At 38.4% G+C, this 144,179-nt stretch overlaps 1 protein-coding gene across 3 annotated transcripts; it reads right to left on the bottom strand.

Annotated features, from left to right (window-relative positions):
- Window positions 1–79,111: 79,111 nt before the first annotated feature.
- Window positions 79,112–143,010, bottom strand: RAB28 (RAB28, member RAS oncogene family). Of its 3 annotated transcripts, none has more exons than XM_052780461.1 (8): window positions 142,629–143,007; window positions 135,143–135,239; window positions 129,805–129,893; window positions 121,775–121,904; window positions 90,141–90,244; window positions 87,169–87,246; window positions 80,728–80,828; window positions 79,112–79,798 (listed from the first exon to the last, which is right to left on the bottom strand). In XM_052780461.1, the coding sequence occupies exons 1-7, from the start codon at window positions 142,704–142,706 to the stop codon at window positions 80,733–80,735; spliced, it is 672 nt and encodes a 223-aa protein (XP_052636421.1). In that variant the 5' UTR covers window positions 142,707–143,007; the 3' UTR covers window positions 79,112–79,798; window positions 80,728–80,732. The 3 variants fall into 3 exon arrangements, 2 of the variants coding, with proteins under 2 accessions (XP_052636421.1, XP_052636422.1); XR_008234166.1 differs by lacking the exon at window positions 79,112–79,798 and adding an exon at window positions 82,818–83,029 and having other exon boundaries at window positions 142,629–143,010; XM_052780462.1 differs by lacking the exon at window positions 80,728–80,828 and having other exon boundaries at window positions 142,629–143,005.
- Window positions 143,011–144,179: the final 1,169 nt, after the last annotated feature.

The raw sequence follows: 144,179 nt of genomic DNA, 5'->3' as shown, positions 1-144,179 counted from the left end.
CTAGGGCTGCCTATCACACCTTATACTAGTCAAGAAGAACTTCTGCTATTGGGAATGTCTCAAAGTTTCCTTAAAATATTAATTATTAACCACTTTGTTACAGTAAGGAAATGCTCAAGGGCCCTGGTCATCTCTTACAGCACCAAGACTCTGCCCATCAGGTGATAAAAATGTAGACAGCCTTTCTCAAAGGTCTTGACACATTTTCATGTGCCTGTAAGGTCCTAAGGATGCACCCATACATTTAGGAGATTTGGCTGGGCTAAGAAGTGCAGGATGAGGTGATGAACAGATTTCCCAGCTAAAGCAAGGGGAACCTCATTAAAACAAGAGACTCTGTGGCAGGAGAGACATTTGAGATATGACCAGGTACCCATTTCCACATTTGTAAGGTTACTCTCTATCATCTCAAGCCTTTAAATTGTGTCCTCTGGTATTTTAAAGCTGTGAATATCTGAAAAGTATACCTTTGGCAAGTACTGAGCTGCATGCTCCTAGAATGACTTTACTATTTGCTCAACTAGAGTTTAAAACCAGCTGCTGCATTGTTGCATGAATTAAAGTTACATCTAAGTCTATAATGCCATCATGCCTTCCAGGAAACCTTCAGAAACTGGAGCAGAAATTTCTTCTGCCAGAAAAGAACCACTTCATAGCCAGGAATCATGCCAGGTCAATGATGTTCACTGGCATTGGTAAATTGTACTAGGGAATATGTAAAGCAAAGAATATAGAATTTTTTAAAATGTAATGTCATATCCCCTCATCCAAAATCTCTACCTCACTAGAGAACGCAGGCCACGATTTTAATATACTTCAAGACTCTCTCTCCACTTAAAAATGATAAGATTTCACACTTCTCCCTATGCCACTTCCGACACTGTGACCCTTTTTTCTCCAAGAGCCTGTCAGACTAAATGAATGATACATTTGACCATCCACAGCAATTAAAGTGCATGGCCTGAAACCAAAATTTTCTGTCTTTCAGATGCAAATATTTGTATAATTTAAAAGAAAAAAAATTGCTTAGGAGTCAAAGTTTTATAAACAACTGGAAAAAATTATTGAAGAGAGTGTTTTATTTTTAATTCAAAGTCCAAATAGAGAATAAGTATACTTTACCTTTCTCTATATGTGTATCTCAGCCATCTGTTAAAAAAAAAAAATCAAGTTCAATAGTAATTGGCAGTATAAGAATCACATTCCTTCTGCCCTTTGCTCAGGCACGATGCCACATAAGTTTGATGCCATAAAATTTAATTTTTTCATTTTGAATGATTTACAGTGGAGCAGAACCTATAAATCAGAACAGTAACAGGGGTTATGAATAGGGATGTATGTTTTTCCAAAATGTCTAAATGAAATATTTTGAAACATGGTAAAAGAACTGCACAGTTCTCCACCTGGCAGCCATAATTGAAGCTAATAACACTTGTTTAGACATAAGGAAACTCTTTGACACCTAGACCTTTTTTTTTTTTTTAATAAAATGATCAAACAATCATCATCTAGTCTTAAGAAATCAAAGCCGTTAGTTCTGGCAATATGTTATATGAAGGCAGTCTTGCTTTCAGCTATGTTTCCAACTGTGTCTAATAATTTTGAAAATACCCACCAATTCCTTAGCACAATCCCCTATTTTAATCATACACCATATTGTAAATCCTATTGCAGCACTTAGGAGCCATTACCATAATGCCAGTGACAGACGATATGAAACACATCGTATGAAGAGGCTTTGATAACCTCAGTACATTCTATTGATTTTGCAGCATTTCAGATGCATGTTTAGACTTTCCAGTCTCTCTCTTACATATGTCACAGACAGCAGATGATGGGATACAAGTGCTTATTTCCCCACAGCCAGTTGCACCAAGCCATGGAATATTACTGTTCTTGTCCATCATGGCATTCAGAAAATGTAACCCCATAACTGAACACAGTTCCTTTGTTCAAGGAACAACCTTTCTTAAAGAGAACGAAACCAAACTGGTAAAAGTTTTGAAATCCCTTTAAAAATGGCTGAACAGCAGAGCCCTGTAAAAGCACTGAAGCACTCTCTTCACTCATTAATCTATTCTCAGCCTGGGTTTCCAGTGTTCTTGATGAATCTGAGGACAAGGGTGCAGAAAGATTGTCATAACTCTTGTCTTCTGGTCTTGAATCTTCAACCCACCAGATTTGCTCACCCCTGGAGCATCTAGGTCTTTTGTTAGCTGCCTTTTTAACTTTTGTTTCCCCGAGGACCAGGAAAGAAGCACGTTTGCAGGCACTCCTGTGGTAGAGAGCTGCTTGCTTCCAGCCACCTCTATCTCCACAATAGGAGGGAGAAATCTTCCAGACCACCAAAGCACTGCTGAATAAAATCTTGAGGAACGGACACCTCACGAATAAGGTTGGTGCGGTAAGAGAAGTAATTATCTTCATATTTGAACTTTGGGCTCCTGTATCATACTATGCGGTTGCAGTGGGGCACCTCTACAGCCCTCACAGTTATTCTGGGGCCACATCAACCTCTTTTTGAATGCCCCATCTTTATATCATGTGGGCTTAAAATTCTCACTGTGAAGAATAATACTTCTTTTCATAGATCTGTTAAATATTCATCACTTAAATGCTTTACAGACTGCACCAAGTAAACCTAAGGTGAGACTTTAAACAGGTTAATTTAGAATAAATGGCTTGACTTGATTAAAATCTATCTTATTTCTAGGCAACTTTCAGTCAATTGGGAACAAAGCAAGCTAACCAGTCACTCAGTCAGAAATGGGTATGCTCACTTCGGAATTTGCATTGAACCCAGGTAGTTAAATTGTTGCAAGCTCATGTGTCTTGCAAAGCCTGAAGCACATTTACACAGTAGATGTCCACATGAACATAACTTATGAGCATCAGCATGGATGACCTAGAACCATCATAAGCTTTTTAAAAAGTGTTATAAAGGAGCTGACCCTGCATGGATTGTTCAGGTAAGATTCCTGTGGATTTCAAAGGGAAAGCACGATCTGCAGCATTCTGGCAGCCCAGGTAGGCACATGGCAACATGAAAAGCCAGCAGATGATGATGTCATCCACCAGGGTCTGCCCTTATAAACCCAGGAAATACCAATCAATTTATATCTCATCATCTTAACCCTGAACTTCTAGGTAATGGTTTTACCCCGTATTCCCTCCTTTTCCAGAATGTTGTCCTGTTCCCTCTTAACTTGATTTACTCTACTTATTTCAGCTGCTGACTTTGGCACTTTATTCCCAGCTCTAACCAACCACAGCATAAAGACATATCCCCGAGCTGCTCCGGTGCAGAGTGGCAGAGACCTCATTCACATCAGTTCCAGCTCAGGTGAATAGGCTTGTCCTTGTAAACTGGGTTAGAAAGATTTAACAAACAGCCTCAGACACCACGGGCACAGATGCCCACACCTGCTAAGCCCAGGATAGAAAACAAGGCTAAAATACTATCAGCACTTGATTTAGTATTTGGTTTTATGTTTTATGTGGAAGCAAAACCAATCAAAGGGAAAAGCAGATTTTGTAACCTCACAACCCAAACAGTGCACTTGCATGTGGCTGAGGGAATCCCTGCATTTTGTCACTTGAAAGCTTTCCTAAAATTTTATACATTTTTCACTCAAAAATCAAACACCCAGTGCATGTGCATAAAAGTCACAGTCAGATTCCTCAGCTGGGCAAATGAAGCCTTTTTTTGTTTGTTTTTCCAATTTCAACTACAGAAAACTCCTCCTGGTATAATTCACTTCAAAGTCTAAAATTTGTTCCAGTGATAATTGCTGAATTTATGTGTATTTAGAACCCAGTACTTAAATAAAACAGCTACGTTGGGTGATTATATATAAACACTGTGCCAATTTCTTTGAATAGGAATGTAGTAAATTACTACTGATTACACAAATACTGATTAAAATTTGAAGGCAAATAAACAACGAAGAGGGATGTTATTTATTTGTCCAAATGCTCTTAAAAGTGCAGTCATGCCAAGCACAACTTCCAGTGAAAGCAGAGGATGGAAATACAGCGTTATGCTGGTGGATGGCCTGGACTGAATCATGAAGACAGCAGCAATCGCTGGTTTAAGGTTTGCTCCATCTCTCTGTCTCTCTGTTTTTCCTCGTTACCTCTACCACACTAGGACCTGAGCTCATACCAGGAAAATTCTGACAATAACTTTGCACTTACAGTTCCTGTTCAGCTTACTTGGGTTTTCCTTTTGTGCAAGCTGATAGAAAAGTGAAGATGCAACCTGTTGAGTCAAGGGATATATTTTCAAATCTTATGTATTGCTCCTCCATGCAGCACCTGCAAATACCTTCCAAAACCTTTGAATCCAAATGCAAACCTGTCTCTGGAAATGGTTAACACATCTCCTGAACACTGCTTTCAATCTGTTTTACAAGGAAGGATATTGACACTTGGGTAAGGTCTGCCTAAGACAGGGCAGAAAATTACAACTTAGATGCTCAGGAATTAAAATTTCTTTTAAACTAACCTGACCCACAGGATAGTGGGGTAATAATAGTTAACATACACAGAGGATAAAATTACTGCAGTTCCATGCAATTCATAGTCTAGAGTCCTAGGTGGCACAGGTCAGTATAACTGCATTGAAAACAGGGACATTAGGCTGATTTACATGAGCTGATGTCATCTGAGCTGAAGCAGTTGAAATGATAATAGTGTTGCAAACAAAAGCTGGGATCCTGGGCTGATATACAGCTGGACATGGATGTTTTATGCAATGTCTCTGCATCAGCTATGAAATTTAGCTTTGTGAACATGTCATAAACAATGGTGGCCCATACAGGGCTGCAGGTCTTCAGACAGCATTTCTCTATACCTCTCTATACCAATGTCTTCTCATTTAACCTCAAAGTAAGGTTTCATTGTGCTCCACAGCATAGGTGCATCTCTTATTAGGTATATCTAGTCCCATTATGTCCATCCTGTGCCCTTTTAAAAGCAACTTAAAAAGGAACTCAATGCTACAAGCCAGAAGAAATAGCTACAGGCATTTTTATGATCATGTCTCTAATATTTTTTTTTCTTTGTTTTTAATTAAATCTTGCAGTTGAATAATCCAGAACACTTTAATTTCTTTTGGCAGTTGAGAAAGCAAAGCTAAACCAGATGAGAACCTGTGGTTTCGACACTGATACCAAATTTCATTCACAGATTTTCATGCAGATTTTTATTAGAAACAGCACACATCTTAAATAAAAGGAGCTGGTCCTGCCTATCAATCATAGAACAGTTAGGTTCAACTCATGATGCAGAAACCTTTCACCGTCACATATGCTTAATATGGATATATATAATAAACCTGTAGACACTGCAGAAGCAAAATCTTCACTGATCACAAAGGAAATTTATAAACACACATACAGACTCTAATTATCAGATGTGACCATTAAAACCTGGAATTACTTATTTGCTACTTCACATGAAAAATACTAAAGTTATGGCATACAATTTCTTTATTCTTGTCTCCTATTTTCTCATTCCACCAAGCACACTGGATTAACAGAAACAACCCTAATGGCCCAATAACAGACTAAAAATAAAACTAAAGATTTAAGTGAGAACTAAAAGATTAATCTCTGTTTGCTACTTCCCCTTAAATACTTCAGTGAGCAGGTATATGGATCTCTTCTTTATAATCTATAGGGAAAATAAAGCATTAACTCCAATTTCTGCACCATTTTACATGTTTTTCAGCCCTGGAAGTACTCACCATCCCTGCTTTTTAACGACATTGTTACTTAATCAAAATATTTTAGATGTAGTAGTAGGAATAAACAGAACTAAACTGAAATGTTATGGTCTCTAACTTTTCTGTAGCTCTCTTTGTCTCTTATTTGAAAAAAATTACTATGGTACAATGCAGATAACAAAAATATGATGTCATTGGGGAAACGTATGCTTATTTTTAAAGATTCTGCTGGGAGTCCTCTGTGTATGTAGAACTGTTCAAACCGAAACTCGGGTTTTGTCCAGTTGATTTCTTGCGAACCATAAAAGAGATTTCACTTGTCTCTGGTGTTATTTGTAGAAATATGTATCAGTAGGATCAGAAAACTGTTCTACATTCTCTTTTTTAAACATGTCCCAATAAGCAGTCTGTTATATTTCTAGTAGTGCAGCATATTAAATTACCTTTTAAGTTCCTGCCAGTTGGGAGCTCCTTCATTCAAAGTAGAACCCCGGTTTAGCTTCAGGCTAGAACTCAGCAATAATCATGTTATTTTAAGGATCTAATTTAGACTTTCTGTAAATTCAAAGTGTTGAGTTAACCATGTTCTGTTTATTTGTGGAATATTTTCTGACACCTTGTTACACAATTAATCTACAACCTCAGTTTTGACCCTGGTCCTAAGAATAGAGGCCTGACATACATAGCCCATGCCACCTGTAGCATAATGTATTCTTTCAGTCTTATCCCCCTCATAGATACCAGTTTCCTGAAACAAAAATTATCAGACTGAAAATCAGCTATTCAACACTGCCAGTAGAAACAAAAATGTACAGAAGTGTAAACAAGAGAAAAGAATGGATGAAAGAAATCATTAACAGCCGCCCACATCTAAAGTCTCCAACTCCATTTAAGTGGGTAAGGATTTTGTCTTAGGCTTCAAGTGGGCCAGAATTCATCAATATCCAAAGGCAAATTAGGATCTGCATCTCACCCTGCCTGAATGATCTTACCAGTAGCTCCTGTAGTCAGGAGTTATGGTCTCCTGCCACATGCACAACCTTCAGCCCTTTCCTTGTCTCAAACAAGAGGAAAAAACAAACAAATGAAAATCCAGTTCGTCCTCTCAATAACATAACAGACCTTTATTTCAATACAGACAATGCATAAATGTAAAAAACAAACTGAAGAATTATGGAAATGATTGCATAATGAGTAAAAATAATGAAGAGATTTTTTTTTTTTCCCTGCATTGCTGTCATCATGCAGAAGGTTTGTGCTTTTATTTTTCCCAAATAGTGTATCCCAGTCCAAACATCAGGGTTTAATGGTCCTATCTTTCCAGTGAGATCCAATCATCTCAGCTGGTATTGTTGCAGTAAGCAACGATACTAACAGATACGGAAACAGTACCTAGAGTCTGCCCTCTTTTGACAGTTTCTTTTCATCAGACGTTTTGGCAAAACCACTCAGTAGACAGCATCCTGGTTGCTCTTTGTGATGCTGTCAAACAGGTACAACTAAGTTTCAATAAAGAATTTTTTTTTTTAAATTGTAAACAGCAATTAAAAGTTCATTCTTACAATGTACTAATAATTATTGTACAATGGATTAATAAACAAATGAGGTACTAATTCTGGAATGCTTTAAGACCATCCAGAAAAATCAAAAAAACTCTCCAGTCAGTAGTGAATCTTAATCTCTTCATCCCCTTTAGCTACTTCACTAAACCCCATTCCCTTTTACTTTGTAGTAAACCATCTAATATTTCACTTTCATTTCAGCTAGAGCCACTGAAAGATCTGTATGAATAAGAAAACTGTTCAAACTAAGTAGCAGCTCAATATTTGTCCATCAGGAAAAGGAAATAATCAAAGCCATCCCCACCCAGGGTACTCTAGTGCAGTACAGCACGGGCATAATAATGTATAGCAGCTGGGCATAATAATGTATAGCAGCTTTTGTACATACATGACAAATTAAGCAAGGTCTGATGAATTGTCCAGCCGTTCTAAAATGGTCTGTAATTTCCCTCATGTGTCACTCCATTAGTTGTTAGCTCCTGAACTTGCCACTTAGAAAAATTACTTGTGATTTGCTGAGTAATAAATATGCATTTCTATTCAACAGAAAAGTTTCCATCTCCCAAATCTTGAAATGTGTGCAGAGCCTCAGACCCTATTATTGCTTCTAGATTGGGATTCTCTGCATGTAACTCAATGATCACAAATTTTAGCAGTAATTCAGAAATTCAGAGGGAAAGCTCAGAGGAATTTCCCTAGAAGACCAGCGAAGCAAAATTTGATTGCGTAAGGATTCCTAGCTTCAAGTTCAGAGAAAGCCAAATATGGGCCACTGTTCTGGGATTAAAGTTTTCAAGTGTTTTATTCAGACCCAGCCCAAATGAACCTTTGGAAGTTTGAGAGATATATATTTCCAAATATGGATGACCCAGTTCAGCTGTTTGAGAAGCCCCATGCTTTTCAGAAAGCATCCTTGCTTGGAAAGCAGATCCTTTCCCTGATTCACAAGCCCGTAGAGAGAATTCAGGATAAATTTCACCTCATCTGACGACTGTTACAGGGGAGAGAGGATTCCCCCAAGGTTTGCACCATCTCTGACAGCCACAACAGCACCAATCTGCCTGGTACTGACTGTGAGGACTTCAACAACAGAAACATACACCAACAAAACATTTCCCTAGTTTTTCAGGTAAGAGTCATCTAATCATCCACTTAACATCAGGTCTGAGGTTAGTGTCCTACATTACGTCCATTCAGCAGACGGATGCTTTTGGAGCATGGTTCAGACCTTCCCACAGCCTTGACTGTCCTGTCTATGTTGTCTCTACACTGAGAGTTGAAAAACTTGTGGGTGCCCAGGCTCCTAGCTTAGGCACCTTATTAAAGTGTATAGAGCTGGAGTAGACAAACATGGGCCTTAGGAGTTGCCCAGGGTAGTACAGGCTGTCTGGACAAGACCAGAAATAGAAACAAGCTGGTAAATCCTGGCTGTCTTGTAGTAAATGATTCAGAGTCAGGATTTTGCCCCAATTCTGTAACTTAGAAACATGACCAGTTTCACTATTCAGGATACTGTAGACACTGCAGACGCAGTCCCGAAGCCTCAGCACCAAAAACTGAGCAAAAGTTCTCAGACTTGAGAGTGGTTTGTGTAACACTGCACTTGAAATATAAACTGTCCAAGTGTCACAGACCATGAAAAATCTGCTGAACGGTTGGGCTTTGCTTCTAATGTGCCCCTACTACAAGACACTCGCGTGTCAGTATCTTTGTCTGAAACTACAGCTCTCCTAAAAGAGCAATGAATAAAATCTACAATAAAAAATAAATAATAAATGAAAATAAACCCCATGACTTTGACACAAACAGTTTTCTTCAAAAAAGACAGCAAGGACTCCATGAAGTTCAGTACAGCTTTTTTGATTACTGTTTATTTTACATGAAAGATGCTCAAATACTGTTATGGTCAATAGCAACTTAAAATTGATAAAGCATAATGTGCAGCAGCTTGAAGCTGTGCCCAAGCAGGGCAGTCATACTCAGCCTCTACTCTTGAATGCTGGAGCCCAAGCAAGAGTCTTTATTTGTGAAACAGTTTACGTGACCTGAGCAATCTGACGTTTTAATGATCTAGCAGGTAGATTTTTGCTCGAGTTGTGAAAATGGGCTTTTTGGAGAGTGGTAATAGCAGCCCAGGAACAGCTGCTCCTCAGGGCTATAGCAAAGCTTTTATTCTGCAGCCTGGCCTCCTTTCAGTGAGGCCCTCTCTTTAACCTGCAGGGATCATGCAGGAAACATAAAAGTTACTGAGGCCTTGCTGACCTTGTCAAGGCCACGTGTGGGAATTTTTAAGGTTTGAGTTGCTTCGAAATTATAGCAATTACTAGAAATATTCCAGGAAAAAAAGGACTTTTTTTTTTCTTCTGCCAGTTCAGATTTCCCGACTGAAATTGTCATTTTCATCTGCTAGTCCTTTAAAAAAATAGAATTATAGACACTTTTTAGTCGCTGGATAACAGATGTTATAAAACATTGTGGCACTCAGTCATAATTAAGTCAGGCCTAATATGCATCTGTCAGAAACCATTGACCTTTGCTGATGATGGTAGGGAAAAGGCTTTGATACTCTACCACACATTTAAGGATTTTTGAAGGAAAAATGTCAAAGGTTTGGGTGTTCTGGCAGGAAATTACCTCTTGCGTTCCTAATGACAAATGTTTTTAGCTTAATCTAAGTAAACAATGAAATGGTGATACTTCGGTTGGGATTTCTAATCCAAAATATCGTCTTTCCTATGCTTCCCTAGCAAAGAATCAAGGAATTGTAGAACTTATATAATTTTTAAGGTGACAATCTGTCAGAGCAAAGGAGTAAAAGCTCCTAATGCAATTGACAGCTTTCACCTACAGAATGTGGAGATAAAGGAAAATTTGAAAAGGAAATTAAAAAAATGTTGGTTTTAAACAGAATTTAACCGCATGACTGACTGACCTTAAATATTGTGGACAGCACGAGGACTGGGTACTCACAAAACTGTTTGGAAAAGGATCGGTAGCTCAGCAATAGTCAACATTTCGAAACTTATAACACAACTTATGCTGCATATTACTCTTAGTTTCCTACCTTAACTTTGGGCACAAACTGGATGTCAGGTACCTGCTAGGGATCCTTGTTTGCAAAGTCAAGACACTGAGCTAGAGCTACCTTAAATGTACGGCAAGCTAAAAGATCTCATCCTGTTCATACAACCACATCGCGCAGGCATTATATGAGCAAGTGCCTGTGAGGACTGGGAGGTGGGCAGCTAAAGAGGAGTAAGCAGCCGAAATGCTACCCAATGGCTACAGCGCTAACCTAACATCTCTGTGCCGTCTCAGTTTCAATTTCCTGCCTGACCCAGGCTCCTGGTGTTTTCTTGGCCAAAAAATTTCAACACAGATCATATAGGTTCCCAGGCATACAGGCATCCAAGTCCCACTGATATCAGCATAACTGGAGGATTTACGCCTTGAAATTCCCTTCTGAGCCCAGGCCTTAATATCTCCCTGCCACAGCTCTCTGCATATAAAATGGTAGTAATATTCCCTTTCCTCAGGAAAGTGTAGCGAGGATTAATGAGTTGAAGATGATGAAGATGTAAGGGAAGGTATTAAATACTTTCAACAGAAAAAGGTAATGTTATTTTTCAAGTCCTAAAGCTTTCAGAAAGCCACATGTGTGTGTGCATGCATTAGTGTATTTATTTAACAAAATTGCTTAATCACTCATTGAGGAGTTGCAAAGAACATTTTAAAGGTCTTATTTCAGTATTTTATATTCATTTAACCTCTTATCAAATTATTTTTATTATTTTTCAAAAGTGTGTCCACTCAGATACCATGCACAAGAAAAAGGTGGTGTTTTCATAGCTTGATTCCTTTAAGCAGGTTACTGTATTGTGTAGCTTCAAGGAGAACAGAAATTTACCTAAGCCCACACAGAAATTCAGGTTTGAAAGCTGTACAAAAGCCATGACAAACAAACAAAAAGCTTATTTGGGAGATGGAGGAACATAATCTTTTCCTAGTGCATCTGCAGAGTAGACTGTAAGACAAATGGCAGTGAGGAAAAGATCAAATAACATCCCTCATTGCCTAAAACAAATAAATAATCTAATACCAAGGATTAAAGATCAGATTGTTTAATATACATCCCTCCTTGACCATTGGAAGAAATATACATGGTAGCATTTTATGTTTACCCTCATGAAAATTTTCCCCAAAAGCAGGGTGCTCTGCATAATCAGATTTCAGCTTTGAAACAGCTTTTGCTTTCCTATGCCAGAAAGGAAGCCAGTGCTTCCCAACACTGCCCTGGGAATGCCATTACTGCACCTACCTAAACAACAAAAAACAGAATGGAAAATAAACTCACATGGAGAGGGGAATGGAGAAGCAGCAGCCCCAAGATAGGAAAATAAAACTGCCCCACACATTCAGACGTGGCAGGTCTTGAGTTAAAGAGACAGTGCCAGGTGATTCAGTCATTATTTACGTTCTGTGGTTTGACAGCACATAATATTACTTCTTCTTTTGAATTGAGGGCTTTAATGATGTTTAACCCTCTTGCTGGTAACTTAGAATTTTGAAGCACGTTCCTAGTTTTTTTGGAAAGACAGTGAAAACCACTCCAAATAAGGAAGTGGTTTCGGAAGGAAACCCATGACCCTACTCCTGATTTGGCCTTTATGTAATGACATATAGGTGTTTCCATTAATCTTTTTCTTTTTTTGTCTGTTAAGAACTACTGTAATTACACCACCTTTATTATGAAGCACCAGACCTTTCTTCTTAAAGTTATTTTCCTATTAAATTAATGGGTATGGTAATTTCATCTGATTGCAATTTTCTGCAATGAGATTTAAAAGGGTAACAGAGATAATGCTTCCTCCAATTAAACATTACTATATTGCATTTCTTGCTAATTCTCCAATTTCCAATCTTAATTAATCATGACAATATTTGTTATGAATGTCTTATGTTTATATAAATCAGCCCCATCACCCAAATGTAATGTTCTTCACATCAGGCATATTCTGATTTTCTCCAACCAGACACACAAAGGGCTCAAGTTGGGAACTTCAGCCCACAGAAGAGATTTGGGCTGCTGACATTGTCTTCATGCAAGACCAGGGTCTCAGAGCTGCCACACTCCCATTTCCTACCTCAGTCTCCAGCACCTGCAGCCAGAAGTTGCCAAAGAAGACATTAGTCTTAACTTTTAACTCCAGGTGAGTAATCTGTCAAGGCTTAGTCACCTTCACCTTCACTATACCACTGAAAAGTGGCTTCATTTTACCTTTGGTTTTAGTATTTCATTTTCCTCTGTCTGTCCTTTTTCTCTGTTTAGTGCTACTCCCTTCCAAATTTATGATGCCCAGGAACATGGATGGACACCCTTTGGGTTCATTCCTTGTTTTTCCTGTTCACTTCATTTCTTTATTAAATGTTACTTTCTTTTCCTTCTACTTTTATGGCAGGCTCAAACCTCCACACTGATCTCCAAACACAGCAGACGGTGTGGAAACTTGGGCCCAAGCCTTGTGACCAGCTTCTATTTCTCTTATGGTCCAAACTAAATGCCCTGATCTGGCAGGAATTCAGAACTCCAAACAAGAGCACTGATCCCGCAAGGCTTCAGCCTGTATTGCACTGCAAGGAGGTGAACGGGCCGTTTTGCTTCCACGGACCTGCTCCCACATTCAAAGTTAAGCATGTATCTAAGCTGCCAAAGGGAAATTACAGTCAGAGCTCTCTTTCACTCATGCTAATCCCTTATTGCTGGAACAGCATCTCACTTTCTGGCCAGGGACCGGGTCCACATACAGATGTCACCAACCCTCGCCTGTCCTCTGCTCAGGTTGTACCTGGAGCCATTCTGCTGCAGAGAAGGATCAGGGTCTACGTATGCGGTCAGGACAGAGCTGTCACAGCTGACAAGGAAGCATCGGATGGAGTTGACCTTACCTCCAAAGGTTGTTTTGATTTTTTACTCCATCTGGAGGGCAATGCTAGGGTCTAATATTTATCTGAACATTCGAGCGAACACTCAACGCTTTGTCAGAACTCAGTATGAATGCTGAATTCTGAAGAACTTCAAGTGTACCATGAAACTGGAAAAATTCAGCTGCATGCTGAGAGGGGTGGCTAGGATGGAGGGTAAGGTCATAACCAGGAGTGATAGAAACTATAAATCTTGAAAAATTGTTGTTTGACCAACAAATATTCTTCCCTTGATGTCCATTAAATTTTACAGTGCAGGCAGTGCTTGAAAACTCAGAAGTAAATGTGTTTCATGCAGCCCAGCCTTGATGGTAAGCGCCTGAGGGGGAAAAAAAAACCTTCAAGAAAGATGATGAAAGGCTTAAATCTAAACTGAGATGTTTCTTCTTCTTAAAATCATGCAGATTTGGAAAGAACTGACCACTGTTGAAGGGAAGGAAAATTTCTCCAGGGGACAAATGCCAAAGCTTCTTTGTCCGAGCCTGGCCAGCACTGGGAACCCAAAACTGTCTGGAAGACTTCACTGGCCAAGCTGTGGTTTACACCCCACTCTGACGGGTGAAGGAGGAGAAGAGGTAGCCTGGTAAAGCTTTTAAATACCTCATTGAGGGAAGACAGGCTCTTGGTTTCCCGTTAAGGCCCTATGCTTAAGAAACCATCACTTCATTCAGACAATCCAAATTTCCACTGTCCACAAAAGCAGCTGTCATGAGACAGCTCTCACAGGGCCTAATTCTCCGTGTGCTATTGACCTGAATAGGGTAGGAGATATGATCTGGTCTGTTGGCACCTATTCTCATGACTGTGGGTGAAGGCCTAGTGCTCCAGCTGGGATTTGCTCCGGGAGCTGCAGTGCTCTTAGGTAGGTTACCAACCACAGCAAAATTGTGAAGGTCTGTTCCTTTTCCAAAGCCAGTCATGGGCGGTTGTTGTGCTTACTGTTGAGGATCTTATGTGAGACGTGCTTTGTCCTGGGCTCCTTGGCCATAAGTCCTCTGAAAGGGTCAGGGAGCATCTCTGCTTTCATGCAATGCCTTCAGAAAGCAGATCCCACCACTCGGTTCCCCCACGTCCTCTGAGTCTGCATTAGCTGTTGATTAGCTGTGTTAGAGAAACGGATGGGAACTAACAAGTAAGGCTCAGTGTTGATAAATCTGAGGCAATCATGGCTGAAGAGGAGAAAATAGCTAGAAGACAATTTGATTTAGTCATCTTTGACTGACTACTTCTACCTTCTGTGACAACAGCTTGCAACCTGTGGGGGCTTATATCTCCACCTGCTGCTCAAAGTTTATGTAGCACCAGCCACCTTTTCTTTTACTGTGTCTGAGCTGTGGCCCTTTCTTTTATAAATAAATGTAGACCCCTGACCAATTTATAGCCTACAGCCATAACAAAGGCAAAGCAGGTGTGAAAATCACACCAGAGAGGTAAAGATGAACCCCAGTCCTACAAAGGGAAATCATTAATCAACTAAAGAACATAAGTTAACATGTAGCTTGCCAAAAGCATTTTCAGATTTCCATTTAGCTCTAAATAATAAAAGGCTTCACACAGTTCCCGATGCCATCACAACTATGCAATTGGATTTCTACGAAGGTTTCCACGTTGTTATAAAGTCACCTATGTCAGCAAACATACATCTCAGCAGATACAGGAAGGCCACTGTATTAGGAGCTCTACGGATACACAGGGATAGAGCTGCCACTTAGATCTATCCAGAAACTGAGATGGGCTGTGTCAGCTCTTAGGAATAGTATTTGAGCAGTAGTCTAGGAACTGTGCTTACTGCTTATCAGTTTCCAGAGGGAGTTAAGGTGTTGATGTTGACAGGTAAAGCCCTGTGAGAGTCTCATATCTCTCCCTTTGTCATGTTACTGGAGCTGTTGGTGGCAGAGGTAACTCAAAATGAAGTCCTACTCCATACAAAAGAGAAGGGTTATCTAGCCAGAGGGAGGTCCTTAATTTGTTTCTTGCCCTTGGGCTAATAGATCCAGTCACTCTCTCACTGGTGAGAGGCTGTGATATTACACTGACTGTGACTGTAAATGACAGAGAAAGGTGCAGAAAAACTGGGACTCGGGTTTCTTTCTCAATGACTTTCTGTTACAGTTTTCCAAGTAGGACTCAGATTTCTAGGTTTCTCCTGGTTTACATGTCCCTGAAAAATCTCAAAAGCAAGAACAAGCAGAAAACTAGCTGAAGTCTGAGAAGTAAAAGAGAGGAACTTTTATAGCCCTCTTCAGTTAAGGTGCAGACAGCAGTTAACCCTAAGTTTCCCTCCCCTTGCACATAAGGGGTCATGGGTAATCGCTTATGACTAATTGCACACTTGTGTCAGGGAGATGGCTTTTCACATCTGGTTCAGATAATCCTGCAGTCCTGAAATGTTCCACCAAATGTTGCAAAAAAATACAACCTGTGCAGTATAACAGCTGGTGGATGACCCGAGCCTGCAGACTGACACCTAATAACACATTTGCACCCTGCAAGATCTTATTACAGCATGGTCATTTTACATGATGAAGGATTATCATCTTCAGGATGAGAATTCCACCTTTAAAGTGGAGCTATAAATGTTCGAGGAAATGCTGACTGAAGAACTGACCAATGATGTGCTATAAAGCCAAATGCCAGACTTGGGGAGAGAGGTCAGGACAGGGAAAAAGATCCTCATTATAACGTTTGAGTAGCAGCTTCCCAGCCAGGGGTCTGAACTTTCTGACACATCCATGGCTTCAACCTGCCTCATGATTTTTTTTCATAAGGAACCCCTACCCACCTCAAATGTCTTCTTTCTAATCTCTCACAAAACAGTTTTGTCAGAAAGATTAAGAACAGTTAGATGCAACATTCTAGGTGTATGAAAATGGGAAAAAAATTCTTTTACTCCCAAGAAAGTAGTGTTGCAGATTGTCAAATGGCTTCACCAAGATATCCTATACTTCATTCACAAGTGCTGACAACAGTTTTTCAGTCCACTCTCTCAGTGGTTTTAATTATTCACTAATTGTGAATTAATTGGCTCTCACTAAAGTTTATAAACTTTGTGTTTAAAAAGTTCAATCCATGTATGACTTCTGTAGGTATAATACAAGCAATATAAGACATGGTATGCTGCCCCATCACAGACTGCTGAGTTTCACTTCATAGCACAACTTTCATTACACACATTACCTTCAGGAAAGTGGCTCTCTGCACCAAAACCGCTCTTCCAGACCACTAAATTACTCATGTAGATGCACCCTTTGAGAGAAAGTAGAACTACTTCCCTGATCTCCAAAGACAAGAGCGATTAGCCTTCTCCATTTTAGAGTACCTGTCTCCCAAGGTAAAACTGTATTTATATAGACAGTATATTCAAACAGGTCTAAAGACTTTGTACTGTATCAGGAAGACAAGTGAGAAAAATGATAGGAAGTATGAAAGTGGGGTTTTTTACCCTCAAGGCCTCAAATGTTCAGTCTCATGATGCGCAATTTGTATATTCAATGAACTATAATCATAGTGGATGTCTACAGCAGAAGTATCTCCAGAAAAGTTAGTATATGCAGTTCTGTATTGCACATGACATAATGAGCCATGCAGTTCGAAGCTGCCGCCACTTTGTATGTGTATTCTAAGAGTAAATTCAAACTGACCTACAAAATCAATTGTTGACAATACACTAGGCCTCACTGTTTTAAATACTTTAAAAAGAGAATATAAGACCAAATGTATAAAATCCTGTACTGGTCAAGAATCATGGATTTTGTGGAAATGAGAGGAAATAATGTGCAAATACTGTTGCTCATTAATAATGAGGCAATAATAACAGTAACAGTGAGTTAAAGTAATGTCAAAATATAGGAAAAGACAAAAACTGGACTTTTTCTTCATCCAATTCCAGAGGAAAAAAGTGTAGGAGAGAGGAAACAGAAACTAAATCAATCATTAAAAGTGAGACAAACATAGTATTACAGCCTTCGGTTCCCTCTACTCTGTGTTTCACAAGACAGTCCTGCTGGTTATAAAGGTTTTGTTTGTGTGTTGCAGATTAGGAAGGCATGTATATACTAAAATATACTAAAGCCTGAAAGACAACCTGATCTGGCATTAAGTACCCAAATTGCCAAGCTGTTGTTCAGGGCACTGCATCCTCTCTACTATGAGGTCAGCCTTGGCACATGGTGCCTAAATATTCCATTTACCTCCCTGGTATTCTTCTAGAAGGACCCTGCATTCACCTTATCTGCCTGACATGAAACTTATGAGAGTACCACAGGAGAGCTGTGATTGTGATGCACCTGGCAGGTCCTTACTCCAGAGAGGGACAAACTCAGATCTGTACTGATACATATCATAGTCCCAGGATGCCTCATCTGGCATGCACTGAGGCTTACTCAAGGCCACACCAATTTATGGGCTTACATTCACACAGTTTGGACAAAAGACAAATTTGGGTTTGAGTGCAGGCCTGAGTCCCAAAATACAAAGCAAATACAGTCAGCAGGACTCAAGTGAGCATTGGAATAAGGTATGATCTCTGATTCAAAGTTGGCTTTATTACTTAAATATTCCTTAAATAAAAATTTAAAGCAAAAACAAACAAACAAAAACGAACCAAAAAAAACACACGCCAAAACAGAGGCAAGGTTCAGCCTTTTCTGTTAAAAGGTATGAAGTCCAGGCACAACTCTTTGGTACTATTCTCTGTTTTCATGAGAGACCAATTACATTTAAATGCAAAAGCTTTCTGTTTGCTGTGCCAGAAACTGTTTCATGGAACTGGAAGACCAGTCCTTCTAACCAGAGGAGAGGGATCAATATCTGGTGGATGATGCTTCCTTTACAAGAGCAATAATATGACTCTTGGAAAAAAAAAAAAAAGATGCGCTTTTTTTTTTTTCTGTTAATATAAACAAGTATAAATTCCACCATTTCAAAGACTTGCTGCTAGAAGAGCCAAAAGCATTGCAAAAACATTGCTCAACATGGGCAAAAGTAGATCTCCAACACACAACTGGAAACCTACATTAATGAAACCAGCTGGGAGTTCCATACATCCCCCAGCACATGGGCTGTGTGTTCCACAAATCATGAACTGCAGATGTAGGATAAGCCCTAAAAAGTTTATGTTAGGTGAGAGTCCACTTTATGAGTAGTACTGGCAAGACTCCACAACCCAAATCGGTTTTGCATAGTGAAATATACTCCTAGAAACTAAACCCAGCCCTAAAGTATGAACCAGTTTGTGGGAGCTATACAACTTCTAATCTGGACAGCAACCTCTTGTACATTTTACCAAGTTAAAAATATAACAAAAAAACCAAACTTTTAGAAAAACAATAAGGAAAAATTAGGAAAAAATTATAGTAGTCATATAATGTAACAAAAATTCCTGCAGTTGGGACCATGTTCATAATCCTGTCCCTTCAGCAGTTCTGCTAAGGCAGAACACACTGGCAGCTCCAAAGAGCACACATGCTTATTCATATCATATTGTGCACTCTACCTGTTATTCATGCTAAAATATTATACATCTCTGGGGCAAAAAGAACTTGAAAGGCCATGAAGGGGGTAGCTTTTCAGGTTTATTATAGCAGAAGGCTGCATGCAAACACAATAGACCCATTACCAGTACCTAGCTATTTAGAAGAGCCCTTTTTAGTACTTTTCACATTGAAATATATCAGAGGTATAAGTACATCTTGGGTTTACAAAGTCTAAAAACACAACATATCACAAGATATACTAAAATTTAAAACACCATTTTTGTCCGACTACTGTAAAATATTATTTGGCTTTCTTCTGATCCTGGAAAGGCAATGCAAGAAAAAAATACACTTCTAAAAATGATTTAATGAAGAACGTAATGATGGTTTAATACAAAATTATTACAAACGGGTGTGGGGACTGTGATTGCTGTCACTTTCTGGAATTATACAGGTAAATAATTCTATCACTCACTGTGGCCTCTTTATGCTTCTCCAATATAGCAAAGGCAGCATAAATTGGTGTCTAGAAATTCCTGGAGTTCGGGAGTGGCAGAGAGCCAGTGCAGGCAGAGCCATGGTGCCCTGCTGCACCGGCAAGCTGGGAGGATGCTGGTGGGAGTGGCCATTTCCTGAGACTGCTCTAATTTGTGCCCTGGAGTGGTCCAGACTCCACTTCTGGCCTTCATTTTTTTTCTGGCATGCTCTGCCTCCCTGGAAGCAGAGATCCTGAACCCTAAAACAGCATTACCTGCATTTTAGTTGGAACTAGGAAAAACTTCTTGGTCTCACCTGTGTTTTCCCAACTTGGATCCACAAAAGGAACTTTTAAGAACCTTTATGAAATCCAGAGACAGGCTAGAAAACTTTAAAAAAATGTGCCTAAGTCCCAGTGGGTGTTCTCTTGTGTTGTCTACAACCATGATATACAATTACCTAAATGGGAAAGTACAGCTTGAAATCCTCTCAGCCATATGCTTCCTTGCTGAGCTAATCAGGTAAAATACAGATTCAGGTTCGTGTTCATCCTTTGAGTTTTGTTTAGCGGTATTACTGAATAGGTTTAACATGGTTCCCCCACCCCTTGCCTTAAATTCTGGGTACTCTTGGCGGGTAGATTGGGTTGCTGGGGGAATATTTGCAGTGGAAGACAGAATATTTTCCTATATACTCCTGTTGAGACCTTCAATAAATTAAATTGGTGGTTTTGAAGTTTTTCTGCCTACTTGCTACCATAAGTCTCTAAATAGAGCCTCTATAGTTTTTTCTATATAACCCATCTTAGTGTTTATAAGGTGGTAGAAGTTGTGGAACTTACCTGCAGGCTTGCCAAGGTCAGTGTATGAGCATAGCTCTGCTTTATTAGACTTTGGAAACATTCCCATTTGGAGGTTCATTTTCAAATGTATAAATCTCAGTTGGTAAAATACCATGACCTTCTAGCAACTTCTAAGCAAAAAATCTACACTCACCTCATACATCAGCATAAATCTAACTCATATCACCTTTTATTCCTCCTCCTTCCACAGCTGGTCCAGCACTCAGTGGGAAACTGCTGAGTTTCACTTCTCAGGGGAGCACTTTGCTTTGCAGTTGTTGCCACTGTACCAGTGTGGCAAGAGCCATTTTTATCTCTGCGGGTTTTTGCCAGAAAAAAAAAGATCCTAAAATTACTCTGAACTCCCAGAAATAATTGCTATAGTAAATAATTCTGAGTTATAGAAAGTTCGGTAAAGAATTGCTCTGCTTCTTCCCCTTGCAACTGAAGGCAACAAGAGTTTCATTTTCCTACGTGATTTCTACAGACTTGCTATAGAGACACTAAAAGAAACTTTTAAAAAGAACATCTAAGGCCAGTTTTATTCCAGCAGGTGCAGGGAAATGCAGTTTGCACCTTCATGCGTGATCAAGGACTGCTGTTCTCTGGGGGGGCTCCTCTCCCTACCCAGGAAAAATCACACAGCACTTCCACTTCTCCCCACACTTTAAAGCTCCCCTGAACTCAGAGTCATCCCCAGGGAAGCTCCAGGACCACTCAAAAATCTTCCTGGGGGATGCACAGCACAAGCCTTGTCTACTGGTACCAGACAGCTTGGCTTAGGTGATCTAAGCCAATTCCACTAACTCTTTGGATTGTGCCAGACACCCAGAGAAGAAAGGGTTGTAGGCACCCACATACTTATTCAAAAATTCATGTCATGTAAAGGTCCATGTTGGTGGGTGTTCTTGTCAGGGGCGTGCTCAGCCAATGCATATCGAATGCAACTGATAATGTGGAAATTCTACCAAGTTGCCTCTTGGGCTTGGGCCTTTTTCCTCCTAAATCTTGAGCATGATGCTAAAGCCTACCTTTAATGACAGATTCTTTTACACAATCAGGTAGAAATATTGTCCAAAAGCATGGAAGAGAGTTTGCATCATTTTTACTTCCAGAAACAAAAAAGAAAGAAAAGAGAGAAGAAAGACTCATAAAAATGGCAGTTAAGTAATACAACTCAAATGTCACATTTATCAATCTCTTTATTGTCAGCTATAACCCAACAAGTGCTTCAATCCTTGTGCCTGCATCTGCTCACGACATACTGTAGGCTACATTCATTCGCAGTATTGTTCAGTGCAAAATATATGCTTCTATGATCAAAACAACTGTGAAAGAGAGGATGAACATGAGCTGGGGAGAAAGGACAAATAAGTCTAATAAATCTCCAATGTAGAAACCATTTTTATTCTATTTTTCCATGGCATTCAATGTGAATGCCTGCAACTGTACTACAAAGAAAAAAGCTGGGGAATAAAAGAGAGAGACAGGAGAAAAAGAAACTAAAAAAAAGGAGGCAAAGTAAGACAGAATAAAAGAAATTGGAAGTGCAAAAACCAAGAAAAATAGGAAACCGAGGAAAGGAAAGCAAGAGGGAAAGGGGGCAAGCGTAAGGCTGACATGGGAACTGTTACAGCCAGTGTAAAGACTGGTTGGTAAAAGTGTCTGCAAAGATACTTTTCAATCTTTGTGGGTGCAGCGAGAGTAACACTAAAAGTGGTGATGAGCTGGGAGAAGGTGCCTGCACCAGCAAGAGCTCTTGTTCCCAACAGTTGTGAAGTTAGGAGCAGGGGCTCCTCCGTCCCCTGCCCCACAGCCCGGAGCCAGCCACCATCTCCCCCAGCCCACTCACTGCCCACCCACCAGCCCCACACAGCCCAGTCACTGCTGGGGACCAGAGGAACCCTGTGCACACAGACACGCACACACGAGTCGAGAGTGAAACCTGCAGCCAAGGCTGTTCAAAGCATTCTTTTCTGAAAAGCTTTTCTTTTTAAAAAGTCTCAGAAACCCAAGTCCCCTGCACCATTATATTTCTTCTGCCTCCCATGAATGCCAGTGTATACTCAGCCAGTGTTATGCTGAGGAGTGCACTCCTACCACATTGAAGGAAAAGATTAATTTAAAGCCTCCCAGAATTCCCTAAAATCAAAATACTCTCTGGCTATTACGCTGTCTGAAACATTACAGTCAACTGCTCAAGAACAGTATTACAGATATAAAATAAATAATAGAATACGCTATTAATTAATTTGTTTACAAAATGCCATGCACATTCTAGATGTTCAAAAAAAGACAGTTCCTGCCCAAAGAATCTAGTTCATGGCGTAATGACAGCACACTGGATAGAAATGAAAGCAAATGGAGAAAGCAAACAGCGAGAGAGGCACCATTAAAACACAGGCGAGACATTCTACATTGGCTAGGAGTAAAGTGGGAGACAGAATAATAGCCCTTCTAGCGCTGAATCTATACAGCTATTAAAAGAAAGTTTTTAATTTAAAATCAGTTCAATTCACCATAGTTAAATCTCACCAAATTACAGAATTGTACAAGTCAGATATTTGTGTGAGTGCTGCCGCTTGTGTAATTTACACTCCAGCCCTAAGTGATTACTGGATCAGCCAGCTGACATATGGGAAATATTTGCACAGAGCTGTGACACAGGGAAGTTTGTGGTTTAAAAAAAAAAAAAAGGGGGGGGTGCTGTTAGTATGGAGACTGTGCCACTCCAGCTGAGTGAAGCCAAAGTTTCACTTGGAAGTTTTCCCACCAGAACTTCCATCCTCTCAACGGTGTTAGCAAGAAAAGTCTTTTGCATTCATAATGCTTTGCTTTCACAGGAAGAGAGACCTATTGCTGCAGAGCAGCAACTGCGTATCTCTCTCTAATCTACCTATGCAAAGAAGTACTACCAACTGAAACATTACAAAATGAAAATAGAGTTGTCAGAGGAACTCAGATGTTGAGCTCTACTTATGTCTGCAGGGTGTATTTAAGAGGAGAAAACCCAGCTGCTCTTGCTGGTAGTGCTGGCGACATAGTCAAAAGTTTCTTTTCCTTTTGAGCCAACAATGATATGCCACCATGCTATGGTGCCAGGAGTGCTGCAGCATTAGCAGTGCCATCTTCTTTCTAACTGAGGTTCAGGATCAAGCTCATCCTGATCACCAACCACTAACAACCCCAGGTAAATTTTCCAGAAGTCACCTCAAGTTACAAGTCCTATCTAAATACACACTGTGCAATTTAAATTCTCCCTCCTGCCGCTCTCTGGGCTGCTTCAGCTGGAGGTGTTTGCTGTGCTCAGTGCCTGCCATGCTGCAGTTTGCTGCTACATGCTGTTGAACTGATGCCATGTTTCAGTTCATAAGTGGCTGGCTTTCAGTGGCAGGAGAAGTAATACACATTAACACATTGTATACACGAGCTAGGCTGTAAAGCCCTTTTAAATCCACCTGAATGATAATTGCTTATATAGCAAAGGAGAGAGAGTTCACATTTAGTTTGTCTTTTCTGGTGTTATTACCCCAGATGCTGGGTTGCATTGTGGAAGATGCAAAACCTTGTACCTCAACCTACCAGCTCATTTACATGCTTTGGGCCTGATCCTGTCTCATTTAGTCAGCTTGCCTCACCAGGACAGCCACTGAGAAAGGTGCTACCAGCCCTTCAGGCTACATCTGTGCCCAACAGGTTTTTGCCATTACTGAATCTGTTATAAGAAATGGAGTCTCCTCGCATGACTAGCTTTTAATAGTGAGAAAACTGCTCAAAATTCTTCCAGTGTTCTTTATGTTTAAAAAAAAAAAAAAAGACTTGACACTTCATATATGAGATGAACCAAACCAATTCATGGAAATGTACATCCTATAACTAGGGAAAGTATTTTGTTACCATTGGTGTTACTAGCTTATGAGAACTGACAAGATCACAGCCCATGGTGGTGTGGGTAAATGCCTACAGAAAGAAAAAGGCTTTTGTAAGCTTGCTGGAAAGAACCTACTTGCAGCCCTGACTTCTGACTGCAATGGAAGAAATAGTCTACTTTCAAATGTGAATCAAAAAAATATTGCTAACATATTTCTCTCCATCAGCCAAACGATTTGTCTTATAAATACGCTTTTTTGCTAATTCCTCAGAGGATGACAGCTGGGTGGTAGATTTATACAGCTAAGAAAAAATTTTGAGAGGAATCCAAGCATTTTGAGGCATCTGAACTTTTCCAAACTTCCAGACCTTTAGAGCTTCATTCCTCACTACTGAACACACAGTAGTTCCACTAACAGTGTATCATTAGAGCTTACCATGAAAAAAACCACCCAAACCCTGCATCTTTAAACTGCTGGGAACGGAAATCAATAATATCTTGCAATTTTATCTGAGGTAAGTCTAAAATGTATTACTTCTGAATGTTCAATGATAGAGCATTCATTATCAAGGATATTCTTTCAGGGCTCAGGGAGAACATGAGCAGGAGGAAAAAAAAGAAAGACTGCTCAGTCTTTGACACTCTTGCCCCCTTAATTTTTTTAAAAAGAAAAACATGGTCAAGTTAGTTAACCTTTTTCCATCGGTTTCCTATAAATAAGGGAGGAGCCAATGGAAAACATGGTGGTGTGAGGCAACTCGGTACGAGAAACCATAAAGTACTCAAATTCAAATTTCTAATGCAGGATTTCAGAGCTTAGAAAAAGTTATAGTTACTATTGGCAAGAGAGTTTTTAAAAACCAACTGGGACATCTTCCTAGGAACTGAATAATTGGGATAGATATGCACACATACACACATGAAAAGGAGAAATCAAAAGTAAGGAAATTATCACTGCATCTCTGGCCTCACTGAAAAGAAATTTTAAGATAGGTGTGGAAGAACCAAAAGATACCAGGATTTTCAAGTAAAAAACACCTGCATTTAATCTGAGTAAAGCAAACAAATACATTTGGATCAAAGAAGGCATACTGAATAAGGGCTTTTAAGTGGTAGCTCCAGGCTCCTGGAGAAGGGCTGACAGCTTGCGGTAACACCGGTAAAGGAGTTCAACGCTATCTGTGACACATATTCAGAACCACCATAGGAGGGATATGTTGCACAGTGTGCTCACAAGCATCGTCACAGCAGAGAGAGGCATGCCCAGATAGATGACTTCCATCAGCCTAGCTTAGGTACCAAGAGCAGCTAAGCCCTGAAAGCACAGACTTCAGTGCATGCTGTTCCAGCACAGCTGGGGATCAGGCTCTTTCCTGTGGCATTTGGAGTTCCCATCCTCTGTTTCTTTGCTACTGGTATCCAACTAGATTGATAAAATTAACATATTTGGCCAACAATACTACAATTGCTTCTCCAGCTTTGGTCAGGTTCAACTATTGGTATTGATTACACTGTAGGTATGTATAATGTAAGTAGATCAGTACTAAAAATAAAAAAAAGGAAGGTAACCGCAGAAGAGCAAGAGCAGTTCCTTGGCTAAGTGACTAAGGATTGATAACAGCCATTTTCTGCAAAATCTTTTCCGGCTCTGAAGTCAAACAGCAAAGACAAACAGGCATCAAAAAAGACATAGTCCATATTCAATAACGCTTATATTTTGCATCCATAAAAATATCCTGTAGTTTTTACCATGAGTATTAATTCCTGTCCTAAACGCTGTGTAATTTTGCTATGTGCTTTTAAATGGCAGCCATGTTTTGACACAAGATCGCTGTGTTCCGAGGGTGAGAAAAATCAATGTGCTACTGTTTAAGTGGTCTGTAGACTGCTTTGAGAACCAACCAGCAGAAGTGCCCTGCATTTATTTCATTATTTATTGTTATTGTGCAGACGTGACTATAAAGTCTGCTGGAATTAAGTCCCCATGTGTGTTCGATCGCTGGGCTCTGTGCGTGGACAGAGGGCACCTCTGTCCAATTAGGAACCTTCCAAGGGAACATGGCAGAGGTATCCTCTCCAGGGACTGTGTTTTATTTACTTTGCTTCTTAAACAGAAATATCAACCAGTTTTCTAATGCTGGACCAGTCCTGATGGCGCTTATCACGTGGGAAGGCAAAAGAAGTCTTTTTTTTTTTTTAATATACACTGCACTAAGAACTGAAATATATGAAAGTTGCTCTTTATTGGTATCAGTAATACACTTAAGTAACTACATGAGCAATGTGCATTTCATTAAAAAAACCTAATACTTGGTTTCCTTAACAAATACATATTTTTCAGTTACATCTGGCCAGGGATACATGATACTGAGAACGTCTCAGATCTGCTGGATTTATTCAGTTACTGAGCTACTCATAAATGATAGATTCCAAATCCAGACTGAAACAGAATCTCTACAACATGCAAAGATGTGTGACAGCACATATCCCATGACTAGCCCAAGTTCTCTGCTGGATTTTAAGGAGGTTTACCTCTAGCACAAACGTGCATTGCTATTAAACTATGATCACTCATTTAGTACAGATTTTTAAGCAAGTGCATGCCTAGACAATAATCCTTAAGAAAACTGTAAAATTAACATATGACTCATCCTTCCACAACTATTAATAAATGCTACTTAGTGGCAAGCAACTTCTCTATGTCTCTGGTAGGAAATTAACAATGTTAAAATGAACACATTTATTAGAAATCATTATTTTTCATTTAAAATATTTAATAGAATTATCAAATATGCATAAAGAAATCTGACATGATAACTCAGCCTGCATGAAAGGAAAACTTATGGGTTTTACTCATCAGGTGATCTCCAAGCTTGGAACTTCAAAACAACTATGTTGTATCTGTTCTGTTACTCCATAAAGGTTTTTCAATATTTTGAACTCTTTTCCACTCCAGATCAGAACAAAAATTCAGATCAAGAGAATTTAAGAAACAGTATACATTAAAATTTTATAATAAAAAGTTTCCTGAAAAGGGGATTCATTTACTTCCAGAAAGGTCAGAAAGATATTTCAACAATTCCATAACTCTTCTTTAAAAAAAAATCACATTAGGAGACTTAGCTAAGCTGTATTTTTCTCACAGACAGCTTCTGTTTCCACAAGCTGGAATTTTCTGATGTAATGTGTCTCACCAGAAAATTCCTGTCTTTAACTTTAGCATATTTCAGACTATCTAACCATTTCTAATGAGCACACTTAAAAAGAATTAATGATTTTATTCTTTTTTTCTTGAGGTTCTGGGATCATTGCTCTACTAAAAGACTATTCTTCTAGGAGCCAATAGATTAGGTCATCATGCCTGATGGTATAATACTGTATGGCATAATTCAGATTTACAGATTTGCACCAATCATTGGAATATGGGGACTGGGTAGAGAGTGGCTTCATAACTCTCTCCAAGTGAGCTGTTAACGGGGTATTTTCCCATTCTAGATCCTAGAGCATGAAAGCCTGGCACAGGAGAATAATGACAATGTGGTACAGCAGAAACATCTACTGAATAGGGCTGTTACTTTCAGGCAAGATATTTTGACATTGGCTAGCAATCCTAAAGTAGTGAGAGGAACTTCCTAGACCCTTGTTCTTCACAGTCCATTCAGTAACTGATGAGAAAGGGTGCAGAGGATTCAAGCTATCACTAAAAATAGAGTGTCTGGATCATAGAAAAGACTTTGTACAGTTTAAGCTGGAGTGTTGAAAAGACTTTGTACAGTTTAAGCTCTTCCCATGTGAATGGCAGCACTGTGACAAAGATACAGTTAAACCTCTACACAAGTCATGGAAAGGTCCTCCAGTTTTGCTTTTGGTATTTGGTTAGGTTTTGGTGGGTTGCTTTGTTTATTTTTTTCTTTTTTTTTTTTTAAATGTTAACAGTAAGAGAAATTAACGGTCTTATATACACGATTCTGGGTTTTATACCCAAGTGTCCACCAATAACTAGATATAAGGGTGCCTAATGCAAATTTGAACCTCTCATGAACCCAACAAGGATAACATCCTGCTGCTTCTCAGAAATTAAGCAAAGTTTTTGCAGTGATAGGAATGTAAATCAACGCATAGAACAGAGCAGAAGCATTCTGACCACACAGAGCAAAGGATGGGTGGCCTTCCACCCTGGGCATCAGTCGTATGAATGTAAAGAAACTTAAACTCCAGTATTAGAGACAAGTAAGGAAAATCAAAGACTTAGTGACCAGCCCAGATCTCTATCATCTATTGTCTTTCTCTCAGACTCTTCTTTTCTACCTTTTTGCGCTCCTGCTTTCACATGGCCCTTCCATATCATTTTGCTATTCCCCTTCATTAGCACATGGCTGTTTATTAGTTTGCTACAGATATTGCATACACATAGTAACAGGGTATCAGATACCATAGGGAATGATTTTCCTCTCACAATTGTCTTTTCTATAATTTCAGGTAATTCTTGGAGATGATTGATAGACTTTCATTTGTACTTTGGGCTGTATAAGTTAAAGACACTACCTTAAAATACACATTAAACATAGTTACTACCATATGTTTTGAGTAACTTATTCAAATTCCCATCTTATATCTGTACTAGAGCTAGAGCTAGAGCCAGAAAATGAACCTAGATTGCCTAAATTAAAGCCCAGGGATTTAACTAACCTGCTCAGCTTTCTTTTACAGTGATAAACAGAAGGAAAAGCCAGAAGAGGATTCCATGTGAAACCTTTAAGAGATCGAATCTTTAAATCTTCATTTTTCCATTGCAAAGTGCAGCTGACAGAGAACAGTTCATACACCCATGTTTCCTCACAGTCTAGTACTCCAGAGAGTAGTGACAACTCTAGTGACAAACTGCTGTCATCTGACTGTCATCACCATCCTCTAGTATCTAAATATTAGCAAACTTCCTAGGAACTTGCCAAGAGATGGACCACACATCAGCGGTAAAAACACTTGAATGAAAGATTCACTAACTGCCTACCTGCTATATAGGGACCCCTTTAAAATGCAGGACTTCTGGAAAGAACACCTGGACTCTTGCCTTTAGGCTGGAAAATCTGTAAACTCTGACAGAAAGAGAAAGGCAACAAGAGATAAACAGGGGTAGAAAATTTCAAGATATTTTAAATCTTTTCCTGTCTTTTTTTTTCTCAAGAAAGAGCCTTGTGTCTGACTATGTTCATGGGTACAGATTTAAAAATAGCTGGGTGGGTGGCTTCCTGGCTAAGGGAAACAGAAAGATATAATTCAAGTTTATTGGCTGCATAGCAGACATTACATTCTGTTTTCCTCTGCACATTCACACAGGTAATTGCCTGTACATACACAGTCCTAGATGTGAAAGTTACCTTCAAATTCATGACATGCTTCTTCAGTTATTTGGGTGCCCAGTGGTTTCAGGAAGCCACTGCATATTCCATCAAATCATACCGAGCTCTTCAGATAAAATACTACTATAAATATTCAGATACTTTACAGCTCAAGAGCAGAGACTGAATTCACTGGTTTCCATTTCATTAGCATCCATTTATTGCTGTATCAAATACAACATTTGTAAAGAAAACAGCAGCTTATCTTGGTTTTTTTAATTTCATAATTCCATTACCAGAGGTCTTGGGAAACTGCTGAGTCCAATCTCATGCAACATTATGCAAAAGAAATTAATGTATCTTCCAAGGGTGTTGGAAGAACACGACTGTAAAAAACCCGGAAGAGTAGTCTATTTGAAACAGGCTAGAAAGGACAAACCTACATGACTTCATGTTGTGTATAATGCTACATGCAAAACACCACTGGGAGTGGGGACCAAGGAGTTGTCTTCTCTTTTCTATGCTGCTTAAGTATATTTACTTGGCTTGAAATAATCAAGCAGATTAAACAGATTCTTCATCTCTGCCTCTGCCTTAACTCTTCACTCCCAAAGCTATGTCCAAAGCCAATTATACAGACCTGTATAATGTAAATATCCTTATTTGTACAAAAACAAAGTCAATGCATGTTGTTTATTTTTATATACTGCTAAGAATCACAAGAAAAGTCATCTTCCCCAAACATGCTCAAGTACAGAGAATGGTCAAATGGAGGCACGAGCAAAAAGCTGATAAAGAAGTGTAGAATCTAAATCTGTCACACCATTCACAAGGAAACAGATTTGACTAAAACATGACCTAGTCAATGCTTACAACACTTACATTCTCAAAGCAGCACTGTGATTAGTAGGAAATAATTCTTATAGGGAACATTCATTAAAAAAACCTTCTGGAAACTGGAGTTGTTTTGGTCACTCATAGCTAAACATCCTATCTGAATTCCTGATTCCTCAATTTTAACTCAAACAAAAGCAAGGATGGGCTTCAGCCACTGAACCAATTTTTTCAGGAAATGTTTTCTGCAATGGAAATTAAGGGGTTTGAGAGACCTTTCACTATCCCTGTTTCTCTCTTTTGCCTCTGGACGGAGGCACCTCAAGTAATATCCCAAAGGCAGTGAATACCAGGAGCTGGGTTGAAGAGATTTCATTTTGCTCTAGCAAAGCTGTGATGATACATGCATTTTCTTGCAGCAGGGCTCACAGGGGAAGCCTGTGTGAGGTCCCCCGCAGTGAAGAAAGAAAACAGAAAATCTCCAGTTGGAGGGCTCTGTATGGACTCTAGGATCTCACATCCCAGTGAACGTGTCCAAGCGACCAAACAAACTCACAGCTAGAAACAGTAACTTAATCCCCTCTTCCAAACACGTTTAGCAACATGTGGAAGCCAGTAAGTGGGTTGCAACAGATAAGTGACCACACATAACAAAATGAGACTCATCAAAATAGTTGTAACTGGCTGAGGGGGGAAGAAAAAAAGAGAGAGAGATTAAAAAGTTGCAGTAAACAAAAGAAATTAGCACGCTGAAAAAACAAGCATACTAGAGCAGGCCTGGTGGGTCGGAGTGGAACCCAGTTCCTCTTATTTATATACAACTTGGTTTGAAAAAGGATGTCTCATTTCAGCAGAGCCATCAGCTTTCACATGAGCATGAAAAGGGTTTATAGGAACAAGCAGCAGCACTGCCTAGAGCTGGTATCAGAGAGCACGATATCAGAGTAGAAAGCTTTCAGCTGGCAGGGGAACAGAGGGGAGTAAGTCCTTGAACGAGTAATCTACCTACTTTGTACTAATAACAGTTAGTACAAGAAAGCGGAAAATCAAGTCCATACCTTTCTGAAACCAAATGACTCTCAATAGAAACACACTACACAAAAATTTATAGAAGCAAAAGGGTGACTCACTGCTTGCATTTGAGTTTATTTGAGAAATGCTTGTCTTACTTGCAGGGTTACATTTTAAGTAGGTGGTCTCCCATTTTTGAATGAATATTTGCTTCCTTTTTTCAGGCAGCTACACAGCTTATAAAATGCTAAGATTTGTTTCAAAGTGTTGCCATTCTGTACTGTTTAAATAGCAGGGCTCTAGAAACCAACACATTTTGAACACATTACCCACTCACATTACTAGTCATTAAATGAGCAGCTGTGCCCCAAGGTCTCATGCAGACTGGAGAAGTTTGGAGGATCCCAACTTCAGTGTGGGATCTACTGACCCACATTGCTCCTCATCTGGTGCACTTACACAGGAGATGAGGCCACTGTTTCAAACACACCTCATCACCTCCCTTTGCTTCATTCTTTGTGCTTTTCACAGGGTGACCTTTTCAGTCACCTGCACATTTTAGTTTAGAGGTCTTTGTTTGTTTTCTGAATAGCTCATATTTGTGGCTCTCAAGCATGTGCCCTTTGACTCCATCTTCCCAAAGGACAGTCATTTTGGTCATACCTACTTGCTTTTCCTAAACCACAAAACAACACTCTGAGTCTCATGATAAGGTGGTTACTTCTGCTGCTAAGCTCCAGACACACAGCTCTTTATATCTGTTGCTATTGTGTTAATTCTCTTTGGAGATGTTTTACTTCCCAATGCTCATTTCTCTTTGAGCGTAACTGAGATAGATTTCTTCCAGATTTGGTCAAATGAAAAGGACTTTTTGCTTTTTCCTCTCTTCAAGAATGATTTCCATGAGGGAGGTTTTAACTGTAGGAAGCTACATAATTAATAAATGTCTGCTTGTATGATTTGAGGTAAGTAAGTGAGTAACAGTGCTGAGTGCCACCAGAGACATCTTTGGGTATCGCCTGGTCTCCAACGGGAGCGACACACCTTTCCAGGGGCACACAAGTCCTTCAAAGCTCCTGTATGATGCCTGCCACTCCCACAGAGCTGTCTTTCACACCCTAGGGAATTCTAATAATGTGGGTGCCTGTGACTGGGCAGCAGAACTGAGCTCTATCATTTTTATCGGTCTTTCAATATGCCATGCAAACAAAATAGCCTGAGGATCGTTCATCCCAAAGAGCATACAGCACAAGAATTTATAGATGTGAGACAAAGGTGTAACATAATGTCTAAGCATATTTATACCTTGAGATGTAGACTGGCCAGGAAATACTGGTCGACACAAACCTTCAGTGGTTGGAGACAGAAGATGCTAGACCAGTCAGCAAGGCAGTTCTTGACAGTGAGTGTGAATCTAAAGGGAAAGCTGAAGGAAACCTGCGGAGGGGATGGATGGAGAGATTTTTAATAATTTAGAGGAAAGACAACAATAATCTGTAGTTAAATAAGAGCTTGCAATAACAGCTTTCAGAGTCAGAAATCTCTCTGCAACTTGTGGATACTTAAGATTTGGAAGAGCTGATTAGCAAAGGTGTGGGGTCTCCATGGTTTTATGTGCTGTGTGTTATGTATAAACACACATATACAGAATGTCTTTTCGTCCTTGTCCTTCAGACTTTTACAAATCCAAATAGAAAAGAGAAAGAGATATAGATAACAAACAGATAACAGTTGGGGGACGGTTACCAAACTTTACCTTGAACAAATTCATAGTGGAACAGAAAATTGAACCGAATAGCCCAAATTCCAGGTCAGTGGAATTCCTAAACCCCAAGCAAGAACAGCCCATCTCCCTAATAGTGTTTTGTGTGTACACACACATACATATGTCTAAGACATACGATTGAAAGATCTAGACTCTGTTCTTAGTTATGCCAAAGCTTTTCCACTTGAAGTTAAACATTATTTCCCAGTAGCTTAAGTCATCACAACTACACTGAAATCAGTAATCCTTGTTGGCTATTGTGTGTACAATCTTCAGACACTGAAGTTATGTTCAAGAGAACTAAACTAAACACAAATAAAAATTTCATGTTCTGTGGTTTTGTTTGACTCAATAGGATGCAATAATATTTTTCCACTGAATAATATTCTAGGGAATTTTAAAATTATTATGTTTAAGACTGTCATCTATCACCCTTGATTCTTCAAACAGGCTGACTACCTTTGGCTTGCACTGATTTCAACCAGAGCTGCACTCCCTTAGTTTGTATGAAAACTTCACACCCATGTAAATAGGGGAGTAAGAGAAAATAAGTACAAAAACTGAGACCTAAAGGGACAGAACTGAAATATCTATATATTCCAGTAACCAAAATTTTATCTCCTTTGTATTCAAAGGGATGTTCAGATGGAAATCTTGTCATGCTTTTGAAAATAGCTCTATTGGTAGCTGTAGAAAAGCTGTCAGAGGTACCTGGCCTTCTGCTGCTGGGTCACTCTCTTGTGGAAGATTTTTAGCCAGTTCAGCCTCCCACTAATAACAAACAGATGTACTTAATGCTACTGAATGTAAATATTATTCTAACACACTTTTGCCTAGTTTTCCATGAGGCCCTATTTTGAACCGTACATGCTTGTGAATCCCCCTGCCCAAGGCTTCTGCAGGTGGCCTATCTCACAGTGCCATTAGAAAGTTAATTACCTACAAGGGAAGTTTAAACAAGTTGTTCCAAAAGCAGTGGAACCAATAAAGCCTGGTTTCCTACAGATTTGTGGCTTGCATCATTCCCCCCACCGTACTGCAACAGCCCAAGCCCCTTTTCCATACTCCTTTGATAAATTCCCCTCCCTGCAATCCACACTGCCCCCCATCCCTCCCACATCCATCAGCTTCAGGTCAAGCAAGAGGCAGCACACACTGTGCTTGTTTCCAAACACTGTGTGTGCCGGTTGCTCAGCCATGATATGTGTGCTGAAACTTTTCCTTCTATAGGTGTGCTAATGTCTTTCCTAGCTCTAGTTTTCTCACAATAAACAAGAACTTCATAATTTTGAGAAAACACTGGCACTTAAATTCAGTTAAAATTGGCTAATGCGTTCAGAAGTTTCATTGGAAAAAAATTATCTAATCATACTCAATGAATGATTTTATTAGATACATTCCCTTAGAAATTTAGTCTAAAACATTCCCTCCTCTCAGATCATCTGTGTATATTTTCCCACTAGTTAAAAAGAAGTTTTCTCTCTTATTCTTCTAACTAGTACCAAATCTTTGAGACCATTCCAATCACTGTCTTCTTCATCTCAAAGGTAAATAGGGCTACAGAAAAATAAATGCACGCCTTCCAAACTCTATTGATTATCATATAGTACTAAAATTAAAATGAGAATTTTAATTTTTCGTTGCCACAGAGAATGAGATCACAGTCTGAACCACTCTCAGATACTTGAACTCTTCAACGACCAAAGTGTTTTATTTCCTTTTGATAAGCTTGTCCCACAGCTCTCATACCATCTTTCCTTCACTAAGCAAGGGCCTGAAAGTGTAATTTTCTTGGACTTTCCACTCAGTTCTCCTTAGGACTGTTTGTGAAAGCCATAGCTCTGTAAGCGATACAACGTAGGTTTCCTAGCCCCTCACTCACAGAGAGATTAGACTTTTACAAGAGAGACCTTTCTTAACAGCAAAGAACAATAAATGTACCTCCTAAAATAGCATCTCTGAATCTGGCCCAACTCATCCAAATATATTTTTCTATCACCCAGTAACTATAACATGCATGCATATTACTACCCCTGAGCTCTCTGGGCCAGTTTTGATTAATCTTTCCCCAGGACACAGAGCCTTCCAAGCCATGAATCATTTTGCTTGATTTTGTCTGCACTTTTCCATGTCGGCAGTTTTCCTGCCCCACCGCATGACGACAAGAGCAGCATGCAGCGTTTGTTGACTGCCAAGTGTTATGCTAACTGTCACACAAGTAGAAAAGGCAGTGGAAACAAATCTGCTTTGTTTAAGGATGTGCAGTAATTTCGTAGGCATCTCCCTGCTCTCTAGCTCCATCTATAGAAATACCAAACCTCCCTTCCCAAAATAATCCCCAAGATTCCCCACAGAGAACGGGAACATTTGAGGCAAAATTGCTTTACCACGGGGTAGTATGATACAGCCTACAAAACCTTAGTGGTGACTACACACTTACAACACCCTACTGCAATACCCATTTCTGTAGGCTGATTCCATCTGAAGAGCCTGACCCCGTAACATCAGAAATTCCCTGTGACATACTTGACCTCCCCAGCACACTTGCATTGCCCTTTTTAATGAACACACAGCTGCTAATGTTCTTTCCAATGCCCATCATCTCCATATCAGCCTTGCCCTTTGAATCTCTCCCTCGGTTGCCCCTATTTTGATGTGTTGCTGACTCCGCAGCAAAGCTACACCCTTTTTCTGGTGGAGAATATGTTAACTACTTTTTCATGACAATAGTCATTAAAGATCTATCATGAGTCAAGCCGTCGGTCAGGACTTTGTTTATTCTGCATGAGAGCTTCAATGGAACTTGTTCCAACTGTATGCATTCATCTTACAGCTGATGAGAGACATAGGGAGAATTTTGTTTTGACCTTCCCAAAATAAACACTTTCAAGAAAAGAGATACAAAGTAAATAGTAAAAAGACTGTAAAATATTAAGAGGAAACTTGGAATGTCTGAGAAGATTACATAGTGTCTTCCTATTTAATGAGATTAATTTCTTTTCAAACTCTTTAAACTGTAAATTATCAAGTAAACATCTATGTCAGTAATTACTTAGAAATGTAAAAACAGAAGGACGAAATTACTAGAGACAACTATTGAAGGAAAAGGAAGCTTCTAATTCATTTTAAAATCGGTCCTAGCTGAGATCTGCAGTAGGGTATTGTATGGAAACACATGGGCAGCAGCAAAGGAATCTAACCCCACAGCAAAGGGGCTGTCACTGTTCAGGGTCTGGAAGAAGGAGAGGTCCTGAGATGGGCTGCATGTCCCAGCCAAGGAGATGTTTACTCTACATGTCACAGTGTCCTGCCCTTCCCCATGCTCAGGCAGTTCATCTGGTTCTGCCCCCGCTGGCTTGTGACCCAGCAAGGAAAAGGAGTGAAAGTGGTTTTCCTTGCAGTTTTTCCCTTCCCCTGTCCCTTCCTGTTTCTTCAAGGAACAAAGAGAGGCCTAGGAGAGGAGGAGGTGGGAAGAGGAATGAACGCCTAGTTCTTCTCCGCAAGGGCAGGGATGAAGAAATAAACAACTTGCATTACTCACAGGAGGGGGTGAAAGGAAAGCAGAGCCAGTCTGGACAAGCTGGATTTTCCTGGCTTCAGCAAACCCCTCCTGGAGTAATATATTGAGCCACCTCACACCCTTCGCTCCTTTCTCTGAAACACAGTGTCCATTCGCAAGCAGTGCTTTACCTTCCCTTGCAGACCTGCCCCGAGCTGCTTCTTGCAGGTAAAGGAATAGAGGAACCAAGAAGCTCAAGGCACAGACAGAGACTTATCAGAGGAGGAAAAAAGCCACAGGAGTTGCAAGGACCTGGAAACTCCAATGCCATCCAGGAAAGAGGTGGGAATAGCCTACGTTGTTTGCAGAGAGGTGTCCTAGCTGTAAAGTTGCCAACTTTCCTTTTGACCTGCCACAGAGTTACTTGTGTGGCTAACACGCAGCAGGCTGGTAAGCTGCATGGAGACTAAGGAAAGTAAAAATAACATTTCTATTTACTGCATCAGACTTGAGACGAATGGCAGAGTGGCAAACCGGCAACACATAGTGGAGACTCAGGTAGTTCCTGCAGACACATAAATTGTTTGAATATGTTCAATCCAAAACATATTACCAATTTTGAGAGGAAGCTAGTAGGGGTGAATTATATGTCTTCTTGAAGGTTTACATTTTAAACATACATTTTCATACACGCAGAATATTCAGAACTCTAAGGCTTTGCTTATTTTAAAGTGACTGAAAACCGTAGGTTAGATAGTGTCCGCTCTAGAGCTCTGCTCTTTAAAAAAAAGAAAAAAAAATTTTCCAATGTATTTTACCCTCTTCTGCACTCAGTACAACTTAAAATTACCTTTTCAACTCTCCCACATTATCAGAAATACTGCATACCACCACCTATTTCTTTATGCTCTCCGGTAACTATGCAAGATAACAAAATGAGATCACAACCAATCTCAGAATTTTACATAATACCCCAAAATTATGGAACATACTGTGATTAGTGGAAACTTCTGGGAAACGTGACTCTAATATGCAACCACCAGATGACTGTGCAACAGATTTATAACTGTATGAGGAGAGTAACTTGAAATCTGAATATAACCATTGTGATGAATGATGATATTTGGGTGGTCTTGGAAGACAGCTTCCTCTTCTGCTGAAGATACGTCACAGGGGAAGGATATATGGAACTCACTTTTCATTCAACCCGTTTTCCTTAAAGCAATCCAGAAAAAGTAATCCACAAACTCCAGGTCAGACCTGAAAAGACGGCAGCCCAATGATAAGTAGAGGGAACGCAAACCGAACAGGGACACCATACTGGCCGTGAGTGTTGTGAGCAGTCTGCATGGGCAGGGCACTGCCTGACCCACCTGCTCTCAGGTCACCTTGGCCTTCTGAGTATCGCCAGCACCAGCGTCCTTAGCATAACTTCATTAGAGACCTCCGAACTAGGAATCCCACATCCAAGGGTCAGGCAGGGACCAAAGGGCAGCCTGGTAGGCAAATGGAAAAACTCATCTCTCAGTCACCTTCTGCAAACTCATTCTTTGGCACCCTTATTTAGTGTCTGGGGTGGCTTCTGGCACCTACCTTGAATTTGAAAATTTCTCTTCCAAAAAGCAGAGCCCAGAAGTCAGGCATAGACAATGCACAGGAACACTGAATAGCCTCTTTACCTTTGCTTATCAGTAGATAGATGACTTCGGTGTCCAGCTCCATTTTTTCAGACACAGATTAGGCATCAAGGACCTCAAGATCCACTGGTCTGCAGTAAGGTTAGGTCTAAACACCACTGAGACTGAAAAACATCTTACATTCCTGCATCTCCGAGTTGACTTCTGTAAATTGTTTCTTTCAAACCATTTTGGAGACAAGCACATGTCAGAGGACCAAGCTGAATGAATTGGCATGAGCTGCGTGTGTGTCTCTCTGCAGAGGTAGTATAAAGCAAACCTTCATTCTGTTAGAGACCCACAGATTTCAAATCTCTCCTGCGCGATCTGTTATCACTGCTAGTTTTATTACAGCATTGTCAGAGAACCCAATATGGACCAAGGACCTCTGTTTAACATTAAGATCCCACGCAGAAGCTTCCCACTGGTTGACCAAGATTTACAAGACTGCACTTTGACCCAACTCAGCCTAATATAATCCACCGCCTAGCAAATGTTCAGACTTTATTACTGGGCCCCCAGTCTTTCATCAAAATATTGGTGTGCTTCAGCTCACAAGAGTCCATGCTAAGATCATCAACGATGTACTTTCCAGAAAGAAAATTTCTTGGGAGTCATTTTGCAGTCCAGGGCCAGGATGAGGCAACTTGCAGTAGTAAAAAAAGAAAAGCTTAAATGTAGCTACGCTGGAGCCGGCCAGTGACTGAAAGCTTGAACATTCACAGACAAAATCCTGGCCCTGTTAAAGGCAATGAACAAAGCCTCACTGATTTCAGTGAGGCCTGGATTTCTCCCAGATGTACTCAGAAAAATGGTCAAAAAATCACCCTAGAGGCAGAGCCAAGCATTTGCATTCCTGCTTCTGTAAAGAACCAAAATTCTCTCAAACCCCAGTGCACGAAAACCACCCCCATATCTAATGTAATTGCTTTTATCTTCAGAAGCATGGCAACTGGTCCAGAAAACAGATCAAGAGGCTTGTTAAATGTTAAACAAGTTACACTCTTCTGTCTCTCCCCTATGTTTCCTCCTGTTTATTTTAAAAGGGAGCTTTTTAATCCAAGAACCTAATTCCCATCCTGCAATGTTTCAAGTGACTGAGTTATGGGCATTACTAGGCCGATAAAATACTTACAGGATTTCTGAATTAGCTTTACCTTTTCTAAAATCATCAATTCTTAAAATAAAGTAAGAGGAATATCCGGTGGAAATGTGTTTTATCAAAAGGAAAAAGAGTGCACCTATATTTAGTCCCATTCAATACAGACAGTTTCAAAGTAAAACTCTTAGACAACACTATATAAACACATTATTTAAGCTACATTCTGGATCTGATTAATTATAACAGGAGATCAAATGTTAACAACTTAAGAATCTTCACTCCCATCTACACATATGGAGTACTTTAAAAAGTACTGCAATTTCAGAGTAATAAATAAGACAGCTCACCTAAATTATACAAGCAATATCTTTTGGTTGCTTTAAAGGTGAATGCACAATACAGAGTTTTTATTGCAAGCTCATTTGATAGAAGTTGCCCATATATGGCCTATGAGAGGACCGAAGGGGAAAATTACGTCCTTTGTAAGAACATTTAATTCACATTCCTGTTCTGTTTTCTGTACAGCAGTTATGCTTGTGACAGGTGTGCATTCCTGCACTACTTACAATGTGGTTTTATATGAAGAAGACATTCATATTCATTCTTAGCTGAGAACGTCTTGCATTGCTGTGAGTGTTACAGTAATCCTCAGTTTCTTAACAGAATAATGCAGGCCAACTTTCTCAGTATTCAAAGTCTAAAATTCAATTTGTATCCTTACCATTTTGCTTCCAGTTATTTTCTCAAATACTGGAAAACTTCCACTAAGGTCTACATCTTACAAAAATATATTGAATGTTTATTGCCTGATAACAATTACAGCAATTTTCAGTATAATCAGAACTGCCACATCCTGTAGTCACCAATTTAAGAGAAAGGGAAAAACCATCTCCAGTCCAAACCATAACACAGATAGTCCAAGCTCATTCCAGATGAGAGAGAGCAGAAACACAAGCATGTGATCCCAAGCTACAAATACAGACTTTTATATGCCACATATCACCTTATAAAATTCAATAATGGGAGTGAATCCTCTATTTGAGGTTTCAGTTATTTTCCTTTTTCCTTCCCTTTTCCAGAAGCAGACATAGTGGGCCAGAGTTTCATTTTGAATTAATAGTTAAAGTGATCAACCTTAAGATGGGAGACTTACAAGGAAGGCCAGCCCAGTATTTTGGAGAAATTACAGCTGTAAACCAGGGCTGAAATCCACTTCCATGAGTTTTCATCATGCACGGTCAGACTCTTGAGAGAAACACCTTTTGCTTAACACTTATGAGTCTGGCATCAACCAGTAATCTATCCCTTTTGCAAGGGCCCAGCAGTACCCAGCCCTGACTTTGGGTGACTTCAGACTATGAAACACAGAGGGAAGAGGGGAACAGACACACGGCATTGCTCTTACTCTTGCCTCAGTGCCACATTTGAACCAGAAGTAGACAGGCTTTCTATCAGGTGTCACCATGGCATTCTCTTAACTCCAAAGATATGTTATCTTTATTATGCCACTGTATCCACCCTCCATTTACAAATGGACACCAGAAAGCAAAAAACAGTCTTACATATTCTGAGGGCTGTGACAAAAAACAAGGGATATTCCGGAATTCAGGATGTCCATTCACCTACAATACCTGTCGCATCTCTGTCCCATTCACAGCAGGTAACTCAAAGAAAAAGTTTAACTTTTTAATTTACTTTGCTTCAGAAAGCAGCAAATATGTACAAAGTCAGCAGCTCTAAGAACAAATAGAAAAGAACCTCTCTAAATAGTCATTGATCTTCTAAAAGTGCTCCACATAGACAACAAAATGGCTAGGGAGTCCAAAATAGGATGAAAAGCCATGACATTGAAAACATTAATAAACTAATAGCATACAGGTCAGTTGAATGGTTCATGGTGTTTGCTGTTTGACCTGTTAAATATATGGATTTTTTCCCCTCAACTAAAGTTTAAAAACAAACCTACTTTGCATTGGAAGCAAAAAAAAAAAAAAAACCTTTCATTTGGAAAATGGTTAAACAGGAATAAAAACATGGGGTTTTTTTTAATTGCACTACTCAAAGTAACCTTATTTTTTAGATAAGTTCATTTGCTTTCCATTCCATTCTATTGTTTTCCAACAATAAATGTGTAATCAGAATATATCTAATGAGTTGTAACTGTCATTTCCAGAACTGATAAGAGAATAACCTAGATATTTGATTGGTGTCAGAGCTCAACAGAGCAGTGACTTGCCTTAACCAACTGCTGACTTCTGAAGTGAGCTCCAAGACATCACCCCTGCACTATGCTCTCTCCCTGTTCCCAACTCTCCCCAAAACCATCCCATTGCACACTGACATCACAAGGCAATTACCTCATCTGAAACATGACCTTTTGTTTCAGCACCTCCGTTATCTCCTTTGCTTGCTGAAATTTACATTTCTCACCAATTCCCCTTGTGTCCATGGGCACACTCCATGTTTTCTTTAGACATTAACCTCACATTCATGCACAAACATGCAAGTCCAGGGACACCAGAAAGAAAGGCAGAAGATGTGGCAAAACTCAGGAGTTTGGGGGCTCTTGCATGCTTCGTCTTGCTGCTAGGGAAAACAATTTGCTGTAGGTCTGATAAGACACTGTATTATTCTTTGGCCTTGGCCAGCTAAAAGCATATAAATATTTCTGTATAATATAATTTTTTTCTAGATTATGTCTGATATTTAAAATGTAGATCACATGGTTAGGATGGGTTGTGTTGAAAACAGATATGAAATGCTATAATGATGATGGCACTATTGACTACTTGAAAAACTATCAGTAATTTTTTCTACATTAAGTTTAATATTTTTAATACTGTGTCATAATGGCATGACTCCGAATTACAACCTCAAAATAGCAAGTGGATACTCTTGTGGATAACCACTTTTCAGATTTCAACTGCATGATTTCCATAAGAAAAAAAGCAGGCAATAAACCCTCCAAAATGTTAGGTAATGTTTCTAAAAACATCTTTATTTCTAAGGAGCTTAAACATGTAACTTTTGAAATTGCACTTAAACAATTATGAAAAAAGTTAACGCATATATGAAGAAAAGTAGTGTCGGAGTCTAACACTTGCAAAAAGAAAAAAGGAGGAAGGAGAGTCAAAATTTCTTTTCTTCCTTTTTCGTTAAGAGAATTGACAAAGCTACCATCTGCTAAAGGACTTGAACTAGCTGGTATAATCCTTGTGCAATATGTTGATTCTTCTAAACTTAGCTCAGGATTAAAAAGTAACACTAGTCAGAGCAAGGGTGAAATATGGAGACTGTCTTATTGGGAGATGAATGGATAGTATGAGCTTACAGAAATGGGTCTGGACTTTTTGCTTATATAAGGGGTCAACCAGACAAAAGCTGTAGCTCTAGGTTAAAGGTACATACTTATGAAACAGGTGCCACCTTCATCCTTCTCACCTAGTACCAGAGCATTTCTAACACAGCAGTGTTTTGTCTGCTGCTGGTTTTCACTGCTGTGACACTGAAGCAACTTAAGGAGGATGGAGCCCTAATTCTTTAACCTGATGCAGAAATCTCCAAAAGAGAACTAGCCCTCCAGCTGACTGTGTACGTGATTAATGGCTAACAACAGTCTCCTGCTTTATTCTCCTTTCTCAATATTACAAAGAAAGAGAGCATATTCCCTTTGCAGCTAAGCCCAGAAAGAATTATAATCTCTTCGGCCTCCTTGAAACTAGGATAATGCAGGGAGTCCTTTGGCTTTGAAAGTTAGTAAGTCCTGTCAAAAAGATGATGAATCAGCTTAGAAAGCATAAGCAGCGGCACTCCCTCCACTGTGCAGTGTGTTCAGGCCTGGTGTGCCCAGCACCGAGACACCTGGGCACATGGCCGGTGCTTTGGAGTGCTGGATTCACAGGCTGGAAACTCTCGTTCTGCCAGCTGCTGCACGGCCTCATCCCAGAAGGACATAGGAAAAGCAGGATCCCATCCACCGTCAGCAGAAATGGGCTCAGCCCTGTGCATTTCAGCTACAGCGCATCACGAGCAAATCCCACATGCCACGTGCAGGTGACTAAGTGCCTCTGAACGCAGGACCTGCTGCAACCAGAAGGAAGTGCTCTGTCTGTAAGTGGAAATGACGTTCTGTGTGTCAGGACTCAGCAACACTGAGTACAAGGAATGATTGGATTAGGCGAGACAGCCAGTCTCTTCATCACGGAGCACTTGCTGCTGTTTGTGACTTCTTGCAGGCCACATGAACGCAGCCGTTGACAGGACCAAGCTCCTGGGTGTAAGCAGGCTCAGGAGGAAGGGTGAATTCACTCACTACATACAAACAGATGTAGCCCATCACTACAAGCGCCTAGCAGCATGCAGGTACACTAGATGTCATTCAGATGTAGGGCACCAAACGCAACTTTAATAACTGTTTTTTTCACTTTCTGAGGCACAAATAAGGGGCTCTATGAGTCCCATGGGCCTAACCAGGCCTACTGACCATTGCTTGGCCTGTGCTAGCCCAGGAAATCAAAATTAGTTCATCTTCTTTAGGAAAAACTTCTTCAATGAGAGGGTGGTGAAGCACTGGAGCAAGCTCCTTAGGGAAGTGGTCAAGGCCCCCAGGCTGTCAGTGTTCATGAAGCATTTGGACAACACTCTTAGACATATGGCTTAATTTTTAGGTTGCCCTGTGTGGAGACAGAATTTGGACTCGATGATCCTCAGAGGTCCCTTCCAACTCAGGATATTCTTAACCCAAGGAGCTGGGACTGGGTAGCTTCATAGTTACAGAAGTGATCTGATTCATTGCTCTAGTCTGGTAAAGGAGCTTCACATCCCATAAATGATCCTTTCACAACAGAGACGATTGACACAAACTCTGTACAAGGTCTGTAATTTTTAAAGGCTGCTTTTGAAGGGAACAAACTGCTGAGGAGAAGTAGAATCAGCTGGGACAGTTGTGTCTCAATATAAACATTTTGCTGTTATACATGCACTGTCATTAACTTCTATATGAATGAAAGTTTCACAAACGGAGGTTCCCCCTCCTTCAAAAAATAAAAATAAACAACCATGGGTGAGCCAGCATAAAATTCACATCGTAAGCAACAGAGTTCAATATGTTAAAAACCATTAATCATGCTAAGGTCAACCAGTGCTTTACATATTTCCTCCCCAAACTCTGTCTTGTGGGTGATCTGTATCCTAACAGGTTTTGTATTGCTGAGTTGTAAAGCGTTCCTGATGAATTGTTTTTGGCACTCACTGCAAAGCCCTGTAAGCCCAAGTCCTTGAAAATAAAAAGCAGAGCCTTCCTTTAACATTAGTGTTGGACACTATGCTGAAACACAGTCTGCATTGTGCGCGTAACAGGAGAAGAGCCTATGGCCTGTGCATAAGTTTGTCTGTGACATCAGGGAGAGTCAGGAGGCTACCAGCAGTGTTATAAAGCAAAGCCATTAGAGAAGTGAGAGCATATTTGAAGAGAAGGCTGTTAATATGAAATTTATTCCTCCACTCTGCCACAGTAACTGCGGGACTTGTAACTACCCCTCTAACTCCCACCATCAGACAGTGACGCAGTCCATCCTCCCTGCTGTCCTGTTACTCTCACTGACTTTCCTTAACCTCTCACTCTCACTAGTTTCCTCACACTTTTGACAGAAACGTGCCTTACTCTACTACCCTGTGTGGAGAAGAAAAGCACAAAACTCCCTCTGGTTTCCATCCTTTTATCCTGCCTTTTCAACAGTTGCCATGAACAGTCATACTGAATTCTTCCCCATTGACCTCATCCTTCACTCAGTCCAGTCTGGCTTCTCCCTTGAAATTATGTCCTTCCAGATACAGCAAAGCACACCTCGTACCTGAAACTGGATATTTTTGCTCCACCTTCACTGTCCCTCAACTTTCATCTGCTTTTATGAACTCTTTGTCATGCTTCACTTTACATCCAGGCTTCCTTTGCTTTTTGCCTTTTGATTAGGCATTCAACGTGTTATTCAACATCTCTCCTTCCTTTCCTTTCCCACTTTCAACATGGGATCCCAAGACTCCATCCTCTGCCTATGCCTTTTCTCCCTACCTATTTCTGTCACTTTTACCTCCACTTTCTCTCCAGTCTACAGGTCCATTACAGGGTTGCCTTCAGCTGTCCAAAAACACTTATTGGATGGCCTTCCTCTGTGCGGGGAACCATGAGTTTACCATAATCTATTATCTCTATCAAGTTTCCATGTCCTCCACTTGTTCATAGGAGTAGCTTTCACTGTGGCCAGGTTACACATCTAATGTATATGTCTAAAGTATTCCTCTTGCTTTCTTCTTACATCATCAAAATACTATTTGGTTTTTGATTCATCAAGAGCTTTCTTGAGGTGTCCATCAATTCATGTCTTTGCTTTTCATGTCTTTGCCATTCCCACTAATTTTCTGCCACTTATCAAAGAGCCTTTGGTCAATGCTTACCTCAACTTCTCTCCTAGAGTTGGTGCATTCTTCAGCATGAAAACAGGTCAGCTATATATAAATCTTGCTTTCTGTCAAATTGAACTTCAAGAGTTTTGTATAGCCAATAGATATAAGCAGGGAAATACTCTGTCTCCCAGCTAGAAATAAATGTGTTTCAGAGAAATTGGTCAGAAAAAAAAACAATTTAGTATTAAATTACATCTCTTTCAGGAACCAGAAGAATGCAACTAGAGTTACATTTGCAATCCAGACAAAGTTCTTGAGCAGAATGATTTTATCAGCTGTGTATGAAAGAGGCAAACTCATCAACATTCAAAATAAGTAACTTTACATTCTGTAAATAAGCAACATTCCTAGACTGCACAGAAGGACACAGAACCATTTATATATTTTTTTTCTTTCTGTTCTTGTTGCTTTATCGTATAAAATTATCATCTGAAAACTGTCATAGTATTTTTAGGCAATAAGTTAAAAAAGCAGTATATAATTCACTGTCATATGGCACTGTTATTTGGTATGCCATACAGTTATACCTCATCCACACATACTTATACTCTGTCCTAATTTATTTTGTCCTTCATAAGACCACCCAGGTCTTCCTAAATTGCCCATAATCAATAACATAAAAGGACAACTCTTCTATTCTCAGACAAATAAAACAGCTTTTCAACTAATAACCCCTTTCTGGTCTAAAAATTATAGTACTATTGTGTCTCATGGCTGAGGGTTTATGTGAGTTTAACTATGTAGGCTAGTTTTTCATAAAGCTTGCAACTTGAATTGAAAGATCATTTCTCCATCTGTTTTCACTACAGTCAATAGGAGTCTATTCCTGGATTTCACTAGGTGCTGGATCAGACACCTATTTTCTGTGATAGTCAACTTCATTCATCATTGTTATCTACTATTTATTCTTCACCACTTGACTAGGGTTGTGATTAAAACACAACTAAACTAAACAACTCAAGGAAACTTAAAAGACATTAAAAATCATGGCTGCTTTAATGAAATGAGATAATATATGGCAAATAACTATTTATAACATAAGACAAATGGTGTCTGCATAAGAATTAACAAACTGTAATGAAGGAAATTTAACAAAATTCTGCAGTCTTCATTCCAACAGTATTTGGTTTAAATACAACGTATAGTCATTTTAAAAACCAGCTATGGATTGTTTATAGTACTTACAATTTCACCTATGATTGTGCAAAAGAGTATTAACATAGGGCTGTGAAGATCATCTCCTTCATTCATATAATTACTTTCACTTAGTTATTCCACTTTTTGTTTGGTTATTTGTCCATGTCATGTCTTGCCCTTTTTTGCATTAAATGCTCAGAAAGAATTTTCTATTCCATTTTTACAAATAACCTAGCACAACAGGACCCCAATCCTGATTATGAGATTCAGAAATAATTCAACTTCTAATTATAGTGACTTCATCATTATTTATGGCCAGCCACAGGAACGGTCCCATTTAAATCCGAGTTAAATAAAACTGTAAACAACGTTGCTGTCAGCCCTTATTTTTGTGATAGAAACTGTGGATTAAATGAATGCTTTAAGCATCATAATTTTCTCTCCCGTGTACGAGAGAACATGTTTTTATATAGCCTCTCATGTCGATAAACTGAATGTACCATTTAATTCTTCATGGAAACAAGTGATCGATGTTCCACCTCAAAATTGCTAAGAAGCACTGTGTTAGCCTCTAACCTCAGCTGCCCCAGTATCTGCTGGGGGTAAGTGGATGTAGCAAAAAATTTCTTGGTCCTTCAAGCTTGCCAACAGTCTGATTTAGAGCAGCCCACGTCACATCTGGTTAGCTGTGACCCCAGAGGGCTGTCTGCCAGCTGGGATTTGCCAGAACATCGTGTGCTTTGGACATTCCCCTGTTCCCACAGTAACGTTCTTGTCAGGGGCTGCAGGGAATGTGCTAAGCAATGAGAATACCCAGCTGAGGAGACGCGGCAATTTTCCAGACATCTACAGTGCAGAATAAAGGAGCTCAGACTGACACACTCCAAAGCTGTTTGCAAGAGCAAACCCTCTTATTCCAGGACTGAAAGATCACACCACGCTACACCAGTCCTGGCTCTGAAGGAGAGAAGGGGAAATGTTGCCTATGAAGGCATTTCTATTTTAATTAATAGGTTAGCTAAGACAAGCACTGCTAAGCCGTGGCTGTATTTGGATGGAGAGCACTGAGGTAAATCCAGATAACAAGGCCCTGTGCTTACAGGGCACCATTCTGTCTTGAAGCAGTACTATGCATCTTGCGCATGATTTTACATGTGTATTTATCACTGTCCATCACTGGAACATCATCTTTATAAAATCAGTGTATGCAAATAGATGAGATATTTTGTGATAATTAAATATTTTTGCAATAATGAAATATTTTTGCACTTCATCTCTCTTTGCAAGGTAAAATACCTACTTGGGACAGGCTTGAACCAATACCCAGCAGCATGCAAAATTATGGTTTTTTAAAAAGTAACATTCTTTAAATGAGACTTAAAAGTGAGGCTCTAACTGCTAAGAGCATTTAAAAATCACAATCCTTTTCAAACGAGGACTTAATCAACTACTTCAGCTCATTATCTTCTGCTCATTCGCTTCCTGTCCCAAACCACTACCCAGGATTGCTCAACAGCATTGGGCGGTTATTGAATTCCTCTCCCATCGATCATGGTGCTCCAGTGCTGTGCTTCCAAAGCTGTGAATAGTTTTTCAAATCCCTGATGAAATGCATAAAGCACTTTGGGGGAAGGTTGATAAATGAAAGCTCTGTAGAACTTTTTTGTTTAGCACAAGAGCTTAATGGAGCATGATCATGGTGGGTGGTGTGCACCTTTGATGGGGGGCAAGGGAGGGACCAGAAAACAATCTCACTGAGAAAAAGGAGGAGACAGAGGCAGTAAACATGAAGCCACGGACTTTTCAAGAGATGATTTCTTAAACAAGCATATTCCAATATGCAGCACACATATCTTCTAGTGCTTTGAAATTGCATCTGCTTTTTATAAGACTAGGGTGATTATTATATAAGAAAAGCCTATTTGCCTGAGTATGTGGTTACACATTTTCTACTGACTTCACAAATTGTTCAAATTTCAGTATTTGTTGGCTTCATTATAAGCCAGTGTTATTACTGGCAGCTTCTATGAGGTATTAAAAAGACTTTCTTTTATTGTTACTATAGTATGGCATTAAGGATCAGTAACTCATCTGAAATAAGTGAAAGCTGAAAGGGCAGGAGTCAATTTACATTGTATTTCAATTTAAAATCTTACTAAAATAAATTATATTTACTCACCACGTCAAGGAACCAACAGATCCCCCAGATGTGTGACGTCTTCTAAGATCTCATCAATTAGAGCTCTCCGGTTCAAATCAAATCCTGCCTCATCACACTGCCCAGTTGAAGAGAGTCACTTTGGTCTTTGTGCTTTGGTTCACCTACTACCCAAGGCACTTTCTGGACTCATTTAAGGTTGATTTTTCCCCCATACTTTAATATTTTCTACTGGTTTTGTTCTAGTACTAACTGAAAACAAATTTTCCACCACAATCACCCTTGAACATCAAGCAGTAAGGAGGAACCCACATCGTGACGAGCCATGAATACATAAGCTGAAGAGTTGGCACAGGTCAAACCAACAATAAACAGCCCTATTTTTGACAAGTTGCCCACTGTTGGGTGAGATGTTTCAGTGTCACATTTCTGCCAGTGTGACACACTCTAACAGAGAGAGAGGAACCAACAGAATTCAACCAATTGCTCATCTAAGCCCGCATGGTACCCAGCACCAGACAATCCTGTGACATGAACGCAGGCTCTGTTGTAGCATCAGAAAGGGAACACATGGCTTCAGGTATTATATCAAAGGAAACAGGCTTGGAAGGACCCTTCAGGTCATCAGATCCAGCCCTGGCTCTCACAAGCACCAATTCAGGTAATTGTTTTTATATAATTCACCTCAAGTAATCTGTGGCTTGCTTTGTTTTCATGGGTTTTGTTTCTGCTATTCATTTTGTTAGAAGACTTTCAGAAATTCACTGCTCTGAGGGGTAGGAACCTTCACATTTTCAGCCTGACTGCATTTTTATGACCAATCAATATCTGTCTGTTGTTCATGTCACTGCAGTTCTCAGCTTTTAATTTCTCTTTCAGTGAAAACCCCAAACAAAAGCAGATTTTTTTTCTCAGTGAAGCCTCAGCTAAGTCATTAGTTCTTTCACTTACTGTTGCTAATTCTGTGCATCACCGTCATGAAGAGAGGCAGGGAGCTGATTTTCAGGAGAGCAATCTTCCAGCCAGACCTGTGCCTGGAGTCCCCATTGAAGCCAAAGGGCTGCCTGTTTTGCCACATGTGGGTGGGCAAACTTGAAACAAACCGAAATGAATAGTAACAGCACCCTTCACAAAGATCAGGTCATCCATATACAGATTCACATACAGCATTTTGGGGAAATGAGAAAATCAGATAAAACTCCATTCGCAAAGGAGACAGGTTAAGTCTCTGTTCATTGCTTGTGTTTTTACTCTGTTTCATTAGTAAACTGAAACCCAAAAAATTGGTTTATAAAATCTACAATTACAGACCCAGGTAAACTTTTTCCCTCACAATACTAAACTAGAATTGTACAAGCATGTGAAGTTTTAGGGCAGCAAACCTGTGCCTACATTCATCCTGGTAAACTGAGACCGCAAAATGTACCCATATGAATTAACAAGTATGAACATTTCAGGCTGAAAAGAATAAACACATACATGAATGTTATGCGAGCTGTTGATTTTGAAGACAGTACAAAAACATCAGTTATTTTTCTGTCTTCTAAACTGAAGTGCTCAAAGAACATGAGAATTGTTCATAATCCAAATGCCCTGAGTACATACAGGGGCTCCTTAACTTTTCAGTGAGACACCAAATGCAATGGCTAAACTATTTCACTTCACAGGGTCACGCTGAGTGCTAAAGTCAGCAGAAGCCATTTTGCACCCCTGAGGGCAAAACTCATCTTCTCGAGTCTGCTCTCAGTCAGGTAAAGACATTCAGAAAAATCAGGTTTAAGGTCAAATGTGGCGGGACAAAAGGACTGAAAACAAAGCCAACAAGACCAGCAAAATGAAGCGTTCATCTCAATTTATGGCAGCACTACATGCAGACTATAAGAAAGCATACGTCCAGTTTGCTAAGTATTACTGGGGTAGAGGGAAAGGCAGTCAAAAGAAGTGTATGGCTTTCCATAGCATTACTAGCCTGGGTAAACTTCCAGTATCTACTGGTTTCACTCGATTTGAGACAGCATCTGTAATACTATTACAAACTCTCAATAAGTTGCCGCAACATCAGCTCTATTCTTGGGTAAGGACACAAGATGCTCACTGAGCCCAGCTCTTCAGAAACCCTAGACAAGACAAAAGATTATCAATTTCCCATCAGTAACATGCTGCAGTTGTTCAAATGACAGGTTATTTTGACACCTACTGGCCAACTCAGAGTACAGCATTGTTAAATTTCCAGGTTGAGACAGTGCCAAGAGTAGGCAGATGTTTAAGCCAGCCTCAGTAAAGTAAAAACCCTTTTTCTTTCCTTTTTTTTTTTTTTTTCCCCCCTACTGGAATTCAATGTATGGTTGGAAACTGGAAAGGCAGGACAGACTGCTGAAGATCCCAGGCTAGTCTGAATCACAGGGTTACTTTAGAATAATTTGAGGGGATTGGGACAGGGAGATGAGGGGAAGGAAGAGGAATATGGGGACTGGGAAGCAGGATGCTGCTTGGAGAGTGTAACATTTATATTTGTAAGCACTGGTGTGGTTACTGGCTCTAAAATAGCTCTTAGGCATTGGTGCATGAAACCCATTGCCAGGTCCAGGTGTTGAAAAAGGACTTGACTGATAAGAAAAGGCTGGTCAGAATTGAGAGTGCTACCAATGATATAAACAACTGCCGTTTGGGTGAAAAAAAGGATTAATCACCACTGGAAGCTAATCAGAACACCATTGCCTCTAAATACCGTTACAGGATTATACTATCAGAGTCCATACAGAGAGGGGAGTGCTGTTATATCACAAGTCAGTTAAAATATATCATGAAAGTAAAATCTAGGGGAGTGGGATGAAAAGATTAATGAACCTTATGAGATTTTGACACTGGGAGTCAAAAAGCATGGGTATTGTCAACTCTCCTGCCAGGTTGACACAGGTACACAATCAGTAGGTGCAAACAAAAAAATGATGATCCTGCCCAACTAGTTTGGTCTACAAAATGGAGAAAATATTAAGACCCAGAAATTATAATTTTTTTGAGAGAAGAACTGAGTGCATTCATTTAAGTATTGATCCCTGAATTTTCCAATCTTCTTTCCAAGAGCTTCCATACTCCACATTGCCCTGGCTGTGTACCTCAACAGAAGAGGGATCCCACAATGCAAGGTAAAGCAAAGTTCAGCAAAAAGCTCAGCTGAAAGCAGAACAAATTTTCCAGCCTTCAGCTGTTCCCAGCCAGTCCTTTGGATTTAGCTACACTGTAGACAGCGTAAGGAATGAGCCATGAGATAATTTTTGCAGGTAAGGAATATGAGTAACATATTGCAAGAAAACAAGCAAGCAAGCAAAACATACTTACAAAATATTTTTTTTACCAAGGAAATTTAACAAGTAGCACTAGAGTTGCCATATATCACATTATGCAGTGAGGAGGGGTGAGAAATAGGCAAAAGAGATAGACTCTAAAGTAAGCATTGAAAGCTAGTACTATCCCACCTCAGCCAGCCAGACTTGGACATGCAGCAACTGTTCAATTGGAACACTGAAGAAATAAAGAAAAATTGATGAGAAGAGATGGACAAGTTTTCCTAAGCTGAAAAGTTTGTGAAAAATTCACCTGGTGAACACTGGCAGTAAGAGGGATCAAAGTTTTCAAAATTCTTCTTTCTTCCCCTTTTAAACCTTTTTATTATGTTAGGGGCAATTTATTTTTTTAACTGTGCTGTTAAATGAAAACCTGTTCTTCATGGATAAGGAAACTTTGCCAAACCCAGCACACTGACTAGCCCATATAGTACAGAAAGTGCTGACATTTTCATATGAATTTCTACCCTTCCTAGTCCTTCTTTATCACTCTCAACCTCCATGTTTGTTTTTCCAGACAGAAGCACTCCATTACCTTTTTTGCTTTATATTTTCACTGATTTTTTTCCCTGCCCCTTTACCACAATCTTGAAATGAAACACGAACCTAGCAATGTTCAAGCTTCAGCTGAACCTTGAAAGCGATGATATCTGAGTGGGTTTGAAATTAGACAAAACAAGGTCTCCCTTCCGCCATTCAATTGCTTGGGAAAAGATGTCAACCTGTTTACAGAGATATGGGGACTGACTTACTTTTACATTTTCAAACAGCACAGAATGTTTTTACAAGCAATATGTGCAGTATTTGGGATACTGAGTTATTGCAGAAGGATTTTTTACTCTACTGCAGAGAAAGTGTCCAGTGTTGAGAGAGCTTGTACAGAGCTCATACTTCATCTGGGACTCTTAGAGACTATAGAGATTTTTCAAGCAATCAGTCTACCAGTTAATATCACCCCTGCATGGTGGCTACAAAAAAGCAAAGCAAAGCAAAGCCGCAGACAAAATACCACGAGTACCATTTTTGCAGTGTGCCCTGATCTGGCAAAATGTGTCTCTTCAGGCTGTGCATCCCGCTGAGACAGGGAATATCTTTTTGCTCTCCTTTGAAAAGAATGTAGTCCCAAGTCTCCGGTAATGTGAAGCATTGTGGTGAGAGTGATACGAGCGTAAATATGCATACAAGAGGAATTACACCGTGAGGATTTAGCCTGTACGTATAAGCAACAGCAATCATGGGCATCTGCAGAGTGAGAGGTGCTGACTGCAGTTCCTGAAGCACTGTTAAACCCATTTTTGTCTGTATTTGAACTCACTGCAGGGAAAACAAGTGCTGGACATGGACATCAGTGTGTTAAGTGTAGCCTGACCCTGAGCAGAAGAACAGCCCCTGTGACAGAAACATTGCAATTCCAGTATCAGACAAGAAGGTACAGACAAATGCAGATGGGCAGATGGGAAAGTGTGAAGAAAAGTGAAGGAGTCATCTTGAAGGGCAGCAATTTCAGCTTGCCAGGTGCCTGCTACTCTTTTTGTAGGCTTTGTGGAAAAACAGAATTTTAAGAAGTGATTCTTAAAATTCGTCTGCACGTAAAGCTAGTGTCAGTCTCTCCTACCCAATAAAACATGGAGAAAAATTCTTGAGTTCATGCCCTTCAGCAAATTCAGCTAAAGAACTAGAGGCAGCATCCACTGCATCTAAAATTTTAGCAGTGCAGAATCAAGGTTCTTGAAACTTTATACCATCAAATGATGAAGCTAAAACTCCCTGGTAGCTATTGAGCCTGAGGTCAGATATTCCACAGCTGCACTCCAAACACAAAAACAACTTTTCTCTTAAGCCTCCCACAATAATTCAGATGCCTTAAGCAAAATTCTCCTCTTTCACATGCACACTGGGTTTCATCTCTGCTGCTGTTTGCTCTCCTCTTGTGGGCAGAGCCAGTAGGATTCCCACTCGAGCGGAGCAGGCAGAATAGCAGTTCTGCAATCTTCTCTGTGATTCCTGAGGGGAAGAAGTTGGATTTTTCACAAGGCTGTCCAGGAAGACCAGAATGGATATTATCATTGAAACATTCACCTCCCTCCAGCATCAAAAATGCAAGTACTCCTGTTCCAGTCATATAAATGAAAGAACAGGAAAAGCTTGTGAACAAATTTCATAGCTTGATTGAGCTACCTTGCCAAGATTTTATCTGCTCATTTTATCATTAAAAAACAAACAAACAAACAAAAAACACACAACATTTTTGCTGGGTAAGGAAAGATACTGTCCTGTGTCTTTCAATATATCATCTCAGGTATGTGTTAAGAACAGCACCCAAAAGCACTTAAAAATGGATAAGGCTTTAGGAAAAGCCTTTACTTCCAGGGATGAAGGCTACTTGCAGGTACTGAAGAGATTAAGCATAGGAATGACAAGGTTAGTGTAACGCTAGCCTTAGTGTCGCATGCTACTTGCTCTACAGCTGTAGTTTGTATGGGTAGAAAGAAGCCATGTGTTGAGAGTGGGGAGAGAACAGGGAGGCAGTAGTTGGCCTAACTAAGGCAATTTTGCAGCTGTATGGGTTACGTATATATATATATATATATATATGGGCGAAACAAAGGAAACCCCAGAGCCCATTTTTCCTTCCACTAACTATCTGGCCTCTGAACTCCGATCATCTGCTCCCCCTACAGCTATAGTTCTCCTGGCTTATTTGAGGATTTAATTTCAAATTATACATGTGCAAAAACAGACTGAAATCCCATTTTACCACTGGTTTGATCACTACTGTCTGAACTATAATTCTAAAATACAGTGACTACAATGTAGTTATGTTTCTTGCCTGCTCTTTGTGGTATAATAAGACACAGAAGCCAGGAACCCACTGTATCAAGCACTGTACAATTCTTCCTCCATGAGTTTACAATTTAAGTATACAAGGGTTGAACTTTGTTAACACTACTGCTACTTCCTTTTTTTTTTCCTAGGCTCTGAAAGACCTAAACACCAAGTTGACTGTATATATTATAAATATTTTTTAAATATTATTTACGCAAGAGCAGGATAACAGCTTTGAAAGTATAAGTACAATGTAGAAACACTTAAAACACACCCAAATTTCCCATGCCTCTCCCTTGCAATCCATTTAACACAAACACCCACTACTGTTTTCTCCTAACACCTTTATGTCAAGCATTTCCAACAAAAAAACAGAGCTTGTTTTTACCTTCAAGGCACCACTTAACAATCGTCTCATTCCTTTGCCCAGACAGCAGTATCTTCTAGCTGCCCCATTTCTGACTGTGGCTTTTTTCCACACTACCATAAAGTTAATGGAACTTCCAACTAGACAGGACAGAATCCCCTTAAAAATACTTCTGTTGCAAACTAATTGCTCCTTGCTATATGTAATCGCTAGCAGGTTTCTGCACTATGCTAAATTCCCTTTTTTTGTCTTAGAGTATACCCAAAGATGGCAAGTCCCATAGGGCCTATAACTCTGAAACGGCTGGTCCAACGGACAGCTTGACGCATTTCATAAAAGAGAAACAAAACTGGAGTTTATGGTAAATATGATGCCACCTTCACTTCTGAATTAATTCCATCTTCTTCTTTCTAAAAATGTAACTTGAAAATTAATCCTTCCAGTGGGGTTCCCAGCGCATATTCTCTTTCCACCTTTAAGCACTAAACTCGATGAGCAAGGGATTGTTTCCATTTTGTGTCTTGCATAGAACCGAGCAGTTCTGCAATTTGTGATGAATACGTGAAAGCGAACAAGGGAACACACCACCTGAAGTTTCCGTTGCAGGCCACTGAGCAAATTCATACTGAGACATTAAATATGAATTTCTGCAGAACAGACTCATTGATTAAAGTTGCATAAATCTATGATCTTGGTGGAGATTCTTACTTTAAAAATTCATCTTTGCTTCCCCTATTAGAGCAGCTATTACAGTCATAAATTATTTAGAAGTCATTACAGCAAAAGAATACCTCAGAATCATCTTTCTGTCACACGTGCATTGCTCAGGAAAACCTTCCACATTTTAATGAGTGGCAGGTTTATCCTTACTGCCGTCAGTGGTTTCATCTTAATATACTGAATTTTAAATAACTCATTCTGGTGATTAAAAACACCCAGAAATTTATTTAATGGACACTTAATTGCCGAAGAGGCTACACTTTTAAAGCTATTCATCATGTTTTAAGTAGTTTATTACGTGTAACTAGCCCATTTAAAACTCAAGGAGCTTTGATTTCACTAATATTAATATTTGTCCTAAGTTACTACTAATGATGGATACCAGTGTGAAACGATCCCTTTTCCTTTATGTGTCTGACCTGCAGCCACCCAAGCTGTGAGCCTGCTGCAGATGCACCAGAGAATCCATCTTATAGTTACAGTCATGTCTAGTTTTTCCCTTTTGCTTTATAACTTATCAAAACAGCTGCAGGACTTCGGAGGGAAATGAGTGGTTTTATATTATTGTGTATTCTAAATAGTTGACTACTCAGCCAAAATAAACTTTGGCCTTCTAGTAGCTTTAAGGCAGTATTGGCACATGTAAAACAAAACATACAACAATACATACCACGATGAGTGCCAGATGTTCATGGGAGAAAACACACAGCTGTTGGGCTTAGATCACCTGAACTCTCTTAAAAGCCAAAGACACTGGTCACCTTTGTTGAGCTGTCAGATTAGCAGAGGGACTGCAAGGACTGGAAGCAAGGAAAGGTCGTCTCAGTTACACTGAAGAATGCCAATTTATGCCTCATCAGCCAGCTCTCATGTAAAATTCCTTATGATAGACAGGACTAAAAATAACCAATTTGTCTTAAATGCACTGTTAAGCACATTGAAATAATCTAGTTATAGTTAGTCTTCTATTAGAAGGTGAGTGTTTCTCAAGTTTACTGTCAAAACCCAATTGACTCCAATTCTTCTGTTCTATCCAGAAACAGTGTTGAGCAATTTAGCAAGAGGTTATTCAGCAAGACTAAATTTCACCATGCCATGAATTACAAGCAAGTGGACTGCAAACTCCTGAATTCTATATAATGATAAAATAATAGCTACAAATTATGATTATCCCGCATGCACAAACATAAGATAAATATTAGGTGATACATATCCCTGAAATGGAGTTTCAATAAAGATTAATTTTGCTCAAAAGATGAAGATAGATTACAACAAAGCATTAAAGTATTAAAGGTGGAGTTACCCCAGTGCTGAAACAAACTCTGGCAAAACTAGCCCCCAAAAGAGCACTTCCCTTAAAAGGATATAGCTACAGGATTTTAAGTCCTTTTGATGAAAACCAGTTGTAAGACTAAACACAATACTCCATTCCCAGTGCTGAATTACAGTAAAAGCAATAAATATTTTCCTCAGTTTTCCGAGCATCCAAACAGCACGATCGCGTATTCTTCTAGAAGGATTCAGGAGTTATGGTGTTTGGAACACTTATATAAAATTCTGCTAGTGTACACAGTCAGAAACATAAGCATGCTGTTTTTAAATCACAATAACCAACTCAAAAATCTATTTTTAAGCCTATTTTTGTTGAGCTCTTATGCTGTGCTTGTATCCAGCTGAAGACACCTAACCATCTGTTGTGTTTGCACGTGTTGGTTCAGTTGTTTCTCTGAAATTCAGTCGGAGCGAACTCCACGAGGGTGTTTCTCTGCTCATATCCAAATTTCTATGTTAATTCCCACTAAAATTTCAAGATTAAATACTTCTAGATCCTTAGAAATTGCTAAGTTCTGCTGAGCTTCTCACATCTGCTCAAAACAATAGTTTTGTTCTCACTTGTCCTGGTTTCGGCTGGGATAGAGCTAATTTTCTTTCTAGTAGCTGGTACAGTGTTATGCCTTGGATTCAGTATGAGAAGAATGTTGATGACACACTGATGTTTTCAGTTGTTGCTAAGTAGTGTTTAGAGTAAGTCAAGGATTTTTCAGCTTCTCCTGCCCAGCCGGCAAGAAGGCTGGAGGGGCACAAGAAGTTGGGAGGGGACACAGCCAGGGCAGCTGATCCAAACTGGCCAAAGGGGTATTCCATACCATGTGACGTCATGCCCAGTATATAAACTCAGGGGAGCTGACCCAGGGGTGCAGATTGCTGCTTGGGAACTAACTGGGCATCGGTCAGCAAGTGCTAAGCAATTGCACTGTGCATCACTTGTTTTTTATATTCCAATCCTTTCGTTATTATTATTGTCATTTTATTATTGTTATTATTATCATTCTTATTTTCTTCCTTTCAGTCCTATTAAACTGTTCTTATCTCAAGCCATGTGTATTGGTTTTGTGTGGCAAGGTTTTGGCAGCGGGGGGGGTTACAGGGGTGGCTTCTGTAAGAAGCTGCTGGAAGCTTCCCCTGTGTTCGAGAGAGCCCATACCAGCCGGCTCTAAGACGGACCCGCCGCCGGCCAAGGCTGAGCCAATCAGCGATAGTGGTAACGCCTCTGTGATAACATTTTTAAGAAGGAAAAAAAGTTGGGACGGCGGTATTCAGCAGCCGGAGAGAGGAGTGAGAACATGTAAGAGAAACAACCCTGCGGACACCAAGGTCAGTGAAGAAGGAGGGGGAGGAGGTGCTCCAGGGGTCAGAGCAGAGATTCCCCTGCAGCCCGTGGGGAAGACCATGGTGAGGCAGGCTGTCCCCCTGCAGTCCATGGAGGTCCATGGTGGAGCAGATATCCACCTGCAGCCCGTGGAGGACCCCACGCCGGAGCAGGCGGACGTGCCCGAAGGAGGCTGTGACCCCGTGGGAACCCCGCGCTGGAGCAGGCTCCTGGCAGGACCTGCGGATCTGTGGAGACAGGAGCCCACGGAGCAGGTTTTCTGGCAGGACTTGTGACCCCGTGGGGGACCCACGCTGGAGCAGTCTGTGCCTGAAGGACTGCACACCGTGGAAAGGACCCATGCTGGAGCGGTTCGTGAAGAACTGCAGCCCGTGGGAAGGACCCACGTTGGAGAAGTTCGTGGAGGACTGTCTCCCGTGGGTGGGACCCCACGCTGGAGCAGGGGAAGAGTGTGATGAGTCCTCCCCCTGAGGAGGATGAAGCGGCAGAAAATAACGTGTGATGAACTGACCGTAAACCCCATCCCCGTCCCCCTGTGCCACTGGGGGTTTGGTAGAGAATCTGGGAGTGAAGTTGTGCCCGGGAAGAAGGGAGGGGTGGAGGGAAGGTGTTCTGAGATTTGGGTTTATTTCTCATTACCCTACTCCCGTTGTTTTGTAATAAATTGAGTTAATTTTCCCCAAACTGAGTCTGTTTTGCCCGTGACGGTAATTCGTGAGTGATCTCTCCTATCCTTATCTCGACCCACAAGCTCTTCGTTATATTTTCTCTCCCCTGTTCAGCTGAGAAGGAGGGGGAGTGATAGAACGGCTCTGGTGGGCACCTGGCATCCAGCCAGGGTTAACCCATCACACCATGAGTTTTACATTTTTTTCTTTCCCAATTCTCTCCCCCGTCCCACTGGGGGGGGGCAGGGGAAGGGAGTGAGTGGCTGCCTGGTGCTTAGTTGCTGGCTGGGGTTAAACCACGACATCACTTTCTAGAGACATCCGACAGAAACACACGGATTTTGAATTAGCCGAACTATGTTCATGGTGAATCTAGAATTTTACAGCTAAAAATCTTAAAGGCATTTTTTCAGTACAAGTTTATTGGGGGAAAAAAAACCCAAAACAACCAACCTCAGAGATTGAGAATATACAATGGATAGCTTTACTTTTCCTGTGTCCAATATACATTTCCTGTGTCTCATATAGCTGTAAAAGCATGGCAACAGAATAAATGAACTCAGCCACAATGTGCAGGCACACTTCACTACCATAAGCACTCTCACTGCAATTACTGGAACTAATCCATGTCTGAAGAAGTCCGGACAATTATCATTGGACGTTTTATTCTCTCACCTTCTCACTATTCAACAGAATCACCTTTTGCTCTTTTTTGATTACATTCATATATAAAATAAAACTCCTTTTGTAAAGATGCTCTTGCCCATAGTAAGTAAATGTAAATATGTGCTTCTGATTAGCACAAAGAAACAAAGTTAGAGCAAAAGCAATCCTAACTCCTATCCATTGTAATACTTATGATGTGATAGCAGATCTAGGGTATTTTCTCTTACTGAAGACAAAAGTAAAATTCACATGGTGCTAGCTCATGAAAGATTTGGCTCCGAGAGCCCACCCATTAAGTTCCTTGTTCTCAGTCTCCACACGCCTACTACACTCCTATGCTTTTAACGCATCCGTGCTGCATTTCCCCAGTACAACTCTGTAAATGGCAAAGTTACACACGTAAGTTTTCAGTTGTTGTGAATCTTACTTAAAAGGCCTTACTCTTTCCTCACTTAGAACCAATATGCTCCAATATTTGTCTGATAAGCAAATTATGTCATGATAGAAAATTCAGGATGTATTAAACATTTGCTGAGAAGATCAGTCTTTATGGAAAGACTTTATGCAAAGAGTCTACGAGGCCCATCTGTTTTCTATAGGGTATGAGAGCCTATGAGATTCCTATAGTTTCATATTCTGCTATTAGTTAAGGACTTTATTGCTTCCTAAATAAATACAGTAATTCAATCCATAAACTCACCACTGTATAACATATTTAGTACCACAGGTCTGACATTACCCATCTGAACATGTGATTACCAAAAACAGGTGAACAATTTTTTGTTCAAAGCACTGTATTTCTATATGCACTGAAAGAAACGTAGAGAAAAAAAATTAAACTATTGTAATGAAATGTAACAAATATCTTAAATAGTTTCATTGCTATAAAACCTCACAGGTGGTTTCATGGAAACACCCCCTTTTTATTAAGTCTAATAAATTCAACACTTCCTTAAGTTGTTGCCTCAACTGAAGATTTTAATTGCTATAACAGCACAAAACATTTATTCATACATCTGGTTAGAATTTCTTTGACAAATTTAATCAGTGTAATTATCTATTTGACAGATGCATAGTTAGACAAGGAGAAACCTCAACAAGATGTAATTTATATGTTTCAATTAATCTTTCTGAAAATTTGTTCAATCTAACAGATGGATCAAACTCTATGAGAGTATTTGACCAAAGGCTATAAATCAACAGTGACATGTTTTCCATGTTTTCCTTCAGGCAGTAGCTTGAGAAATTAATATTGCTTCACAAAGTTGGGCAAAGGAATTGTATATCTTGCACTTACAATAGCTCCCTTCCTCATAAAACTATCTACTACATAGAGAACATTAACGATGTAGCATTCTTAACCGTGACAAAGGATAGGTTTAAAATATATATTATTCTTGTTAAATCATTTTCTTTTATTCATGTAAAGAACTTCATAGCCCTGCACTACTGCAAATTAATTCACATTAATACTGATGAGTAAATAATAGTGAAATTCCCCAAAACGCAGACACCAAAGTTACCATCTAATATCACAGCACACCATCAAAGCAGAGACAATTCCCTGATTTCATATTTTCCACTAACATTAAAAAAAAAAAGTGCAAAAAATTGTGATATGAAAAGAAAATCTGACTCGGGGAGGTGGTATCATTCTAGGAAAGGCTCCAATAGATGATTTGTGCTGTACAGGAGGGAGGACTATGTCGCTGCCGACCCTCCCCATTACAGATGGCACCACACTTACTGCCTGCCCATGGAGGCAGCGCCCAGCAGCCTCGGCCAGGGAGTCTGTATGGCTCCACGGTCTCTTGAGCACTGATATCACGATAGCAGGGCTCGGCACAGCTACAGTCGGCTAGCTGAGAACGGCTGTGGGTGTATAGGTTGAAAGCCTCTCAGTTTAGACCAGCCTGGACCTCCCAAGCTGCCCTCAGAAGGAAAAGTAGTCACTGCTTCACCCCCCCCAGTAATCAAAACACACAGTTGCTGCAGTGCAATGGTCCGCATCAGGCCGCCGTGTTACCACTGTCCTACTCTCAGCAGTGCCGTATGCCCACTTGGCCAAGCCCACAGAGCCATTCAGAGGTGCAGCACCCGCAGGAACTCTCTGCCATCCTTCCCTGGAGGCATGAGACACCTGACAAGCTGCTGGTCTCACCAAGGAAGGGGCTCCTGTTCTAGCTGAGTTTCTGCAAGCCTTGTAAAGATGGCCAGAGCTGCTACCTTGTACAGAGATGCTGCTGATCAGCTGAGTAATGGCATCTTCCTCGAGACCAGCTTAAATGGCTACAGCAAAAGGAAAGACTAAAACTTGCATCTCTCCCCTGCTAGGAGAATGAGCACCATGTCTAAGCGGAACACCTAATGCATTCACTATTTAGGCAACCTGTAAAATAAAACCTTATTCACTAGCGGAGCATGCTACCATGCTGTTGTCACAGTAGGCTTTAAGATTAGGTACCTTTGAGTGACAAGTAATACTTCTTACCCTTTAAAGCACCACAAGTGAGAAGCCATAGGAAGAAAGTTTGTCTGGCATAAAAATGTAGTCTTTTGGTTGTAACCTTCATCATTCTGCACTCTGAGAAGTAATAGGAGCTTTGACGACAATTAAGGAGCCAGCAACATGCAGCGCAATCCAAACTGTGCAATGCAGAATTGGGTGGGAACAAGAATTTCATTTAAATCTCCCACTTGTTAAACACATCTTTCCATCTGTCTCTGAGTCAGCAGCATCCCCCTCAAGGCTGATACAAAGCTCAAGAGGAAACGAAACTGCTCCAAAACATTTTCAAACTTAACATATCAAGCCAATATTTAAAAACATCTGAGGTTCACTCTACTCTAAAAGAGGGGATGGGGGTATTCCTTTCTGAACCATGAGAGTACTTCAAAAGTACGCTCTTTTCACTTCAATGTGAAAAGCAGACCTAGTGCTTTAAAGCTACAAAGCCCTAACGCCCTTGATGTCTTAAAGATTATTTAAAATCAAATCAAATCAAAATTAATACCAGATGGGGAGGGGCAAGGAGGCCAGAGAAAGTGAAAAAAATATTAACATTGTGTTTTATCTGCAGTTATTTTTGGCATTTCATATTGGTACTTTAATTTTTTTACCCTTCAGTCTGCTATGACTAATTCCAAGCTTAACTGGTAGTGACTATTGGCAATTTTGCTCGCTTGTCAGATAATCACAGCAGTTAATTTTTCCAGGTCTTTTATTTAATAGTGCTAGGCAAATACATCAAAACTTATTTGCAAATACTATTCCCTTGTTGATTATTTCTTCTGCTGATTCATTGCACTGGTATTTGCACGCTGCTTGTTTGTTTAGGCCTTGGATCCTGCTAGCGCTTGTGTTCACAACTTACTGCTCACACAGAGCCAGCCAGTGGGACTATGCATGGATCGAAAGCTATCTCATGCAAACCACAGCTACATGCAGTCAAGCTTTGCATTTACAGGAAAAAAAAGCTCTTATTTCACAGCACAGAAATAACCATTACAAATCCTTAAGCAACTTGGAAACAGAGAACAAAATAGCACATTTTTCAGTCTTAGGCTTTCCATAAGGAAACAAAAAGAATAATGTGCAAAACCAACAAATGATCCTATGGCATGAATACCTTGCAGCAACCAGTATAAGAAAAAAACCCACAGACTAAAATGAATTTACACAGATTACTGATTGAACTTTAAGAACATGAACGCATTCCCAACACAATCCGTTTGTGGTAACTTGGAATAATCTTGAGGGATATATTTTAAGAAGCTGAAAAGCTCCCTTTTTATAACGTTGCTAGTTCAATCTAACTGAAAACCCAACTAAAATGTACGATAATTTGCTTTAAAGTCACTAAACATCACATGGCAGCCTTAGCCCCACCATAGGATATTTATTTATACATGTATATTATATTCAATGTATATTATATTATATTATATTCAAAAAAGCCATATGGAAGAACACTAAGGCTCCAAAGCCAAACACTGAAAAGTTAGCAAAAAGCCAGAATTCAAGTTGCCTGTTCCACCATAGCGCTGCCTGCTCGTGCATATACATTTTGACACCGTCTCCCATTACAGACCGCTTACTCTTTTCCCTAAAGAAACAAAAACTCCCCCAGATATTACATATTTTCTCCCCCCCTCTCCCAGAAAGGTGCGGCACATTCTGTTATTTACTGCATGAAAGCCTTGCTGTGAGGGCAGGATTCATTTCCGAAGTGGTGAATGTGGTGTTGTACATCCCCATAGTAACTGAGTGCTTCAACCACGCACGTATTTTCACAACACCCCTGTCTCCATCCACCGTCACTCTGCTTGGTCCCAATCCCTTTGGCAGGCTGTTGCCTTCCACAGTTTCACGCCCCAGTCACCCAATTCCTCATGTAATCTTGGTCTCAGCCACACCTAGAGAACAACGTTTCCATCCAAGTCATAACTCCAGCAAAAAAAATTTTAAAAGGTGGGGTTTAATCCTGACTTCCTTGAACCCCTTCTCATGAAGCTCCTCTCCGACTCCTGCAGACCCGCTCAAGAGGAGAAACACCAGCTCAAACAGCCAAAGCTTAGCAAAGTTTTTACACACTGAAGGCAGGGAATTGGAAGGGTAACATAACATGGTAAGTCTTTGCAGAAGAAGTTGCAGCAGCTCTGCCAATAGTTTTTAGAAAAGAAGCCACCAGCTTCGAGGGAAAAGGAATTTGAACTGAGAAAAAAAAGCACATGGGGTAAAAACACCCCCTGGAATAGAGAGAAGCACTCACTTGCAAAGGCCACTTTCGGGGTGAGGGGTGCTTCATTTTGCACTGTTTTATTCCCAGCAAAATGTGCCAAGGAAAGAAAAGTAATTTTATGGAAAGCAGGCAATGTTAACAGTTGTAGTGAAAAGTGTTGTTTATGTGCATTTTCTAATCCAAAAAGCAAAATGTATTACATATTCTGAATTAACTCTTGCTATCTTTGCAGATTTGAGGGTTTTTAAAAATAACAGTAATACGAAATTACACTTCAAGACTGTTTTGGGGGGGGGTTCTTTAAGCTTAAACACAATGTTAAAACTTCTTGTCTTTACAGTAGCTGGAAAAAATATTCTTGGAAATTTTCTCCCATTAACACGCATTTTGGTGGTCAAATTAACACACTCACATCAAGGAACAACCTGTATTGACGAGCTGATCACTCACAAACACAAAACCAGATTCGCCTTATAAAGGCTGCGTTTCTCTGCATCCCTGTCTGGAGGTTCTCCTCAAGCCAACAAACATAGCTGCATTACAGGACCCAATCTGGATAACCCAGACAACTCAGCTGTGGGTGCACGCCTTCGATCAAACACATCTCTTCTGCAGTATCTCTGAGCACAAATTACACCACCTCCTAAGAGGAAACCGTAGAGCAGTGTTGGGAATACTATGCTAATTTAAATCTTTACTGTCCTAAAACCTAGCGGTCTGCTCTCTGTTGGCCTCTGAACAGATGCCTCTCAAACACCGACTCCCCAGCAGTTACTTTAAACCTCGGAGTCCGAAGAAAATCCCAGCACTGTCTCTGCATCTCAGAGTTCATGGTCCGAGTGTAGACGCTCAGGGCCAAGACCAGTGGCCTTCGATCCAAATGCTTGAGGCTGGAGGCCTGTCTGCACTCCTTTGGTCACCCTTGTCCCTTTGAATCTCCTCTTCTCAGGACAACAGTGCAGCTGAGCACCTTGTAAGCGCTCACATGCTCAACAGCAAAGCGGTTTCATTTAGGTAGACCGAACAATACCGTGAGAGCAGAAAGGTACTGGCCTTCCACTGTGCAGTATCAGCTCTGGTAGCAAACCCCTGTTAGAGGTGTGAGGCAAAATTAACTTATTTTATCAAACAATTCACACAAGTATCGCCCCTGCAATGTCAGCTTCTAAAGATCTCGCAGCAACCAGGAGCACTCAGTCTTCGTGGGAAGCCTCCCCACCTCGTCAGAGAACAAGGCAGATAAATTTTTCCTACTTGCAACTTTAAGACCAAGTAAAATGTCTCAAGTTACAAAAAATAATTTTAGCAGCACACTGACAAAAAAATAATGGGCTTGGGTTTATTTCAGCTTTATCAAATCCCAGTGACTTTTTAGAACATTTATTCAGCTGGTCTGGATAAAAAGTAAGATCTAAAATATTTTGAAGTATCATCAGATGTAAGACTCTCTCATAAATTACAAATTGAAAGGTCAATGACTCTGTGAGTGTAAATGGTAACCAATTAGTAATCAAGGGCAGGAGTCCAACTATTATGAAATCCATCTCCTGACTATTAAGTAGGAGATTAAGGACTGTGTAGCTGCATGGATAAACCCTTAGTCCCTCATGCACCTATTATTTATTAAAATTTAGCAAATGTTTTGAAGGCCACACCAACAACGTTGAATCAAGGAGCCTCTGCTTTTTTGCCATGATTGCTTGCACTGCTCAAGGTTTTAACACTTTCTAAAACGGGCACTCTTTAGGTGAGGGACGTAAACTCTCCTTATTATGCTGCCAGCTATCTTCTTGGGTTGTGAAGTATTGATCTGAAGGAGAAGAAACCTTGTAATCCCACCACGCAACAGGTATGGATTTCCCAAGGTGTTACTGCATGTCTGTAAGAGAACCAGAGAGAGAAGTGCAGGTCTCCTGGCCCTGATCCGAGGGCTCCATCCATGGGAGCTGGCTCTCTTTTTAAATGCCCGGTTGACAGCATTTAACCAGCATGGCTTTCCAGTTGGGTATCTGCCTAGATGTCACCATTTAGCACTGAAATGAAAATTGTTCAGTCGATAACTTAGAAGTTCCTGTACAGTTAACGCGTTCTCTGATCCTAGTAGTAACGGCTCAGATGATGTCATCAAACATGCAAGTCGTGTCCCCAGCTCTTGCCTCCTACTTGGAAGGTGTTGCAACACCTCCGTGCAGCTTCTTTACATCGAACATATTTTGTGGCTATTACCATTTAGACTACGTATGAACATACCGTTCTGAAGAGTAGGAATTTGAGGACAGACTCCCTTTGGTCTCTCTGGGAATCCGGGAGACCTCGCTTGGCCTCCACCTTGAGAGGTGGAAACAGAAAGGCTACTCAGCCTTTACCAGTCAGATGAGTAATTTTAATGAACAAAATCAGTGTCACCAAGCATCACAGGTCTTGCAGATGAGTGGGCTGTTGCCTTTGTCAGAATCCAACCTACAGAGCTTCTCATTTCCACCTCTAAAGGTGCACTTGTCCCCACTCTACCCTTATCTTTCTGTATCCATGTTTGGCTCCTGACTCCTACTTACAATGGCAGCTCTCTGGAGCGAGGCCGTCACTTGTTTCTGCGTTTGAACAGCATCAAGCTTCAGGAATCCCAGATCACAGTTGGGGTTTTAGCACTTTTTGATAAAGATAACAAATAAATATTCTTCTATGTTTCCCCTGGCAAACAAGCAAAAAACCCCAAACCACAAAGGGGAGAGGAATGCTTAGAGTTGAATGATTTGACCAAATGTATATCATTTACATGGCATAAGCATTTACATATATAACAAACTTATACTGTAAATATAAATTAACAGGCTATGCCTAGGGATTACAGCTTCCCTACAAGGGGGCAACTTCAGCTTTGATGCATGCAGGCACAATTACGTTAGCATCAGTTGCAGCCATATGCTAAACACACGCTTTTCTCACACAGAGAAGTTTTTGATCCAGGAGCAAAACTGCAGGAGAAAGCTTCTAATCAGTATGGAGCCATCTTTGCCATTAAGTTACACTCCCTTCCTTAAGTCACTTATTCACCATTAGATGGAAGAAGAGAAAAGCCAGGTACGTTAAAAACAGCAACTGCTCCTTTTGTGAAAAAAGTGCCAGAAAACCCAGGGAGGAATGTAAAGTATTTCTTTGCAACAGATTTCCGATAGGCTGAAAGGGCATCCCTGTGCATTTCCTCTCTCTTTCCTCTGCCGTTTTGAGAAACCACTATAGAGGTACAGAAAAGGGGCAGGTCATTTTATACTTAAGGTAATAATCTTTCTTCATTGAATTTAGAGAAAACCAAAAAAACACCACAAATGATTTTATAGAGAAAGAAGTTAGAGAGATCAATTTTCAAAACTTGGGGTAACCCTAGCCCTGCAATCGGATGCTCAGGTATTCAGTGTCTCATTTTAGGCATCTCTGAAATATCTCCTATAGGGAACACAGTCAGGTCTGTCTTTTGGTGCCAGATGTTCTTTGATGAGGCAGCTGGCTTGGCAAAAAAGGGGGAAATTCCTGAAAATCATTATTAGCTGCTGTGCTTCTGCCATTAATAGCGACATGCAAGGAAAACAATGTGAATTGAATATCTGGGAGCCCAGGGAAGGATGTGTTTGCAGACTGACTTTGTGCAGGTGGAATTAATGTCAAGAGGAGGTCAGACAGTGGTGAGAAGGATGAGAAAAAGGTCACTTTTCTTTACAACTTTTGCATGGCCTGAGGAATGCACGTCATAAAGAGCTATGCATTTTCCCAGGTCTGTGATTCCATGAAAAGCTGTCTTCACCTAAACACTGACAGGTGGTACTTCTGTGCCCCAGCTCACTGTCTCCCTAGTTGTGCTTAAAGAAAGTGTGCCGGGCCACATCGATCCTGTCTTCTAATAAAGACTGATTCTTTTATGCTCTTCTTCTATGTTTTTTTAAGCTGGATCATTTTCCCAGTCCAGATTATAACATGGCTATATAAATAATTGTGCTGCCTTAGTGACAGTGGAGTGGAGGGAGGATTTTAAATACTGTAGGCTGATACTACTGGAAACATCCGAGGTGCTTTGGTGGAATGACAAGAGCTGGTTCGCATACCTACTCTCCAGCCATCTTCCCATTTCCCTGCTTGCCACTGCAGCTCTTATTGCACCATGTAATTAAAAGCAGAAGGTGAGCTCTGGGCAGGCATGTCACTTCTGCACCACAGCAGTATGAGTAACAGTGCTCCAGTGCTCTGCAGCACTCCTTGGACCTGCTTAATTTACTGTACCAATGTAGTCAACATAGCCTAGAGACAGGTATATTTAATATATACCAGTAGTAACTGTAGGTATTTCCAAGTTTTAGCCACATGATCTAGTATGTGCTTCTAGCAGTACTGAAACTTTTGGCTTTAAAAAGCAAATAGAGACAGGTGAGGAGAGAACAGAGCATCTATCTAAAACTTTGCTAGCACCAACTACCAAGGCATATATATGTGCACAAGTATATGCAGGCTTATATATTTATTTATATACACACAGACATACGGGGGGGGGGGGAGGTGAGCAATATAATGTCCTACTAAACTACATAGCAATAGAAGAATCAGTTATGCTCAGAATGGTTGCTGCTGAGGATGACTGCAGTTGTCAAGTATACAGCAGAAACTACTGCTCTAATGAGTTGAACATTTAAAGAAAAAAAAAGAAAAGAAAAAAAAAGGTGGGTTTGGTAACTTTTTGGTTTTTACTAGAATAATTAGGGAAAGGGACAGACCAGTAAAAAGACTAATCTTATTTTCATTAATTCAAAAGAATCCCAAGAGAGACTTAAGTGACTAGTCAGTCAGGCAAAGCACTTGTCCATCCCCAGGCTTTGCCAGAATACCTCAGTGATCACTTGCATTAGCCTTCAGCTGTCATTTGTGTGTCTTCTAAGCAGAAACAGACAGCATTTTTTTTATGCTTATAGCTTGTATAATGTAAACAGTCAGCTAGCCTTGCTGGGATAGCTTTTATAAACTTGAACCTATTTGTTACCTGAAATACACCTGGTCCAGGTCTGCCCCATGTATTCGGCTGTAAGAGGGATGCCGACAGACTGCACAACTGAAGCATTAACAAGAATCCTAGATAATATTGTTTGATGCCTCCCATGCCTGGACAAGATATCAGTCAAAACTACAACTCCACCACCATAGTACGCAAGCACAGGACATTCCCACAAGTGTCCAAGGCAGTCCTGCTGGGTGGAGTATTATGGTCACCCTGCAAAGAGCCCCAAGACACAGGCAGCTTCAGTGGTTTGTACAAAGGCACACAGGAAGCATTTGCACCTCCTCCAACCTCGGAGCCAGAGATGCCATTCTGCCAAGTTCGGTTGAAAATGCCCGTCTGCAATGCCCAGTTCCAAATAATCATAAAGATTTGAATTTCTTGGTGAATAGGTGTCAATTAGACTAGTAAGGTCCTATAAGCAGGGGAACGAAAAAAAACCAAAAAACCAAAAACCAACCCCCCAAAAAACCCACCACCAATATTCAGCAATTCACCAATTTTCTTTGCTCAGAACTTCCACCATGCTGGGGGAGGGGGGGAGAACAGAGAAACCATCACAAAGATCAGAATTACCACCAGCTACTTATACCATCGTCTTTTAATGGATGTTTTAGCATCATACCGAATGTTACTTAGAGAGCTGGCTGATGAGGTTGGTGCCTGCACAAGGATCTGGATTCAAACTTCCTCAAAGCTGAGTCAGATTCGGCGGTCATGATGAGAATACCTTCTGTATCAGAGAATAATTCACTTCTTTATTGCAGAAATCTTTAATGTATGACAAACCTGCCATGGTAACAGATCTCTGGCTCTGTAAAATTCCAAAGAGAAATATAGGTAAGCTGCAAAATGCAATTTCCACACATAAACTGATCTCTGACAAGCACCTTTACCCTCCTTCTTTCTTTCCAGTTAAGTTCCCTGCTGGTGATTCAAACGAGGTACAGCACACAGCTTTGATTAACTTCATACCCAGAAACAAGCAATGATGCTTCTAAGAACTGAGCTTGCATGTAGCCCTCTGCAACCCAACACGAAAGTTATTTTTCACATGCTGAATGACAAAGAGGGTTTTTACCTGCAGCAGATCATTGTTAATGATTTGGGGATCTTCATGGACCCTACAGTTGCCATAACCTACCATATTTCTGTTGGCAGCATAAACGTTTTGCCAGAATAGGCAAATCCATGGTTGCAAATATCTGTGCCATGATTTAGCAGATTTATGCCTCTTATACTGGTTTCCAGTTAGTTGTCCGAAAACGTTGAAAGTTGTTATTTACTTGTTCAGACAAACATCTCAAATCAGACCTGGAGTGTGGTACCACTATTTCCTCCTCAGATGAACAACAGACATTGGAATTAACATTCTTTTACTCTTTTGGGGCTAGGTTTGGCCTCATCCTTGCTACTCCAGTCTAGGAAACTGGAAAACATCAAGAATTTCATTCAGAAAACTTGGAACTTTTGTTCACAAAAGCCACAAAAGGTGCCCTGAGAGAGAAACATCTACTGAATAATGGAGGTTCATGTGCACAAAGGGTAGTAATACTTTATGAATAGTCACTTTGAAGTACCTGGGTACAAAAGGAGTTATAGGACTTTATCGTATAACAAAATGCAGACCCAACAGCCCAATTCTTGTGCTGATCCCGTCTAGCATTTCTCTACCTTTCCATATGGCCACTCCACAGATCAGTGTAGGACTTACGTGATACACAAGACCCTGCATGGACCCTGACCACAGCCTTCTTTCATGTGCATGATTTATGCTACTGTGGAGGTGAGCATATGCGCACAAACCCACCTTTATTTTGAAATTGTTGCATTTTCCTTGAGTCTGTTTTGTCTCTGGAGGGCATGGATTTCCCACTCCCCAGTACCAATCACTCTGAGTTTTTCCCCTATATTTATTTTAACGAAACTCTATTAAGAGGGCTAAATTATATCAACTCAAATACATCTTTTTGCAGTACATACACAGATAGCTGCAACAGCAGACAGCATTAGGTATAATAAAACAGTGCAAGTGTTGTATAAGTACCTATATAACAGCTGCAAGGAATGGGATTTGCTCTGTACGTGGAATGGGAATATTCACCTGGTATTTCCAGACTTCCACAGCCCTGGAAGTGTCCAACCTCAATCAGTACTGTTAGTGAGTCTGCACTGCAACAAGCTCCTCAACCAAAGAGGAAAATACTACTCCCACACCCAGGAGGATGCAGAAACATCCAGCCTGTTGTCACAGCTAAACAACTACAGTAAACTTACACTTACCTAAAAAAAAAAAAAATATAATTAAAAAAAAGTAAGTTTGTGTCATATCCAAAAGACAACGGAAGAAATTCAACTGCTGGTGACATGTGTACAAATCAAACTAATTGTAACTCAATCAATTAACTTACACTTCTGTGATTGCAAAATCTGGCTGAACTTTCTCCAAGCATGCTCAGCTGCACTTCAGCATCACCACTGGCTGTCATGTCAGTGTCTGCTGCTGGGGACCCGCCTGGCCACCAAGTGCTCTTGGGAGAGGAGATTGGAAAGCCATCTAATCAACTCAGCTGCTGACTGTGTGGAGACAGAGTTAAACTCTGACTTTAAAAGGTTGGCCATTTAGTCAGAAAGACAAGCAGAACCATAGTAAAAAAAAAGATAGGGAGCACTCTCTTAAGACTCTTGATTATTTTCAAGTGTAACTGGCACAAACAAATATCGTGCTTTTAATTTGAGAATGTGTAACCTGTTGAGTACAGGCTTATTTGCATCCCTGAATTTCTGGGTGATAAAACCAGGAAAGAGGTTAAACTGAAAGACATCCATTTCCTTTCTTACATCAGTGTGTGATTCCTGGGGGATATGATTAGTTTTCTCATAGTTTATGCTAGGTTGTGAGCTCACTCACTGTTATAAATGGGTTGTCTGTATAATTGTTAGCAATTACATGCAAATTGCTGCTAAATGGCATAGACAGCCCATTTGTGCCAAATGTTGGTTTACACTTTGCTCTCTTTCCAAGACAGTGGGGAGATAAAAAAGCAATTGGATTGATGAGTGGGATGTCAAAATTTCTCTCCAGTTTCCATTATGCAGTTAAACATTGCCTCACCATTCTTTGACAAATACTGGAATATATCCAGAAATCACACTTCATTTTTTCCAAGATGGTGATCAAGTACCTCCCCAAATCTGAGCAAGAAGTACTGGCTCTTGTTTATCCTCCATGTCAGATCTGCAATTCAGACACTACAAATGGGAGTGCAATATGTTTTCCTGCACTATCAGTCAGTATTCAGTTTGCAATGAGACTTGCCAACCATCTCCAGATTCTTCTGTTTCCGATTCATTATGGATCTGAGGAGCATTTGTTCCAAAAACAGCAGCTCACCCAATGTCAAGTAAATGCTCTGATCACACAAACTGAACCACATTTGAACTTCTTTTTTTCTTTTCCTTTTTTTTTTTTCAACTTCTGTATCATTCATGCTAGGCAAAAGTATCAGAAAAGCAACTGAATATATGAGAAACACCTTTTTTTATTTTTTTAACTTGGGAGCAACTTTAGTTTATACCCTTCACAATGCGTATAAATTTTAAGAAACAACGCTGAAATTCCTGAAAGAACTTTAGCCTCAAAGGCATTTATTTCAATGGAGCCAGAATTTCTGTGTCAGCAAAGTACGCCAGAATGTATTTAGCTTCAAGTGTGTACTTAAATCGCATAGATTTCAAGGGAACTTAAATACCCGCTTAATTTTGAGCATATGCTTAAGTGCTTTTGGTGAATAGTATTGAACCACAGCATTCACCTCTTTGTAAAGGAGAATGCTTTCCAAAGCAACATTTACTTCTCAGGGCACAGTGTGTGTCTTTTAAATCCCCCTTTGATGTTTCTTGGTCTACTTTGTTTTTAAAAGCTCACCAGAAATCAAAAAGGATTAGTAGGTCATGATCCTGCAAGCTACCTGGTATGGATCAGCCCAGGAAAGGACAGAAATGGAGTTTAGCTAGCAAAGAAAAAATGTTTGCCTGGAGCAGTCTGCAGGACCAGTTTTCTGAGGCACAAATTAGTTAAAAACAATTTGGTATTTTGTATTTATAATCATTATCATTCTAAAGAATATTTTAAATAACAAAAGTAGAAAGCAGAATATAGGATATTTAGCAGATCATTACAAGTAAAGATTATTAATGTGTATTAAACACCTTCACCAATACCAGTGATACTTCATACAACATAAGCAGTTTTTTCCACTCATGCTTAAAAGAAAAACTTTCAGGAACCAAAGTATAATTGCCACATTTTGTTTTTTAAATGGGGACTTGAATTAATATTTTTATAAAAACATTGATTGCCAATATGACATTAGAGAGCAGAGGTAGAGAAAGTCTTAAAAGTGAACTTAAAAAAAGATCTGGATTCCTATTTCCTCCAGAACTCAGTGCTCTAAATGTGGTATCTGAGCAAACACAAGCTCTTGACCTCAAATCTATATTCTTCTCCGAGGTTCGTCCACTAGGATAAGGAACACTGTGTAGCAGTTAAATACAAAACAAGCCTGAAATTGGTACCTTCTGAGGTTTGGTTCTGACCAACCTTTGAAACAAGATTGCTTTCAGTCAATTGGTTATTTCAGCACTTGACATCACCCCCACATAAAACAAGGCAAATGGCCAATTAGCTAACTGGAAGTTTTCCAGTTCAAAATGGTGCCAAAATGAATGAAGATGAAGTGGAGTAGAAAAAAAAGAAAAAAGTTTAAATTGGCTGAACAGTCAGCTCTCTATGGGAAGCTGAAAATAGAAATCAGTTCATGGAACTCAGGAGCTTCACTATCTTCTATTTGGGGAAGATCAAACTTCGGCATCTGCAAGTTAAACAGGGATCCCCAAGGCTTCTAGAGAGTACTTTTATAAAAAGAGGTTTTATATAGGACCTGCGTATTTTGCAAATAAAACTGTAGCACATTAAATTCTAATCACATTCTATTCATAGCATCTGAAATCAGAGTATAAATTTGCTTCCTACGGATAATTATCTGGACTGGAGTTTTAATCTCATATGTATGCCATTACCCCTATGCAAACACGGATAAATTTTGGCTTTTTCTTTTCAGCAGCATTCAGCTATTTTGACATTTAAGTGGTTATGAGTTGGTTTTAAATAAAGACAGCCTAAAGAGATCAGATGATATGTTAAGCAGTAGTACCTGAACCGAGAAAGAATACAACACAACATTGTAGAATAACCTCTTTGCTTGGGAAATAATGCTCAAATTCCAGAAGGAAAAGTAGTTAAATCACATCAGCGTTGTAAATACAATTTCTATAAAAGTCAATGCAGCTTTAAATACACCTATCAGGCCCCTCATGCAAACTTAGGCTACATCAGAAATGAATGCAAGTATTCTAAATAAGAAAAATTCTCCTGCAGAAAATTTCCCATTATTATAAAACTGTTAATTATGTTAAGGAACAGCAATTGAGTCTTCTGTCAATGACAAAACATAAACAGGAGACTACAGTTCTAGTTAGACATACCAAGATTTACTTTGAAAGACAAGTTATGGGGGATTCTGTTTTGCTTTCAGTCTGTCACAGCTGTTGGGCCAGCTCAGAGCAGCGACCCAAGCACAGCCCAGGTACATAGTGACAAGGCTTCAGCACCACTTGCTCTTCCCAGCAATGCCTAAATCTTTGGTCTCAGATCAACACATGAAATAGGGACACCTTCTAAACAGTACTCTCTACTACAACTTGCATGAAAAGGTCATGATCATCATAACACAAAGATTACAAACCTTCTTATGTGAAAAAGCAACCACATTCCTAAGATAAAATAAATGTAAAAAGGAAAAATATGATTTTGACTTATTTAAATTGCCATCATCATCATCAAAAAGCAAAAGAAGAGCCAACTTTAAATATTACTGTGATATTTTTCATTATAAAATTATTATAAAATTTTGGCTACCAGGTTCATTATCAGGTCCATTTGCCAGTGTTTACTCTGACAAGCAAATCAGCTCTGCATTTAAAAGAAGCCCTTTAGTTCCAGTGAAACCCAAACAGTGCTTTATGGAACAGGTTTTTCTGCTAAGTAGATGCCTAATGATGCAGAGAGATATCACCAACAATTTTCAAATTCCTCAACAGATCACACTTCCCGTAACTTTTCTAGCAACCTTGTACATGTCCTTTAAAACTTTTTTTTTTTTGTAAGTTATTCTGGTTAAAAAGAAGGCTTGTGTGTTTCCATAACTTTTATGAACTGTCAAAAGAATGATGTATTCAGAGAGGAGATCATGAACTCGTCGCAGGTTCTGGCACTCACAGCAGCTGGTCATGAGGGCAAGTACCTTCTCACTGCTGTTTGCGAAAGAGGCTCAATTTGACCCCACCAAATTTTAGAACCACAAAAGACGAGAAGTTGCAGGAGTCTAAATAATGCTTCAAATACGTATTTTAAAAGCACTGGTAACCTAACATGCAGCCAGACACAATGTGCCTACTGGTATCCACCACACCACACAAGACTGACCCTAGCAAGGAGCTGAACTTAGAAGCAATTTTTAGCTGTGGAGCTGTTACTGAAATGATTAGTTACAACAGCTCTGAGCAGGCAGATCACTTCACCAGTGTGGATCTGTGTAAGATCAGGGCCTGAACATGTTTCTTCCCTTCATCTGGCCTCAGCTTCAGGAAAAAAACATGCTTCCCCCCGCCCCAGCTCCCCATGTCAATGGACATTAAGCATATGTCGCCTCGCTTTTGGAAAGCGTTGCATTATTTATCTTCATTACTGCTTGTTGAATTGCTTTCAACCAGTTCTCACCTTGCAAAAAACTTTTAAGTGCATTAATATGGCACATGCTTGAACTCCACCATATGTGAATCGTGTGGGTCAGCAGTGGGACATTACTTATGGAAGGAGACGGGGCACAGGGCGGTGGGTCACCTGCCCCCCCCTTACACACCTCTCTGACTAAATTTGTTTCTATCCCTCCAGTCTCCAGAGAGCCCTTGCCTTCCCTGCAGAACAGTGTCTACTCCCTCTCTCCATGTTGCTTAATCTTCCAGAATTCTCTCTGACCTTTCTGCTCAGCCTGGTAGAACTTGGGCCATAGCGATGGCAAAGGCACCCCCGAATCTTCAACCACAGCTGCCGCAGCACTTCAAAGGCAGCAACCACAGCTAAGGATTTAGACTGCAGCTGGAACCTGAAGGCTCAAGGTGGGGTCCCCAGGGATGAGCAAAAAGAGCAAAGCTCATTTGTAAGGATTAAAACGTGGACAGGTAATGGATCTAAATGGGGCGGGAAGGGTAGGGAAAGGCAGGGAGAGTGGAAGTCAGTATACAATACAGAAAATCTGAGGAGGTTAAGAGGGGCAGCAAAAGGAGGGGTGGGGGGCACAGAAGACGAGATTCCTGGTTAGCGTAAATAATATGCATGTATGTTAGGGAGGAAGAGTGAGAGCAGCTTGGAAATGTAAACAAAAATATCTTCAGAGAAGGTAGGGCTTTAACAGAAAATGGTGAAAAGATCAATGGGAATAAAACACAAAAGGATGTACAAGTCAAAGACAGCTAGAAAAACAGGCACTGAGAGTAAAAGATCATGATGAGATGGAGACATAAAATCCACGTGTAAAATAGCTTGGACTGGGACATGTATCGCAGCCTTCATACTGCAGGATTACCCCATATGTAAAAGCAAAAGTTTTTCATTATTCAGGGTAATAATGGTCTTTGTGTATCAAGTTATGAAAAAGCATTTTCTTCTGAAAAGTAAGATTACAGAAGTTTTCAAGAGAAAAGCACTATTTGTTTTTTTAAGACCATGGCAGGTATTACTTGGGAAACAGGACTATGAAGTTGACTCACATGCACTAGAGGAAGATGGCTCTAGCCATCTAGCTGAGCCAGGTTGGGCTCAGCTCCTCAGGAGGAAGCAATTCTCATGAATATCTGAACATATGGGCAGAGTTCAGGACACAAACACACCAAGAAATCCAGGGGTTCAGAAAAACTTACCATGTGCTTTGGAGGGCATAAACTCATAAACTTATCAGCTACTTCAGAAAAACTGTTTCAACAGACATTCTCATCTGGTGGTAGTGGAAGATAGTTCACCTTTCAATTGCATTTAACTACAAGGTAAAGCTATGCAGTGGGACATGAACTCCATGGGACAGGAGCAAGACCACAGGCTGTAACCCTAGAACAAATAATTTACTGCAAATTCACACCTACCTTAATGTAGAGTAACTTCTCAATATCTCAGCTTGTTTCTTAGAATTTCCCACATTTGAATAACATATTACAACACTAAGTCATTATCATGTAGTTATAAAACTATGTGTCAAGCCGCATGTTGAATGGTTTAAAAATGAACTTAGCTTTTCAATGAACGTGGAATATACCAAAATAATAACAAATAGCACATTTTTGCCATCTGCAATCTTTTTTTTTTTAACATGGTTAAAATAGTTTAAATATTTTATTAAACTACTAATAGTTTAATAGTTCCAACTATTAAGCACTTGCTTGAACAGCTTAATAGGAACACTCACTTGAAGGACCTTACCGTTTTCACTTATGATATACAAGCTTCCTTCACTCAGCCTCATTAATTTTCTAAATCTCCAAATGTTTTGTTGTACTTTATAAGAAAACACACTCTAAAGTTAAAACAGGAAAAGATTTCTAGTTTGGAATCAAGTTGGCTTAATTTTTTTTTTCTCTCCTTAGCTTTCTGTTCATCTGTGCCAGCAGAGAACTACATGTCTAAAAGAGATTGCTATAAAAGGAACAGAGGAGAAATGCAATGGTCACAGAGCAGACAGCTTTTTATCTGTCGTTTACTCTCAACTAGGAAGAAAAGAGTACCAGGCCAAAAGTCATTCAGTTAGTTATTAAAAATGACTGATCCTAATTGATCTATCAACAGTTTCTAATGCATGCTGAATGTATCACTCAACATTTACAGCCCAAACCGTTGATGGAGGTTCATCCATATTCATGAAGACATATAAGCACATCTACTACTGCAAGAAGTAATGCTGATGTGGTAATAAAAATACACAAAAACACTAGCATTTTTCAGATCATCCACGGAGACAACTTGAGACTTCAGAAAAGTAACTGGTTTTATATTACAGCTTTATTTCAAGCACTGTTTCTTACTGGATACAATTTATACATTTTGCACTATGTATATATATTAATGGAATACTTTCAAATTACCCCTAGATAAAATATATTACGTGCTTGAAAGTATTCCAGCAATAGCTTTTCCAAGTTACATTTTGCTGACTGAGTTAGTTCAGATCACAGGAGAAAAAAAAAGAAAAAAAATTTAAAAATGCTTTGGCAAAATACCCTTCCATGGTGATGTCTTTAAAAGTATTTTGAATGCATGACTTCTTCATCCATTTTTATTTCGGTATCAGTCACATAGATAGGAGGAAACATATAAACACTGTTATACTGCTTTATTTAAATATAATTTAAAAGAATATAGATCTTAATTTTTCAAAGTGTGTGGTCTCATGTTTGAATTTCGGCCAGTCAGAAAACTGCCTGCTGCTTCTCAACGTACAATGGTGCAACAAGTTTTTGAAACCTTTAATTGCATTGTTGGGATGGTCACTGTTAAAACAAAGTTCCTGGTAATCCCAGAGCCTGTGTCAAGGTAGGAGGACCGCCAAAGGTATCAAAACAAAGAAGAATAGCATGGTCATTGAACTGCACACATTGAGCTTCTAGGAGGATTAACGGTTCTTGTCACAGGCTCCTGACTGTAGTTGACAATATCTGCCTTCACCACCCTCTGTCACAAAAGAAAACACAGTAACAATCAGAAAATATAATCTTCATGCTGGCAAAGCATTCAACACATATTTGACTATGAAATATGAATGGAAAAAGATTAGGCAAAACAGACACTGCTTAGGGTTTTTTTCATTACCTTACAGAAAGTCTTATCAGGTGCTAATTCTTGTTCTAAATACCAGTTTATCCATATCAAGCAGAAAGAAGTGCCTTGGTAGGTTTTCACAACAGTACCAATGGAACATGACTTTTTTGCAAAAGCAGTGAATACAGTTTTACCTCAATGAAAATAGTTTTGTATGGAAATAATTAAAAAAAATTGTTTACAAAGACTATGGTATGCATTCTTTAAGAATAACAGCCTAAATTGTAATTGTAAATTGTACGCAAGTTTGTCTTTCCATCTTTACTCCAAGCACTTCATAGGATATATGGACAGAATTCAAAGCAAATTTCAAATACAACCATATTTCAAAAAAGCTTTGATAGGCAGACTGACTAAAGACTAAATTAACATAAAAAGAACCTCTGCATACCATAAATATTTATTTTCTAGTACAGATCCAATAGATACTACCCATTCTATTTACAAAGCATTTGATAAGACTGGTGGTCTCTCCTATATGAGAAGGAAATGAGATTCCAATTTTGTGTCCATTTCCATCTGAGGCAGCTATGTACCACTTTGAATATACAGCACTGCAGGACCTTCCTAATACAGTAACATGAAGTATTTCAAAGTTTCTGTGAACTATCTGGTTATTAGAAACACCATGTAATTGTACACAGAGTTCCATATTAGTATGTTAAGTATTACAAGTGCTTACAGACACAAAACATATTTTTCCAATAGAACTTACTGTAACAGTTGTTACTTCATGTAAAAGCAATGCAGCTTGAAAAAAACCCCAAGTTTTCCATCAATACCTGAACTACTGCATTGAGCAGACTTTGCTCTGGCAGTTGGAAGCGCTGTGACGTTGGTTATCTTCTTCAGGATATTTCACTAGTTCTGCCCTGACAACATGCTGTTAATCATGTATCAACATAACGGATAGAGGGCAAGAAGAAGAATGTAAAAAGAAAAGAGAAGGAAAAAAATGGAGAGATTGATCAGTAGTTGAAAAGAATGAATGAATGACATAAAAAGACTATGCAGAAGCAAAACGAAAGCGCATTTCTTTTCGGGCCCTATGCTGACACAAGAGCAACATGTCTAGCCGAAAGTGTCACTATTGGCATCAGGGCTGCTTCTCAAGCTTCTTCAAGGACATGCCCTTATTCATACATGCAATCAACGGAAGCGTATTAAAGCAAGAGAAGGGACAGAATAAAAAGGAAGGCAGTTCAGTGGAAAAGAGATGACAATGGCCTATTTCTTTAAGTCTAAGGTACTTAAATATTACATTAGCCAGCTTCCTATCAAAAATTGTAACAAATGCATTAGATGTACACATGCATCTTTTCCATTACATAACTATCGCATTATAACTAATATACAATCAAAAACAGTGACATAAATTAACAACCTCACATCTAAGTGCTGCAAGCTTTGATTTTTCTTTACTTCATATAAAAATAAAAGGCGCTTATTTTCCCCCTTAAACTGTTGAAAGTTTTCTCGCTATTAATACAGCGTTCACGCAAAGGCGAAAAAAATTCATAGAATAGTTTCAGCAAAGAAGTAACAGAGGAGGTAGGTCTGCTATGAAAGATACCCTAAACCAGTTTAATAATTCTTTCTTAAATACTTCAACTTTAACACAACATATTTTCAGGGTTAAAATGAACAGATAAATGAATAAATACTATTTTTTAAAGGAAATAATATATAAACTGGATTATATGAATATATAAACAGTATATGTTAAAGATTACCTCTGTAAATAAAACCTGTATGTCAAACAAGCAACAATAACTGAATTGGCTGGTAAGGGATCTGGATTTATTAGCTGCTGATGTACTTTCCTTGAGTTTAGTTGATCACATTCATATTATCTTATCTAGTGGACAACACTCGTGATTTACTGGACTCCTGGCCCGATGTTATCAAGGGAAAGGTTGCCAAATCCCATGTAAGGCGGTAGTAGGAGTTTTAGCATTAAACAGTGTTATCTGACCCCATGGGACCTAGTTTCTTCATACCAATCTTTTGAGTAGAGATGATGGGGGGGGGGGGGGGGGGGGGGGAGAAAAAAAGAAGGGGAAAAAAAAAAAAAGCCTTGCAATCAGTAGGCAATTAATTGTTCCTCAAAACATTGGTCTAAATCCCATCCTGTAAACACAGGCAGGTTAGTGACCCATGCTTAGGCATGTTGTAGCAAGAAACTGACTATCATAAATGACTTGGATTTTCTAAAGGAATTTCACCTAAATAAGAGTAAAAAAATACCACTGCAACATTTCTCATATTAACTTCATGGTAATTAAAAACTTGGGCTTCTTTGTAACAGTTTCTGTGTCAGGCATATCATTGCCATGGTTTAAACCACTGTCAATAATGAGAAATAACCTTTCTTGGTGCAGGTGCTCTGAATTCCAGACCTGACTTATCTGCCAAACTTTTTATTGTAGAAAGCTGGCACGCACACCCTAGTTTGCTGAACTGGCATTTAGTTAAAGAGAAAACTACACATCACTTACAAAAATGCTAGCTCTTGCCAATGCCAAGGAACAAAGCTGTACCCCATGCAGTTTTTACACTACGGTTGAAAGTAAAAAATATAGAAAGAAAAACATTTGATTAGTAAAGGAGCTATTTCCTCAAATTTCATCAGACCCTTGCGATTTAAAAGGGAGAGTATTTTGAGGACTGAAAATAAGTCAGAATCTGCAATTTTCTTACTTTGGAACTGCTCCACTTCAAAAACATGCTCTACTTTCCAGTCACGCACAAAGAGTAATCTAGTTCTTTGTTTCATCGCAGTTTTGTCCAAATAAGGGTTTGATTAACAGTCATCTCAGCATGTTAACAGACAAGGTTTAGTAGCTCTAGCTGAGATAGCTTAAAAACTTACCACCCCCAAATGTCTGTCCTATTCCTCTGCTGGAGATCACTGCTGCCAAAGGAGAGCTGGTGGAATGTAACGTGTACTTGCACCTCATCCGCTTCAGCACAAAGTCTGGCAGCTTCACTTAAAAACAACTTTCAGCAGCAGTTTAAGCTAAGCTGCTCAACTTCACCCTGATGTGGCCAAGGCACATGATCACCTTCCATTTTCTGATTCTGCTGTGGGAGTGATAAATTCCAGCAAAAGGGCAGTAACAAATAGCTTGGGTTGCATTAATATCTTAAACTGCTGCAGCTGTTTTCTAAAACAATGCATGGTAAATAATTCAATTTCTAAGGCTTGTTCTTGCAGTTAATTAACAGAAGTTGTGCTGTTAATTTGAAGGGGACCAAGAACCCCATCCACTTTTCACAAGAGCTTCTGCAGTTCTGCCAATCATCAAACCTCAAAAGTCATGAGTCAAGCCCCACAAATTCATGCAAGTTAAAATAATGTGTTTGGGATTCCTGTTACTTATTTCTAACCACCTGTGAGTCACTTCCAAGATCCTCCTAGTGACTATGACAATTATAATTGATTTTAAACACAAGAACTATGATCTTCAGGCATAAAATCAAAAGTGCCACAAATAATTTTTAAAGAGTATTCTCTATATCATACAATCAGTAATAATGAAGAAATACATAACAAAACATAATTCACACATAGCATTTCACTGTTGGCATTTTAGACAAACTCAGTATTACATCTTATACTTTGTTACCACCTAGATTGAATGAAGATGTCTGATATCCTCCGACAAGCATATTCAAGCAGCAACCTTCTCATTTTTCAAAATAAGGAAATCTCACATGACACAAAATATGGAAAATTCAAAGATATAATCCAGCATGTAAATAGTGCACATTTGTAAAAACTAAAATGTATTTTACTCTTTGTTTAAAGATTAAATCCAAATCAACACTTACATACTTAACTGATTTAAGGATGTCACACTTACTATTGTATTGTTTTTATCTGCTTTTTTAATAGCATTTATCTAGCATTCATCTATCTATCTATCCACTTTTATAAACCAATAGCTAGAGTATTAAATGCCTAAAAATTTTAAGGAACGCATTCACATAACTGTTCCACAATTTAAGGAAGCCCTGTGCCCAGTTCACAGATGGGGAAAAAAAAAAACCACACCACTACACTAAGGGACCTGTACCTGTCATAAAAAAAAGTCTGTGGTAAACCAGAAACCTAGTAATGGCAACATCATCTAACACCACCTCCTTCCAGCCAAGAGAGCAGCTCCATGCTTCTGGGAAACAGCACCTACACATTACTTCAATTAGGCTTTTCCACTGCAGACTAATAAATTTCTCTCAAGAAATGTCTTCTATTCATCTCCCTGAGGATATGAAGGTTAAAGTTTTCCTTCTCCAGTTTTATGTAGAGACTTTCCCTTTTCTATCTTATGAAGTGACCAGGGTATTTGGTTCCATTCAACAATGAACCTTAAGATACAGCTGACAGTCACTCCAATACAATTCCCATTGGTTTCTCAGTGACTTAAATTAGGGCAATTCCTACAGCCCACTCAAAATAGCACTCTCAAAGGAAGCAAACATTTACTGGTAACAAAGAACTATTGCTTGTACGGAGTAGATTGAAACTATGCTCGATCAGCAGAACTTTGCAAAGTTAGGCAGTTGCTTTCCAGCTCTCACTCTTTAGCTACATGCACAGCGTAGCACCACGTAGTGACTTCTGCTGCACCTAAATGGCGACAATGAAGCTTCTTTTCTGTCCAACTCCATTTACTGGCTTTGTTTATTCTTTTATTGTTGTTGTTGTTTTTTCACAGGGTTTTTTACCTTTTTTTTATCACTATAGCTTGGATTCACATTAACGATAATGTATGGGCCACAGTGAGTATTTAATTTATGCATATTAGCTATTTATAGGCTATTGCTACTGCAATTTGCATAATATTGACTTTGATCCACATATTGCATATTCCATTGATCTGCTCAACAAAATTAAGAACTGTAATTACAATACTAAGGTAGGAGGAAGCCTACTTAAAGGTGATACCAATTTGACATAGAAAGTTATGTTCTCTTGAATCAGGTCTATATAGAGGTTCTTACTTTAAAAACAACCTAAAAACAGACACTTTCTTTAGAAAGCTACAATTTTCTGTACAACCCATTTATCATATTCTCTTTTTAATTTAAGGTATTTGCATACCTATCTACAAGCTTACATGTAAGCTACCAGAATACACCACCACACAGCAGAGAGGTCTAAGAATGATATTCCAGTGTTAGCTAAACCATCAAAGAAAAATTAAAGAACTCTTTATGTGCTGAATATTTATATCCAAATAATCATAGAGCTCAGAACAATAGATGGATGGTGCCTTAGTAGTAAAAGATAATTGAAAAGACACACTCAATATTTCTCTACCTATAAATTTCAGCTTTTCAAAGTTCCTTAGCTTTGCTTGTTAGGTATGCACTGCAAGTATATTTTACCATTTTACTGTTTGCAATACAGTTTTCTAGTTAACCACTTCAACACACATTGTAAACACTGCTGTGGCAAAACACTTTCAGAAATTATGTATTTATTGTTTGTTTCAAAAAGCAGGAGACCAAGCTGTACCTAAGAAATGTTTTGCTTTTTTTTTTTAAATAAGCTTGTTGACTTATTTTGTAGTACTTGTTTAATGTTGGTAGTAACTAGCAGTTCCAGGATATTACACCACTGGAACAGCTACCTTTTGGTTCAATAAGTAAATTTAAAATAAGCGTATTGTAATCTCAAATGTCATTATATAGTAAGGGTTGCCTCAGTAGTATAATCTTTGGTTTTGAGGTTTCTGAAATTGGGTTTGTATAAAATCTTTTTGGTTTAAACCTATGCAGACAGTCTTACTGGCAGGAAAATTATTTTTAGAAGCAGGAACTAGGAAGAAGGAGGTGGTAAGGGAAAAGGGGTTATATTAGAAAACCTCTTGCTTGCTTGCTTATTTGAACAATTAACACATTTTTGATCTCCTAACTTTCACTGATTAAAAATAAGTGACTTCCAACTCTGGTAGATACAGTTAAGCAAGTACTCACATTTTAATTAATATAGTTACAGTTCAAATTTTTTAAAATAGCGAAAACATCTTTTCCCAATTAATTCATAAGGTCCTAAACCTTACGAATGCTCTCATTAGAGCCATTTTGCATACAGCAATAACTGAACAGCATGAACTGCAACAAAGCTCTGCTACAGTTCAGAGCAGGATATGCAGCAGGGTTTTGCCATGTGTTCACAGCGAAATCGCTATATTCACATCCCTAACTCACTGCTAACCAATGCAAGAGAATGGGGGACAACTTTCTTGACAACCTTCCCACCTATTGCTGGGAAACATTCTCCCCTCTCTCAGCCCTTTCTTACTGCAGAGGAAATGGCAGAAAATCCCCAAGATAACACTCATAACACAAAAGACAAAACACAAAATGCAAGGGCAGAAACTATGCAGCTCCTTTAGGGGGAGATTATTTGGGACTGGTACAGTGAGAAAAATAATTGCAGATGCCAGGGAGCTGTAATAGCTACCCAAACGCATGATTCCACAGGTCTGCCTGCTGTTGAGAGGGGGTATACTGAACCTGAATAGGATTCATTTCTCGTTTGCATGAGAATAAAATGGGAAATAGTGACCTTACAAAGCAAATAGTCCTTCCCCGAGGCAGACAGTCACTACTGAGGTCCTGTATTACACAGGCACACAATGAAGACTAAAATCTGAGATTACCCAAGCATAGGATTTGACATAGTTAATTCCTGACTCTCTGATCGACAAATAATATTTTTTCCTGTATGACAACAATAAAGACTGATTTAGAACATTTCCACTCAGAGAAGCTTATGCCTTCTATCACTTAAATTTGTAGCATTCCAAAATGAAATGCTTTTAAGTATGTAAAGAATTTGAAAAGAATAATTGTCATAAAAACTGTATCTGACATCAATGTACAGTATTTAATGTATATGTAAGAGTATGTTCCATGCTACCTGTGTATGCATATAGAGAGAGGTTTTAATTTCTAAACCAATTTTAAGTACTATTTTTAAACAAACAGCGCTCAAACTAAAGTTTTTTCCTAATTTTTTGAACATACATTTTCTTGCTTCAGCAAGTTTATCATGGTGAATAAATAAAAAAGCTGTTGTGAAAGTAAATAATTGTCTTCAGAACAACAGATGCAGCTTGTTTTAAAAGACACTTATTAAATCGCAATGAGACTTTTTTTTAAATACCAAATAAAATACTAAGAAAAAACATGTATTTGTGGAAAATCACCTGTGATTGTTCCAATTCTGCTTTGTTTAATTTGATGCCAAGTATGTCAGCAGCAATTCTCTGAAAACACAGGAAGACCTATGGAAAAAAATTAAATTGCATTTAAATGATTAAAAACAGACATCCTCGAGGTTCTTTCAAATATATCAACCATTCTTGAACTGTAAACAATGAGATATACAAAATTATGACCTGTGCAAAACAGATCTGAAAATAACCTCATCTGGTACATGCAATTTTGTTTAAAAATTGGAGAAAATGACTCGACAATGGTACAAGGAATGAACAGTATGCTGGATTGTTAAGCAACACTTCTACTCTGCCTCCAGAGACCTAAGTTTAAACAAGCTTTTACACAACCCTCCTCTCAAATACTACTCTCAGTGCTATAAAATATGAATAAGGGTATTCACTAATGTTTAGCACAAAAATATATTACCAGTGTATTGTGCAATAGAGATGCAGGTTTCTGAAATTGAAAACAACGGAACTGTGCATCAACATCACCAAAATCTCTACTGCACGCGTTTAAAAAACATTAGCAATACGAAAGCCAAGCAATGATACATTTGTTCTGAAGAGTCTTACAAAACATCATGGCTGTTATACCAAACAGAAGTATCTAGGAAACAAGAAAGATGTTGTATGGCATGCAGCAGCCTGGCAGAATTAGACTTTGGACGTGGTTTGACAGATAACATTGGGTGGCAATGCTATCTTAAATAACTCCTTTACTTCATCTCAATGAAGTCCACCAATCCTAGTATTTAGGCAGCTGCATTTTAAATGAGATTAAAGAACACAAAAGATGTTAAAGAGAAGCAGCTTAAGCTTGTGCCGCTCCTGAACACTGCAGTGTCAAGCTACACATTACATTTTACCTACATGGTTATTCAACTGGGCTCACAATCTAAACTACTAACAAACATTGCTCTTCATCATGCAGCTGCCACTTCCAAAAGGTAAGGCCTGTGTAAGTGCTTTTAGTCATTTTCAATGAAAATTCAAAAAAAATACCATTTACACAATCTCTTCTTACACCTGAGATGGAAACCAGTAACAAATTAGTGCACAACCAACAAACCACAGTAGCTTCCAAAATAATTTCTCTATTTCTGAACTACTTGTCTATTCTACTAGCATCCACACAGCAAGAAAGGAAATCCTGGACAGACTTACCTCTTCCAGAGACCTACTTTAACCCACACCAAGCTCTCAGGCGTACTGAGCTAGACCACCTGCCACGAGGATGCTTTGTGCACAAAACATCAGGCACGAGTTCAGTGCTTTAGTTATGCAATTTGATGGACAGTAAGACAGTCAGCTATACTAAATCTTTAATGAAATTTTTTCTCCTGAGGAGACTTTTGGGCTTTTCTATGTACATAAAATTATCTTTTGCAAACGAATCTGTTGGAAAGATCTGAGGTAAACAAAACAAATCATTTATCTTAACTAAGTATTTAAGACTCCTCTGGTCTGTATCCACAGTAGCAATGGATGGCCTCTTCTTAAATCACTGTCTAGGCTAAACACCCTGTCTTTCCTGCACAACTACCCAAATACAGGAAGATTTTGAAAGGCCAGTGTGCGGGTACCAGTGAAAGGGTTAATTCAAATCTATATTGAAACTAAAAATAAACTACTGTAAACTATACCTTATACCTTCTTTTGTTAGTAGGTATTTAAACAGAGATTTCTGGTTGATGCTTTCTAGGTATGTTCAGATTTACTTTTGTTTTTAAACAGTAAGTTAAAAAAAAGTACAATCAGTATATATAGTGGGATGCTGCTGTAATTCATCAATCAATTAAAAAGACCTAATAAAGATTCCTTCATAACTTGTAACGTTAAATTTATCAACCTTATAAAAAGAACTGCTTTTTCTTCCTATTACCAAATCCCACAAAAAGGTTGTCTCCTTGAGAAAGGAATACATTTTATCAGCTGCACACATCATTGAGTGAAGTATTATAAAATTTTTCTTCAGTTTCTAGCATAAAAAGCCTGAATTTTCACACTTGAACCAAAAACTTATGCCAAATATTTAACACAAACTATAAGGAGAATCAGGACTCACTGCATTCGTAAGAGCAGTATTGTTAGATTTCACAGAAAAACTATTATCTTATAAAATTAGGCAGTCCATTGTAGAAATTTCATCAAAGATGTTAAAACAACAAGTGATTCCATTTGTGTTACAGAATTATATTTCCATATAATTGAACATGGTCTTACCATTCAATAACATACAAATAAAGTAAATTATGTTGTCATTCGTAACATTAAGGAGACAGATACAGGACTGTTTTATGGGAATGACAAAGTCATTAGGCATGTGACAGAAATCAAGCAAAACAATACAATGTGATTTGACTGATACAGTCAACTGAAAAAGAACCTTTTCTTCCATATGCTTCCAACTAAAACAAATAACCCAGTTAGCTCAGAGTCAAAAGATTGTTCAAAAATGTGCTCTGCAAAGCATTACAAATACCAGAATGTTCAAATTCCAATGGACCTGCAGAGGGAGTATCTCTCATGGCTCAGGACCCATATTAAAAATTTTGATTGCAACAGGGTCTTGTGACATTATCAACTGTTGTAAGTTTCTATATCGATGGTCTATAGATGGGACTGCACCTGGAATGAAGGAATACATTTAACTACAGGCTGACAGCAAACAGATCCAGCTGGTCTCAGTTCTCATGCTGATGTATAAGCTAGACCATTTCCATATTAAAATCTAAACCTCAAACTGCAAATCAGATGAGAAGCCACTGTAATTAATACAGAACATATACACTCATACAAAGATCTATTTTTCATGCAACTAGGCAGGCAAAAAGGACCTGCAGCAGCCAAAGTCCTCAATGGTTTGATATGTGAAGTATAATAAAACTGCTGCAGCTTTAAAAAAAAAAAAAAAAAAAAAAAAAGACATCTACAATGGTTTTATTTTTCTTACTTACAGAATCTCCTGTCTTGGCCGACACGAAATGGCTACTGAAATTGTTTTCCTGACAAAATCGCTGGTGCTTGTCAACTTTCACTGTGCGCATATGCTCCAAGTCAACTAAAAACAAGTTGAAGAAAAGAAAAATTACTACAATGGAACCCATTTAGTTACCTGTCTTAGAAATTATTCATTGGAAACACAACAGATGTAATCTTTTCCTTTAAAGGTGTATGCAAATGCAAGTTTCTTTCAATCATTTGCCAAAATAAAAATAACGAATTACATCAGATTAATTTTATTTGCAAAACTAAAATGAAACCACAATTAAAATTGTATGGTCAAATGCAACAAACTCTTTTCTGAAAAAAAGGACAAATTTATCTCTGGATACACACAAACAATTTGTAACAATTTTACTGCTAACTACACACAAAAACCTGAAGACAGAACTAAATTTTGCACATTTTGTTTGCAAGCATGATGCATATTGGAGATTCCAGTGTAATCTAAAGACTTTTACAAAATAGAGTTCACCAAGCACATCTGAATCTTCATATTTTTTTCCCAAGTAAAAAATGTAAATGAGTTATAAAGAACTTTATTGCAGAACATGGTAGAGCAAAAACTTTCACTATAATAAAAAAATGAACTGAGTAAAAACACTGATGCTTAGTTACTTGTATATGAAGCTTTCAATTCCACAAAGGTATGGTTCAGAAAATTAAAAACAGTAAAATGCATATTTGAAGAGTCACACACATTTTCATTTTTATCATTTTACAACCACTGGCAGCAGAGCAAAGCTTTCAAATGGTATTTTATGTTGAAAAGCACTGGTTGCTTCCAAAACAACATGGAACTCAAGTCTTGCACAGGTTTTATTGTGTACGTTCCAGTTTCTCCAAATCTGATCCTAAGGTAACTGGAAACTATATTGAACAGTTTCTCTTTTTATTGCATTACAGTTCCTATAAGGGTGTTGACTCAATGCCGTCAAATTATAAGGCAAATATATTCAGAAGGATTTAAGGACAACCAAGCTCTTTGAGTCAATACAGGAAAAAAAAACTTAAACTGATTTCCTGAGGAAGGGACCCAACTGACTTGTAAAAACTTGTAAATTTGCAAATCTAGTAAGCCTGCATAATAGTGTCATTTGATTATCAGCTGAAAAAATGCTCTCCTAGTACATAAAAGGCTTTATTTTAAAATGATATTGGAGGTCTTTAATTTGTAGGCTCTGGAGATTTTCTCTTGGAGATTTTTAGTCTAACAGGGGATTCCTACACCCCATTTATACTGCTTACCTTGGTTAATGTGGAGTTTTTGCCACATATTACTGTTCCTTGCACATCAGTAAGGCCTTGTTTATAAGAACAGGCCTAAAATCATCCAGTTACCACAGGCATTAATTTGTGAAGGACTAAAATACTAAGCTATTAACACTAATGTTTGTAGTACAGTTTTTCATAATACTAAACGTAGAATATACAGTTCCATAAAAAATAGGAAGAACAAATACATTTACTAAGAGAAAGCCCAAAGTCGATAACAGTTTTGTTAAAAACTCATGCAGTCTACGTAACAGCTACTTAACTTTTTTCTCTGAAAAATAACTACCAGAAGACAGCCTCTGCTGAAATGTTTTTAAGAATAAAATACAGCATACTGCCTAAACCGTATCGTTATTAACTATTACTTTTACTCTTCACACATTAGCTTTAAGAACAGCTTGGAAAACACAACAGTGAGATTACTCTTTTGGGAAAAATAAATATCTATTTTCTTTATTTTTATTTGATGAGCTCTTAAAGGAACCTTAAACCCAATTTTCACTCACTGTATTTCTTCAACTATGCCCGAACTCCAGAAACTGACACACAATTACAATAAAAATAAATAAATAGATAGATAGCATTTACACTGTCTCCCTCTAAAATACCATGAGATTCTTATATAAGTCCACAAAGACAAGCTCACAAGTTACAATCTCTCTCAAACTCTCTTTCCCAGGAAGGAAAGAATAGGGAGTAGAAGAACACAGCAGCATGCTAAAAGGTTGATGAATTTTCAGGAAGACAATGCCACTGCCATATTGGAAATCATATCCTCAAATGCCTCCTATTTTCTATTTGAAGAAACATCAAGAATAATATATGGTCAGTGGAGCATATACTGTACTAGAGTAGAGAAATTAAAAGCACAAGATTCTAGGATCTAACAGACTAGAAGTGAAAATCAAGGCAAAATTACATTTCTGAATTTTGTGTAAGTCTCCATCCCTCTCCCCACTCACAAGTATTTCACCCTGTGCATTCTGAATGATGGGCAGTCTGCTGTGAACTGTACAGTTAGCGTTACACTAGATAACTGCCAGGTAAGTGTCCACGTGCGCACACTCAGCCCACAGTAAATGCAAGGCAATTCATGTTACATTAGCTCTCAATGAAAGAGGGCACAGTTTTAGCACAAGAAAAGGGTTTCAAGTGTTAATAAATATTTAAGTATACAAAGTTGCAGTTTGCAGTCAATGAAAGACAACTATGCTAACTCAAATTACTTTGCATCGCCACAGGCTAAGGGCACAATCATAGACAGTTACTGAAGACCAGCTAAAATACAGTGAATAGTTACCCTCCAGTCCTTTTTTTTTTGAACATCTGACATTGGTCGACAGGCAGAATTCTTAGCACACCAGGAGATAAGTCTTGTTCAGCTTTTATTTAGACATCACAGCAAAAAGACTTTAAGGAGGGATTTGGAGGAGAAAAATGATGTTCTAAGATGATGTTTATAAGGAATGCAGGGACTTTATAGAAAGAAAACTAACAGCTGGCCAATGTGGGCTCATATGATGAGCCAATTAACAGCAGGAATAGACATCTTGGGATGAAGGATGATCCTAGAATGCACTTAAGCCATGAAAAGTTTAAAGGCAAAGACAAGTAAGTTTTGAATAGAAAAGAAAGAGAATCAGACACATAAATACAGTTTGATTTTACAAACCAGGAAAATGATCTTGCAGAGTATTCTAAATGACTAGATAACATTGCATTGGCCAAGAAAAAGGAATTACTGAAATTAAGATGCAAAATAAGAACATTTTAACTGTGGTAATGGTTATGATAGGCCATATCTAACAAAGGTCTCAAAGAAAGAATCTGCAAGATTTGGACACACATCAAACAAAAACATTTATAGAAAGGCCCAAAGTGAAGTTTACGTGCCAGATGGTACAGTCATCCTCCTCATCTGAAGTGAATGAGAAAGAAGACAACGGTGGGGAAAATTAATAGCTCCATTTTTACCAAGTAGAATATAAACTGATGGCTAGAAATTCACAATGGGATGTCTAAAGGAGACACAATGATTTTAGTCTGAAAAGTGAAAAGAGATTTAACTATTTGCAAACAGTGAATCTCTAAAGCACACAAATGTTACAAATCAGTACTTTGGGTTAAGTACTCGGACACAAACTCTGCTATCTACATTAATAAATTATGTTTTCCGATTGTGAAAAGCTAAAGCAACCCCAAGATGTGTAAATTTTACACATCTTGTGTGAGTATTTCTTTGATCTATCATTGCTAAAATTCTAAAGGTCTTAAAAATGGGACCAACAGGCAGGAATGGCAGTTGAAATTAGCAAAGCAATAGTTAAAATGTCAAAGGAGTACACTGCTACTTCCTTGACTATACAGGAACCACTTAGTGTATTTGCATTAAATGGAGTACTTAAATAAGCCACACGAAAATTGAAATCAGGTAAAGCAGAGGGACATCACGAGCAATGGGGGGGGGGGGGGGAGAGAGAGAGAGAGAGAGAGAGAGACAGGTCATAGTATTGTTTCTGTGATTGCCCTGATAAGGACAGAAAAAGGGGCTCATCAGCCCCCAAAGTCATTTGGAAGTCCCTTTCTAAGAAAAGGCATCCACAATATGGACTGCTGCAGTTCGCTCATTTTTATGCCTGAAATACACGCTAAAAAGCTTGTGCAACAACAACAAAAAAAACCATGGTTGCCAAAAATTATCTCCATTGCCTTACTTTTCCTCTCCTGCAACTCTGTTTCTAACTAACTAGTCAAGAGCCCAACTTTTTGTTTCTCTGGAATAAAACTAAACATTCACCTTTAAGCTTGTCTAGTGTGAAGAGTCATTTCAATTAAAGCTAGCAAGACAAATTGCTGCTCCATAACTAGCAGATCTGTACACATTTGTATGCACAGGTATCCCATAAAGATACTGCCACAACAAAAACAGATTAGGAACTTCAGACATGACTTCCACCAAGCCAGACAGATCCAAGTGAAAATCTCCCCTCAAAGATGAAGCCAGCATAGATCAGTGTCTGCTGTAGCAAAAGTAGGTAAGGCTTACTAAAATACTTGCTTCTCATGAACTCTAGAGAGTTCAATTTTGATTTGTAGGTGAGACTAAACAGAGATCTAGTGAGGTGAAAAAACAGAATCTAAGAGAGAAATATGGAGCTCCCACAGAAATCCCAAGGATACTCCCTTTAAGGCATTCCTGAAGATGTGAGAAGAAAAACAGGTAAGAAGAACGCTGCAGAATTTAGGTAAGGAAAAAGATGTAAACACCATCACGGTCACCTCTGTGGAGAGCAAGTGACATTTTGAAAAAGACAAGGATAAAATAGGCGTTTTAAGTTAGGACCAGAGAGATTTGATTAGGTCACATCTTCAGGTGATTTATACAAACATTTTCATTATCCTTTGAATTGCTGCTGTACATCACTTATTTGTAGTGAAAAGCTGATAGACGGTGCTAACTCAAAATGGAAAAGGAAACCGTATTTTAAACAACTATCTGCAAGGCTAGACATCAAATGATAGAAAAATTCTGAGCAAACCCTTGAAACAGTATAAATAGTTATTCAAAGTCAAATCTCTATATAACTTTACTTGAGAAATTAAGAGTAAGTCACTGAAATTTTAGTTTATTGGGTGGTAGCAAGGGAATAGAAGAACACTGGAAAGTGCTAGGTAAAACACAAATGGGTGTTCACAATCTACCCGCACACAGCCTTTCAACAGCAAATAATTCTGCTACTTTTGACCTGAGACTCTGAAACCACTAATGGTAAATAAATTAATGCCAAATTTGTTTCTCTTAGATTATTTAGATATATGTACCATTCCATAAGATTTAAAAAAGGCCTGCAACAAGCCACGTAGCACCACTATGCAGGGACAAACGATCATTTGCATTCCATTACACCATATATATGTGGAAAACCAATAGTCACGCAGCTCAAATACCACTTTAGCTCACCTGCTTCACTAAAATGAACTAGAACAAATATAATTAGCTCACCAGAGTTTGATTCAAGGAATAAAGTGTGATATCAAATCCCACAGCTGTATTGGCTTAAAATTAAGGCAACAATAAAATACGTGTAACAATTTACCAGAGTAATACAACTGGTACAAACACGAAGCCAGTAAGTATTTTAAAATATATATCATCAGTTAGAAGAATGATGAATGTTCTGGGTTTATAATCTTTAAAAATGCCAAACATGTAATAATAGCATATTTTGATTTCAATATTGTCACACAAGCAAATAACTGCACATACTCTAAAAAGACAACAGAACATCATTTATGCAGAATGTAAAGGCTGCTTCTCATGCTATTTATCTCCCTTTCCCACAGGACTGCCAGACTCTTGTTTCATAAATTCACTGGAGAAGAACTCCATGTAAAACTACAGGGGGTTTTTTAAGTCAATTTTTTAAGGTTTTTTACTCCATTTTGTATGAATCTTCCTTTCAGGTAATTCTGGAAGAAACACAAATATCTAACTTGTACAGGTACTTCCAAGCAGCTGAAAAAATAGTGACAGTACTTGTTCAGAATGGCATAAACAGCTGAGCGGCATGCATAATGCATGCTAAGCAAGTCTGACTGTTTAATAGTTTGTTGGCATTTCTCCTGGATCGTGAGATTACACTTGCAAACTATAAGGACTATACAGTCATTTTAGATGATTATACCAGTGATAACTAACCTAACCACTTTCTAAACCATATGTGTGAAAAGAAATATGAAAGAGACAGTTCAGAGAATTTCAGTAAAGGGACGCCTCTCCACCCAAATCTGACTGTCTTTCACTTTCATAGCTTGCAACTGTAATAACTGCGAGGGTGTCCGTTACAAAGGGGCAGTTCTCCTGTTTAAGCTGCACTTTTTTTTTATTGATAATTACAGTATTTTCCATTAAAACTGGTATTAACACACAAATTAATTTACAAGTATCTAGTTTTGTAGTTATCATGCATATTATAACTATTTAATATTTTAATATAGTTAAGGGTAGTTTTAAAGTTATGAGTAAACGTGTATTAATCTATGGTACCTCACACAAATATATTCTTTTATAGTATGCTGTGAAAAATTAAATATAAATCTTTCTGCAAAGTATTTGCAGCTGTTCACACAAGGTATACAATTACATAATGTTTAAATAATGAGCTATCATGATTAGCCCACACAGACATGACAAGTAAAATGCTTTAATAATTTATTAATTTGATTTACATGTGCTTAAAATTATGTACATATTTTCTCTTCTGAAAATACCCCAGGGTCATTAGAAAGGGGGCTGTATATGACGATCTCTTTTTCATCCTAATTTTTTGTATAATTTCAGACTGATTTCTTAAGAACAAACCTAACTTGAGCACCTGAAAACCTAACAGACTGAAGACAATACTGTTATACAGTATTATCGTCATGCAGTACGCACTGCTCAACAAGTGCAGTCAGTTTAATTTCAGAGTGTGCATGTTCTGCTTCTCCCAAGCATAGGCAAAAGTGCATGAAAAAGGGAATAACAGGGATTTACCTAAGACGTGCCAAATAACCTCTATTCTAAAGAATAAAACAGAAACCACGATGAAGATTGGGAGCAGCATTCTGGGCAACCGGATTTACTGCCCAGTTTATCAGACCTGTGCCCCGTAGCACCTACCTCAGCAGAGCATAGCTTAGCAGGTCCCACTGCTCTGGCCAGAAGGAGCCCCTTTCAGGCCTCTTCTGCCATAAGCAATATTACCCAGTTTTAAATCTAATTCTGCCATCACTCCAAAGAAAATAGGAAAAAAAAGCAACAAAAAAACGCCTCCCTAGCTTTTTATTGCTCAGCTTACCAGTAACCTACTGCTTTCCCACTAAAAGATGGAGCTATTTCACTATGCCTTAGTTTTTGAAGAATATTTGAATGGTTACTTAGAACTTCAAGCAAGTGCGCCTTCATTTTCTAATTAGACACAAAGGTTCTTTCTGTGTCAATAAAAAAATCATGTGATATAACAAATATCTGATGTTATTAATCATAATTATTATCTGATATAATGAATAACCAGAATTACGCAGAAATAATAATAAATGAATTTGACAACAAATCATACCAAGTCTGCAGTACTATCAGACTTTGTGTATTACCTAGATTTTTAAAAATCAATTTTGATTTGGTACTTTTAAATTACTACAGCACACACTTCTCAAATATTCAAACCTAAACGTTGGAGTGCAAACTGCAGCTTTTTGTAGTTAAATTTTTATTAATACTTTCAATCTTTTTCTCACACTAAAATTGTATAACTGCCAAGAAAAGAAAACTCTTTCATGGAAGTCCTGAAAACTATGTCACTACTCTGATTTAAGGAAGCTCAAAATGAAACATAAATACAGTTCCAGTACAGATTTTCTCAGTATTTTTTTTAGGTTATCAAGAAAACATCTAGAGTGTTGATCTGGTTATACTCATGTCAGACAAACTACATGTCACATTAACTACCTCCAGGAAGTTATTCCAAACACAAAATAAACTGTTTATGCCCCTTCTCAGATAGATAGCATGACAGATTGTTATTAGTTGAAGACAGATGAAATACATTAATTTGATTGCAAGCATGTGTTTTCTTTCTCACTGTCATGTACACTCTACTGTTGATGCTTCCCTATGAGGACATAGTAACAAATCAAATGTTGTATTAGAAGACTTGCTAAGGCAGAATAATAATAGCTGCTGCTGCACTTTAATACTTAAAAAACTATACTTAACATTTCCAGCTACAACAGGAAATTACTGGTTTCAGAAAGCAAAAAAAAATGAGAGCTTAAAAACTCTTGTAATTTATACAAAACATTGTAACACTTCCTCTAAAAAAATAAGAATTATCAGCAAATATGCTTCTCAATTATTACAGAAAAATATAACTTTCTAAATGCCAAATCTGTGATCTGAGCTCCTTTTAAACTAAAAGACAAATTCCTACAAGACAAGAAAATGTATGCCTAATATGGGAAAGGAAAGGTGACCCACTTCTAGGTCTCCAGTTAAAAACAGAAAGGCATCTTGCCTGTGAAGTGAGGTTTGCCTGGTTTTATGCATACCTCTCTTATTCTCTTATGGGCCTCCACTCATTTGTACAAAGCCTATGTGGAATTCTCTTTCCTCTCAAAGAATGACATACAAAGACACAAAATCTGCGATGAGCTCTTAGAATAAGGGTACTTCACACAATAAAATCAGGTTGATGATGCTCATAGTTTGTTCTAACACAGGAAATAATACGAAAGAATGTGTTTAGCATGTCAAGTTCTCTTTGACTTGTATTTATGGAAGTAGCTGTAGTCTTTATATTAAGCTTTCCACAGTAAAAAAATCCCATACTAAATGAGACCTTCAAATACCATTAAACAATAAAGGACTACAGCATTTTTTCTAAAGCTATAAAACATAGTGGTTCTTGTGCATCTTTAGAAGACAAAAGGTTAATAAGGTTAACATTTCCAAGATTTAAAATAGGTTTCAACAAAAAACAAGAGCAGCAGCCAGAAGCAAACATCTCCATCTCAGCACACCAAGTGCAGATAACTATAGAGGACACAGCGTGACAGGATTCTCACCTAATAACAAGCGTGTATAATGTTTAGTAGATGACAGGTCCTTTTTAAGAAGATATGTTAACCTTTGCAAATACAAACAGCAGGCATCTTTTCATACCAGAGTAAAATTTCTTATGAGGAAAAAAAGAATACACCCAAGTTTATTTTCAAAACTAAGATTACAGATGACTGGCTTACATAGCTTGAAGAGACAGTTAAAGAGAAAATAAGAATATTTTTTTCTCAGCTAGACATTTCCCATTTTCATTTTTTAATAAATTCTTGGCAGAAATTCTTGCAACCATTTATCATTTGACTGAACAGACTAAGATTACACTTATAGTTAGAATCTGATCCTTTCTGTTAGGTACCTATACTCCTTATCCCTACCCTAATGCAGACGTTTTTGGGAACAAGTATTCAAAAAAGATTATATGATTAAACAAATAAACAATTGAGTCACCTTGTAGTATTATCTTAGGATTAAGACAATCGGAACAACTCTGCCTTTTCTTGCCTTTGTAAAAGGGTATCATAAGGACACAGAAAGCAAGAGAGGAGGATGAAAGGCATGTGTTGACTGCCATCTCCCCGCCCTGCAACTCAAGTGACTAAGTACACTGAAGATATATCTAGATGGCAGACAGTGGCATAGCAAAGAGATGACCAAGTTAACTTGAAGTGCATTAATCTGGGCACAAGGAGTTTAGACGTGGCAGCACCGACCTTTGTGCAGATGATTTTACCATGTATCTATGTTTACTGTCCGCAGCGTACAGACCTAAATAAACACGCTCTTAGGCGTGTTAACAAATCAAGCGGGGATGTGAATGAAAGAATGTGAAACACTTTTGTGCATACTGGTATGGAGAATGGACAGCCCAGCTTCAGCAAATTAATGCCACTCTCTCTGAAAAGCATCATCTCACAGGACTTTAATGTTCTCTAATTTCACACCTTTGGTTAATTAGTTTTTACTTTCCACAGAGAAATGTATCCTAAGATTACAAGCCCCTCCTGGAAAGAAGACAGTTTGTTCATTGTTGCTTTTTTATCCAGTCAGTCAGATTCTTACATGGCCCTTATCGTCAGTTTATAAGCACTTTGCAATTACTAACAGCTCATTTGCTGACTAATTCTCTTCCCAGTAAATTAGGCAAATACCATTCTTATTTTTACAAATGGAAAATGAAACATGTATGAAAAGATAAATTTAAAGCCTTGCCTAAGATCACAGGGAGTTTCACTGAACCATCAATTTATTGCTTTGTGCACTAAGTCATCTTTCATCTTCTTTAACAGTTGTGTTCAGGAAATCTTTGTGCCCATGAAAAATTTGATAGTATTAGTTTTATTTCCTCATTAAGTTAAAAGTTGTTAATTTGGATTCAAACATCTTTCTAAATAGCTATTTCCTGGAGACAAGGAAAAATGAGAAAATGGCTGGGACAGGAGAACACCTCCCAGATGGATCTTGCTTGCTCTATTAATTCAATTATAAAAATCACTGGGCAGTCACAGTGACCAGCACAGCACACAAACACAGTTGAACGTGTTTACTGAACAGCACTGAGAAAGCAAAACAACACAAACTAACCTGTACTCATACAAAGCATAATCCAGGATGCCCAAAAGCAGCTGGAATTCCAGTCCCCACAGGCATACTCTAACACACTGGCATTAGACAACAAAATGTCTAATGAAATTATAAACAATACAGTAATAGCATTAGGGTGACCATCTCGGAGAAATGGCAATTCTGTTAATTACGCACCATAACTCAAATACAATAGAGCATAAAAATATGTAATAATTATTTTGTATCTCTGAAACTCTAGCTGCAGCATTTCTTCTCACATTCTTAGAAGTTTCTGCAAGTAATAAATATAATCTTTCACTTTTTGGATCCAGCATACTTCACACACACAGTAATTAAACATACACATTGAAAAAAAGAAGTTTCAAGTTATATGCAATTTTCTAATTGCCAATGTTTTAGTGACACTAACAAGAAAAAAGTTATACCATTTAGAATCTACATTTTCTCTCACCAGTATAACACCACCCTTTACAGAGCAACATATAAGAAACACAGAATTACTTGTTTCATAATCTAGTAAGAATATTTTTAACACTAGATGACTGCAATGCATATTTTAAAATGTTTATATGAACTCCTCTCAACAAATTCTACAAGCCTAACTTCAAAAAAAACATTTCTCTCTAGATTACACGTTACCGTTTTTGATAGCAGTTTCCAAACTTCCCTATACCAAACTTTAATAACTGCCCAAGCAGTCTGAAACAAGACTTGCTGACAGAAAAATAATAACACACCTTTCTTCGACTCAACATGAAATGATTTTTATCAGGACTACTGAAACTTTTAAAAAACTGCTTAAATTAATTTAGCTGAGCTACTAGTGACAAATTTCTGGACTTCAATAGGTTTTCCCACAAAATAATTTCCCTCCTTGTAATATTAAATCTACTTTTTAGGACAGAGGTTAAAAAAGTGGTAAAAAAAAAAAATCTTAATTTCTCAATAATTCAACTATAGATATCCTGTGTTTTGGTTTAACAATTTCATAAAATCAATAGAGTGTAAAAAAGATATTACAGTACTGTAATTCCTGAAATTCAAAGTTCAGTGAATTTTTTTTTAAATGTTAATACCTTAGCAAAGACATAAAGCTGTAATGTACTAAACATTCAGAAGATGGTGCTAGTCCAATATATCTGCAAGCCATGGATGGACCAGCTTTTCTTCATCTCTCTCAAATATTTTCTCTGATCTTGATGTATCTACTACATCATCACTGAATTTATCAATCCCAGGACAAGGTACAGTCACCTTCAGTTAAATACTAAGAACACTACTAAATGATTTATCATTCCAAAATTCACAAAGATTTAGTGGATTGCCAGCCATAAAATATAAAGCTCACTATAATTTCATAAACACAAAGTCTTGAGATCTTAATGAAAGCTCATACAACATTTCTTAGATCCTACCTTCAGACACTCACATCAGTCTCCTTTTGCAGTCAACAGCAAGAGTTTCCAGCCATGGTTTCAAGACCTACTGATGCCAGCACCGAAGCTCAGAAAATCTCACTAACCTGTCCCTCTCCTGGTTGTTCATTCCCACCCTCATGCCACAGCGCACTATTCTCTCCTCACCTACTTAAGAGGCCATGCAACTCATACGAGCTTATGAAGCTCAATGAGGTCATCCATGTTAAAAATAGCCATTTCTTTTTGCAATGTTCTGTTTAACCCAGATCAAGTCACAGATCCGATTCCATGTGGGGCAGCAGTGTTAACTTCAAACTGTCAACTGGCTTCACCACAAAACCAACTGATCGTGGAACTGCAGCCTCCGTGACCTCAGAAGGGCTGAATTCCTCGTCAGCATCCAAAAGGGCAGGCAAGTTAACCAAGTCAGTCTCACTATTGCGTATGAAAAACTGAAATTTTCATCTTATAAAGGCAGATATCTCCTTATTAAGAGACTAGAGGCAGTCTGTAATTATAGGCAGAATACAAACAAACCCCACCTACCTTTCCGCCACCAAACCCCCACAAAATGTTAGACACATTTGCAGTTCTGCCTATAATTCAAACATTCCACAGTGCCTTACAAGCTAGGTACAGTTGTACAAGTAATTTTTTCCAAAAATAGTAAATCTGCACATACTATAACATCAAGCAAAAAGCTTTATCCATACATAACAGTTCCTAAAACAATGTTCTCAAAATAATGTATAGGAACATATCTCAGAGAAATATATTTCATGAAGCCATGGAAATGAACTATTAATACAAAACTTCTTCCTATAAAAAGCATTTACCTAATAAATAACAATTCCTCACAGGACCTGCTCCAGCATTCTTGATGGCTGCTGCTGCGTCCATCTATACAGACCGTTTCCACAGGTATACTTCTGTTGACTTCATGCCAAAGAGCCATGTTAAAAAACGGGCTATCCTCTCAAGTGTGATGCTTTTATCCAATACTCTGAATTACTTGCTCCTAACAGAGCCAACCCAGGTCAGCTCCAGGGTCCTTCCATGCCTGATTCCATCGTTGCTTCCAGCAGATGTAATAAAGAGTTGGAGACACTTAGTGCTTCTCCTACATACCCCTCTGGGAGCTCTCCCACAAGAAAAATTATAAATGAATATGAAATCATTCACTGGGATATAAAAACAAGCCTTAAATGTTCAAAGATCAGGCCAAGTCAGTATTATTGTTATTACAATAAACCTCCAGCATTAAGCAATTTCAAACATCAGTTCTTCTTCCAAACTTTTTTCAATGTAGAGGCAAGATTGGCACATATCTGAGTGAAATTACTCAGTTACTAGGCAATTTATTACTGCTTAACTGTTCCATGTGTATCAAATCCTATTTGACAGCAGCCCAGTTTTTCTTCCATTTGGAAGCTTTTGTAACTAATTATTACCAAGCCAAACTGTTTTCAACTGGCAGTTAAAAAATTAATAGTACAACTCAACTTTATATTAAATTACTTTTTATAAGAAAAAAGACTGCTTAGTAAAGAAATACAACATACTTCGATTAACTATAAAAGGAGAAATGAAAACCAAACATATTCAGATCACTGATAGTAAATTTATCAGCTGCTTCTTAAATTGAGCCACAGCATTTCAAAGACTACAAAGAACTGAATTCAAACTATTTATATTTCAACAACATGATGATTTCAAACCAGACAGTAGAAGTGGGACTGTACAAACCTCTTTCACATTTGCCAACTCACATATTTCATTATCACTAATGAGTCACCCAGGCAAAAAAACCCCTGAATTTTAATCAATACATCAATCATTGGTTCATCATTGTATTGAAGAACTGTTCTTCTCTCCAAGTAGAATGAGCATCTAGCTTGTTTCTTCCTGACATAAATTTCTATGATGATGTGAACACTTTGGTCCAAAACTTCATTAACTTAATAGAAGGCTATAATTGATTCAGATACTGAGGAAAAACTACAAAAGCTCTTCTACAACATTTATATCTGCTATTTTTCCCAACAAATTAAAAACACCGAATAGTGGACACATTAAGACAGAATATACTAATATTGCAACTTTACAGTATTAACCAGTCTCAGATGAGCAAGAGGAACCAACTCATCAGGCTAGCTACAAGGGACTGATCAAAAATTGTTAACAGCTTTGTCCAAGACTTAAAATGCTATATAATGCATAAAGGACCCAAAGGAATAAGAAAAGTACTTTGTACATAATTTGATTGTTACAGATCTAAGAAAGCGGGGTCCATAGTCTTCTCAGAGCTAACCTGGCCATCCGGTTGTGCAGAGCAAACCACTCCCTCTTCTTGTCTCTCTCTCACACACAAAGAAAAAAAAAAGAAAAAAACCCCAAAAACCAAACTCGCATCAAAAAAAAATTTCATCAAGAAAGTAGATGGTTCAGTGGAAAGGGCTGGCCTGAAATTAGTTAGAAAAGTGGTAGTTTCTTTAGCAGCTTAAGCTACCATAATCGCAAATCAAATGAATGGCCCTGGCTTTCCCTGTGCTGCTGGCCAAGCACTTCCAAACCTTCTCATGTGATAGTACCACTGCAGAATGAAAGGAATCGACGAGTTCATTCAAACAAGAATTCCTCCCGTTGTTCTGTTCAGTTTAGGCTGGATCAGTGAACTGAACCAACAATCTGTGCAGTGCTACCATGACAACAGTTGACAAGAGCAAATCTGGGTTAAGTCAATTGTGAAACCACGTCCTCAGACTGGGCTGAGTGTTGTGGGGAATCCAACACTGACAACAGCTGAATTTGGACAAATGTATGCACTCTTAAAAATTTTTGCCAGGATTCATTTTAAGTTGAAAATATTAAGCAAGCAAGTTAAGTTTCAGCTGGGGTTTCTTTTGGTAAACTTTTTGACATTTTTTTCCTAAAACTTCCTAAAACCAAAGACTATTTTAAGAGTTTCTGCTTCGTTCAATTTTTACTGAAGCTAGAGAAATCAGCTGCATCTGACTTACAACAGTATTTAGATGCTGAAAGTGTACTTTCCCAGATCATTTGGTCAGTCATAACCTCAAACAGTTAAACAAACCCACTCTACTTTTTATAGTTAGGAGTCCTCAAGGATAAGCGGCACTTCCTTTGCTAGGTTTGAAAAGGAAAGGGAGAATATGAGTCAAGAAGTTAACAAGTACCTCGTAAATAACCCCAAGATATTATCTACTAAAATTTTAGCATGGCCCTCAGGATGACCTAGTTTCTTTGTGACTTAGTACACTCCTCCTCTTCTAATATACATTAAGACAGCATGGAGTTTCCACAGGCATAATTTTCATGGGTGAAGTTTTCAGAATTAGGATAGTAAAGAGGCTTTAGTTAATGGTTAAATATTCATTTAGGCCATCATTGAGCACTCTTTGAAAAATTGTGTCACCATCATACTTCCATTTAAAACATATTTATAAAAATACATTAAACAACCTGTTAGATTTTTAGAACTTTTCAGCAAAACAAACTCCTTTAACATAGTCTAGGCAAGAAGTGGGGTTTTCAGAAGAGTCTGCGTGACTAACAACTGAATTTGTTAAGAGCAGATACTGTAAAGACCTTGAAGGCCTAAAATTAATCACTAAGGATTACTCAGATACTCAGTGCCTCTCTCTATCCCACAGACTTAATTACTTTATTCAAAGACTGTTGCATTGAAAAATAAATGAGACTGTGGAGCAACCACCAGAATCCAGGTCACATTCTCTCACCTGCACTGTTCCAACCAACCAGCTACAAAGTAATACACATAAATACAGCTACACCACCTAAGGCACTGAGGGCAAAATGGCAAGGGGGACGGGGGGGGGGGTGAACGGGGGGGGGGGGGGGTGTTCACTGTTCTGGGGGGGGGTGGAGGGTGGAGTGGGGGAGCAGGAGTTGTAACAGCTCAAGGTCAGGAATTTGTTTATTTAAAATCTGATATTTGAAGGTCTGGTGTAACCCATGCCAGTAACCCACCTCAAGAAGCAGTCAACAGCAGGTATTGAGGCAGGAAAATAAGAAACATTACAACTGCAATGATCATTCCTTGATACACACCTCACTTTCATGCAGTTTGCGTTCCTCAGCCTGACACTGCATCTCCAGCTTGCTAGGAGTACAGCCGAAACGTTTCATAGCCACTGGTGGACCAGCCCTTCACAAATCTCTGCAGTTCCTTTCCAAATCCATTTGCACTTTTGGCTTCTACAACAGTCAATGAATAGGACTTCCACAATTTAATTATTCACAATGTGAAAAAGTAATTTCATCTGTTTATTTTAAGCTTGCTGTTTAATAAAAAGGCATGAGATTTCCTAGGGTTTGTATTGAAAAATGCTATATAATTGTTCTCTAGTCTCTTCTCGTGGTTTTATACACCTGTTTGTCTTTTTCCTATTGTTAAGGAACTGAATCTATTTCGTCCCTCCTCATATAAAAGCTTTTTCATTCCTCTGGTCAATATTGCCCTCCTACATACACTGTGTAGACTGGGACCACCTAAACTTTTCCCAATTCTTGAGGATAATTCTGTGATTTATACCCAAAATTCTAATCCCAGCATACACAGAGTCCCATGAGAGCTTTACAGTTTGGCACTAGGGATACTCACTGTGACAGAAGGAAATTACTCGCTTGGCATTTTGTTTGTCCTGCTTGTTTCTTCTTTTCCTTTCAGAAATGATAGTGGGAAATTTGGGGGGAATTCTAACTAAACAACACAAAAATGAGACGTCCAAGAAATTGGAAGTGATTAACAAGCTTTTTGGTTCTTGCTTGCTAATAATATGAAGTCATAACATACTTGCACATATAAGCAGAAAACAATGACAAAATAAAAGAATTTACATTGCTACGCAACTCACCTTCACCACCTGCCCCATGCAAAGAAAATATAGGCATTCCAAAGACAGATGTGTCAAATGAAAGCCATACTGAACCTTCAAACCCAAAACATTAGGCTGCACACTGCAGGCTACACTGTTGGGGGCAAAAGTGATACTGAAGGTGTAACACAAGTGTGCAAAAGCCAGTAGAGCAGTTAGAAGTGTAACAAAGCAACAAATACCAAGACAGACCACTTTAGTGACGGCACCAGTTAACACAGGCTGTAATCTGGTAAGATTAAAAGATAACAGACACCTCAAAAACCTCAATTTTTATAAAACATTGCAGCTTTGAAGAAACTTCAAAAGCATTTATGACTATTATCATTCTGCTGCCCCATGAAAAAGTCAAAAGACTTAATTAGAAAGTGGCTCAGGGGACATCTCACCTCAGTGGATCAGCACAAGTTATCATGCAAAGCTTGTTCTGTCGCGCTCACGCATACAAAATTACATCTATATGCCATGGGTAGCCCAGGCCTGTGCTACAGCCATAGATCTGCTAGGCTTCCAAACTGTATGAAGACGATTCCTCATCCAGACGCATGCTCTGAATGAGTATGAGTGCACACTGACGCAGTAAGCTTGAGCTAAGTGAACTTATCGTCCCTCTGCCACAGGGTAACCTGGTGGGACAGGTCATGCCTGTTCAGAGACTGCCACCATACATCTGGGAAGGCATTGCAGCAATGACGACTCGCTTACGGGATGGACCCTAGGACAGGCCCAAAGAAAACTGCACAAACAAATTCCAAAGATATATATACGTGGTTATTAGGTGACACAGCATGTTATGCTCTAGCCCCACCCCCCATCAGTAAAGACAAAATGTTCTTGAAGGTACTTTTTTTTTTCTGTCTGAAAGCTCCTTATAGTACAGAAGGTGGATTGAACAAGGAACAGTCTAAATCTTTCTTCTTGCTTTTAAATATTCAACATCTGATAAATTCCCTGCACGTTGCTGTCCAACTGATTAGTCAGATTTGTTAAATCAGACTCAAAAAAGAAATCCCATGATTACCTCAAAATGCTTAAGTCATGAGCCAGGCTATAATGCCTGCAAAATACGGCGCGAGGGAAGTATTATCTTTCTACGCTTAGTCTTGGTACTCAGAAATTTCAACGAACAAGATCCCTCATTAGAATCAGATGGGGACAGATGTACCTGCATGGTGGGTGGGCACGGGTGGACATCAGCCCCTCCAACCTCTCTAATGAGCAATTTCCCCAGATTCAAAGAAAAATTTCATAAAAAGTTAAAGAGAAATGGCAAGTTGCCTCTTATTACCACGGGCCTAATGCTTGGGCTGCTGCTTCTATAAAACACAGGTTTTTTTTAAAGAAAATTATTGTTAAAACCATTTGGCTGAAAGCGAAGAGCTATTGAAAACTACAGTCAAACTGGCAGCTTGCTCTTAAAATTCCCCCCACCACTTTTATAAGTATCGTTTTGCTTGTGGCTTTTAACAGCTGTTCACACACGCCTAAGCTAGATGTGAACTTTTATTTTCCCAAAACTAAACGGGAAGCTTTAAACAGCATCTGATTTAATTTTTTTTTAATTAAAAATGGAGGTTAAAAGGACCGTGGAAATAGATGATGCAGCTGTGCTGATGCTAGGGAAAAGAATTCCAGAACAAGAAGTGAGGTAGAGTAAACACACAAAATAACTTTCACAAAACTAAGTGTGCACCACACTTAAGTGATTTTATTAGCTAATGGGAAGTTAACTCTGCGTCTTCAGAAATGTTTTCCAAAATTAAATTAAATTGTATTTTGCAAATATAATAGAATTTGGCTATCTGCTATGCTCTTCCCTCAGAGCAATCCTAAAATTAATTCCAGAATGAAGTGGCTTCACAGGTTCCAATAATATTCCGAAATACATTTAGGAACTCAGAAAAGTCAGGCACACAACTCAGAACTAGCTCACTAATGCTGCCATATATTTACTGGTTTGGTTCTCAAAAGAATTTCATTTCCCCTGCATTTAGCTGTCGTCTTGGAATAATTAAACATTTAGAATCAGATCTGCAACAGTACTGAGATACTGAAAGATGCAAGCAGGCATTCCCAGGGGGATTTTTTAAAGTACCAAAGCAACGACTGGGCAACTAGGCAATGGTTTAACCACTTTTGAAAATCCCACCAGGAAGAAGTCTACATTTTTAAGCACCAGCATACTCACAAAAATTCTGCCCTCTTGGCCTAATTACTTAATACATAGCACTAGACACTAAATTCAAACAAACAAAAAAACCCATAGAAAGAAAGGAGAATAAAAATACACATTTTATTTCTACTTGTACACCTTAAGTACAAAAGCACACAATGACAATATAATAATTCTAGATATCACCACATATTTAAAGGGTCTTTTCTACTGAAACTCTTAGGAAAAACATAAAAGTATTTTTAAGGCAGAAAAGTCATAGGATTATGAAGGAAATGCCACATTAATCCACGTGGATTATATACCCTGTAGACTGTAACAGCTCCAAAAGAAATCTTTTCCAGTGCACTAGTACAGCTACTATTTAAACCAAAAGACCTTAGTAGTTCATCCATCAAGTTTATTCAGCCAGAGAAGCTGCTAGAATTTTTATAAGATGTCTAATATACTAAAAAAGTAGGCAAAGTAACCCACACTTCTCAAAACATAACTATTTTTAAAAAAAGAACAAACACCTGGTGTCCATATTGGGCTGATGAAGCAGCACTCCCATAAGATCTATGAATGAAAAAGAAAACCAACATTAAGAGCATTCCCTTTGCACCAAGCACAAGGGACTAGGCGTAAAGAGAATGGAGAGGATAAAAAAGTGCAAGAAGACAGACATGTAATCCAGCCTGGACAGCAAAGCCTAACAGAGGGAGGCAGGTGGAAAATTTTAGTGACGCAGTCATTTGTTTGCCTCCCTTGTCCACCCACATACAAGAGACTCAAGGATGAGAAATAAAGCACTCATAACAATATGAAAATCTGGGCTAATCAAAACAAGGAATCCAGAATATTCTAGTCAGGTCCAATAAAAAAACACTGCAACCTGGACCCCTGCCTAGGGTTCCTCCGGGATATAACTTGATATTGTCTTTGATGATATGAAGCCTTGATTTCTGTTGGGTTAGTTCCTTGCTGAATCCAAGCCACGGTTTGACAAATGAAACCCAGGTCACAAGTAAAACATTTTATGCAGGTACATATAAATTACATTTGTGCACTTTAACATATCAAACATAACAAATAAAAGTTCACCACAGGTAAACACAATGATAAAGTAAATATAGCATTCATATTTCTGAACCTTCTACAAATAAACCATGCTTTAAGAACTGAGATTAATATACTGTACAGCACTGACAGACAAAATGATTCATAGTGCACCAGTTAACAAAATATGTTTCTCATTAGAGCAGAAAGAAAATTCAACTTCCGTAACTACGAAGTGGTTATAAGGCACTTTTTGTTTAGTTGCCTAATATTACTGCCCTCAGCACTACAAATATACATAAATCAATTGTAAAAGTATTGCCTAATAAAAAGACAAAAGGAACTATCAATGACCAATATACCTTTGGCAGAAATACAGTTCCTTAATATTCCACAAGTCAGCTGGAAAAAAAAATTGGCCAAGCAACCTCAGAAATGGATACACACTACCAATAAGACCACAGAGATGCACCCACGCTATAAAATGCTCAAAAATTGATGGCAAGAAAATGCCTTGTTCCCATAAGATATTTCTTTGTCCAAAGGATACCAGAAATCCTCTTTCTTTTCCCTGCTGTCAGTCAGTATGACTCTAAACATACAAGAAGCTAGCTCCCAAAAGGAGCACAGAGATCTTCCTGTCGTGCAGATTCTTAGCAGTAAGTGTTCTCCTCAGGTTAAACAACTATAAAACCATGTGATTCTGCAACATAATAAATACAGGCATAACACAGTGAAACTAATCAAATTCAAATGGAAAGAAAGCGCAACCATTTTCATCAATAAAGCAACATAATCTGCTCAGGACAAGGAAAGTGGTTTTATTGCATGTTTGCTCAGCACTCCCTTTGCACCTTCGTTTCCTAATCTCTGACTTTGTTGAGACTGACTTTGTCTCCTAATGGCAGCGGGTCTTGGGATGTCAGTAGAGTTTGTGCTGCTTGAGAGAAAAACTGATGGCCTTTCACAATGACCTATTCTAGCTCAGTCTCAATTACTAGACATGAAGAAAGAGTTAGAGAGCAAAATATTATGACCAGTGCCGTGCAGATCAAGCCTGATTATAAAACAGGGCTTGTGGCTAAAATCTCTGAAACAAATCTTGGTCACACTGACATCAAAGGCAAAACAGTACCGCTGACAGTGGAACTAGACACTCAGTTTTAAATTTATGATTTTTCAGTTCCCTCTCAAAGCAGATCAGGAATATCCTAAAGCTTATCCTTACATACCTGTCAACATGACAAAAATGTAGGGTACTATTCAGTGTAAACATCACAAAATAATCATTCTAGGATCATTTAATTCAAAATTAAGAGATGGGGGGAGCTAACAGTTATTTTGCTGACTGTTAAAGAGAAAAGCAGCAGATTTTTAAGTATGCTTTAATTTTAGAAAAACCACATACAAGACATTTTTCTGTCCATTTTGCTCTCTAGTGACCTGTTTCCATTATTAGTTCATTGCCACACTCTAAGTTTACATGTATGAAGGAAACTTTAGTGTTCTTTCACTGCTTTTGAAGCCAATGAGACCACTTGGAACAAGTCAGGATAAGTGTATACCGTGGGATTGTGACGTTGCTATAGTACTTACTCTTCCATGAATAGTAATTACTCTAGCAAGTGTGTAAAGCAGACAGGCCCAGTTGCATAAGGCTCAATGCAAGTTTTATGAACTGTAGAAAAGCATGATTAGTATGGGGGGAAAAACATGTTTCACACTTCTATTGTAAAGAACATGAGAATCTCACAGAAACTGCCAGAACAGATGTTCATAAATTGGGCCCTTAATCTGCAGCACTTTCCAGGTTTTAAGCTATATCCACTGGTCTGTAGAACATATTCCTCTCTTTTTAATATAATTCTTCTGTTTAGTTTTTTTAATAAATAAGTTTATGACTTTAGTAGTGTTGCCAGCTGTTCAATTTTGATTTACTGTCAGAGTCTGCTTTAATATGTAGTGGCTTTTGTGGCTTACCCATATAGATTACATTTTAAGCTTCAAGATATCACTATAAAGCAGCTGGAAAAAGTACTGGCTGTGCTCAGAAACCAGCATTATTGCCCTAGTGATCAACCACTTAAACATGCAACTACACCAGTAACTATTCCCTAAAAACCTTTTGGATACACCACTCCAAAATAAAACTGCAAAACTTACAGTGTAAGAGGAGGTCATCTTAACTTATGTACTTTAAAAAGCCAGCCCAAGAAAATTGTTAATTATTAATTAGGCGATGTATTAGCTGTCAATAAAGATCTCTACAATGACTGTTCTTTATTCTTTCATTGCATTGTTTCCTTTACTTCTATTGTGTAGCTTGAGACAACTTACGAAATAAAAACCCTTCACATTAAAAAAAAAAACCCAACCCCAAACATGTAAGTTCAAACATTATTAAGTCCAGACATTTTCAGTAATCGTTCCTCATAGACATCAATAGTGTTGTAGAAAGTTACAGTTACTGTAGCATGACAAGAACGGAATAAAGAAAGCAATAAGTAACTTCTAGGAAAACCCAGCCTGAACTTGTATTCCATATTTTACAATTGCTTTATACAGTGCTTTCTAGAAAATTTCTTTACAGCATTGTTTACTGAATATTGCTGTGAAAGAACTGTCAATACTCATTCATACAAAACCATTTTTAACCTCACAGACTTGCAGCATAACCAGACTAGACTCTTTTCCCTTTATTATGTGCAAGTACAGGATAATGTTATTAAAATAAACTACCACAACAGTATTCTTAGAATTGAACAATGGATCAAAATCAAAAACTATGGATCAAAATCAAAAACTCTGGAAACTCTCTACAGCTGGACTAATCCAGAATCATCAGTCAGAACTACTGGAGTTTTTTATTACACCGAAAACTGCTTTTTCTCCCCAAAAATGTTCCTTTTTTCCATATAAAACTCCCTAAAAAAATTCCAACCAAGAGAACAGAACAGTATGATTCAGAAAGATCAGTATGGTGCCTAATGAGAGGGGGTTTTGTTTATCTTACACTGTTATTTTCTCCCAAGTTTGGATTTGCCAGTTGGACAGTATCCACGATGCATTACTCCCACAGAGTCCTATCATACCTAAGAGGATGTGATACATCATGGAAGACATAAAGGGAAAAATAAAACAAAAACAAAACCAGCCTTTATAACCATAGTGTCAGGAGCATAGCCTGTAGGAGAATGGGAAGAGAAGCATCAGCACTACACTTCCCATGAGACATAGCAGTGGCATCTCTAAACCAAAATACCTCAAGCTTTTCCATGATGGTTTTGAAGTGAGACTGAGAAGTAGACTCCAAAATGCCACCATTTTCTTATATGGGCTGCAGAACATAAAAATATTTTTGAAACCGTTAACTTAGCAGCCCGACCAACAACTTCTATACACTACTTTCTTCCTTCTGCATGCCTACAGCAAATTACTTTTCAAACTTCTGTAAATGTATAAACTAAGTTTTCAGCAACTGAGGGTCTCTCTTTCTTTCCACAGTATCAAAGTGCACTATCTGTACAAATCTTATTTTTTCCAGCCTTCATTTTAAATTAGCTACCACAAAAAATGCTTAAGATTGCAAAATCCAGCATTTTGAAGTTAAAGTTGCCCTCAATATACATTATTATATCCCAGTATTTTTCAAAAGCAAGCCCTTCTTAGGACATTTTACTATTCTGTGTGTTCCATTCAACCATTTAGTCTGTAGATTCTTCTGAATTTGTGTCTGTTTAGCACCTGAAACAAAAGAGCAATGATCCTAATGGCAGTTTTCAAATGCTATTATGTAGGAATGCTTCGGAATGAGTTCTCTAGTCAGAGTCAGAAAAAAGTAATGTCATTCCTCTTTCTGTATACATATTTCAAAACTTTAATGAATTCTACCACCACATACTAGTATTATACTAGTATGATATATTGCTATTATCACACATAATTAAGTAAACATATTGGACAATACTTGCCACAAAAGAAAGACCACATGTCTATATATAAAAAAAAGTAATCCAAAAGAATATTATAATCTAGGGGCTAGTCATGAAAACATCAGAGTAAATTTGGAGCAGCTCATCTGAAGTCACTAAATGTGCTCTAAATTTACACCTATGTAAACAACCAAAATTTTAATCTTAAGGTCAGTGATTCCCCACACTGAACAAAAGAATGCAGCAAATGTGATATGGATCATTTTACAGTTGTAAAAATTTTTAAGTGTTAAAAATACTCATCTGGATGAGATGGGATGGTTACTCCTTGTGTTCATAGCATCAAAGGACAAATCGATGGAATAAAATTAAACCTTCTCAAAAGGTTCAGTGGAAGTAACATATTTACAATTCCCTTAAATTCACAAAACATACTGTTGCATTGTTAAACAAGGGAGATAAAACTTTGAAAGCACTACTTCTGCAAAAATGAGTTAGAAAAGCTGAAATGTATCATGAAAATTTCATAGGGAACTCAGTATTTTTTAAATAGAAACTATATACAATGTACATAAAGCCCTCCTCTTTTAAGACTCTGTTTTGAATAAACAAGCTAGATTTTCAATTTACCATTCATCATCACTGTACTCGACCTCCTTAATCAACGTTTCAACAAATCTTAACTGGTTTTTAACACTGGGTTTTTTTGGCACTACAGAATCTTAGCTCTCTCCTTCGAAAACAATAAACATATTTTGAGGTTATCCTCCATATCATGAGGGCTGGAAGCAGAGTGCAAATAACAGCAATAGTAACAACAGTGTTGTCTGCATTTAAACTCAGTGAACAATTAAGAGCAAACAAAGTTTGATACTGGCTTAGTAGTTACTCCCATGGTAACATCTTCACAGTCTCAAATTACACAGACAAATAATGAAATACCTTTTTTCAAATACCTTTTTTTCCTCAGAAAAACCTGACCTATAAAATAAACCAAAGTAGATAGTGGAAAGAAATTGCAGCTCCTTCAGAACCTCATCAAGACATATCACCTCAAATACTGGAACAATGAAGAATTCATAACCAGAGGTGCTAATGTCATGGAGGCATTAATATGCTTAAAGATCTATCAAAAGCGCCACACATTTAGCAGAGTATACATGCTCTTATACTGAAATGGGCATCATAAACTCAGAATGTCTCATTATTTCAAGTGTATGGAGCTGTGACTGTGGACTAAACTTGAAATAGTACCATTAATTTCCGCTGCTTCTCTTGCAAATCCCCAATAAACATGATGATGTCCTGACAGTTAAACAATTTTAAAATATACATATAATGCATTCCCCATAATTTTTCTTCTTCATTCTTAAATCTGCATGCATATAGTTCATACTATACCACTAAGAGAGGCTGGTTTGAACATTCTATTCATTTATCTGTCTTCTATTGTATTTTGCTCCTAAAGGATCTGACAGCAAATTATTTTGAAAAACAGCAACATAGCAAGATAATCCTACAGTATTATCCTAACTTTAGTCTCTGCAAGAACTTCAAATTTTCTAAAATATTTTCAAGACAATGTTTCAGAATTGCATTTTTTGTACTATAAACTCCTATTAATCATATTAATGGAGGTTATCCATTATGATTATTCCCCATATTAATACAGGCTATCCTTCATCCTCTAAATTGAGCTGAAATAATTACTGGTTACTTCCAATAAAAATCTTAAATGTTTATGATTCATTGAAATAAATAGAAAAGGCTTGTTTTCCCTGCTGATTAGGAAGGAGCTTCTCTTCCACACTTTCTGCCTGTACAGAGTTGTAAACATATTCAGTTACTACTGCATTTCAGTTGAAGTTGCAGTGTACACATAAATACTGTAAAACTGTTACTGTATTTATTAGTCTGAAACTGTGAAGCATTACAAAAAGATTAGTTTACTGACTTATCTAGCTTTTAAATAGAAAACAGTTACAATAGCACTTGTCTTCTACCCACTTTGTCCAAAATCCTCATACTAATGCCCTATTCACACTTGAAATTTGGTTATCCTCTCTCATCAACTTCCTTCAATAATAATATATGAGAATATATTTCCACAGTAGCTAATGGAGACATTCCTACAAATCAATGTGCTGCAGTGATACAGAAATAAAAGCTTATTTCACTGTAATGATGCTTCCAGACTTCCCTCAAGTCAGGTGGTTACTTGCAGTTAATGATCTGTGACATACCACACAAGTAGTCCTAAAAAGACTGATTATCCACTGCATGTGCAACAATATTTGCTTTATGGATGGCTAAATGAATGAAGACATTCAATGTAACTGTAAAAGTAAAATCAAAAGAAAACTTACAAGTAACATGTTTTCTTTGAGTAAAAGAGCTGTGAACATTTTCCATTAATACTTAACCTTTTGCTGGAGCAGTGCAACCACATATAATGCTTGAATCTATAAAGCCCAAGAGCTGCTCAGGGTTAACACTGATTAACTGCCCCCAATCAAATGTTGTAACTTTTAAAAATTTCAGAGAGCTTCACTCCACTAATGAAAGCAGACTGCATTTGTGTCATATGGCAAAGGTGGGAGCAGGACAACTGGCAAAGAAAAGAAATTCTGTCCTGTCTTAAAGACAGGTATTTTTTTCAATCCAATAAAATAGACATGAAATTGATTGGGTTTTATAACTACCTATTTTATGCTGCACTGACTTCCATTAATATACTAACAGAAAAGAATAGCAAATTAACTTAAAATAAGCTACAATCCAACAGTACAATATCTCCCATGACTCTCAGACTGTGCAGACATTCACACATTTTCTGTTTATAATTTTTTTCATTTACTAGACTCAGCTTTTGTCCACCACATGTCCACCGTAGATTAACTATTCCCTTAGGTACAATTAAGGGCTTTCCATTTGTTGTAAGAAGACCTAAGTATGAAGGACGCAGCCAGAAAAAACATTTCTACCTAAACCAAAAACAGAAGCACATTCAGCCTGGACTATGGTTTATGCAGCATCTTTTTTATTAGACGTATGTCTACATTGCTAAATAAACTACAGACAAAATCCATGGAAACAGTAAGAGATCTCTCAGCATTTCGTTTGTGTATTATTATAAAAATAGGATACATATACTGTTCTAACCTTTGTATTTAAACGGTTTACTTTTATTTCCATTTTTCAATGACACCTTTAAAGATTTTTCTGAATTTAAGCATAACTGTTACTGAATGAGAATATATTATTTACTGGCACTTCTGTCACACTGGCATTTGAATTCCAACTATGCTAACAATATTCTACCAGGTCCTTGAACTTGGTCTTACTTCTTGGTTGGTCTTAGCAGGCAAAACTTACATGCACAAATAAAAAAACTGAAGTGCAGCCTCAAGATTTTAAGTGCAGCAAGAAGAAACCAGGTTATTCATAGTCACTAAATAAAAAAGCATAACATAAGAACTGTCTATCAGTTGGACTAGTTCATGACTATCCTCACTTTCTTGTTACAGCACCATATGATCTGAATGAGAAAACATTAATTCCAGCAAATTTTGCACAATACCTAATCTGTCCTGGTTTAGATGAATACAAATTCATTCATTTTCATAGAATTACACCTGTTTATATCAGGGCTCTGTCTAGCTGTACAAATCTCAAACTCAGACAAGTGGTATAACAGTAATATATCTCCTGTGTGGAAGGTGTATATATTATTCAGCCTCATCCCTGTACTGAATCCAATACTGCAGCAGAACAAATCAGAAAGCAAGCTCACTACTAACTAATGCTACCTGTGTTGAACATCAGAAACTGGTCTTAAGACAGGCAGGGCAGAAAATTATGATAATGATTATTAATTATCTTTTGAGCAGCATGACAGAAAATATTTCCCTTTTCTACTCTGTTTTTTTGTTAGTACTTTGGCACAGGCCACTTGGCTTTTGGGAGCCACAATCAAAACCTATCCTGTACACATGTTCCAGTAATGGCTGCAGCACTGGAAGAAAGTATAGGAGTCTAAAAATCAACCAGGTGATTTAGCAGCTGCTGTGTCCACTGTGACTTCCCATCCAAGAGATGATTTTATGAAGGATTCTGAAAGAAGGGTCCAAGTCAAACACGGGCTGATTTGCGAAGAGATACATTTATCACAGCAAATTACATGAAGATTGGGGCCAGAACAGAGTACATATGCCCAGATCCTTGTGATCTATCCTGCCATGTGTTTTCCCTTCTCAGCCAATGGAATATATCTAAGTAAATACTAACACAACAGCAATAAACCTTCCTTCTTTTGTTCTGTATAATCTTCTATGAGCTCAGCTTCTTTCTAAAGAACGACACTTGAGGTTCAGGCTCTGTTTATGTATCTCTGTGTAGTATATATCACAGTTTAGTAGACTTGCCCATATGGTAATTTAACAGACATAATTAAATAGATCACTTTGGCAGTGATAGTAGCCAGCACCGTTAATATTAAGCCAAACATGATTTAGGATCAAAATCTCATAAGATAGATGCTTTCTCAGACAAGCAAGGTAATTTTATCACTCAGAAATGTGTATGTTTCTAGGTTGCTCCCATACCTAAAGTAATACAGAGCACATTCAGACACTGGGTTGGAAATATATTATTATGGTGAATAAAAGAGCATTTTCACCTGTGATTTTCCCTTTCATTAATTTAAGTTTCTTGTTAAAAATAATTTTTAAAAAAAATTACCCAACCATTGAAACAAACAAATCCATAAGACTGCAATTTTCTATTAATCTTACAAGTTTGTTGAGACAAACATTCTATACATATTTTAAAACAGGGTAGCAGTCTACATTTATTCAAATGAGTTGGTAAATTGACCGTAGCACAGGACAAGGTTTTCTTTTTAAGGGAGTCTCTACATATAAGTAGTTTACCCTCCAATCCCAGGAGCATGTGTGAGGCTCAGGTGACTGGACCTGCTGTCAGGCATACAGGAACTTTAATCAGGCTTAAGACTCAAAAGAACAGGGGTCTTTGCATTTGCTGCTCAACACTTGTCTTAATTACAGGTGAAGGACCTAACAAGTGCAAGCCCACAGGAAACAAGGACAGAAAACATCTGGGGGAGGTTGGGAAGGACAAGAGAATGAATGCATAGTTCTGAATTTTAATAAGCCAGAATCTCAAAATTAGTATTAATGAAGAAATTTTTGAGTACAACTGGGGAGACTAAGCATATAAGGCAGTAACAGAATCCAAAAGCAGACTGGGTATGTCCTGTTACTAGCCAGATTCACATTAGTACACAGTATACCAAACATTCATTCGTATCCGGGCTGGAAAATGTTTCTTTCTGGGCTCAGATAAGATAAGTAAAAACATTTTACATTGTATGTAAATGCAAGTTAAAGGGTACACTAAAATGTAACCTTTAAACTTCGCAATGTAACAGCATACCACTTCCTGTTCAGAGATAGCACTTCAAGATCAATTAATCATGGCTAGGACGAAGAAACGGTCAACATTCTTAATTAGTGTTGATGCATTCTCCTCTGTGCCCTCATCTGTCATGAAGACTGTTTAAAAATCTGAGTTATTAGTCTTTATTGAGGAGTGGATCTGGTTAATATCTCTAAGAATAGAAATCATTCATCCATCCACTATACAGTGGTACCTGATAATTCCTACCCCCTATATAAGCTACAGATAACCACCGCCCTAAGACCATCTTGGTAGCTATAAATCAAAATGAGTGTAGCTCCCATGCAACCTGGGTTAATTTTTGTTTACAATACATCCACTGAAAATGTTGGTATGACACTTGAGGAGGCTGCTTATAGATTATTGCAGAGGAAAATATATAAAGTAGTCAAGGTAGAAAGGAACGAAACACATCATTCACACAAAACACAGTAAACCTCTCTAATTCACACTAATGACTAGAAGATCCATTGCGATTACTGAACTTTGTCAACACCAAATTTAAGCTAAGATCCTAAGTGCACAAAACACAATTCACTATAGTTTCATTTATACTATACAATATAAGTCAAAGTATTTGACAGCAACATTTCTATAAAAGTTTTAAGTTACTGCATTGAAACTCAAAACCATTTGTTAATCTTAACAATAAGGCTTACTCTCCTATTTCTGGTGCAAATGAAGTGGTATTAGCAACACAGAAATAAGCACACTTCAAATACGCTTTGTATTAAATAAGATTAAAATACTGCAAAGTAAGTTACAAGGGAAGTTAAATTTAAGATTCAACACCAGCTGTAGATTTTAGGTTTATTAAGATCTTATGACTTACAATTATTATGAAAAAGAAAAATTCTACATTAAATTTTACTATTCCATTTGTTGGTTACCAAATGCACAGACAAAAATCTATGGAAAAGACAGAGAATTAACTGATAATTGGACATAACTGCAAGTAGCCGGTCTGGGCAAGATCTTGACTCAAATCAGTTTTCTACTCTTTCTGACCAAATGTATAGGTCAGGCTATGGAAAAAAAAATGTATGGGAAGGAATAAAGAATAAAAAATAAAACTAAGCACCCAGGAGGAAGACAGTCACCTTAAATAAAGTACTGCTTTCATAAAGGAGGACTACATGTCTGAGGCTCTTGTTCTCCAAATTATTTTTAGTAAATTAGTGGGCAATGATAGTCCTTCATTTTAGCTAGTGCTGAAGAAAAAAAAATGAAAAAAAGAGGGGGAAAAAAAAGAAAATTAAAAAAGGGGGGTGGGAAAGTCCAGAATTTAGGAGATCTCGATTCATACTACTCCATTATTTTCAGATAAATTTCTGATGGATGAGAGACTGGAGACTGGAGCTTTGTATGTAGAAATTACCTTTCCAATGTTTCATGAGTAATCTTCTTAAGATTTGCAGAACTCCAGCTAGGAAGTCAAATTTTGGAGCAAAAAAGAAATCAGTGAAAAATATTTTTCATTTGAATTTCAACAAAATCTGTATTATTGACTCTGGTCTGCTAGAGTACAACACTGTCTATGTTATACTTTCAGAAGAGCTATTTATATATTGTAACTCTAAGAGCTTCTCTGTTTTCTTCCCAAAAAATAAGCAGTCTTTCATAATTAATATCATAAAATGTTACAGCATCACAGTAGCAAGATTACAGTTAATGGTTCTGAATGAAAGTGCTGTATCTACATTGTTTTCAAATGCTTCTAAACAATACTAACTTGCTGGATGAGGTCTTTGTTTCAAGTTTGTTCATGATACAGACATTGTGACATGGACACTAATTACTTGGACAGTAAAAAAAAATCAAATCCATTTTTTGTTGTTCAAATAAATACATTTACATTGTTAAAAAATTATGTATCTGCTTCTACCACTTTGTTTCTAAAATTGCTTTATGTTGTTTTTATCATCTTCAATAGCAAAAGGGTAAGAGAGCCAGGATCAAGACCTCAGATATGCTAATAAGGATATTTCTGTAAGATTTCTTAGCTGAAAATGAGGGACACCCAAATATGTCACCTGTACACAGCAACAACACACAAGACAGTATGTAGTTATGTAGTTTCATTTTACTAAAGATAGATGCCCTGTGCCATTTCTTCAATAGAAAGCAACATCCAGAGTATTTCAATTAATATTTAAGCATGAATAACTTACTTTTATTTCCAACCAAGGCCACAAGTGGCTGTATTTCTGATTCTTCATTCACTTTTTTTACCACATTATACCAATCTTCTAAATTTTCAAAACTCTGGCCGTTGGTAATATCATAAACCAAGAGAATACCCTAAATAAAAAGATATATTTAAAATGTTACAGGTTGTAAAAATATTTTAAGATGGTAAAATTTTCATCAGTCTAAATTATTATTATCATAACATAGAACATTAACAAATAATGGCATTGTATCTTCTGATGAATAATTAAAGGAATGATAAGTTTCTGTAATAAACACATTTTATTACAGTATTTCTCCTGCATTCCATGTGTTCCTACTTCAGATGCTAACTGAACTACAAGGGCAGGAAAAAAATGGCAATTCAGTAAAGAGCACAATTAATTATCTTAGAAATATTCCAAACTGCATATGCTTTATGAAAAACCCAAAAAGCACTTCACACTAATATTAAGATAAAAATCACACTGAAGAAGGACTTTTATTTTAGCTAATATTTTTTGTAGTTTCACTGTTCCCTTTTTGAAAAAAATTGAAAAATAAAATCAGTTCAATCATACATTTCTGCACATTGCCTGACTGTCATGCGTCCGCTCTCCTTTGGGGAGAAAGGCCAGATCCCTTCCTTCACCGTCGTAGAAGACAAGCAAGAATTACTGGCAAGCTTTAAACTTTCAAAGAAGAAACTAAAGATGTGGTCAGAAGTCAAAAAGAAGGGAGTCCCATGTAGTTCAGAGGTTTTGGACCAGGCTACAAGTAACAAATACTCAAAGCGGACATTACTGAGGACACCTCAGAGCTAATATCCGGTATTATAAAGCACAGCCTATTAACAGCCCAAATGTCTACCTTCTCCCCTCCATAACTCTAAGATCAGCTCTCACAAATTACTCTGCTCTCAATTATTGAGTCTTCTGCCCCTGCTTTCCACCACACCGTAATAAAGTAAGTATCTTGTAAATGAGGAATAAAGTCAGAATTGGCTTCTGTTGCACTTGTTCTCATGGAGTTCACATCTGGAAAAAAAAAAAAAATCCCTGCAACTGCACACTGTTCCTCACATGAAATTTTCACAATATTTTAAAAAAACAATACAATGCATACAAAATTAGCTGGTTCAATGACGCACTGTCAATAGAAGAGATTTTTCAAGTCAAGTTTTTTCAGGCATTTGTCTGGGCAGAGCTTTACTTGATAGTTTCATGAGGAGTGTCTTAGATCACAAAATAGACTGCACACTTATTAAACTAATTTCACAGATGACAACGAACTGGCAGAGACTGCAAGATTATTTGAGGAGAGTTTAGATTATATGATGAGAAACAATCTAAAAATAATAGGATGCAATTCAATATGTACCATGACAAGTTCAAAGGAAGCAATAATCAACTGCACAACAGGAAACATCTGGCTTTGTAGCAGGTTCTATACAATAGGATCAAGGAGTTTTAGTAGATCACAGTTGAGTATGTCAACTTCGTAGCAAAAAGGCAAGTATTACACTGGCATGAAACATTCAAGGTGAAATAATGCATCCAGCTTTGGATACTGAATGTCAAGAAAAGGGTAGACTAGAAAAGACCAGTAACAATATCAGAGGTTTAGAAACCATGACTGACATCAGAAAATTGAAAAAACTGGACTGTTTCAACATAAGACTGATGGCAGGCATGATGACATTGGTAAAAGTTTCAAGAGAAGATAACAAGAGTTCTCTTTTTATACGCTCTTATAGTTTGCAGATAACAAATGCCTGAGGGCAGGGCTACCATTCAGAGGTATGTAGACACGCTCAAGGAATGGGTGAACAGGAACCTTTCAACATTCATCAAGGACAAACGCAAAACCCTGCAGCTGGGGAGGAATAAACAAGACAGGCTGGGGGGACTGATTGGCTGGGGAGCAACTGAAAATGACCTGCAGATCTTGGTAGACAGCAAGCCAAATATGAGCCAGCAATGTTTCCCGGCAGCAAGGATGGCCAATGTGCTCCTGGACTGTATTAGCAGAAGCACAGCCACTAGACCAAGGGATCTATTCTGTTCTACTCAGCACTTGTTAGATGATATCTAAAGTAATACATCAGCCTTAGGCCACTCAAGACATCAATGAAGTGGAGTAAGTTCAGCAGAGGGCCACCAAGATGATCAGAGTCTGGAGCACTTGTCCAATGAGGAAAAGATGAGGGAACCAGAATTCTTCAGCATGGAGAGGTGGTGGCCCTGGGAGGACCAAAAAGCAGCCTTCCCATACCCATGAGGAAGCTATGAAGGAGGTGGAGCCAGGCTCTTCACAGTAGTCTATGGCAGGAGGATGAAACACAATGGGCATAAGTTGAAACAAGAGAAATTCAAACTAGATATAAGGAAAAAGCTTTTTCACCATGAGGAGAATCAAGCAGTGGAATACATTGCCCAAGAGGTTGCTCAGTCTCCATTCTTAGAGATTTATAAGAAGGAACTGGATAGAGCCTTGAGCAACCTAGTGCCATCTCACAGCAGACCCTACTTTGAGCAAGAGGTTTGACTAGAGACCTCCTGAGATCCCTTCCACCCTGAACTTTCTTACAATTCTGTGATCAATATGACATGTAGCAATAGGTTTAACTTACAGCAAAAAGATTATATCAAGGGTACATACTAGGAAAAAAAAAAAAAGTAGACAATGAGAATAGCAAAGCTCTGAAATACACCACCTTCAGGGATAGCAGAGTCACAAACACTGGAGGGTTTTTGAAGGTTGATAAAAATGAAATAGACATTATACAGGTATAGCTTCAGAGGAGGGCAACAGATCTTACTGAGATCCCTTCAATTCCTATTTGCCTATGACAGCAATACAAATCTCTTACCCTTCAATGCCATCAACTCCTTGGCAAAGTGAGTTCTTGTTCATTGTATTTACATGGCTGCTATTAATTTCTGAGGAACAGCTTTCACCAGTTCCTTCAAGGAAATTAAAAATTATGACACCCATCTTTTCCCTTGTTATCTCTCCTCCTTTACTTTACTAATCAAATCTAATATTAAACATCCACTTCCCTCTTCCAACTTTTGTACAATTTATTCCTTAGTATCTCACATCTTAGTTAACTTCTCCTGACTATAACTACCCAAATGCCTGTGCATGTATATATTTGTCTTTCATAATACAAGCCTTGCTCTAGGAAGGACATTCTGATGTTACCAAATGCTCAGTGGAAAAGAAGAAACAGAAGCTGAAGGACAGATATTGTAAAGGTTAAAAAAAAACAGACATAAGGCTGAAAGTTGTAAATGAGAAAGAGCACATGGCATGCTTCTTTCACCAGTGGTCAAGTTCTCTCACTAGCTTGCAGAAGAGCAAACCAGACTATCTAAACCATCTTCAGCACTGAAGAGTTTAATCAGACTTAGATGTAAGATAAAGTTAATAGAATCTTAGCATTTAAGGTTGGCCAACTGTTTCTAACTAATTCTTCATCAAGATGCTACTCTGCTACATGTCCTCTAGCCAACTGCAGCCTACCTACACCTGTGGAAGAAAGGGTATTCACAGTGTATTTACCATGAAAGAAAGAATTGAACAAAGTTTGCAACTAGAGCTCACCTAACTTCCTTTTGGTCCCCTTCTCCATGATCTAAAACATTGCATCTAAAGCATATTCTTTTCTTAATAATTCTTTTTTTGAATCTTGTCAATATTTGCTGTATTTAAGAAACAAAGATGGCAGGTATGACATCTTAGAGATGCAAAAAAAGGCAGCATGGCATCCAGGTCATAAAGAATACTTCTTGCTTAGATTTTTGCCACAACAGCACTCTATAAGGAACTTAGTATGATATAGATAATTAATGAAGGACTAGTCATAACTCCATAGCTAAAATTTATTTCACCTTGTTTTATTTGACATAGAAACCCCATCATTGCTTTCACACAAATACATCATATTTTCCACAAACTTACAGTATATGGAGAACAGAACGAGTAGATAGTATAAAAGCTGTTGTTTCCCTATTATGCATGAGGAATTAAGGTGGAAAATTAACACTGGCCTTTTTACACAAAAGTAGTGCATTTCCCTGCCCTGAAAAAAGTTTGAAACACATGGCGGACAACATGCCAAGAACAGCATGTTAATTTTCTAGTCTCCAGCAACGTGGCAAATAGTCTCTCCTTGCATAATTGCGCTCTAGTAAGACATTTTGCCTACATTAGTGCATGTGTGAGTGCTTTTTGTTTTGGAATTATAGAGTATTTTCAAAAATAGGTCATTGGAAACTGAGAATATTGCAGAAATTATTTGCTGGTCTCTGGAGAAGGTAGAGTCTGCAGTACTCTTATTCTATTAACAACCCAATTTATGAGGTAGCATATGCCAGTTCGTAAAGATACTTTAAACTAGATATGTGGGTAGGGGCAGCAATTACAGGTAAGAGATGGGAGCGGTTCCGAAATATTTACCACGCAAACAGCAGCAGTGCTATTACACAGCAGAACTGCTATTATGGAAGTGTTGTAACCAGGCAATATATTCACACTAGACAATCAACATTTTAAAGGTGTCAAGTTTATGCCAAGATTTGTCACAATAAATGAAAGCTACAGAAAACACTAATTAAAACCGTATGTTTTCTTCCTCAGGTTTATCCTCAGCTGCCCTCATCCTATGACTGACTTTAGTATGAAGAAACAAAATTAACTTTCTAATTTTCATTAATATTCATGAAATATGTCAGACCAAAATTCTAAAATATTTTTTCTAGTCACAGTATATCCATTTTAGCAAAGACTAACTTCATTATGATATCTTGCACATCTGCAGAAATGCTATTTTTACAACTGAAAACAGTTTACAGTCTGCATATACTTCACCACTGTTGTCTTTGCTGATACTGAGGATACAGTAACTCAAACACATGCGACTGATTTGCCATAATTGAATGAGCTACTGTCTATCAGTTCAGCTGTGGTAACTGACTATACAATTATTCTTAGCCTCTCTCAATTCTCAGATAAATGTGTCAGTTTTAACCAACACTGACAGAAACCTGCTTATTAGCACCTTTTATTTATAAATATAAAGATCAAAGAGCTCTTTTTCCCCCGCAGCTTGGAGAGTTGTTCTGACCCATCAGTGAAATTCAGCTAATGGGATGCAGCAACTATATTGTTCTGGATGAGCAACACCACAGAAAAAAAAAGGGGAAAAAGGAAACTGCTTCAAGACAGCAAGCGAATTACAATTTCTCCAACTGCCACCACGCAAGCAAATTAAGTAGGTTCTCATCCTCAAATCTAGCACTCTTATTTTAAAACATGGCACAATAAATCAGGGGTCTCAGTTAAAAAATGGCACCTTAAGAGTAACTTAATGAAAAGATCTATCCTAGAGAATTGATTCAGCTCTCAAAGAGAAGGAAACCTCCAGTGGCAAGGTTTGCAGCAAAGTACAGGGGGATGCTCCACTTACTCCTCCTGGTATCCTGATCAAATTCAAGCAACATCAGGTGAACTGTAGACTGTAGATAACCTGTTCAGTTGCTGTAAATTCTCAAAATTTCCATCTCCAGCTGGTTGTAGTATTTTATAAGTAAGTCTACCATACATTTGGATTTCTGAGTGGAAAACCAAGAGTTCAGCCACTTGTGATTTCTGAATATCATGATGATCAAGCAGATGAAGTCTATACAAGGCTATGGTCATCTGCATATACTGGATAAAAGCATGATGCATACTGTATGCATGCTGCAAGCTATTCTACACATTATACTTTAAATCTGAATTATTTAGATTTGGAGAATACATGCAGATTAAAATTTCGGCAACAGATCCAAATCATCTACTCTATGTGTGTGTGTGTACAGCTTGTGTACTTTACAAACAAGATGTTTAAAATCCCAGTTGCACCACACGCACTGACCAAGTGCAACACACCATAGGTACACATACTTCTTTTGCAGCAACCTTTGCTAGAGTTACTCCACTATTTTAAAGGTTTTCTTGTAGTGGGGAACCCAAAACTGAACACAGTACTCCAAATGTAGCCTCAAAAATGTCAGACAGGATGGTAATCTCTTTCCTTGATTTGCCTACTTCATTCTTACTAATGCAGCCCAATATTCAGTTAGCTTTTACTGTTGCAAGGGTGCATTGCTGACTCCCACTCAACTGTTTTTTCTCCAGTAGGACCCCAGCCTTCTTTTCTCCAAAGCCATTTCACAGAATGACTGAGGTTAGAAGGGACCTCTAGAGGTCATTTGGTCCAAGGCCCCTGTTCAAGCAGTGTCACCTAAAGCCAGCTGGCCAGGACCATGTCCAGATGGCTTTTGAATATCTCTGAGGATGGAGACTCTACAACCTCCCTGGGCAAGCTATGCCAGTTCTTCGTCACACTCACAGTGAAAAAGTGTTTCCTGATGGTCAGAGGGAACCTCCTGTGTCTCAGTGTGTGCCCATTGCCTCTGGTCCTGTCACTGGGCACCACTGAAAAGAGCCTGGCTCCATCTTCTTTGCAACCTCCCTCCAGGTATTTATATACATTGATAAGATCCCCCTGAACCTTCTCTTCTCCAGGTTGAACAGTGCCAGCTCTCTCAGCCTTTCCTCATATAGGAGAGATGCTCCAGCCCATTAATCAGCTTCATGGCCCTTCACTGGATGCTCTCCAGTTGATTCCTCTCCAGTTGATTCCCAGCCTGCATAAGGTTATTAGGTCCCAGGGAGGATTAAAGGAGAAGAGATTGGATATAGAGTTTTTTGTTAATGTGCTCAGAATGACTAAAAATCAAAATTTCGTAACTTTAGGCTTACTGATATCAACCTTTTCGCTACTTCGGGGCACTGGTACTAACTTTTTTACCCGCTATTGCTGAGAAGAAACTCTTAAGTTTATCACCAAATCCAATACAGAAAAAGTTAATAGCCTTTTCTTTCCTTCATTGAGTTTACTTTGGGCATATGGCAACAATTTGTGATTAATCAAATTCCCTCTGTCATGGAAGCTGCTTTCTCCTGTTGCTTGGTAGATCTTTAACAGGGCAGCAAAATGTTTTTTATTAAAAAGTAAGAAAATGCTATAAAACAGATGCAACAGCTAAAAACTTTTAGACATTATTTTAAAAGTGACAAAATGTTAAATTGACAAGTTTGTCTTTATCCTATTAACTAATAAATCCTAATCTCCTTAAATAGCGATCCCTGTGCTGTACTTCTTAGTACAAAGTTTCTGTCCAATAAAGTTTTAGGATTCCATATTCCTATTGCTTAAAGTATTAGGGGAAAAAATAGGTGCATTTCTTTTCTTTTCAGATAATATTAACATTATATAATAAAGCATGTTATGTGTATTGTTCCCATTACAAACTCCAAATTAAAGAACAGAGTACATTTTAGGACCACTCATGTTAAGAAGTTTGTCATATAGTCCTAAATCATCTCATAACTCAAGATACTGTTATAATATTTAGCTCTTACTTAATCCTACCATTCACTTCAAGTTGTTTAGTTAATCTCAAGATAAAATTAATTTTCATTGGATAGGAGTTCTGCAAAAATATTTAGCTACCTGATTGCCTCCTTTTGTTTGCCCTCTTATAACCCCAGTTGCATATATGAGTTTAATGGTGTAGGATTGCTCTTAATTTCCTCCTTCTACTTTCTCCCCCCAGGAGGCATCTGTTCTAAAAGCAGCCACTATATCTAACATGTGGATATCCAAATAGCCTTTACTATTTACTATGATTGCTTTTCTTAACTCAAGACACAAAGCATGGAAACATACATCTGTTCTTGAGAATTATTCAGATCTACAAACGCGCACCTTTGCTTTGCTTTTTAAGCAGCTCTAAAAAATTAACTACATACCAAAATCAGAATTGAATAATAATACCAATTACGTTTAGGTTAAGCAGAGATTCAACATTTTTGAGATCTGCAAAACAACAACCTGTAAGATATGTATAATTTTAAGAACAAAGTTTCAATGAATTTTATATAATTACTATAGATACAATTATCATTTATACTGTACCTGAGCTCCATAAATATATTTATCCAGCATTTTGCCTCCTATCGTTTGCCCCCCTACATCCCACACTTGAAGAGTAACGTTCAAATTTCCTGAAAAAGAAAATGATACAGATATTGTGTAACCTGGAAAATTTAGATACAAATAAAATTAAAGATATATTATCACAGCAGGTAATACAGCTCTAGCATATCAACAGCAATAGCTTTTTGTAAGTATACAATAAATAGTTACTAAATTTCAACATGAAGATGACTGTATCTTTTGGAAAAAGTCACCTGTGTCCAGGTAAGTCATTAAGATGCAGTAAAACTATAGCTAAATATTAATATATTTAATATTAACAGAAAAGAATTGGAATTGCATAAAGTATAACATTCCTGACTAGAAATTATATAACATACTTCACTGAAGAAACATGTAAAACTTCACAGAGAAAGTTCTATAGAGCAGTACTTGGAATCGAAAGGAATACAATTAATGCCAGCTTAACCACATTATTTCATACTCTGTGAACCTTTCCCCCCCTCCAAATTTTCTTTACAAATCTAGAAGCAAGGAAAATCTGCACAGTAACTGTATTTTGGTAGTGATGCTCTTAGTACTACACAGTTAAGGAATTATATAATGGATAGATTAAAAAATGGAAATACTGACACAGATCTAAGTTGAGGATGCAAACCACGATTATTTCCTCCACCCACCACTCCAAAGCAAGCAACTAAATTGGACATGATTTACATCATTTAATCTTCGAAAAATCTACACCAAGAATAGTTTTTTCCTTTATACTCTAAACAGTCTCTAAGCTATGTTGAAACTGTTATCAGGTTTTCAAAAACAAAGTAACAAAAAAATCAGTGTAAATACAGAATATTTAATATCCTACAAGTGATACACATTCTGCAAGCTAACAACTCAGAAACCCACAGATTAAACATACACACACAGCAATGTATGTCACCACATGCATACACATACTGAAGTATAATGTGGCTCATTTTGCATGGTGAGAACTCTTCAAAACTGTACTGATTACCTGGAAGCACCAAACTCTAATACAGTAAGGTCTGATGAAAATTCTTCTAATCTACATACAACTCACATGACTTACATGTTAATAACAATTCTACGTACTCACAAATAATCATAACTGCCTATTAATTTTATTCCTAGATTTAAAAAAAAAATTGCAACAAATTCCACATCACAACAATTGAGTCTCAACACAATATTTTGGGCTGCTAAGAAACATACGCTCTTGATTCAACTATTTTATGTTATTAACAACCTTATTTTACACAATGTGATCTATTCAGCCATCAATTTATAACTAACACACTCACATTAGTTACGCAAGTGAGTGTGCTCCATGGAAATATATCCCAGCGCTCAGTGAATATAAACAGCAAATTAGAACTATATAGCTGAATATATGCTACTTTTGGTATTAAATATACCACATTATATTTTTATGATGCATCTTGCTTTAACCTGGTTAAAAGCGCAGATTTCCTAAACTGCTACTTTGGTCTCAAATATATAAAGATGAATGTGAGACAATCTATTCACAATACTTTCAAGCTACACTGAGTTTTATCTAATACAAAGATAAAGAATTTCTACATGGAGCTTAGTAAATACATCATAAACACTCCAGTTCAATAAAGGCAACCTTTCATAGAATAAAAAGCTTATTTGTTTTAACAGTGCATATACTATGTTTTAATTAATTATTTCTAAAGCTTAGAACATAAGTGACTGCAAACAATGCAGGAAAGTCTTCCATAAAGCATCCAACGTGGATAAACTGGTCCATCCACAGTCTGAAATGACTATGCATCCTCAGTGTGTAAACAAACTAAACATGCTCAAAAGCTCACCATGCTGCAGTATACCACCTCTAACTTGATTGTATGTATTCTACTGGAAATTTACCATGTCATTATGCCAGCTATTTGGAAAAAAGGCTTTATAAATATTGTCACTTTCAAACTCAACAGTTTTCAGATGCCTAAATTTGTGTTCAAATGCTTTAAAAAGTTTCTAACTTCATTTTTGCTCCTAAGAGTAGTAATCATGCACAGCATACTGAGCTTAGTATCTGGATAACTGTATGAAATTATCTGAGAAACCTTAATGCAGGAAGATAGTTAAACTAAATGGTCTAACAGTGACTGTTCAACTTTAAAATCTACTATTATGAATTATTTACTTTCCTTCACTAACAACAGAAAAAAGAAACTGGGGAAAAAAGATTGGAATGTTCATTTAAGGTGAAGTGGTTCTTAATTAAGACCTCACTAACTACTGAAATGCATGCTGATCATCTCCAGTGCAAAATGCTTCATCTTCCCTTTTTTCCAATCAGGTCCTGTAATATTTGCTTTGTGCTCAAACTGATTTTGGGGGAGAAAGAAGGATGTTAGGATTATTCAGACAGAAGGAAAAACTCTGGACGATTTGCCTAGCAAATATTTAATTAACAACTACGATAGTAGCACATGAAGTTTTCTGCGGAGTTAGAAATCTATTTTTTCATAGATTTAAGAGGAACATACAAACTGGAGAATGACAACAAAACAAAAATAAACCATGCATAATAAGACAGTTCTTAGAAACAAGGTTAACGTACCAATAAAAATAAGTGAAGAATCCCATAAAAATAATATGTAATACACTGATAAGAAACAAGAAAAAACTAGCACTTCTTTACTCTGTAGAAAACGCACACAACTGCGAAGTTAAAATAACTAAGGCAACACAGTGCAGGTACCTAGGCTGTTTCTGGTATGAACTGAAGCCACTGGGTTGATTCCAGTAGTGATCCTGCAGAAGTACACTTGGTGCATTGGTTAACCTTACTTAAAGTGCTGCACAGTCAAGATGAAACTAAAAACATGAGTCTGCCCACCTTTTGCACTGACGACTTAGAAAAATGCTTTTAACAGAAGAATCCTGTTTACTGTACTGCACCCACAACCTTCCTAAAAGTATTCGACTATGGCTCTTAAGAATCTCTATCAGCAGACCCTCTGACCAACAGATACACTATTTAAGCAGTAAAATCTACACTGTGGCTGCATCCAGACTATACAAGATACTGCATCAATAAATACACTGAAATTGACTTGCATTTGAAAAAAATATTTTGACCAAACTCCATGAAGAGAATTTGTCAACAGTTGAACACTAAAAGTGATATTGTTCAAAATTAATCAAAGGATTTACTATTTGTATTAAACCATATTGTTTTACCATGTAAAATATTTACTTTTTTCACTGCAAAACTGCATCAGTTACTAAAACAACTGGAGACAAACACACCTTGTATTTTTAAAAAAAACAAAAAACAGAGAAACAGTACTTTATTTTACAAGCTAAAATGCATTTCTAATGTGGCCTAATGTAAACTACTGTGCAATTCTAGAAATCAGCAATTTTAACTTCTGAAATCTTTGCTTACATTTAAAAAAGAAAAAAAAAATCAAATACTCAACCATAGTTATTCATCAATTCTCCTGCTAAATAAGAGAAATCAAGGCTTTCTTCCTTACTGATACACACATTATAATTTCTGTGCAGCAGTATGAATTAACATTCCAAGTAAACACAGCAGCTTTACAAACCCAGAACTAATCAAGAAATTAGAAAAATCCACTTCCTTAAGTAACGCTTCCCATTCCAGTATTTAGAAATTTTACCTCCCTCCCTCTTCCCTTCCTTCTCTCTTACTCCCCACCACCAGTTCAGCTTACTTATAAACCACAGAAATACATATGTACATAAACATATATTGGCATAGGCAAAAACACAATGACAGTCTACAGAAAAATGCTTCTTCCTGAATATGAATACATTCAATGAACATTACTATTTTGTTAATGATAAATGAGGAAAATACATGTACAGGCTTTGCTGCTGTTTTGGTGCTATTTTCATCCACATTCTGAATTTATTACAAAATAAACTAGAAGAAAATAAAACATGAATGAATCAAGAGTTGATAATTTTCCATTTTCTACTCAACATATTTAAAATCCCAGTAATGTACTAATAGCTTCTGTATGTTTAACAGCTGGAAAAAAACTTGCAAAATACAAGTTCTCAGCATGCACACTGCATGATTTGTGTACACATTCCAGTTGCAAGTACTGCTGTTAAGTATTATGCACACTGGTATTTTTAGAGGCATGAGCAGGACAATAAAAAAATTATTCTGTTGATTTTATGGAGAAATAAGCACTGAAATTTGCTACTTTATCACTTACCAGATATTAAAAAAGTACGGCAAAATGGCCAAACCAAAATAGTGAATGCAGGAATAGTCTGAAAAGATTATTCTCTTTCACTTAAGAAAATATATAAACATAATCAAGAAATTATTGGCAATATAATTTTAACAAAATAAGTTCAAGAACTGTATATATTTTGTTATAACTTCAGGTTATAGCTAAAATGCTTCATTTCTGGGTTTGCTTCCCTCCCCACCCTCCACAAGGAAAAAAGAACTTGCTTCAACTTTATCATATCTCACTACAACTTTTAATAATTACACATAATTTTTCTAACTACTTCTTATTTCTGAAGCCAGAAGAAAATGCATTTAATGAAATACTTTCATACTTAGAAATTGAGCAACCACAAATCAATGAAAAGACTTATTTCAAACCCCCAATTGTTTGGAGACAAATTTCTACCAGCAACTATTCTTTTTTAATTATTTCTTTGCATTTTCCATGCAGTGTGCTGCAACTGGCATCTAAATAGTTTCTTTGCCGTCGTGAAGTGAAACATCTTGAATGCTCAAACTGTATTTTTATGAGTGCCAAGGGACCCTAAATTTTAGTGGTCTATTAAATGCCAGCAATTTCATGCTGCCTTGCATAAAACAGCATTCACATATTAGAGCACTGCGATTCCATAGCTGCATTATGCTTCTCTCACACAACTCAAATACAAGTTGTGTATTTCATTTAAAAATATATATATATTTCTTTCAAAACACATGTACTTTCTCAATGAATATATTTAAAGTTCCACTTCATTGTTGTATGTTACACTATCCACATGGACAGTGAGTACACTCAAGTAGAGATAAATCACGAACATAGATAGCATTCCTTTTATTTGAATTCAGTGCTTTACTTAAAAATATAAGTTGCAAATGCATAACCCTTTGTCACCTGGCAAGAACGTACTAACAAAATTTTCTCTGAATAACCTAATTTGCCATAAAAAGCACTGTACTAAGCTTATTTAGCATACATTACTTTGAGGAATCTGTTTCTGCAAATCTTACTACTGCCCAACCTTTCAGTGTTAGTTTTTATTCTCTTACCTGGCAATATTAACCTTTTCAAGAAGAAGTCCAGTCCTATGGTTTGTTTGTACTGTTTTCCAAATGTTTCTTGGGCGAAACGTGTGGCTAAGGATGTCTAAAACAGAACAATATCAAATTGTCATTTCAAACAGCAAAAAACTTGGTGTGAAACCAGAAGTATGAAATACAGTTAAGCACTTTTTAAATCAATACACACTGACAGTGTTCATGGATTTGGATTGACAACCATTCCAGACAACTTCAACATAATAAGAGGAGGTGGCAAAGACTACTAATTTATGCAAAAAGAAGCAAGGCACATACTTCCTTTGTATTTCAAAGATACTATGATATTCACATTACAAAATACTACACAGACTTGAATGAGGTATCATTAGTACGCTCAAATTGACACAAATCTAAGTGATACTATCCATACCTGAAGAGCTTATTATTTTTAAAAAGCATGCATTTCCAAAACTAGGGTCTTTCCCTGGTACAGAACACCATGATCCCAGGCCAACTTTCTGGGAGGGAACAGAGATCTGCACAGTGCAGAGTCCCACAGGGGCTCCAAATTGTGGCAGGATTCCTGCCACTGTACATCAAAGTTTCAGGATCAGGGATTACATGAAGTCTAAGATAGGAAGAGTACTTTCTTGTACACAGAAAAAACTAAACTCATGTTAAGAGTGCACATTTGCAGAATCATTCCTTTAAGCAGAACTCTGGAAACTTATTTCTTCAATTTATATTTTGTGGATTTATGAAAGTAGACCAATACGCTGTTGACCTAATAATCAGCTTTTACTACGTACTGCTAAAAGGATACACAATTAGCCTACATAAAGTAATGAAGCAAGGCATATATATTCTTTCACTAGCAATTTAAGTTCTCCATGCAAGGCAAAAAAAAAAAAAAAAGGGAAAAGGGAAAGAAAGAAAAAAGAGAAAAAGCTCCACAATCTAAGGTTAAAAAAAAAAAAAAAGGAAAGGAGAGGTGCAATTATAAAGAATACAAGAGTTTATATTGTGGAAAAAATTAAATACTGTATTAAAAATTAATGTCACATAGATAAATTACATCCTACATCAAATTAGTGGTGTACACTTACAAATCTCTTGTTGAAATTACATCTGAAAATATGAAAACAAAGTAATTGCAGAAAAAAAATTCTAAATATGCATTTACATATATAGGAGAAGAAAAGCCTAACAGCCTCACAAAACCCTTACACTGAGAAAATTCAAAATGGGCAAGAAGGAATTTTTGTTGCCAGCTTTCTGTTCATCAAGACCCAAAGAGGTGAGTCATATCAACTGTTATTAGAAATTGCCATTGGAGCACATTTAGTTAAAAATGCAATAGCAAAATAGTGCCAATAGCTCTGAAAAATGAGAATAGACAAGTTCTATTAATGGAACAGTTATAACAAAAATCTAAACTATGCTAATAATGTCAAATGTACATAGGAAGAAAAGGTAACTTACTCTTTTTTTTCATGAAAACATGATCACCAGACCTCTAGCATTAAAGCTCTAGTATGAATATAAAAACATTTATTCAACTATTAAATTACCTGTGAAGTAAATAATACAAGATTTACTGTTTTCTTGTTTCTACATCACATTTATATTCCTACCACTGTCATATATATATATACACATATAATAAATGATATTTTGATATCAGAAGATATGTTTAGGAAGTAACCCAAAAAATCAATTAAAGACTATTGCAACATTTTCATTTACTTCACTGAACTCAAGCCCTGAGAGGATTAAAAATAAATAGATAAATGGGGAAAAAAGCAAGTAAACTAGAAATAGCATGGGTATGCTTATATATTTATATCACTGTGGAAAGGGTGAAGACCACAGAAGATGAATCATGAGAATACTCTTCTGCCTACAGCTATGTGACAGTAATACTAACATATGCACAACATAAAATTCAATACATATTTAGACTGTAGTACCGAAAAAGTCAGTAGAACTGATTCTTTTAATCACAACAGTTAGCATGTCAAGATTACAAAGACATTATCTTTAATCTGTCATGACCTTAAAGATGTAGATAAGAATAAGAACATTGCAGGAATACACCAGACAGTCTTCTCCTTGAAATTTTTCTTTTCAGAAAAGTAACCAGTACCCAGAGTACAGATTAAAATATCATCTGACTATATCATAGTATTCTATATTCTCCAACACACTAATTTAGATCCCCATTAAACAAGCAACCACTCCCTTCTTGTTTTAAGGGCTCAGTAAATATTAGCTTTATCACTCTGTGACACTCAATATTCCCTGAGGGCTTCTAGGGGTGTTAGTAAAAATAAACAACATACATTCAATTAAAAGCCAACCAATAAGAGCAGCAAGTAATCTACAGCATGGCAAAGTTCTCTTAAACAGTTTTCCTCTACTGTGCTCTTGAATGCAAAGGAATTTATAGCAGAAAATCATTGACTAACCCCTTTTTAATTTTTTTTTCTAATAACTGTTAAAGCTCAAGGAAGGTGTTGGATTACCAGACTAGAGTCCTCTATTTATTCACAGAACAAGCATTTATCCACAAAAAACTAAGAGCAACAGTTCAAACTTCTCCACAACAGTAAACAAAGAAGTTATGTCAATGAATATTCAAATACCTCTACAATGCAAATACTCCCTTCAATCCTAAAATTGTTCTCTGCCATGCTTGCCATAAAAGATTCTACATGGCAGTTTTGCCTGTAAGGGTATGTTGAGTACAATCTATGTAAAAAATAACCAAAGTTAAATAATGGTTCGGTAGAACTGTAACTGTAAAAATAAATAAGTGATCAGTGACTGTTTTTAAAAAAAAGATTATGCTCCATTCATAAAATTTCAGCCATTAATGTAGAGATCAGAGGATAGCATGATATCAAGAAGGCTTTGTTCCTTCATGTCTCTACTAAGACAACCAGGCCACCAACTTTCCTAGCAGACTTTCCATTAGACCCAGTTTGGTAGGTTCACACATTTATCTTAAATACTTCAAAGCAAATGTTCATATGCTGTTCTGAATAGCAATACACTACTGAAGGTTGGTGTTACAAACTCCCTCCTTTCAGACAAAAAAAAGGCTTTGCGTTCTAACATACAGCAATCGAGACAGCAGTAAAAAATAATACATAAAAATTTCAGTATTCTAAGTGCAAAATACAACGGGATATTTGGGAAGTTTGTTTGGAAACAAACGAAGATGCAATCAAACCTCACAGGCGAGGCAAGACAATTTCTTGCTTCTATTCTTCAATGTCAACAACTCACAGTATAAAAAGCTGCTCCTAAACACCTACATACTGAGTAAATAGGAAAAAAAGCAAACAATATTTATGAAATAAATTGAAAAGTCAATAAATTGAAATAAATTGAAAGTCAAACAGAACAAGCAATGATAGGCAGCTCTAACTGATACTGACTGCTCACCAGGACAACACAGAAATTAGTAGAGAAAACCCTGAAAATGACAATTCTTTGAGTAAAATCCTATAGAAGAAAGCTTTCAGAAAATGATGCCAAAGTGTAGTATCATAGTTGTAAGAAAGAAAAACTAAAACCAAATTTCAATGGGATGCAAGCACATAGTTCTGAAGCCATGAATTTCCATTCACATACCAACTTTACCAGCCAATTGAGAATCCACTTTCCAAAAAGCAACACGTATCTATCCCCTCCCTTACTCCCTTCTAGAACACCAATGCCTTTCTCCAAGCACAGCAATATTTACCCTTCAGTCATGTCCTATCCCTACTGGCAAGAATTTTAAGACAGACAAAATGAAAAGGAACACTAGGCTAAACAACAAGATGCTTTAACTAGCATAAAAACACATAACTGTCCAACACAGAGAATTTCTTATGATGTCTTTCCACCCCCACTCCTAACTACTGATGAAACTTTGTTCACTAAAAAAGAGAAAATTATCAAGATTTTTTGACATTAAACATGGATCTATGAAGCTAGGCCAATCTGCAGAGGACACTTGATGCAATTTTCCATTTGCAAGACTGAACAGTGACAACAATGTTTTTGTCGACATTGATGAGGTTTTTGAGCCCACATGTAACAACAAGATCCAGAATTGGCACAATGCTTAAAAATCTGGCATCCTAAAAAATCCTAAAGCAAGAAGAACACCACTCCATATTACAGCCTACAGTTTAGCTCCTGCACATTCCCACACCAGGTTGAGCATTCGCTCTTTCATTTTCATCATCCATTGCTAAGAGAAGAAGGAAAAGGTAGGATGTTTCTGCTACCAAACTTTAATCCCAGCTGCAACAGATGGCAGAAGGACAGAACATCTGCTGCTTTGCTCCTCCCACACACCTATTTTTCAGGACCTCCCTTCCTATGAATAGCTCCAAGATTTGCTTCCAGAGGCCCAAAACCATTTTCAACAGTAGCAAATCCGAGTAGTTCCAGCTCAAATCAGCATCATTATATATTTCAACATTAAGCCAATCTGTGCACAGCAAGAGTAGAAATACCTGGATTATAACATCATTTTTTTCAATCCATACTAGTACTGCTAGTTTATTTTAATGAAAAATCATTTTGGCTCAGGAAGAGTAGGTTGACTGAAAACCTAGATGCATAAGGCTGCCATGTGTATCCTGTAATCAAAATCAAAGAGCCAACTGCTATTAATAATTGCTGTTTATTTTCATCTCACATAGTCCCCGCTGCTCATTTCTTTTCAATTGTTTTCCTAGTTTGTCTAGTTCATTAAAATCATTCTCTATTATTATCTTCTTACTAACCAACCTTGCCTTCCTCAATTTTTCTTTTCAACAATTTACCATTTCCATTACCCTAACACTTTTTCAGATTCTACTCCGTCTCACTCCTCTCATTCCTTCTTCCTTTTTCACTCTTCTCAGAGCTTGCTCCAGCAGTGCTTATTCCTACCCTTAAAAATCTAAGTATCCAATTATCCATTCAACCACCACAAAACAAATGAATAGAAGCACAACATCCCTCCCTTACCTCATGGATAGAGCAACTCCTAGCTAGTGGAAACATTTCCCTTAGCTTGAACTGACACTGGTTTGTTTTTAAACTGCTACCAACCCTTCCACAGAACCTTAATCACATTGCTTCTAAACAATGAGTGAGGAAAAAGAGAGCAAGTTTACACCTTCAGCCAGCTAACTCACAAAGACATAATTTATTTTCCATGGAGAACTGACGACCAGACAGCCCCAGATGGAGGAAAGAAAATGTTTGGGGTTTTTTTCTCCTTTTTTTTTTTTTTTTGGCAATAGGGGGAGCAATGGAAAGAAGTCAAATGTGAACATCTCACACTGAACGCAAGACGCAATATTTCAACGATATGTTCCATTATTTCCTACACTACTCCTATTTGACGATCCCAGCGACAGAGGAAGAGAAAAACCAATGTCTTGCACAGTAAATGAGAGGCTAAGTATGCATGTGTGTAAAGACCAGCTGTGAACCAGATGTGAGAGGCAGGCTATTTAGAGTTGAAAACATATTGACATACACATGTTTCAACAAGTAAGCAGAACGAGTAGCCAACAAAGAAGAGGAACCTCAACAATTTAGTCTTCTGAGGTGCTTGAAATAGCACTAGGTACATTTTATCCTTCCATTCCATGACCAATCACTTCTTTATTTTTACAAGATCTTACAATAAATCTATTATTGAAAGTGTTCGCTGCTAGGCCATCAGGATGGCTGGAAGAAGCCTCTATTACAGCATCATCTAGGGGGAACAGGAGGAAAAGCAGCCCACCATAGCATAGCTGCTACTCATGCAAAATAAACGGCACTTGAAGCACAGGATGCCTAGAGCCAGCAGGAGATTCAGTGAGTGGCAGCTCACGTGTGAAAGGCAGGAACCAGCAGGAATACACATCAAAACTCAAGAATGCTTGAAAATCCATGTTTGGTGAGAGGTCTTGCCACAAGGTGCTGAACAGCAATAGTGAAAGGATTCCTCAGTTTGAATGGAAAACTCCTGGGGAACGCTACCAGTGAAACAGCACTTCAGCTGTCAATCCTGTGCATTTATTATGCTCTCATCACACAGTCACTTGGAATTGCCCATCTACTGACTCAGATGAATACAATACCCCTTCAGACTGGGTTTAGAATCACTGGAGGCAAAAAAATGTTTTGTTTCTCCATAGAGCTCTGCATAAATAAGCGAGCAAAACCATGCATGTACTTTCACTAAGAACTTATTTCTATTAATAGCAGGCAGCTCATTTAAACCACCTCTAAGAGTATTTCTACCTTTCATATGAACTGTGAGAAAGGCAGCCTTTCTGCCTCCCCATGTTTTCAAAAGTTAATGATAGAGAAAAAACTGTATTCTTCAAGTATACAATAAAATTACTATTTTCAGGTGTATCTCACGAAAGGATTCAGGCCACGTATGGCAACAGGTATGTTCACACATGTATAGTAAAGATCAGTTTCTATTTTAATGGGTAAGAAAGTGGCCTCCCTTTTGCCTTCGTTGGTTTTTTTAAAAGATTAAAGATTTCTCTTTTAAAAAGAAGACAAGTACAACTTGTTTATAACCAAACTTTTACAAATAGTATTTAATTATGTTGATTATAGACAGAAAAAAGCCCTGTAAAAGTCATCACCAAAACCTAAATTGATCCAGAAGGGTCTTTCCAAACTCTGAAACAGCAAGTCAAATAGATGCAAACTGTTCCATCCACCTCGTGAGGTTATCAGCTCTGAAGCTGAAATGGAGAGCCTGGAGACCCAGCTAAACCACCTTCCCTGCTCGTCGTTTCGGCGGGAACCGCGAATTCACGTGCTCAGCCCCGACCCCGACCCCAGCCCCCTCCCGGGCACCGCCAGCCACCGAGAACAACTTCGGGCTATTCCGGTAACTCCAGCCGAGCAACTAATGACCCGGCTCTAGTGCGCGGTCTGCAGCGCACGGCCACCAATGGGAAACGCCACACCAGGCAGCGCCGTGGTAATTACGTTATTAGCCGCTCCTTTTATTAAGGCTCAAGAAAAGGGGATTAAAGCCGCACACGTCTGTTTGTTGACCAAGCCTCTCGGGGCGCCGCGAGGGTACGGAATCCCCGTTCGAGGGTCTCGCTGCCCAGCACGGAGCGGATACGGGCGGCCCCGGAGCCAGGCTCCCGGGCCAAGAGCCCGCCTCTGCCTGCCTGCCGGCCGGGGAGCACCAGGGTCCCGTCCCGGCTCTCCGCTACGCCCACCCCCCTGCCCCACACACGCGGGGGAGACAACGCAGAGGGAGAAGCGCAGGGCCGGGAGTGAAGGGGGAGCGGTCAGCCGGCCCCACGCCGCTGGGTATCGCGACGGCGGCAGGGCGATAGGCTGGAAGCCGCCGCGGGCTGCTCCCTCCTCAGCGGGAGGGCCGCGGGGAGCGACGAGGGGGAAGGCCGGGCAGGGGCCTGGGGGCACCGCGGCGACGGAGAGGAGCGGGGCGCTGCCGGCGGGGGCCGGCACTGACCTTGCCAGTGGTGCCGTCCCCCAGCACCACTAGCTTGAGTTGGCGGTCCGGACTCTCCTCCTCCTCCGAGTCGGACATGGTCCCTACGCCCCCGGCGGGGAAGGAGAAGAGGCGGAGGGCAGCCGGGAGGGACGGGGTGCAGGAGCGAGGAGGGGAAGCGGTAAAGGAACGAGCACCGCGCTCACGGAGCCGGCAGCGCTGCAGAGGCCGGAGCCGCCATCTTCCCTCAGCACGCCCGCCGTCGCTATGGCCCGCACGGGACGAGACCAACGGGGGAGAGGAGGGAAGGGGGAGAGCGTCGCTCGCGGGCGGGAGCTACAGCAACAAGTCCACTAGCCGCTGCGGGCGCAAGCCGGGGCCACCCGCGACGCCCCCACTTCCGTCCCCGGTCGTCCCCCCTCCCCGCTCAGCGGCCGGACGAATGGTTCAACCCGACTCTCCGCTACGCGCAGCGGTGGTTTAGCCCCGAAGTGACGCCCCCCGCGGTAACTAAGGAACGTGGGGGTCAGAGGCCGCGGGGTGGGCGGGGCATGGGGCGGGGCTAACGGCTCCAACGGCCGTGGGGGCTGAGGGCCGCTCCGCCATGCCCAGGCGGCAGCCGGTCGCTGCGGGGCCCTCCCGCCCCTCCGGAGGGTGCTGGCTGCCGGCCTCCAGGGCAGGGCAGGCGACTGGAAGGCTTGCAGAGGGAAAATAAAAACCGGGTAATTCCCCGGGAGATTTCCCTGGAGAGCAGAAAAACGGTCGGCTGCGGTGCTTCCTAGTAGAGGTGATCCTCTTCAACCGAGGGGCTGCGCTTGCTACATCCGCCTCCACGGCCGAGTCCCTGTCTTGGCTGGGCTTCTGCGCAGCAACAGGACCTATTAATATTTTTCAAGAAGTGCGCTAACACAGAAAGCAAATGCGATAGCAAGCACTGTGCCGAGTCCAGCCTTATTTCCCCACATTTCAGCTCAGCTGTTCTTGACAGCTCTTTGCCTAACTTCTCCTAAACCCACCTGATCAGGACACCACCTTTTTCTTAACTTTTTTATCCATATAGGCAATTAGCAAGAAAACTTGTTGACGTCGCCCTAACTGAATTTTAAACCGTTATTTTATTATGCACATTGACCATGGCGAACAGTTTATAACCTCCTCTTTCGCAGCAGTCTTTCACATATTTGAAAACCGTTAGCGTGTCTTCAGTCCGTCTTCTTTTCCGTAGACTAAACAACTCCTCTTCGTTCAGTCTTTCCCTGGGTTGTCTTTTCCAGACTTCTGATTATTCTTGTTGCTTTCCTTTGGCCTCTCTCCACTTTCTTGAAGTGGTGTGCCAAAACTGGATACAGTACTTCAGTTGAGGCCTTATGAGTAGTGAGTAGAGTGGAAGTATTACTTCATGTGTCTTACATACGAGACTCCTGTTTATATATCCCAGTATGATGTTTGCTTTCTTCACGGTATGACGTTGCTGACTCATGCTGTTTCTGATTTACTAAAAAGCCTCTGAATCCCCTCGTGTTATCAGAATTTCATACACTTTGAGGTTTTATTCCTGTTTAACTGTAGTGC

Source organism: Harpia harpyja, chromosome 2, assembly GCF_026419915.1.
Source record: "Harpia harpyja isolate bHarHar1 chromosome 2, bHarHar1 primary haplotype, whole genome shotgun sequence".
Classification (NCBI taxonomy): domain Eukaryota; kingdom Metazoa; phylum Chordata; class Aves; order Accipitriformes; family Accipitridae; genus Harpia; species Harpia harpyja.
The sequence above is the reverse complement of the archived record's forward strand: the minus strand, read 5'-3'. Positions and strand labels throughout refer to the sequence as shown.

Coding starts and splice junctions, on each gene's coding strand:
- RAB28 (XM_052780461.1), bottom strand. CDS start 142,706: ATGTCCGACTCGGAGGAGGAGGAGAGTCCGGACCGCCAACTCAAGCTA. Junction 129,894..135,142: donor GAAAAGGTTAATATTGCCAG/GTAAGAGAATAA, acceptor TTTCTTTTTCAG/GAAATTTGAACGTTACTCTT. Junction 87,247..90,140: donor CGGCCAAGACAGGAGATTCT/GTAAGTAAGAAA, acceptor TTTTTTCCATAG/GTCTTCCTGTGTTTTCAGAG.